Source organism: Larus michahellis, chromosome 1 (assembly GCF_964199755.1).
Source record: "Larus michahellis chromosome 1, bLarMic1.1, whole genome shotgun sequence".
Taxonomy (NCBI): Eukaryota; Metazoa; Chordata; class Aves; order Charadriiformes; family Laridae; genus Larus; species Larus michahellis.
This window is the reverse complement of record NC_133896.1, coordinates 61,668,693-61,807,923: the sequence shown is the minus strand read 5'-3', so window position 1 is coordinate 61,807,923 and position 139,231 is coordinate 61,668,693. Positions and strand designations below refer to the sequence as shown.

Genomic DNA, 139,231 nt, shown 5'->3' with positions numbered 1-139,231 from the left:
GATGCCAGGCATCATGCTGGGCAAGCAAGACGAAGTTGTTCAAGGTTTCTTGGAAAAAAAATATCTCTGTTGTTATAATTTGGCAGTTCCCTAAAAGCACAACACTGAGGAAAAAGCAAATGATGAAACAACTGAGAAAAAGACACTCCTCGTTCTCTCTGTTCATAGAATCACAGAATGTGTTGGGTTAGAAGGGACCTTTAAAGGTCACCTAGTCCAACCCCCCTGCAGTAAGCAGGGACATCTTCAACTAGATCAGGTTGCTCAGAGCCTCATCAAGCCTGGCGTTGAATGTCTCCAGGGATGGGGCCTCCACCACTTCTCTGGGCAACCTGTTCCGGTGTCTCACCACCCTCATTGTAAAGAACTTCTTCCTCACGTCTAATCTAAACCTACCCTGCTCTAGTTTAAAGCCATTGCCCCTTGTCCTATCGCTACATGCCCTTGCAAACAGTCCCTCCCCAGCTTTCCTGTAGGCCCCCTTCAGCTACTGGAAGGCCGCTGTAAGGTCTCCCTGGAGCCTTCTCTTCTCCAGGGTGAACAACCCCAACTCTCTCAGCCTGTCTTCACAGGAGAGGTGCTCCAGCCTTCTCATCATCTTTGTGGCCCTCCTCTGGACCCGCTCCAACAGGTCCCTGCTTCATCCCCCTCCCTACTTCTACTCTACTTTAAAAGTAGGTGAACTGGATCCAGAAGATCACAGGATCATCTCCAAATGGAAAATTATTCCTTTTCAAAGAGCTGTTGGGAAGCAGTATGGAGAAATCAACACTGTAAGATGTTCATTGTGAACAGTTTAGCTCTCACTGGGGAAGGATTCCCCATGTCCCTGAAAAATCATTTGTTTGAAAGCAAAAATTATAGAATTATAGAATCATAGGGTTGGAAGGGACCTCTGGAGATCATCTAGTCCAACCCCCCTGCCAGAGCAGGCTTGTCTTAGAGCAGGTTACACGGGAATGTGTCCAGGCGGGTTTTGAATGTCTCCAGAGACGGAGACTCCACCACCTCTCTGGGCAGCCTGTTCCCGTGCTCTGCCACCCTCAAAGTAAAGAAGTTCCCTCTCATGTTTAGGTGGAACTTCCTATGCTCAAGTTTGTGCCCATTACCTCTTGTCCTGTCCCCGGGAACCACTGAAAAGAGCCTGGCCCCATCCTCCTGACACCCACCCTTTAAGTATTTATAAGTGTTGATAAGGTCCCCCCTCGGCCGTCTTTTTTCCAGACTGAAGAGACCCAAATCCCTCAGCCTTTCCTCATAAGAGAGGTGTTCCAGTCCCCTAATCATCTTGGTAGCTCTCTGCTGCACCCTCTCCAGCAGTTCCCTGTCCCTCTTGAACTGGGGAGCCCAGAACTGGACACAGTACTCCAGGTACGGCCTCACCAAGGCAGAGTAGAGGGGGAAGGATGACCTCCCTCGACCTGCTGGCCACACTCTTTTGATGCAGCCCAGGATGACCATTGGCCTTCTTGGCCACGAGGGCATATTGCTGGCTCATGGTCATCCTGTTGTCCACCAGGACTCCCAGGTCTCTTTCCACCGAGCTGCTCTCCAGCAGGTCAGCCCCCAACCTGTACTGGTGCATGGGGTTATTCCTCTCCAGGTGCAGCACCCTACACTTGCCCTTGTTGAATTTCATAAGGTTCTTCTTTGCCCAACTCTCCAGTCGGGCAAATAATCACAATTCTTAGGAGAGTTACTATTTAAAATGAGCCTTACAAGTATTTTCCACTGTCCAGTTCTTCACAGCAGGGTAATTTAAGCGTACTCAAGTTCTTACCACTACAAATGACATAAAGGGTAAGGTTTATTAAACAGTTGATGGCAATCACCTATAAAAAGAACTGTTCATATAAATGTAAAAAATTACTCTGAGATCCCTTTCTTCTGACCCGTCCTTTTCAGCGCTCAGATGCGTGCTCTTTCCAGGAAAAGACTGGTCCCGCGCCCAGCATCCACTTTCCTACAACTGCTGATTCCACAGACCAGGATAGAAGGTGATAATGAAGCACAAAAAGGGATTTCTAGTGTACAGGGCACAGCATGTCCTCAGAGCAGACAGTAGAGCAGAACATACAAGAGCTTGGTAAGCCAAAAGTGTATTACCTGAATCAGAGAATACTGTCATTTACCATTGCACACCTTCAGGTAGAGGGTACCAGTTATGAAGTCTGATGCAAAGAAAAAAAAAATCAACCGTCTGCAGAGCAAATGTTTGTTCAGAATTTTCCTTTCTACCCATTTACCTGAAAATGGAAAATACACTGAATGAGAAAATAATCCACTTGTATAAGGTCGAGACACTGACTTAAACGTGTTTTTTTTTTTTAAAAATCCAAATAACACTGAGTGTTTCATGCTACATCTGTCCTCACCTAACAACCTGCATTTTAATTTATAGCCATTTTTAACTTGTTTCCTCCAAATAAGTGTGTGGAGACACATCCTACGCTAAGTTTGTTTCTGTCACTCATTTTCTGTATGGCAGGGGGTACACTATTTTAATTTTCTGCTTAGTTTCTCTCATAATGAACTAGCCCACGGAATTCCTTTAAAGCAATATTGTATTAGCAAAGTTAGACAGTCAAAGACAAGGCAGGAATATCCAGAGCTTCCCAAATTAATGCAAACATTTTTGGAAGCACTAACAAATTCATAATTTACCACTGAACATCAGTCTCTGCTCACAGCTGGAGTGAAATCTTGGTGGCAGGAAAAGGGGCTGCCGGAGCACAGGGGTACTCCTCACGCCTTCCTGTTAAAGTAGTGATTTTTACCAGAGACAGAACTGCAAGATGAAGCAAGACACAAGCCTGAGCTAATGCGGCAGCTCCGGTCTTGCCTGTAAAGTGATCTGAATGGAAACACCATCACATGAAGTATTGGGAGAATAACGCGTTGGGTGCTAGAGCAGGAATTTGACCTGCTGTCATGTTGGACAACAGGTCCCCAAACTTCCTGAAGAGTTAGAAAATGCATGTTCCGTTTTGCAGAAAAATCCACTGTAAATCTGTAACCTTGTGTCAGCTTTTCAGAGATGAAACTGGATTCCCAGAAAGCTGAAGACCATGATGAACTTGCTCTGGAACATCATGGAAAGCAAAATCAACCTGATGACACGCAATTCAAAGTGCTGACCTTAGTGATAGTCTCTTTTTCCAAGCACAGGCTATAGCTTTTTATGACTTTTTTTTGCAGAACGTCAAGCTATACACTTACTCAATGGTGCCAATAACACACTGGACACAGAAACAAGAGAAAGGAAGAGACCCAGCTTGGAAAAAGAGTTATCAATTTTCTTTTCAATTGTAGCTGAAGAGGACAGTTTAGAGGGAACAGATTAATGATTGAGTGCTAAACTTCAGTATAAAGTTATTTTCTCGTCCAGATGTTATTTTTGCCTTTGATGGTTGTCCGAGGTTTCATTGACATAAATACAGATAATGCATCTAGTCTTAAGGCACCTACATGCATTTAAAATGCCTGTAATATCTTTAAGAAACTGACCTTTACACATTCTGCGCTCCGGTTCACCAGCAAAATGAGGAAGATGGTGATCGGATTAAAAAAAAAGAAGTCTGTTTAAACACTGAGTATATAATTTATTAATAGTACATAATTAGTACATAGCTATTATTAACGGATGCATTCAACAGTTATTCCAGCAACAAGCTGAAGTAGTTCTTATGCCTAAAAACTGTAATATTGCCCCAGATGATGATTTTAAATCCACGTAAAATTTCAATGTATTAGATGTGTATGACTGACACCTCTTAACGTATACTGCATCTTTTAAAAGTCCGTTGCTGTGGGGAGCTTTTTACAAATAAAAGTCACTTAAAAATGGACTTCTTCCCTTGAAAGTACTATGTCTATCTGATTACTATGCAGCCAAGTTGAAATACTCCCTCCATCTTCTATTCCAAAACAGATGGCAAACAATGAGCAAGTTGGAATATGCTCCGCTTATAGTATTTAGCTTGCGGTTAAGGGCTTTCCAACTTTCTGGGGTAGCACCATCTCACTAGAAAACTGCTGTAGATCAAGGAGGACTAGCACAGCTGACATAATTCAGTCTCAAACCAGCCTTCCCATACTTAGTAGCTTCTTGTGTCAGCGTGTGTCCTAAACTGAAACATCTCAGATTGAACTTGGCTACAACCTAAGAGTACAGTGATGTGTTTAACAGATGAGACTGGCAGGAACAGAGGAGCTAAACGCGGTCAGAGGTTCCGAAGGCAGTGGAAGTGCTATGGCTGCTGAGGCACTGAGGGTACACAGAGGTGGTTTTATCTTTTTCTCCCTGGTTCCTCACAGGTCAGACACTTGGATTTTGACTGTGCACTCTGCCACCACTTCAGGGGGAGAGGAGACAAAGTGGGAAAATTTTTCTTAACGTTTCTACAAGCCTACCAAGATTGCGCTATTCCAAAGTAAACAGCTAGTCTGCAAAAAACACCCAACTCTTAAGCAATTAAATTCAGCAGGCCTACTACTGAAATTGTTGTTCTGTGACATATGTGACACACGTAACTACCAATTAATCATCCCTCATTATAACAAGTGACAGTAGGCTAGAGGTTTTCTTTTTCATTTCACAAAAAAAATACAACTGTAGTGGTGTAAAAAGCAAACAATTTTAGTTTCTTCAGATTAAAATTACTTTACACGAACGGCTTCTTAAAAATGATAAACGATGGAAGTCCTACCTCCTTAAATGTGTTTTAGTAACGTTGTTTATTTCTTTAAAAAAATAATTAACTACTATGCCTCAAGTCAGCTCTTTAAATCACGCTACTTCCTTACATAGGTTAGTATCAGTTCAAGAGTATTGAACGTACCGTTCTTATTAATTTCGGTCTTCCTTACATTTTCTTGTTAGACAAGCAGCTATGGGCTGTTCAGTCCTCTAGTCAGAGCACTAACGCGGCTCAGGTGGAACTCCAATCCCCTCTTTTTAAAACTCTCCCCTTCAGCTAGCAGACTGACGCAACTTCAGCACAACCAGTTTTGGAGAAACATGCATTACAGAGGCTCCAGGGGAATTTTCACCTTGTTTAAAACATACGGGAATAAAACAGAACCACAACTTTGGTTTACAAAACATAGCTTTAATTATATAGATTGCTTCAATGAGTTTTCAAATATAGATTTCAAAAAGTCACCAGTGTTTTACTATATGCTTTCTGAAATAACATTCAAACACTTACTTTTGAAATACTTATTGCTAATATGTTAATATTTGTTGAGTTTTACCAAGTGTTAACTATTGAATATTTTTGTTTAAGTGTTCAATAATAATTAACTCATCATTGAAACGCCATCGCTAGTCATTTGTTAGTGCATATATGCTTTCATAGGGACTCAGTTATTACTCTGATTTACAGGTTATGAAGAGCTTAAATAGGTCAGCTAGACTCAAATGGGAGCCATGATTAAGTTCAGAAAAAAAAGCAGATAACCTACTGAAGTGGCAATAAATAAGAGAGAAGAAAATGACTCGGTCATAAAAAGCTAACAAATTTATATACTTAGACCTTCAGTTTTAGTCTCTTCTCGGTCTCAGGAAGAACGGGAAAACACCAGAGGGTGAATGATTGCCTGGCCCACAGCATTCTGCTATAATCACAATAACCTGGGGAATTCAAACAGATTGAAGAATTTCATGTGGAACAAACTATATTAAAGAAGATTCTTTAATGAAATGTCACTTCTGACTCATGCATTAGATTAAGTACTTTGGACGGAAGTCTTCAGGGCCAGTCAGGCTCCAAGTGGATTCCTTCATATTGTTCCCAATGCACACCTCAAGAGGTAGCAAGGCAGTTTTACCACAATACAAACGGAATTTTGGCTTCTTTGCTGAAATTTCAGCAAGGGCACCAATTTGGAGGCGATTTCTTATCCTATGCAAACTGCTCGGCCACAGCTCCTTTTGAGTAAGCCCAACAGCAGTCAGAAAGTGGCTTCTGCTGACCCATGTGACAGTGTACAAGTCGTGAGAATCTGGTATTCCATTAATTATCTCCCAGTCACTTCTTTCACAGTGTCATTTGCCAACCCACCTTGCAATGTTTGTAGCTTTCTACACCACTGTAACTTGAATTTGATAAATCAACTCTTCTACAGAGCAGGAATTTCATTAACAACTCCGTGCAGACTCTAATGTGAGGCTGAATAGCAGTATATACTTTGAAAACAGATTCACATTGGGTTTTAATATATTTTTCACTTGTATTTTAGTTTCTCTCAAAGCAGAGTATCACTAATTTGCAATCACCATAAGATACCTGACGTCTGTGTAATTCTTGTTACATCACTTTAGAATATAGTATATTAAAAAAAAAAATACAGTTCATCAGATTACAATTAAACAATTTCATTTTGAAAAGTTACTTTACTTGTATGTTATGGTACAAAAAGAAGGCAACTTAGGTTAAAAGTGTTAGATAGAAAATACAATAATGAAGAATACAGTGTTAGAGACCTGAAGGTTTACAGGTGTGCAATTTTTAGAGTTTTACAAACTAATTTCAGAGAATCAGAAAGGCATCTGAACTGATGCAGCATAAAAATTGCAACGATCCCACGATTAATTTTCATGGTGGGAAAAGTTCAGGTTGAAACATGATGCTTGTTCAAACTTTCTGGGAGAGAACACGGAGGATCTTAGTTCTTAAAAATGCTGTCAGCTAATACACATCACCCATGGGACCCACGCAAAACCATTGTCTGCTAAAAGCTCGAAACACATTAGCACTTAAGAGACGTTTCCAAAGGATGAAATCAGTTTCTTTAGTCACTAAATGAAGATTCACTATCAGAACTGTCTTCTGCTTTCCCATCATCTCCCCAGGCAGGCACAGGGGCATCTGGGGTCCTGCAGGCAACAAAAATGTTGTAAATCCTAGAAGGTGGCTGAGAGCACAAGCAACTTAGTATGTAATGCTAACGTCCTTTCACCACAATTGCATGCACTTTATATCCACACCATTTAACACAGTAACTGTTTATGATTCACAAACTCACACCTTGCTGGTATTGCTTCACTTACAACTGAAAGATAAACACTAGAAAATGTTAGTCAATGGACATTAAAACTCTGTAGACATCAGTTTGAATGCACACCTTTGAGGTTATCGGAAATAATGACAGATCACTGAGAAGTGGCAAACACTTGTAGAAAGAGTTGAAATCAGGCAATACTGATTAATTCAACTTTTTTTTTTTTTCAATCTTCAGAGGTACTAGGGCTGAAAGGAACATGCTGTACACCATTAAGCAGTGTAAATAGTACATGAAAAAAATAAGACAGGAAATGAACAATATTGTATCCAACTAAAACTGCAGGGATAATTTAGAGAAGCAAAAAAGAATTACTCAGAGTGGAATTTGGCTAGAACACTGGGTTAAATTTGACATGCAAGAGCAGCCATGGGATTTTTATTGACTACAAATGATCAGATCTCTTGTATTTAGTTTTGAGGAGAGTATTTAAGATGGCTCTTAATATCGTGTCAAAACATTTGCTCAGGGAATCCACTGGGAACAAAGGGGAGAGAAGCAAGCCATGTAAAGACTACCTAACACTACTGACTGAAGATGCTGGCTCTCCCTGGCATCTCCCTCCTAAATATGTAATGAGTTTGATAATGCAAGCAAGACCGAGCCTGGTAAATTCTGAAACCAAGGCAGAAAATATACACGCAGTTACACTTGGGGAAGGGGAAGAACGATCTTCACAGAAACCAACTTCCTGTATGATAGCTAACTGCTCTCTTTGATAAAATACTACATTTTAAACTAAGCCGACAATTGTATTATTCATCCCATTGTTATTTATCTTCGGGCTACTCCTGTGTGCCATGACACAGAATTTCTTTTCCAACTTTAGTTCTGTTTATTATAATTTCTCTGTTGGAAATCCCTAAGGAATGTTTAAAGTGCTTCTAAACATTTTGGGTGCAAAAATGAGAAGTGCATTACAGAAATGTAAGAGAGCCTTCTCCCTCCCTCCTGCACACCTCCAAAATAAATTAAGCAAGCGTTTGCTTTTTCATGCAAATACCACTTCACAATATTATTCCTTGTTGCCGTGGTAATGACAAAACAGAAAAGCCGTGCAAAGACATGTGATCTGGAGAGACCAGTGCAAAAACTCTCCTCTAGTAAGGAGAGGAAGATGGCAATGATTTCCTTTAGTTCGCGAGGGCAGGACAAACTCTTCTGGAATCGCAGACAGGCAAGAGAGGAAGGATAAGAAACAAAAGTTAAAAATAGATAAATTGGGAGCTTGATTGAATTGGCAGTTTTCAAATTCTATAAAAGGTTGAGAAAGGAGTGACAACAGAAGTAAAACAGCTGAAGGAAGAGAGTATAAACAACTCCATATTATTAGAATTAGCATCTCTGCAGCCACAAAAAACCCACACTCAGTCACTGGCAAGAGTGACTTGGGAGAGTCTGCAGTAGGCGATTGAGCATAGAGTGATAAGTACATTTTCCTAATTTTCACTGGGACTGACTGAGTAGGCCTAAGGAACCTGAGGACACAAGAAATTTGATGTGAATAGCAAGATACATACTAAAAAAAAATATCTATGAGATTGAGACAAGAAAGCCAGAAAATTAAAAGAAAGGTCACACCTGACTCCTTAAATATTATGCACTATGCACCTGGCCAAAAAATTAGCTTTCATTAATCAGGTAGATTTGGTATACAGTTTTCAAACCAGTAACATTTTAAAGAAAATGTGCCCAAGCATTACTGTTGCACAGAATCTTTGAAGATGGACTTGGAGACCAAAGCCCAGACATATTCTGCAAGCCCCAATCCACAGTAATAAATGTTTCTGTCTTAACCCAAATCAGACGATCCAAAAGCAAGTGCTTTTTTTAAAAAAGCTTTTGAAATTTTAACCTATTATCTTATTTTTATCTACTATAAAAATCCATCCAAACATGAAGAAACAGCAGCCTTTACAGAAAGGTAGGGACCAGAAATGCAGAGCAAACAGTACAACACATTTAACACACAAATAGTAAAACCATGTTTGATAACCCTGTCTCACACTTGCACAGGTTCTTGTGTTCTTTTTCTTATTTCTCATTCAATCAGCAAAAATACCAAATAACTACTTCAGGCTTATTTAGACACGAGGAAGTAGCTGGGAGCTAAACTGACTCAATATATGATGATACTTCCGTTTTCCTATATTTTTATTTATTATTTTAAACAAATTACTTGCTTCAGAGTAAGCCTTTCCAAAACGTAAAAAGACTTCACTGGAAAGAAGAAAAGGAGAAGCAGACTTTCTAATACACTGACAGCTTCTGAAGAGGATTAGTGGATATAATGAAAGTTAATATTTTCATCAGTTTAACAAATTCTGTGAAATAGTACAGTAAAACTAAATTACAAGTCAAATGTAAAATATGTAAAATGTAAAATGTAAAATTCATGCTTATGGCCAGACAGTAGCTTTGAAAATGAGTATCTATTCTTAGTAGTCTTCACATCAGGTTTGCTCAATCAACAGTCACAATTTCAAACTGCTGACTTCAATTTACACTGTTAATGTTGAAGTCAAGTTGTACACTCCATCTACTGAAGGAATCTGGAAACAGATGTGTTGTCCCTCGTGCGTCCAGCAAAATAAAATAGAGTTTGTTCTTACTACTCTACATTGATGGCATTCTGTTATTGAAGTGCTGAAAGAAAATACGTGGGAAAAACCACATACTCTAAACAGCACAGTGAAAATGGCTACTGATGTATTACTTGATTCCTCATCGCTAAATGCACATTGTCACATGTTCCCTTGTCACTGCTATAGCCTTTTCCTTGAACTGCACCACCTCTGCTTGGCTTGGAAGAAGTCCTTCCATTTCCTCACAAATCTGAATGGTGAAGTCCTGCAACTTTCTGTTTGGGGGGGTGCAGTATCTACCCATTTATATTCCAGTCTCTGTATTACCTGGGCCTTGCCTCGGACTAGCCAATACTGAAAAGACAGCTCATAGCTGAGATTGTATCCTCTCCTCCTTTGGTACTGATGGCCCTCTTCAGACCTATAAAAGGCTAAAAACGCCTTTCACGGAAGACTTCAAAACCTGTTTTAAGGCTGATAGTTTAGATTCACAATGCCGTAAGCAAGCTTTTCTAAGCACACTTTTTTTCCAAGTTTTTTAAACACACGGTTGAATTCCACCCCTACTGGAAGTTACAAATTACTTACTCAAGAAGATCTGGATTTAGCCCTTCAGAAATCATTTTGTTTCGTATTGCCATTACAGGAACACCCTGTGCAGGAGGAGGAAGAATAATATGAAACTATTGGACATAAAGAGGTGAACTAAATCCCACAGGTTCTTTTAGCTACACTTCTATACAAATGTATGCATGTCATTTGTTGAACATGAGAGTGGAATGATAATCTCAGTTGCCATCAGTACGAACCGAGAAATGAGAAATGACTAAGATCAAAGGCCCTTTTAATCTTTCTTATATTTATAACAAAACACCTAGAGAAAGTTGCAGGGAGAGAATCGGGAATGGACAGTTACATTTGCAATTCATGCAGACAAAACCAGAAGGCTGAAGTTATGTGTATGGACTGAGAATGTGAAGAAAGCACAAAGACAGCAGTTAACAATTGTGCTTGAAAGACAAGGAAGACGCAAACATGCTGAAGGTATAGAGAAAGAGGGAGGAAAACCAGGAAAGTGCATCTGCTACAGCTCCGGAAGGATACCTTAAGGCAGTGCTAAAAATTGGAAAAGTCTTTAAAAAGCATGCAAAAAAAGGCAAACAGGACACGAGAACAGAAGCACAATTTAAAAGTGATTCCTCTGAATACAAGTGCTTGTACAGTCAGGCTTGAATCTTCTGTGACTTGTGGACAGACTGTAGCCAACTATGTACGTGTTAAAAAAAATTCCTTCCTTTCACTGCAAGTCCTTCCACAGCTTCTGCACTTTATTTTATTCAGCAACACCTAAACATCCCCCCATCTTGGATCGCACACCCAAGAACACATTGACCCACGTCGTCTTACGAGACACATTCCAACAAGCTGCTCCTATGTTTCCACTAGAGTTGCTCAAGGACAACTTGTTGCTTTGCCATCCCCTGTTGCAAACCATCAGAAACACCACCTGGACCACTGCATGCCAAGAAAGGAGGGAAAAAATAAAAAATAAAAAATAGTGATTTCCAAGGGACAAAGCTACTGGTCGTCTAGGAAAGTCAGAAGAGGCCTCACAATCTAAATGAAAAGTAGCGTAGAATTCTTTTGGCACAGGACAAATATCTGTTGTCCAAAGTAAGTAAAATAGTGATAAAATAACGGGCAGCCATGACTAATGTTCCAGAGCAGCATGTGGTACTACTGACAGTTGCAGTAGCTAACCTGGCAAAATGAGAACTAAGGTAGCTGTCTTACTGGGTTCTCCTTGTGCAGTTTCACAGTAAGAATTACAATCAAGACTTTTGCTTGAAGATTCCAGAATAGCACGCAGGCAGGTACAGTTTTAGCAATCTATTAGGCATACTGCCAAAAACGTGACTCAAATAGTTGTGAGGTATTAGCTTGCAATAAAGAATTTCTCAGTAATTCACAACTAATGTACATTGCAAAGGGGAAAGCATCAGAGTATTTTATGACACTTTAAAATATTCACTTATTCTAGTATAGATTTGGACACCAGGGATTGTGTGTGTATACACTAGCTCACACTATCTAATTCTTTTCCCTCGCTTGACTGCTTTTAGGGTTACTTCCCCCAGCTTAGAAGTCACTGATGAAGCGTTTATGCATCAATTCAAATCATGTGAAAACCAGACTGAGTCAGGTCAGACAAAGCAGAATTTGTATTTGCTCTCAATGAAAGGGAGCTCAGTATATGAACTTTAAGAATGCACTGGAAACTGCTATGCTTTCATGTTCGCTTGGAGAAGCATTTTATTCCAAAATTGTATGCATCAAAAACATACAAAAAAAACCTCTCAGCACCCTCATATATCATAGATTTACAAAACTAATCTTAAGTTTAAACAAAATGCCCTTTAACAGTGCACAAAGATGACTGTACCTATATCTGTTTAGAACACAACTAGGGCATTACAATTACTTTATCTTTCACACTTTCCTAAGTTTTAATCTAGAAAATCAGAGTCTAATACTGCTGTGAACCTAAATCTTACTAAAATGAAGCAGACAACTATTTTAAATCTAAACAGTAAGTACACTGACCAAACAGGTCCACTGAAATGGCACAGGCGCACTTTTCTAACATAGGAGCCAATACTAAATTTCCATGGCATTTGTCTCTGCCCAGTTAAGATTTGAAATCATCCAAATCACTACACATTCAACAGAGTGCTCCCCAGCCCTACTCACAGCCAGGTCCTGCAGCTCGGGAAGTGTGCAGGTACTGGAGAAGCCACAGCTCAAGTATCAATCTTGTTGCAAAATATATTTTGGTTCTCCATAGTCCAGAAAGAGGTCACATACCATCAGTGCTGGCAACTCCTGAAGAGCATTGCACTCTCCATGTTTGGTTTTTATTTCAGTTCTTTCAAGCAAGGATCAATCTGTATCAGGCCAGTCAGTATCCTGGCACCTACGCAGCTATGTTTGGTGTTTAGAATGAAATAAGAGTATTTGTACTTTAAACATGCAGTTTATTTGAAATCACAGACTGCTCCTCTCACCCTGTCAATAGAAGCGTTATGAACATTTATTGTAGCAAATATGATACTGCTTTTGTAAGGCTTGCTTTAATATTATTGTTGTATATTTTAAAAAAATATTCATTTAGTTAGCTGAACTGCACTCCATCGAAATAAGTTTGTTACTATTTCATAGAACAGCTATCTTTAGTGAAAAAAGATGTATCTCTTCACAGTGCAAATTCTTAAATACTACAAACATTGTGAGTAATAAATAAATGATCAATTCAAACAAATCCTCAGCTAGAAACTTAATTTTGGCAAATAAATGACACTAACTGAAATATTTGCCTGGACGAGAAGACAAGTTTGGCAAATACAAAAACACACATTAATTTGTAGTATGTTAGTTTGACTTTCCTACCACACTGTTTACAACTGGCAGAGGAGTCACCAGGAACTGCCAGTACAAAGGATAAATGTGGAAAGTGAGATCTCACTCCTTTAGCAGTCACCAAAAAAAAAAAAAGTCAAAGTAATTAGACCATCCAGGACTTTCACATCCACTTTGAAGTCTGGCATTAAATCAATACACTAACATAGCATTCTACTCTCTGCTACTACCCCACTGCTACATTTTCCAAATGGTTCGTAATAAGCTACCCATGAAGTGCCAATTTGTGATTCAAATGAAAAATAAGGTGTGGAACATTATCCAAAGTACCAAGGACACTAATTGTAATAACTGCTCTGAAAAGGGAGTGAAACCATGAGAGGTTGGTTTTAACACAAGCAACATTTTACTAATACTATGACACAGTCATATCTTCCAGAATTATAACATATATTTCAGAGGAAAATTTCCACTGACAGCTTGAAAATACAGATTTTTTTCTTCGTTTCCAATCTCATTAATTTTGTGGATGTGAAAAAAAGATCTCTTAAAAAACATCACCAAGAGTCTCCCATTCACCTTTTCACCCCTTCATTAGTCTTCACTCATGTAAATATTGAGATTACATTCATTTCTTTCCTGTTTATCTGTAGAACAGCCCACAGACAAAGAGGCAAACAAAACCTGCATTACAAATAACAGGAAACTGAAGTGGAACCAAGCAGTGAAGCAACTCTTGTATCTCTATTTTGTATCCTACAGAACTATCAAATACTCCTGCTCTGAACTATACTAGCAAAGCTGCATTTTGCACCCTGCAGCAAAACCAAACTGCAATCATGAATGACGCCAATTCTGCCAGAATAACTACACTTTCTGTGGCATCTTCTGTAACTCCAGCTAATATCACTCTGCATTTACACATCTTCACACCTTCATTTCACAAGTATATTGGCAGAATTTTGTAGAAAGATCTTGCCTGAAGCTGTCTGAGAGATTATATTACATCAACTCATTTATTAGCGAAGACGTGATAGAAATATTGTGATGTTATCTGAGCTTATAGACTACTGATGCAATATATGTCTTCAGACACTTAATCTTCACTTAAAGCTGTGTGTGATGTTCCACCTAAAAATAACGGAATACCTAAAGAATCATAAGAGAACTGACTTACCACTTGTACCATTTTGAGATATCTGGCATATCTTGGATCCTTGGCCACAGTTCTAACATTTTCTGTTACTACCTCTGTTTTCTGTAACCCTTCTTCATGTATATTGTTCTGCTGTAGACAAAGAAGATAACACATTAATGGTTAGGTATGCAGACCAGGAGCATGGAGAGATTTCAATCCAAAAATCTGTAATTTATGGGTAAAGTGCAACTCTTCTTACATCAAGATTGTTCTGATCTGTGCTTATATTATTAGAGATTTCCAAGATGTATGAATACACAAAACCCAGCTTTTTCATTATTGACTTACAAATGTGACTTTCTACTTGTAGTCACAATTTTAAGCCATTGTATAATACATGGAAAAAAATAATTAGCCTTCAATATCCCTGTTAAGTTTGTTGTATTTAATGAATAAAACAGAACTAAATTTTAATGCTTACTTTATAAAAAATAATTTTTTAAAGGATTATAACTATCTGCCCTAGTGGTCCAATGCCTTTTTTCCTTAAAATATTTGTTTGATTCCCTGACAAATGTTTCATAGAGATCATATAGCTTTTAAACTATACTTTTTAGTATAAACCATTAACCTAAAGGATAACATAAAGAAATCAAAGAATCCTTGAGAGTAATTAATTAAAAAAAAAGAAAAATTACAAAAAGCTATAGTACTACTTAAAGGACAACAGAAAACCATATATTTGTTATTACACTAACCATTTGAAAGTAGCATTGGAAACCTCCTTTCAGAAATATCTGTCCCTACTGTAACATCAGAGAAGAGGAACATTTTAAAGAAAACAAAATAACTGGGAACAATTTTCTAACATGACTGAAACACGCAATGCTAACTGTCCATTCTGTCTCCCATGTTGCTGGCTGCAAATTAGAGTTACAATCTTTAACAGGCAGGGAAAGGCAACAGAGTACTCCAGCTATTGCCGCTCCACAGCAACTTCTACTAAATAAAAGGAAGAACAGAGATTGGAACTGGAGATTCAAAAAAAACAAATTATAACAGGAAACTGGGGAAAGAACACCATCTACAAATGGGCCAGACTGGTGATCACAGGGTTTAAGTCTGGGTTAAAAAACTAACCAAACACATGCATACACAAAAAAAAACCCAACAAAAAATTAACTGCAGGGAAAGGATCTTAATGTTGCTCACTTAAAATCACTCACATTTTCTGTACATAGATGATAATATATAGAAAACATTGACTCTAATAATCTCTTTAAAATAAAGTATGTTAGAAAATCCAATTTGAGCTGAAAGCTCACATTTTAAAGGAAGGAGGAAAGAGTTGGAATTACATGGTTCGAACTGTTATTTTCATTCATGTCCTTCCTAGTCCCCTGATGCAGTTCACATTCATATTTTACTGCAATTGAAGAGGAAGGAGGCATTAACCATTAGATTTGAGTTACTTCTAATTATTTAAGCCACATATTCAAGAAAGGGTATACCCTCTTTTGTTTTAAGTCACTGGTTAAAACAGTTTCATTAGTAAAAATCATAGTTTTAGATCTTTATAGTTGATTGCTCTCTTCCAATAGACTTGCTTCTTCCATCTATTTCAAATGAGACTAGAAACTTGACACGGAGAGGTATACTCCTTCAATGTATTAGTTATGCTTCATTACTTACTCCAGATTGAGGCGATACATCTGTCTGTTGATCCGTAGTAGCTTGTGCCACAGGACCATTTGTAACACTATTCATATTTGCACTGGACACTTGAAATTTGACATCTTCTAGGCCAGGAATAGAGGATAACTGAGTGTACAAAACATCATCAAATAAACAACGAGCATATCGTAAGTCTATCTATACAATAAAACCTGCAGTATGCTGCTTAACACATATTCCCCAGGTAGGTTTCACGTTAGTAAAATAGTAACTTTTTACCACTAGTTTTGCTATTTTGAGTGGCAGAAAAACAAAAAAAAAAAAAAAAATTTTTCTATTCAGGTGGCCTCTACAACAAAACCCCCAAAACACTCCATTAGAGCTTTCACTCTTAACATGAGGCTGCAGTGCAGAAAAGACTTCAACACCTTCCCAGCATTTTGCTACTGTACTTACCAGCTACACAAGAGCCGTGCCATCTTCTCTACTACTTCCTCTACAGTGAAAGAAATCATGACAAGAACAGCTCTATTACCTAACAGATGGGCGACTGGTTACAGATTTTGCAATTTTCCACATCTTTCACTCTTTTTTAAGGAAATGCTGAGAGTGGATATTAAATATGCTGCATATTTATTTGAAGGAAATTCTATTTAACGTGATTATCAAGAATTTTGGAAAAATTATCAATATTGATCATTCCTAAATATTTTGAAATAAATAAGAGTTAGTAAGCACTGTTTGTACTACTACAGTATTTTTCTCACAAAGATCTTAATGAATGGTTTCAAAACGTCTTACCCCTGCTCCCAGAAAAGCCAACTGAAATTGCTTCCATCATCATTGAAAGAAGGATTTGTTAAAACTGTACAGTGAATGTCTTTTTAGTTTGGGGCTTTGGTTTTTTTCACTTTTAGCGAATTAAATGATAATACATGACTACAAATTATATCCTTTTGTCATTTTAGCTGAAGAAGATACACCAAACACATTGGTGTTAGCTTAGATCCAATTCAGGTCACATTTCACTATCAAAAGGTTTAGATGGCATCTATCTAGTTACTTACACCAATTGAAATCCTTACAGTTTGGTAACACTTAGAAAGATAATTTTGCTTTTTAAAGGGGGCAAAAACGTCTTATTAGAGTTTCCATGGCAAATGCAATTTTTTACTGCAACCCTGCAAGACAAGTCACATATTTTAATATCTGAAAACTTCCCTCCGTTTTCTTAAAACCAAAGATGCAATAAAAGCAACACAAGTAAGCTGCCACGTAGTTCAGTTGCACTTTCATGATCCAAGTGCTCCCTTCCTGTTCAATATGCTTAAGAGACAAAATCAACATTTCCACTATGTGCTGTTGGTTCCTTCCTTACATATCAACTACATCTTCAAATGTTACAAAATAGAAGTGGCAAGGCATGCAAAGAGAGAATTCCCCATGTGAGCATTTTGTATTAGCTCCTTCAAATCATTATGAAAACTTATTTGCTCAATTCAGACTATGAAAAGGAAGCTAGTTCATGCAGTCTAGGACGCTGCCACTGTTAGAAGATAAAGATTGTACATATACATACCTTTGCATCCAAAATATTGAGTGTTGTTTCAATTTGTTGGATACGGAGAGAAAGTGCTGACAATTTCTAGAATAGAAAACAATTAGGACATGAAAACACTCCCATAGGCCACTTGTACATATAAAACAGTTCATATCTAGCTAAACAAAATCATTTTTGTGTTCTACCTGCTGAAGGCAAAGTAGAGCGTAAATTATATGATAACATTATGAAAAAAATGAAGTAATGACGTCCCTTTTTAGTACAGTAGTTACAGTGGTACAAATTTTAAATAATTTTAGTAGGCAGTTAGTTTTCCCAAATAATGACTGACAGAAATGAAGACAGACTATGTACAAAAGAAAGCCAAAGTAAATACGGTATTACTTTGGGCAACTGGAGAATAATGGCAGACATACCGTACTCTCACAGTTACCAAAACATCTTTCTTCAAAGCTTTTTCCAAATGCGGAAGATGAAAAGATGCAATATGTGTGTATGTAACAGAGCAAATACAAAGTAGAAAAATCTGATAAAGACTACAGCAGGTAATTGAAAGTCCTATATAGTCAAAATGCACAGTGAATCAGAACTAACCAGAAGCTTTATATGCTCCAGGTGCACCTCAATCAAATTTTGACACTTTTTTTTTTTTTTTAAAAATACCACTTAAGTTTTTTCTAAATTATAAGAACTGTCACTCTTTTAACTAATCACTACCATACTCCACCAGACCTGTCCAAGTGAAGTTGGCTAGCACGCTGGCTGGCAGGTACGTACCACTCTGACAGCTTTCTGGCACGTTGGCAAGATTCTGCCTGGCTCTGAAGCAGTACTTTAACACCCTAAGAAAATGGCAGTTCTGCCAATATGCTAGAAAAAGTAAAAAGAGACTGACAGGAGTTAGTCTTTTTGGATAGTGCACTGACTTGTTTACAGATGGTTCTTTGTTCATGAAGAGGAGTTAGTTCCTACTGAAACTATGTGCCCTGCATGTAAGTTGGGGAAAGGGGAGGAAAGATGTACAAAAGACAGTTATATAACTTTACGGGTCAGTTTGACTAGACAAGAGCCAAGAAATTTAGAGTTAAGGATGGTGTCAGTCCTAATTTCGAATTTCTTGGCTTCCATTGATTTACACTGGGACCTTTCACTCTAAAAAACTTCTGTACTTCACAAATAGAAAAAACTTTTCAAGAAGTTTATAAAGCAACTATTTAGTCTCTTGGGTAACAACACATTTAGGTTAACTAGTAACTATTATTAAGTAGACTTCACAGCATTGCTGCGTGCTCAAGATGGCTTTAAATATGCAAGTTCTGATTTCCATAATGCCTATGTAAGAGGTAATATTGAGATCATGTGACAATTGAGTTTTGGACAACTGACAACAGCATCACCAGGCAGTTACACTGTCCCATGTATCAAGTTACAATACGTTTAAAAATCTAGAAAAAAAATACTTTTTTTCCCTCTGAAGCTCCATATGTTGATGTGGTAGCCAAATTTTATACTTGCCACGGGTCTGGCTCTAAACTTTACCAACAAAAAACAATTTCTCAGATTACATGGCTTAGTCTAATTGGATTGACTGCTGCCCTAGCTCTGCTGGCTAGGGCTGTATAGTAGTTTTTGTTCAATACCAGCGAACAGTTACAAAAAAACCCACTAATGACAAAAAGGTTAAGCTGAAAGCCACATTATAAAAACCCCTTTCTACAAAAGAGGAAGCGCTCTTGTCCTGTTCAGTGGACAATTCTAGTCCTGTCAGTCTGGCGTATTTCCATTGACACTAAAGTCACCACAAAAACTTATCAACATTAAATATTTTTATTTTTCTCTTTTTAACAACACACTACAATGAAATGCTTCACGTTCCATACCAATCACCTGCCACTGTATCACCCTTTTAAATTAAAGGTGGTAAAATCTGAAAGCAAGTTTTGATGCAATAGCCTAGGACACAGATGAGAGGGATACTGACTGTCAAAATGGATTCAGCACCACAGGAATATGACATCCTTCTTCCAAAATAAGATGATATCCACAGATGGAGCTGCTCAGAAGAAATTCCAAGTACCAAAAAGTTCAAAGACTGTGCCAAACGTAAAAGTTTAAGGAAACACGATTAAGTGTGCTATAATCAGCAGTTCATGTGGATATCTTGGGGAAAAATCTGTCTTAAGCACTTACTCAAGAGAAACCTTGAACAGAAAGCAGACTAAATTTTTTTGGTTTAAGCTACCAGTACTATTGCATCAAAAATATTTAAGTGAATGGTTCTTGTTTCTAGGATTTTTTTCATTGTATAAATTGACAGCTGGGAAAATAAAAAACATACCTCTTCACAAACAGTAGAAAAGCGGTTGAGAAACTGTACTGTGTGAACCACAAATTGGTTTAGAAATGCTACAGTTCTTTTCTGCTGAATAGCAGGAACCTGCATTAAATAATATAGGAAAATTAGATTATTTTATATATACTCTCTCTATATATATACACTCTAAATAGATGTCAATTCTCACATTTGGATTCAAAGACCTGTTAAAACACGGAAATGTTTTAGAAAAAAATATTTTTGAAATCTACCTTAAGTGTGCTCACTTTGAATGAATATGTGTACATATGTATGTGTACATTCAATGTGTACATTGTAAACAATTTATAATATATATTATGTATAAAAATCCTTTTTCTCTAAAAACCTAGTAACATGACAGTTGAACAGTTGCAGGATACGCAGAAAAGGCAACAAGATCCACATACATGAAGGACTGTTATCTTATTTAAGAAAACACTTTAAGATAACTTTGTGAACTTTCCTGAAAATCAGTGTTAAAATATTTTTAAAAAAAGAGAGGAAATCAGAATCTTTCCTTCTGAAGCTTAGGAAGCAAAACCAAACTTTTGTCATCCATACAAATACTCAGTTACAACCAACACAATAATCAAAAATAAGGAGTAGTGAAATTGGTGTCTCAGTCTTTAGTGGCTACCTATACTTCTTATTTCCAAGCCCAGACTATCCTAAAATTACACTTTAGTGTCACTCCTCCTAGTCAGATCCAACGCATGCATACTTTTCAGACTAAAAGGTAGAATGTTATGTTTGTCAAAAAAAAGTCTAGTGCTTATAATGTAATAGACAGTTGGCATTTTTATTTAAAGCGTTCTAGAAGACTGGAATCAGGAGCATTCACACTAACGTTTACGTATAAAATTATAGTGCCTCAGGGTTAATTACCTTGGATAATTGTTTAACTCTTAAACTTCACACAGGAAATTACTCTATGGAATCATAATTGGTGAAAGTGAAGGATTTACAAGGAAAAATATTTGCAGCCAAGCTCCAGCTACAATGAACAACAGTTTGTGAATACAGTGAGTCTCTGGTCTTCACCTCTTTTTTGGTCTTCCATTTGTCAGTGTGGCCATTCACTACACTTTGCCAATCTTAAGACGTCCTGATTTTCTGTGAGACTTCTGTTGCTACTAACTCAAGCTTTGAGTCTGTGCACCTGCACAGCAGGGTTTGCTAAAGTTCAATTCTGCAGCTCCAAAACCGTCAAACAGTGCTTATGGTCTTATCAGAAATGTATGGGGTAGCACAGAGGATGGAGGGGTCGCTGAGGCAATCGGAACTGCCCTATCTTTGTGCTCTGTAGTTGAGAAAGAAAGCTAAAAGGATGTTTTGCGTCATTAAAAGGCACGAATAAGCAGCTTTGCACGTGATTTGCCTCACAGTTCTAAGACTCAAGTGGCTGAGCTCTTCAATATAACGCTATCACAGAACTTGGCGGAAAACGCCGTTGAAAAACGTTAATATCACGCTCCTGGGGACAAGAGAAGCCGCCTCGGCCGCCCGCGACCCTGCCGCGGGCACTCGGCCGCCGCTACAAAAGCAGCCCCCTGCACGCCGCCCCGCAAGCCGCTCTCCGGGCCCCGGGGGGTCCGGCGAGGCCGCGGCCGGGGCGGGCAGCGGAGGGGGGGGGAGTGGGGGGGGATGGTGACAGGCCTCGCCCAGCACCAGGGCAAGCGCAGCCGCCACCGGGGGAGGAAGCGGGACAGCCCCGGCCCCCCGGGCGACCGCAGCCCGTACCTTGGTGAGGTCGATGCCGGAGCCCACGATGGGCAGCCCGTCCTCGTCCATCCCCACCGGGCCGCGGCGGCGGGACGGAGGGGCAACCCCGCACCCCGGATGCGCTCCGCGCGCGACCGCTTGACCACGGCCCGGAAACAAAACTTACGCTGCGAGGAGCGCTGTGCCCTGTCCTTGGGGCCTGCGCAGTCCCCCTCTCCCAGCGCAATGCACCATGGGAGTTGTAGTTCGAGGGGAGAGGGCGAGGCGGGAGGGCTGGGAGCCCTCGCTCTGCGGAGGCCTTCCCTCCCCTATCCGCCTCCCGCTTTTTTGTGACCCGCCCCATGGTGGCCAGGTGCTCCTGAAGTATCAACGCCCTGCTTTTCCCAAATCTTGGGTGGTTTGTTGGTCCCCGCCGCAGAGGGGCCCCGGACAGGCTGGGGCAGGGCAGCGGCGAGGCGAGGCGGGCTGCGACCGTGGCCCTTCGAATCACAGAATCACAGAATGGTTTGGGTTGGAAGGGACCTTAAAGATCATCTAGTTTCAACCCCCTGCCATGGGCAGGGGCACCTCCCACTTGACCAGGCTGCTCAAAGCCCCATCCAGCCTGGCCTTGAACACCTCCAGGGATGGGGCATCCACAGCTTCTCTGGGCAACCTGTTCCAGTGCCTCACCACCCTCACAGTAAAGAATTTCTTCCTAATATCTAATCTAAATTTCCTCTCTTTTAGTTTAAAACCGTTAACCCACGTCCTATCACTCCACTCCCTGATAAAGAGTCCCTCACCATCTTTTATGTAGGCCCCCTTTAGGTACTGAAGGGCTGCTATAGGGTCTTCCTGGAGCCTTCTCCAGGCTGAACAACCCCAACTCTCTCAGCCTGTCCTCACAGGAGAGATCCTCCAGCCCTCTGATCATCTTTGTGGCCCTCCTCTGGACTCATTCCAACAGGTCCATGTCCTTCTTGTGTTGGGGACTCCAAACCCGGACATAAGTACTCCCATGGATTCACACTGGTGCGAACATCACTCCACAGCTGGAGGGCAAGGCCCTGTGTAATGCAGGTTGTGAAGATAAAGCGTCTTCCCCAGCAGTCAGACATCAAAAGAATAACGAGAGAAGCCAGTGATGAAACTGTTTCTGTGCTCTTATGCATTGTTTGGGTGGTGAAGGGCCACACTTTGAATATGAAGAATAAAAACAACAAGCACTGAATGACCATGGGATCTTCTGAAAAAGACAGAAGCACAGCTCTAATCACATTAGGAAAGATTCCTGTACTGTAATGCTTATGCAAAAGGAAACAAGGGGATATGGTAAACCTAGCTATGGCCTGTGTAACGTTTTTGTTCTGTTCAGCAATACCTATCACAGCTTTCACTCGATCCTCAAGCTTAGGGTATAAGTAGGTCTGTTCTTCTTCAGCCGTGAAACCCAGAGGTACCAGGCTCCAAGAAAAGGGGGAATAATCTGTAGGTTTGCAAATGTTCCTCTGGAAGAATTCCCTAAACTGGAAAATAACCAACCTGTTCTTTCTCTCTCTATGGAGAGTCAGGAATGGCAATTGCATACAGATCATGCATCTAACCCCCAGGCAGATTAGCTATGAATGAAATACGAGAAATGACCTTTAAATCCCCAAAGACATGGCTCCAGACAGAGCATTACGCACACTTGAATTTGTTAGTAAATCCCAACTTGAACAGTATATGGAAGCGGCATCTGTTGGGTTATTCCACCATGAAAACTATTGTTGACTCTCAGAATTTATTCTCACGTTAGCCAGGAATATTCAATTCAGAAAAGAATCCATCCTTTGGAAAAGAGATGCAATGTCACTGTGATCACTGATGTCTGGGCTAAGTTTTGGAGAATCTAGGCAAAACAACGAAAAATCCTAGAATTATGATGTGTGCTATGTTCATTGTAACATTGGAAAAAAGATTACCAACAGCTCAACCTGTTAAGTAAAACTTTACTTCATTTAAATTCTGAGGTTGTGTACTACTGGAAGGCAAGACAAATCAGGGTGATTTGGGGTCCTTGTTGACAGTAGTGAATCCAAACAGAGTATAGTAGAGGAAATAGTTGGTGAAAATTCTTCATGGCTACATCTAAATACTACTACATTTAATAATAATAAAAAAAAAACCTATCAAAATTTACAACAGTTAAGAATCTATCATAGTCAGTAGGAAGCTTCTCATGTGATGAGATCAATAAAAACACACTAATTACTTTAATACCTTGAAGATTAGAACCTGAATGTGCTATGCTAATTTTGGTTTAAAATTTAACAAAATTCTCAGTTTACTTCCAAATTATTTCAGTTTGCTAAGCATTTTACAAACCCATATACAGAATCCCGGTAGCTGTACACAGAGCACTTAGATCTGTTACTCAAGTTTACATAAAATGCTCACTTATGTACTGAAGCTGCTTTTCTCTGATTTTATATTTATTACTTCCATAATATATTTATTACTAACCTGCTGTCATATGCACATCCTTATTGCTCTCACTGAAATCCTATAGCAAAGTCTTTTCGCCCACACTGTTTGGATTATTGAACAACCTGTCTTTCATACTATGTTTTGGAGCACTGACATGCAGTTGGAAATTTCTCACATTTCCCAAAGGAAGGACAGGGGATTAGCCTACAAAATTCAGTAGGTTTAATCTAGTTTATAGGAATTGTGCAAATTTTTGTTGGGCAAAGGAGCCGTTTGTTTAAATTATCTAAGTGAATTATCTTACCACCTTAATTATCTCAAAAAACTCCCTGAATTATATTCAAGAATTAATCTCATTTACCATAAAATGTCCATAATACAAGTTTTGCAGGCAATGCCACAGAAATTTAATAATGTAAATGATTAGTCAAATCTTATCTGAATCTCTTAGTCTGTAAAACTGGACAAGAAATCTCACAAGAATATGCTCTTCTGTGAACTTTCTGGTACTTCCTGCTTTTAATTTGGCCAAAAATACTGCATAAAAAAGTGCAACACAGCACTTTTTCTCCCAGCTGGAATTAGGAAATGCAGGGTATGAAAAGTGAAAAACAGAGAGTAGAGGAAAATGATCCAAATGTTTCCAAAACCTCTTAAAAATGTTTTAATTGAACTGGTTAGTTAAACTGGAACTATTAATGACTGAACCCCCAATGGGAGGATTTATAAAAAATAATAGAGTGATAATATCTAGATTTACAGTGTGTGTGATTTGAGAATGTATTTTGTACCAGCACCCATACTGGATGATAAATGTCAAATTAAGGAATAAATACTGTATGGTACATAACTGCTGGCAGTTTATACCCTGTGTACGTGTCTACATATATATATATTTATCTATCTGCAGGCATTTAAAGACACAGTCATGTAGCTCCACCTTTCAGTGAAGGAAAGATCAAAGACTGTTTAACAGTTACTGAAATGCAGTTCAGCTGAACATTAGTATTTTGAAGATGTTAACCTTAGAGATGCTGAGGCTAACTTGGAGGGCAAAAGCTTTGTGTACAGGAAACTGATCAAAGCTTTGTCTTCATCATCAGTAGAAAGTATTTTGTCTTGTGATTAGTGTACACTAAAAAGTAAAGGCAAGAGCATGGGTTTCAAAGCACTGAAACCAATCTGCTACATGTATTTTTATATTGCACAAAATCGGAGCTTCTTGTCAATTGCAAAACAAAACTGCACAAGCTGAAAAAACTGGCAAGTGCTACTGTAACATACAATGTTCCTATGCATTTTGTATGCTTATATACTGTTACAGGTCCTGAGAGACGATATTCTGTTAGACTCAGCAAATAGAACTCAAATAGCTATACAATTGAGAGGCAAGTTAAACAGAAACAAAAAGCTGATCCAAAAAAATTTCCAGACATGCTGTCACCTGATCCTCCATAGGGGCAATAGCTGTTTTTACTAAGGTGGTCCAATGAACAGCTGAAAAGGTCAGAGTGTGGATTAACATTTTTTTGATTTCCCATGGGGTCTTCTAAATCCATGCTTGCAAAGGGTATTCTGGCAAAGTTTTCTATATGAAACTGATATTGCCTCAATGATTTTTCCCTCAACTGAATTAAAAAAAAAAAAAGGTCTATCTTAATAACTTAGGTATGTCAGAATACGTACAAACGTAACAAACAGAAGGTTCACAGAATTATCAACCCTTGACAGATAAATAGACTGAGAAATACAAATGTCAGGTGTTATGTAGGTTCATTTAAAAAAAAAAAGAAGGAAATTAAATGATAAATGGTTTGCAGTTCTCTGAAAATGGCTTGTCGAGTTTCAATTTTCCAAATACTGCACTAAGGCAACATCAGAGGATTAACTAATTATTTTGTTGTGCATGGAAGAACATGGGGAACATGCTAAAAACATTATCTGCTCATTTTATATTTTTTTCTAAATACCCATTTTATTCTGGAAAGAAGTAACACGAAGAGCCTTGAACTTGGCAAGATCATTCCAATCCTTGGTAAATAGTTTTAAGTAGTCCTTAAAAGCAGAGTATTAAAAACAAGCATCCTGGCTTCTGAATTAACTACAGAACAAAAGAATTTCTGCCGCTTTCTCCCTTGGGTTCTGAGCAATTCTAAATAAACAAAGTCTTAAGTCAAAACGCACCTGCACATACCTAATGCAAATTGCCTTTGCCAATATGGGTACTGAGTATAGTGTGTGATAGACACTAAGACAGGGAACTACTGGAGAGAGTCCAGTGGAGGGCTACGAAGATGATCAGGGGACTGGAGCATCTCTCTGACGGGGAAAGGCTGAGAGACCTGGGTCTGTTCAGCCTGGAGAAAAGAAGACTGAGAGGGGATCTCGCCAATGCTTATAAATATCTCAAGGGCGGGTGTCAATAGGACGGGGCCGGACTCTTTTCAGTGGTGCCTGGCAACAGGACAACGGGCAACGGGCACAAACTGGAACGCAGGAAATTCTACCTCAACACGAGGAAAAACTTCTGTACTTTGAGGGTGACAGAGCACTGGAACAGGCTTCCCAGAATGGTTTTGGAGTCTCCTTCTCTGGAGATATTCAAAACCCACCTGGACGCATTCCTGTCCAGCCTGCTCTAGGGGAATGTGTTTGGGCAGGGGGTTGGACTAGATGATCTCCAAAGGTCCCTTCCAACCTCTGCCATTCTGTGGGATTCTGTGATGTCCTGCATAGCTAGGTGCTATGTAAAGCTTTGCTCTGAGAGTGGACAGAGAAAAAATAATCTGTTTCAGTTTCATGACACATCCCAAAGGACAGCAGTGCCCCAGTCCAGTCCTTCCTCTCACACCCACAAAGACTTTTAGTTGAGTCTACAAGCCACTTAAACCTCCCATTAAACCTGTACTCCTTGATCAAACTGTGGATACAAGATGAAGAAAGTGCTGTATCTTGAAACATCCTCCAGTCTGCTTATTTTGCAGTTTAAGCACACACCCGTCAAGACTGGAGCATCTTCCAAACTCATCTTAAAGTTAACAAGTTGTATAAGTTCTAGTTTCTAGTTTCCTACATACTGGGATTTCCTTTTGGTTGCATACATTCAGCCAGTTGCTTTTAACTCTCTACTGGTCAAGCCAAAAAAGGGGAAAACATTTTATGTCTCTTAGTCAGCCAAATCCACGTTGCAAACACTTCCTGTGTATCTGGCAGAGAGAACATGTGAGAGTTCTATATTATATGGACTCCAAGGACCTGAGTCTTATAGTAACACCAGTTATTTGCACCTCCCTGGAAAAGGTCTCCTGGGTGGTGCCAGAGAGGGCACAAGTGGGACTGCTGCTCAGCGCAGGAGGCAGGTCCATGTGCTGCATTACGAGGGAGGAGTGATGAAGGTGCCTACACCATGGCTGCTTATCCGCACTGTGAAAGCTTCACCTGTGCGACAGTGCATAATTTGTGTTCTGCATCAAATAGCCTTCTGGAGGGAAATAATAATTTAAAGCACAAATAATACATTTCGTCTAGAAATAATCTGTCACCCATAATGAATATGGATATTTCCAGAGAACGCAGGGCAAGTTCAAACAGCAATGAGAAGCTGGAGGCCTCCCATGAAAGGAACCTTCTGTCGTACAAGCTACTGCACAGCAGCTAGAGGGAGGTGGGGCCTGGATGTTCGTATTTGTTAAAAACCGAATATAGTGGAAATTCCATCAATATAGGAAGAAGCAGTCTGAAATTTTCAACAGATATCAGATCAAGGCATCCTGTCTTCAGTTAAAAATATTGAAATAAGAGTTTTACTAGGATTACCATCACTTCCACTTTACAATGTAGCATTTTGTGATGGTTTTAGGATGCAATCTTTGCATCAGTTTTGGCTAAGAAAATGATCAGAAACTTCTGACCTATAAAGATTTAATTAAAACATTTTTAAAGTATTCACATACAGCTCTGTCATGAAAATCAAAGGAGGCCTATTTTTATCTCTCATTCCATGATCAAAAAAATAACACTTTATTTCTTTTTACTTCAGAATTCCTTCCAGTTCTGAGGGAGGAAGACATCTCCCCAGGAGTCTCAGGGAAAAGACATACACAGGTAAAGGAAAAGCTCAGATGAACTGCAGTGTGGTATTTTGGCTCAAAACTAATGACTAACTGGACACAGATAGAAGGGTATTATTAGAACACGATCAAAGGTGAATCAAGAAGATGACACTAAAGGCACAATGATGCTATTTGGGAAGATGCAGCTCCTAGCTCTTGCTCCAGGACCATTGCTTCTAAGTACTGTCCCCCACAAACTATTACAGGATAAATCCAAGAGGCACTGGACAACTCCAATGTTAAGACAAGCAGTGAGATGCTCAATGAAGTGGCACAGTCAAATGCCTGTATGACCAAAGACTGTTCACAGACAACACCACAGCAAAGATATCGAGAAGACTGCTACACGATTCTTGGTTGCATGCTAAATAGTTACTAACTTTTGAGACCCATTTGCACTTTTATCAACTTTTCTGTGCTACTTTGCTTGTTCTGCACTTTTGGTGTTTTCTTATAGCCCGCAGGGATACCCAGAAAGGTTTTATACGTTTTTTTTATTATTAATTCTGTTTTGCTTGCACTGTATGTGGGTGGGTAAATGATTTGGAAAAAAAGAAGGGGGTGAAAAGGTTGCATGCAATAGATTCCGACTGGACACTACTGTAATACCAAAATACTTATCCTCATTTAAGTCTGTTGGATACCCTTACACCAACATTACTTACCCTGTCTTTGTGGCACCCAGCTATTGGATTTAATAATTTCCTTGCTTTCTGTACAAGGATCTCAAATATCGCTTTAATAATTACCTCTTTCACTGAAAGTCTAGAAAAGTGAGCGGTCTTTCTGATTTCAGTATTTTGGACTCCTCCAATTTCTAACTATATCAATTGTCCTAATTTGGGATTAAATTAGCACAAATAAATTCTGTGATAATTTCAGGGTTTGTTTCCTTAGTAAGGATAACTGGGGATCAAGTTGGAGCAGATGGTAACCCCACTGGAGAAAGTAAGAAAGGTCTTCCAAATAGTTTGCAATTGTTCAATTATATCACAGTTTATGGAGACAGGGATATTATCAGCTACAAAAATGAAAACTCATGATCTATGCTAATATTGTTTTGTTGGTTGGTTGGTTGGTTGGTTGGTGGCAATATTAAAGAATAGTGAGAATGTTAACACAGAAGAAAATGATGATAACACAAAAAAAGTCTTTCTTGTTTAGAAGAGGGCAGACAAATTCAATTTAAAGTACACATGACAATCCTAAGAGTTTTAAAAGACCTTCCAGGGTTATAACAGTATCAATTTAGTTACTATAGAATTTTTCTAAAAGTATTTCACTTTGATAAATACAATTTAAGGATTACAGCATCTTGGAACAGGTGGTAAGCAGTTTGTTGACTACATGTAAATCTAGATGGGATGACTCATGTAAATCTACAAATGCAGACAGTAAAAGTTCATCTTCGTTTGCTTGCCTGCAGGTATTAAATTTTTTTTTGCATTAGAATGACTTTTTTTTTTTTTAAATTAGTCCATAAGCCAGAGTTACTTAAACCCTTAACAGATGTCAGTTAGAGGAACATGCTTTAAAAGTAGAATAGTACTTAACAGAAAAAAGGAATGTAACTTTTCCAGAAAAAGAAGCCTTAGAGGACTGCTTTACACATTTAGCTTTTTAAAGGGGACAGTCAGTAGAACACCTTTCTGAGTAAAATAAACAGAACTTTAAAACCTTTAGGAAATTAAGTCCTTTCCCCTACAAAGGAAGAGATTCAACAGACAATACTGAAAACAGTTTAATCTACAAGGAACTTTATATTCATCTTTTAAGTAAATTTTGGTGGCAGATGGAAAGCAAAATTTCTCAAGAATAAGAAATGACGTGAAATAAAATATGGTCTTACTTTTAAAAAGTTGACTGTAATCTTACTTTTTGCTGTACTAATTCTGAATTGGTTATATGTGTCCATCATAAATAGGGACAAACAACGGAATATTTTAAAATCTAACTACTGCTAGTAAGGATGGCTATGATGCTCTAAGGAGCTGTTACACTAGCTGAACATCTTGATATCACTTTACTTGCAAAAGCATGCAAGCAGGATACTGAAGACAGGAACTGTCTCCATCTTTTTCCTCTTTTACTTCATTTCTAGGTCTTGTATGGGAGAGGCAAGAAAACTATGTTTCTAGAAAGCAGAATGTCTTTGATTTTCCTGTAAAAGGCTGGAAGTAAAAGGCTGTAAACAGAAAAAAAACCGCACTCTATTTGGCATACTTGAAGTAAATCCCTCTGTCATCTTAAGAGAAATAATACTTAAAATTATCATCTGATTATACCATTAGCTTCTTCACTGTTAGTGGTAACTAGTTTATTCAGCAAATATATTCGCAGACAACATTTTATGACAGTACATTATTGCGTTTCTTTCAAATAAGATAGTGATGGTCAGGAAAGTTTATACAGAGACAGGTGTTCTATCTGTAGGTACTCTGAACAATTTCAAAGTATTTGCGCTGTGTTAACTGAGCGAGATTGCCAGACGGAGATTGCTGGATACAAAATCTCTTTAAAAAAACCCAAACACTTTCAAAAATTAATTTCACACCAAACGCCACATTAGAAAAGTGTACATTTTATTTTAAGGGAAGTAACCAAGTATCAGATGTATGATAACCGATTTTACAAAAGCTCTTGTATTTGCAAGCTAAAAATCAAACAAAAATGTTTCATATTTTACTTGTTCCTTTCTTATGTTCTTCAAGTGAATAAATACCAGTAGGAAGAGAAAATTCCTTCGCTTTACTAGAAAAGAGACATTATGCTGTAAAGTTTCATATTGAAGGCAAAGGCTTATTTTACATTTCAGTTACCCAGAAGAAAATTTTATGATCTCCTCCAACTGCACATAATGGAAGAGTTCTATGCCATGTCAAACCAGATCCTACAGCGGCAGTGCCAGTAAGAATGGGCTTTAAAAAAAAAAAAAAAAAAAAAAAAAGAGAGAGAGAGAAATATCAATACAGCTTACCACATAAATGATTTCTATACCACACATACCAATTGCACAGATAAAAAAACCACAACAGATTTAGTACTCCTTAACAATTACAGTTAAAATACAACAGAAATCCAACTGAAAAATCTGATTACTTGCGGCTTAGTTCCAGTAGCTACTTCGTACAGTCAAGTAAGATACAGCAAAATATTCCATGATAACAAATTGTTTCAACTATTTTCATCATTATTATTATTTTAAAGGCATACTTTCACACTTAAAAATATTTTAAAATGAAATTACTTCCTGTTATTTAAGCGTACTCAAAACTAGTATGTTTGAGGTAGTATTTTTACTGTAAGCATTACAAATGTACACTAACTCCAGCAAAACCAAAATATTTCCTCTGCTTTGCATTCACTGCATCTGAATATAGTTTCGTTAATGATTTCAAATATAATTAGTTCAAACCTGTAATACACAACCAGCTGTTTTTAGCCTCTTTAGAATTAGAAATACTGACAAACGTATTAAATACCAGGTTAAATGTGTTTTTCTCCCCCTTAACACCAATAAGGAAAGCAAAATAAAACATAGATCAAGCAGCTTTTAAAATAGCAGCTTAAGTGTGGTGTGATTTTTTTTTTCGCCTTAGCATGGCTGACACAAACCAAAATAAAATAGGCAGACCAAGCAGATGGTTTGAGCTAGTTTTTAATTGTAGCTTTGAACTAATTATGAGCCTGATTTGAAAAGAAGAGATGCAATTCCAGTCAAAAGCTGAACTCAAAAATTTACCTGTGGATGTCCTAAATGATGAACAAGCAGTTGAGTAGTTGTCTTTCCTGGATATCCAGTGGTTGCAAACAGATTTTCGTTCACTCGGGACCACCTACGAATAAAATGGAAGTCTGATAGGGATATTTGAAAAGTACAATCAGAAGTGCACACAAAGTGGAGTTCTCTCTTGTGGTTAACTGTGTTAAGCTGTCAGATCCACCAGAGAAATAAGTTCAGAGAAATAGCTTGTAAGTGATTCACCACTCACAGCTCTGTATACATGTCATTGTAAAACAGAAAAAAATTATGGGAATGTTACACATATATTCTAAATGTAGGTCATTCACGAATTTCACAAAGTTTATAGACCAAGTTCCCCTAAAAAGGTATGTAAGTGAGACACAACCAGGTCCCTAAACTCACAGCTGCTTGCATATACATGGATTTATATAGACCAAAACCACAGAATAGAGACAACACTTATACCTGAATAATCTGGCTCGATCAACATGGACGGGCCTCTTATCCTGTGGATAACTAAAACAGACATTCAAGGTAAATAACTGTTCTGCAAACAACCACAGCTCATACAGTAAGTACCAAAAGCATGTATCGTTTAAAGAGTGAAGGGGACACATTGTTTACTCTCTGTGAAGAAACTGAGGGAAAGCCAGAGCTTTCCTGCAGCTTCCATCTCAGTTTGGAGCAAGAAAACTGAGTAGTTATCCAGTTTATTATGATTCAATAATTATGTATTTATGACTTAGAATGGAATTAACAAACACCTAGAACTTACAGTGAGAGGTAAACAGCAGTGAGGTACTGTCTCGGACAAAAAGACAGACAGATATATATATAAATATATATTAAAACATAACACGTATATATAAAAGATATATATATATAAAAGACAGATAGATAAGGATGAAACAAAGAATGCCAGGGAATGATCTGTATTGATTCCATAATTCCTGATGAATGTTCATTTATTTACTGAATAGGTGATATAATACATAGTGCATCTAAGTGCTGTATTAGCAAAGTAGCCACATCTCTTCATGTACTGCTTAAGAAGAGAATAAAGAAAGCCATCTTGCATATAAAAATACCTGGAGCGAGTGATATCCCAGATTAGCCAATCACTTCCAGCAACTGCTCCAATTTTAAGAGTATTTTTTAAACACCAGTCTGCTGACATCAGTGGCGTTTGTTCACACTCTAGGGAGAGAATGGCCTGCTGTGTAATTAGATCATAGAATCGTATTGTTCCATTTTTCTCTGCCACCATCAGCTGTTAAGAGAAATTAATAGAACATTGTAAACTTAGCATGTAATAAATCTTCATATTTTTATCACTACTGTTTTCTATCTTCATCAATGACACAGACAGTGGGATTGAATGCACCCTCAGCAAGTTTGTAGATGACACCAAGCTGAATGGTGCGGTTGACATGCCTGAGGGATGGGATGCCATCCAGAGGGACCCAGACAAGCTCGAGAAGGGAGCCCATGTGAACCTCATGAGGTTTAACAAGGCCAAATGCAAGGCCCTGCACCAGGGTCATGACAGCCCTGGTATCAATACAGGCTGGGGGATAACGGGATTGAGAGCAGCCCTGAAGGGAAGGACTTGGGGGTACTGGTGGATGAAAAGCTGGACATGAGCTAGCACTGTGCGCTTGCAGCCCAGAAAACCAACCGCATCTGGGCTGCATTGAAAGAAGCATGGCCAGCAAGCTGAGGGAGGGGATTTTGACCCTCTACTCCACTCTGGTGAGACCCCACTTGTGAGTTACTGCATCCAGCTCTGGAGTCCTCAGTACAGGAAAGACATGGATCTGTTGGAGTGAGTCCAATGGAGGGCCACAAAAATGATCAGAGGGCTGGAGCACCTCTCCTTATAAGGACAGGCTGAGAGAGTTGGGATTGTTCAGCCTGGAGAAGAGAAGGCTCCAGGGAGACCTTGCAGCAGCCTTTCTGTACTTAAGGAGGGCTTTTAAGAAAGACGGGGACAAACTTTTTAGCAGGGCCTGCTGCAATAAGACAAGGTTTTAAACTAAAAAAGAGTAGATTTAGACTAGATAAAAGGACAAAATTTTTTACAATGAGGGTGGTGAAACACTGCAACGGGTTGTCCAGAGAGGTGGTAGATGCCCCATCAAGGTCAGGGGAGAAACATTCAAAGTGGGCTTATTGCAGGGAGGTTGGAACTAGATGACCTTTAAGGTCCCTTCCAACCCAAACCATTCTATGATTCTACTGTATAGCAAACATAGCATACTTTCAAGCAAATAATATTAAAATAGGTACAATTTTTCACTTTGCATCAGAAAACATTCTCCTAAACACTCTTCCACCAACAAATAAAAAACACTTTAATCCATATTACTGTCACATTGTTATACATAGTGATTACGTGATTTTGGCTATATATATCTTTGGATATCTATGTGTATAATTTTGGCTCTTAGAAGCCCCAGTTCTTAACCACAGATGCACTGCAATTTTAGAATTGTAAAGCAAAAAGTTATTATTTTAAAATTAAAAAGTTCCTGTTCTGACTACAAAGAACTGACTGACAGACATAGTGCTGTACAGGGAAACAACAGTATTGATCACTGTAACTGTAGAATCTGGATTCACACTTACTGAATTTATATACCAACTCTTGCTTCATTCTGTAAGTTTGCAATAGATTTTATCTAAACATTTTCCATTAAAGAAATACATGCAAGTAGTTGTTTATTAAGTATTATAGAAAGAGCTTTCTGATTAAATGATGAAAGAGCTTTTCTCCATGAGGAGACGATGGCTCTCAGATAGTCGTGACCAATAATTAAAGCAGGCAAAGAAACATTAAAAACAATACTCCAATAACATCCAAGTTTGTTTGGAAAAAGAGCTGTTACCAAAACATGCTGTTCTGCAAACTAAAGGACATGGTGCAGTAAGCATTTTGAGCCAAAATAAGCTTTTCAGCAACCATCAGTCTGTCAAGTTTTACTAGCTTTTTGAAGGGGTTCTTAAAAAAAAAAAAAAAAAATCCTGTGCCTACTTGTTGATAAGGGTCAAATAAAAGACAAGCTAATATGCAAGATCAGTGTAATCTGCAATATTCTTGGGCTAATCTAGTAATTTTGTTGTGCTAGCAAAGTTGCCCAGTAGCGAAAGTAGCAAACACATTCAATTGTGATACCACCTGAATCAACAGTTTTCCTAGTAAGGACTGGATATTGATATTGGTGGAAAGTGTGGTGCAAATAGAGATCCTTCTTCCCTATTGCTATGTAAATATTTTGATATCTTATTTGACTGCTTTTCTCTGTTTTAGTGCGTGTTTTTGTAGCAATCTGAACAACTACTTGTAGCTGCTTAAGGCAGTTACTGATTGGCCCAACAGGAATAATAAATCCAAGACTGCAAGGACTAGACCATTAATGAAGCTGAATGTGGTATATATCAGCTGATTAATCCTCCCCAGTACAATAAACAGATAAGTATAAAATCACAGTTTATTGATTTGTTTTGATTTTTCAGCACATTATTTCATATATTCCCAGCAAGAACAACAACACAAAAAAATCCCTTGCTAACTTCAAAAAGATTCTTTTCAAAACTTGGCATGCTTTATAAGAGTCTATGTTATTCGTGGACTGTGTTACCACAACTGAGAAAAACTTGAATTTTTCTCTGGTAACTGTAAGTTAATATGCAATCAGCAGAACAGTTATTAACAACTGATGTATGTAATCAGGAAGGAATATTTCTGATGGGAGGAGTGAGGGACTGAGTGTAAAATGACAAGAATGAGAATTAATTTACAGTGACTTCCCATTAGCAGATCCAACCGATATCCAGTTACAATGTACACTATCTCCCCAAACCTTAATCTTCCTACAGCATCAAAGATTCACAGTTTAGATAAGTCTACCCTCTTGTTATTTTAAAGGTGGTGAGGGTGAAGAGCTGGAAAACACAACCTTAAAAGCCTCCTCAGGATGCCAGCAAACACTCATTCCAGGAGAACGTAAAACGAAATGGGCCTTCTCATTTCCTTCCAAATCCCAGACCCTGAAGCAAAAAAAAAAAAAAAAAAAAAAAAAATTAGTATTAAACTATGTATTGCCATTTGACTGCAAATACATTAACTTTCAGTGCCTCAATACATTCACAAAGGAAGTGACCAAATGAAGCAGTGTTCGTGCTTTATCGCTTCAAGAAGTCAGTAAAAGCAGTCAGTGCTGAAGACAACGTATTTTAACACTGACGAACTAGGCAGAGCCTCTGTTTGAAAGGGCAATATCCAAATAATTTTACGAGTTTAGTTGTCTAGACATGAAATCTAGATGATACTTTCCCATTTTATTCATAAGTCAACACTACAGCCTTTGTACTATACCATAAATAACAGTGAAACAACACAAAGCAGGAAGGTCGGTGTTGGTCTAGCTGATACAAGCAACCTAGAGGGAAGTACCAAGCAATTTAAATCATCCACATTACCTTGTAATGGGTAAGACCATGCATTAAAGTATTTTGCTTGACTAATATGTGAATTTCCATTTCTTCCTGGTAAGACAAGATTGAGTAATGGAAATAAAAGAACTAAAAATGAAGCTAAGGCAAACGAGGACCTACGGCAGAAGTAACACTAGCCCACAAAGGGTCTTGGCAAGCTTTCAACAAATAAATCACGTATGCCAGTTTAACCTTCTTCTGGAGAAGCACTTTTTTAAACAATCATGTAAAAAAATTATTTAAAAAATCAACAATATTTGGTCAATATGGACTGACAGGGAAGCATATGCTAAACCACTGAAACTAGGTTAGGTGATGAGTGAGTTTTCTTTGGATGCGTTCGATATGAGTGTTAATGAGCCATGAAGCTATCTCATTTATAAAATGCAACAAAACCAAAACTGAGACTATTTTATCCCACAGCCACTGGTCAACTGCCTCTTTTCCTACAAAATCAGTAGCTCAGTTGTAGGACAAAGACATCACAGGTGTGAATATAAGTCTGGACAACAAGGCTGGATACTATTTATATGCATTTTCACACCGAGACATACACATATATCTTTCCCCCCTGACACGCAAAACCTTAGAAACAGCCAATTTTTTAAGTAGTGTTCTGCCCAGTCTTTTGAGTTAGATGAGTGGCTATGTACTATTATTGTTCATTCTAGCGGATTTTTGCTGACTTCCTTCAGACTTTTTCAGTTTATATCTCACCAGGGTGCTTAGAGCCTTATATTTAAGAGATTTCAAAAAACTCTTAAATAATACATCATAAGTCTAGACAAAATATATGGGAATAAAGTAAATATATTTAATGAACAACATTGTTTTCTTATGCCAAACCACAACAGATCAAATATTTGTTTTCCCTGTAGAAAACACAGGGTCTCTAATCTTGAAGGATCAGTGTCCTTATTAAAAAAGTCAAAACAAAAACCTGACAACCATTTAAAAAATGAAATATCTACTTGATTAGGTAATTTAGCAACATACAATACTTTCTTCTACTGCCAAAAATTTTGCCTTGTAGATTTGTCCAAGTCAAATCAACACTCTCCATGTGTATTTACTGTGCAGGAAGAAAATTATGATATAACAGAAGACAGTGAATCATTTTGGCCAAAGGAACATGCCATCGTGTTTCCTTCCCTGAAGTGAGTGAGGTTATTAGGTGTTGAGACAGAAATTTATGCTTTCTACCTCCCTAACTTTTTTATTTATAAAATGCCAAACTTATGTCTCTTGCTTTATAAGAATGGTAAGATTGTTAGTAACAAACAGTGGTGGGGGGGGGGAAGGATAAACGCCCCCCTTATATTTTCTTCTTTCTTTATTGATAACAAAGATGGTATCATTTAGTTTTGGGGAAAAAAAGGGTAAAAAAAAAACCAACAACAACACAAAAAAAACCAACAAAAAACAAACCAGACAATGTCTGAATGCATCATGTCCATGCCGGTATGGAAGTTTACAATTACATATGTGTTCAATTAACTCTTTTCAATATTTCTTTGTGACTAACCCAAGTAAAAAATGTGCAAAGACCAAAAATTTAGGCAAACTGAATTTCAGTTACTCAATTACTCAGTAATCATAACGAAATCAGCTACAGATGCTAAAAAAAAACCCTCAAGTTTTGTCCACATTCCTATCATGTAAATCAATCCAAAAAGACCGAGCATTTTGTCTCCCACTCAAAGCCCTTCAAACTTTACTAATATTACCATGATTTTATACCAAAGCAAACTAGTATCTGCTTTTGCCCAAACATCCTTATTTTTTGTAACCATGCAACGTGATACCCCTCTTACTGCTCCTCCTACCCCCATCAGCTATTGTTGTATAGACTTGTTATTGGGCTTGGGGTATTTTTTTTTGATATTTAAAAAGGCTTCCATAATAAATTTAAAGGCAAAAAGTTTGAATAACCACAGTTGAAATAGGGGCCAAAGTCTGAATGGAAAGCCTCAAAACCATATGTAATCTGCTTAGTAAAGGCTTTGTTTTTTAAGTAACTAAGGACTAAGAAATTATATGCTGCAGTCTCACAACATTTAAACTAACACAAAATACAGAGTTGCAGATACTGTTTAAGAAAATTCTTGAGATATTAATACATTTCTTTTGTCACACACATCCTATGACTAAACAAACAAATGACAATTGCTGTTATCTCAAAGCACAAAGATATTCAAGCTATGTTGGAACAACTCTATTGTATGGCGTATGCATAATATGGGTAATGACATGCTGCATATGAGCGGTGATTTTATCACACAATGGACTTTTATTAAGGTTAGCAAAGTATTCATTAGAGCATCTGAAAACCTGTCTTGTGGCAATTGAAATGATCCTTATTTTATATTCTAACTTTCTGAATTTTGAATAATTCTAACTAGAGAGCAAAACCAAATCCTAACTGAATAAAACCCATCATTTGCAATAGTAAAAGAACAAAACCATATTGCAACCTTCAGGCATTTCTCAAATACCCAGAAGACGGACATAAAAAAGGGAATTCTTTCAACATAAGATTTCCAACAATTCAGTGGGTGGGGTGGGGGCTAGAACAAACCTGGACATCTGATACCATTCCCAACCACAAAGCATGATCAGCTACGCTTGAACCATTACTCATAGATTACTGACTTACTCTTAAAAATGGCCAACATGTTTTGTTGTTTTTTTTTTAAATAATATCTAACTTAAATACCCCTTGCTGATGTTTCTTTGTATCTCCATCAGACATATTCCACGTGTGAGGAAAATCCTACCACCCCTGAAAAGTCTGGAGGACTATGCAGAAGGGAGAGATTCCTGTTACAGAGATCACACAACAGAGGTAAAGAGTGAAGTTGTTCCTCACTGAGCACAAGGAGTGGGGAGAGGAAGATCTCAGAAAAGGAAAATGGAAATACAGAGGTTAGTTAACACTCTGGAGAATACAACCAACCCTGGCCTTGTCACAGGTCTTCTGCCAACTCCATATGGAGGTGGTCATCAAAGATCCGAAGAGGATACTAGGTAGGACATGAAAGAACAGAAGGCTGAAGTGGAACTGTAGAAATCCCCGCCAGCTGTTCATAAGAGAAAGGTGTAATATTAAAGATAATTTCTAGTAATTTATTTTATTTTACTGACAAAATGAAGAATTTAAGTTTTTATAAATCAGGTAACGCACTGCCCAACTAACAGTTCACTGCTGCACAATCTGTAGCAGAATTAGACAGCAGAACTCCCTATTCAGCACACCATGCAAAACAAGCCACAAAAAGGGTTGCATGAGGAGAAAGGGTAAATTCACCTGTGCTGCCTAGCACTGGTCCACTTAAACTATCTCCTGACTAAGCATACAGGTTTCTGAATTTGTGACTGGAGAGCATTTTGTTCACTTATTTTTTGATCTATGAAATAATAGCTTTTTCATAGAGTAAATGCATAAATACTCTTTCAGAAAGTTGACACATGTTCCCATTTTGTTTTGGTGGTCAATGTCAATGTCATTAAAGAATCAGCAATTGGAATCTTTTGGATTTTGGCATTAAAATCCATGTTACCTCTAGCTTCTGGTAATATCTACTTGGATATGCCAAGCGTTCATCTATTTTTCACTGGTAACTGTGGAATGTAATTCCGATTATCCTCTTCAATGTTGGTAGAAGTAGAAGAGGCAGGGGAGCTGCACATGTACTATCTCAAGCATCTCAAGCGACTGTTCTTTGCTAACATGCATTTCAGAACACACACACTCAGAAATAAGTCCAAGAAATACAGACTACTACTACTGAAATAGCCTTAAAGTTATCTAAAGCAAAGCCAGAGACTAAGTAGTAGTTTTGCACAAATGTGAAGCTTCAATTTTATCCTTTAAATCAAAGAAAAATTAGCTGGCTGTCAGAGTTATCAGCTTATTGTTTCCAATGCAGACATAAAACTAAATGCTTCTGTGGGATGACTGTTACTGAGAAACTCTATTACAATTCTGCCAACCAGTTTCTAAAATACAAGGTAACTGCTAAATAAGTCTAATGCAATGATTTCTATTTAGAACAATTTATAGGCTAGACTACATTTTAGGACTGTGTGACCCTTAACATAAATCATAATGCGTCACACAGGAAATAGCTACCATTTCATCTGCGTATTTTGAAGACTTCCTAACTAAAGGCTTATTTATCCACACTGAAGACCAAACTGAAATAACTCTCCAAACATTTGATTCGGAAAGTGATTTATTTATTTATTTATTTTAAGCTAAATGGACACCGTAACAGGAGACTGGTTAATACTCGCATAGTGATTGTGAAGTACAACGAAGTTGTGGTTAATACTTGCATCGTGGCTGTAATGTGTAACAGAAACTGTGTAAGACTACATTTGGTGAGCACATAGGGATGCATACAAAAAGCATGCGAAGTCAAAGACTAGACTCCTAAAAATAATCCCAGACTCTCCTTTATTTTAATCAATTATAACACATAACTACCTTGATAATTGTAATCAGCATACCTCAGAAAGGATAAATATTTTGGTATGGCACTTCTTATATGAAGAGACACATAGGGGAATTCTATCACAACAAACAGATGAAGATAGAAGAGCATGAAATAAGATACCTTTTTTAAAAATTCTGGCAAAACCCTGCAAATGAGTGCACTAGGAATGGGAAGATACAAATAAAATATAATTTTGGAGGCAGGAATAAGTGAGAATGGCAACTTTTCAATATAGCCAAAGACTGAAATATTTATTGAATTAACAAGGTAAGAATCAAGTGCAACAAGTGCTGGCAATGCATTAAAGAAGACAAGACAGAAAAAACCAAGCAAACAGGAGTTACCACTGGCTTTCCTTCATATTGCCTAGAGAAAGACCTATACAAAATAACTAAGACATAAGAGCACCATGTAAACAAACACACTAAAGATTAAAAAACCCTAAAACCAGAAAAAACACTACCATAAGTTTTGAGACTCTAGTTAATTTAGTTTCCAGTTATATCAAACCTTTCCCTCGAATCTCTGTCCAGGGAGCAAAACTAACCTTCTGATGGACGGGCATTTGTTGTATGTACAACAGAGAAGGCTGAACTTGACCATGACTGATAAATAAATTCACAAAGTCCTTCTCTATGAAGGAACGCAAGCCATGGCACAAGTAACTGAACAGAACTCAGAAAGGAATCAAAGGGCAAATACATTCAGAGATAGAGTGGAAGATGACTCAACTGTACATTCTTTTCTATTACACACACAGAAAGAGAGGAAGATGATGTAGTTTAAGGAATCATAAAAAAAAAGAAAAAGAGAGAGGGAGGGAGAGAGGGGAATGGATGACTCCTTTTCAGGTTTTTAAAATAACAAGCCAATCCATCACTTGATGACCATAAGAAATTGCCACACTGGCATTATAAAGGGCCTGACACTGTCAGTAATCTTTCAGTTCAATATGAGGATGAAGCATGAGGTGTTTATCAATCAGAAGAATTAACCTTTTAGCAGTCAGAGGTTAATTTTTAGCATGCATATAAGACTAGTGGCTTTTACCAGGATGGTATTTTGCATGAAATACTTCAAGAAACATGAGATAGTGCCAAAAACTACCAACAGCGGAGGGGTGTCAGTTAAGCTCTTGTTGTTTTCCAAACGTTTCCTGTGTTCTTTTTGTGGGGGCTTCATTAAGTATCAGAACAATATGATTTGTACATCTGAACCCCTGCAGCCTCCTATGTGTTTCCAAATCGTAACGAAAAAGCCAGCAATATATATTTTTTTTCCTTAATAGTGGTGCTCAGGGAGTTGCACACACAGTTCTCATTAGCTAAGTGGGATGCATGTATTCCTACATGGAATGCAAATGTTCAAAGAAGTGTATAATGCTTTATCATTTTAAGGAATTAAATGAAATATTCCTTAAAGCTACCATAAAAGATTTTGTCTTATTCATTAAACATGCTCCTATGATACCAAGAATGGATGAGCAAATTACTTTAATTACACATAAATATTAGATAGAATATTGAAACTGACATAGGAAAGAGAGATCATGAAGAAAAACCAACTAGATTTGAAGGAAAACAGGTAGATTAAATCAAAGAGGTGATTTTCTTCTCTGTCATGCACAAGTTTGCCTTTCAGCAGAAATGTATAAACACCCTAAATTTGGAGGTTTTATGTATACACAAGATATTTACTTTTATTTATTTTTACTTCAATTGTAGACAATATGACTTATAAATAAAACTGATTCAAATTTTTGTTTAATATAACAGTCGTTATTTTAGCTATTTCCTCTGCCAGTCTTTTACCATTTCCTTTGAATTTTGCAATCAAATTAAAAAAATAATCTTATTTCTGTTTTTTAAGAGAGTAAAGCAATTACAAAATGGATAAAAAAGTGAAATACAGGAAACTATACTGCAAGTTCCTCAATATTAGTTTACTATGAATTGCAGTATAAAATAAAAAAAACTGAAAATTACAATATCCTGCCAAAGATATAAATTAACTATATGCTTGTGAACAGCTTCACCCATCTTGTAACATAGCGATTCTTGGGATGAAATGAAGGAATAATATAGGATATTGGATTTGAATTTTTCAGTCAACTTTTCAGATGTAATTTTAGCTACAGGAATTTTGATCTTTACTATAAATAGTTTTGAGTAACTGCAACATAGTGGGTTTTAAGAGTCTTCCAAAAGTGTCTTCTTCAGAAAAGTAATTCTTTTTAAGGTTATATTAGTTTTGAGATTCTCAGTGCAGAGAACGCAAGATTAGTAAAGCGTACAGCATAATTACATACCAACCCCTCTTCACTTGTCTATGAATGCACACACTACTTTTATTTACAACTACATAACGTAGATGGCTACTGCAATTATTGTTATTCAAGAGTATTTTTAAATCAGTTCTACTTCACAGCTGGGAAAAAGTCTTGTGTTTTGAGACCAACAAGGCAACAAAGACTACATGCAAGAAACGATAAGAATTCCTCAATGACATAACAGCAATTTAAAGGTAAGAACACTGAATATATCACCACAGGCTCTTCAGCCAGTGAATTACACTGTCTTCCAACCAAAATAACTGAACCCAGCTTTGAGATATCACTGTTGCAGCAGCTTGTGTCAAGATTGTTTAGTTCATGAAAACTGAAAATTTGGGTTCCTTAGAGATCTCGGCTAAACTTACTACTGAGTGAAAACCAGGGAAGATCTAAACATGTCCGTATATATTCTGTACGTACTGAGACACTGTATTAAGACATTATTAAGATTTAAAAGTTCTTAACAGAACAATACCCAAATACTCAAAACTTTATGTTGTACTAATTGTTCTAGAACTTTATTCCAAAGGTATTAACAGATGATGTATCCCAAGAACAATTTCAGGATAGAAACTCAGTACAGACAGAAGAAATATTCCTATTCTTACATTACTGCTGAAGCGAATTACACAGTAAGTAAGGAATGATTTTGGTAAGTCCCAGGGAATGTATTTTCCATTAGTTTTGAAAGTGTAACCTTTAAATTCAATAAAAAAAGTCTTCATGCTCCACATGCATGAATGGAAAAAATAAGAACTCAAGTAGCCAAAAAAAATCCGACTTATTTCCCATGGCTTTTAACCAAAGACTTTATGGTTTACTGCATAAAATGTCTTTCAGAGTTACTAAGTTGAAATCTTGATAGCATACATTAATTACATCATTTTTATTTCCTTTTAATTTAGTATCAATTAGACTACTGTTTTTAAAATAGTTCTCTTTCATCCCAGGAACACTGAGCATTTCATAAAATAAACAAAAAAAGGCCACATATTCAAACAGCTCTTTGCTGAATAAGCCCAATATTAGTTTAGATTTAATGAAGAAATCAAGGATAGGAAATAAATCAGAACAAGCTACGAATAAGTCATACATTTCTACTATTCATTCCTAATGATTTTGTTGGGAATATGGACAGGGTGTCTATGGAAAAACTGCCTACTGGTCAAAGTAGTATTTCTGAGTTCCCTAGGGGTGTTAAAATCACAGGCCTTTTAGATTTTCTATTTATGTAGGACAGAGTAGCTCAACTAAAGCTAATAAACTGTGATTTATACCAGTTGATGATCTACCCTTTACAAAATCTCATACACAGAGTAATCATTCTAAGATCTAGTACCTTCTCTCTTAGCAGGCAGAAGATGGCTTAAGTGAAAAAAATGACAAAATGACTTTTTTTCCCCTTAAGTACTAGCTGGTTATTTATGTAGGAATTGGTATGGTTTTTTGATATGGAATTGATTTGGTCAGAGACCAAATATATAATTCCTAGTCAGAGCAAAAACTAAACCAGCTCCTTAACTGAGACAAGTTTTGAATTATCACAACTATTACAAAGTCAAAGATGATGGTTTCTCAAGTCTCTTGCTGCTACTCCAATAACTTGCAAAGCCTGCATAACTGCCCTCCTGATCTCTCCAACTGTGACATGCATTGGAGAATAGAATAGAATAGCAGCTTTATAGATTCATGTGCACTACTAGAAGATGGGGATAGGGCACCTTTTGACAAGGAAAAATTCCTGTACTACAAAACCTTAACCAGCGTTTTTCAAAGTATTTAACCATGTTTCCCTTTTACTTCTGGTTACAAATAACTAAATACATGGGTTTGAAGCAGCTATAATCATGGTATTATGAGCTGCCAGTACCACTGTATTAGTACGGTACTGCCTTTAGGCTATGTAATCCCACCTCCTAGTAAGGCTAACAAATTCGAGTAAGCGGACAAGTTCACATACATATACTGGTTTTAAACTTGACTCATCTGATGACAGAATGGAAAGAGAGGGTCTGTACAGTTCAGCGCTGGGCTATGCACGTCTTCTCTCTCCTTTTCTCATGCCTTTTTTTCCTGTCTCAGCAGGGGAAATTCTAGCGTGTGTAATCCCAAAACAGAACCGTTTTCTTCCCGTTGTATCTAGTTAGTTCAAAATGTTGCTTTGGAAAAAAAACCAAACAAAACAACCCACAAGTCACGACAAAAAGCCAGTACCCAACATAATTAACAAGACCAGTCCACTTGTGTTGTTAGTGGGCTATGAAGGTCCACTAAAAATAAATGCTTATTTATTTAAGCAAGCATAGAAAGCATACACACACAGAAAAAGCCAAACACTACTTAATTTCAATAATGTTTTGAACAAAATGCATACCTGCAGGTGTGATCATCACTTACACTTGCAACTTCTTGACCTTCATTGGGAGCAAACACCAGATCATTAATGTAATCTGAGTGGCCATCAAATGTCTGTCAACCAGAAAAAAAGAAATACTTTTACCTTTGAGCTGACTGTTCCATCAGTCCACAATGTATTTAATAGACCCACTAAAGAAAAAAACCTGTTAAAATAAAGCTATCATGGAAGGTAAAAAATGTATTTATCAGTAAATGGAGATCTTTAAAATATTGAGTTCATGTGTAGATTCATATTGTAGGTGAAAAGACCCCCTGCTATTCCTTCTAGTTACCACAGAGGTCAGCTTGATGCTCCTGCTTGACAGACATTAGTGAATCGCACCAGAAATTTTTATCCTCCTTTCAACCACTGAATTTTGAAGGTAGAAGATAATAAATCTCAGAAAGAACGAGGAGAATGATCAGGAAGTGAATGTATGCATGATCTACATATCTTAAAAAACTCTGATTACTAGTAAGTAACTCTTATCTCTGCATAGTAGTTTTTACTAGGGGCTCCTGCAAGCAGCAAGAGAGTTTTTTGCTGAAGGAGCAATAAACCAGTCACTTGTCCAGTAAATGCCCTTTTGCAAGCAGTCAGGACACAAATTGCTTAAGAGGATATGTCCACTAAAGATGGCAGACCAAAAGTCTACCTTTAGAAAAAAGAGTGAAAAAACTCTCTGTGAAAGAAGACGAAACAGAAGACAATGCACACTTAAGACTTAAGAAAACCAAAAATGAGCAACAACAGCGTAAGCAAAACCAAGTAAGCCATATGACACCATAGGAATTCAGCACAATTTGTATTAAGCATTTGAGAAGAACAGACACAGTGCTTTGTGCTCTCTACTTTATATACTGCTGTGCTGAAGAGGAAAGAAAATGGGGTAGAGTGCACACTCTTCTTTTACTGTGCTATAATATATTATCCATTCTCAAATAATAGGATATGAACACTCGTGGTGTGAATGTACATGTGAACTGTCACTCAAAAGCAAACATTTATAGTTGTATCAGAAAGCATGAAGTCATTTCAAAGGGAACCTTGTTACTGTGTAATTGTTCTTGTCTGAAGCTTCTTAATCATGACATTTTTATTTCAAAGTACTGAGAGTAATTTGTATATAACAAAATCCAACTTAGCAGCATAGCTTTTCTGAATAAGAGCAAAATCCCAGTTTTAGTAAAAATTAAAAGTTATATAATTCATATATTTCAAAGGTTTTTCAGCTATCTTGGCCAGAATATCAAGACCCCTTTTTTTTTTTCTCAATTCTATTAAGTGTTTTGTACTTATCTGCAAACATCAGTCATCTTTTAAGGTTTACAGTATCCTCAAAAACCTAAGTGAAAGAACTTACACACACTCAGCATTAAGCAAGCAAAACTCATCTCATTTAGGGTCCAGTCGAAGTTTAAAGTACATTCAAATACATTTACATGGGGGCTTCATATGGATAAATCATCTCTGATCTCATTAGAAAATCAGTAGCTAGTTAAGATATCAATTTGCTCCCTCTGAGGATTTACCCATATTTTCTCTCATTAATTATATCTATGGTCCTTTTGACAGAAATCTCACATAAAATTTTAAGTCAGGCAAATGTCCATGTGTAGACGTTGTATCTGTTACTGTTCTATCCCCTTCGGTCCCACTGCTTATGTCTCAAGGCGTAACTGCTCTTGTTTTGCCACCAAGGTATCATAAAAGGAGATAAAAATATCCTCTGTATAATAACATGACATGGAGCGATTGCAGAGAAAACCAAAGTCAAATGAAAACAACCAGTTCCATGGTTTTCTGAAAGGAAAACACACTATCTGTTCCCTAAGTGCAGCTATTCTGAGGAACAAACGCAGAACTGATAAAAATAATAAATCTCTCAAGCATGCACAATAACTAAATCCCCCTCTAAAAATTTTATGAATGCCTTCAATACAGAAACGTTTTCAGCAGCCAACTTAATTTTTTCCAATAGCTCATAATTTTATTAAAACCTTGTGGATTATACTAGAACTAATACATCCTAAGATGATGCTAAACTATTTAGACAGAAATGCCAAGTCTTTTGAAAATTTTCAGCATCCTGAATTCAAATATCCTGTCTTATTTTACTTTCACAGTTCTGATGAAATATGCTTTTTATTAAACAAAATTTGAAGCAGGAGAAGGAAGCCACAATTCATTTCCAAATGAAAACCTCAAAAGAAGAAAAAGATTTCACGACAATCCATCAGTCATATTTTACCTTTTGTTTGTTGTTCTGGGCTTGATCCAACCCATAAATTTTGGATTACTTGTGTTGACAAAGTAATGGAAAACTCACTATGCTTCAAGTTCCTTGTTGATAATTACATCAAGACAGTTTTTCCACTGGGAAAACAGAGTGAGATTTCTCTGTGTATCCCTCCAGAAGCAACACATACTAATTGTTTACTATAAAAGACAAAATGTTCAGAGATTACATTTTGACTGTAATCACATAATTCCTTCAGCTTTGTTTGCACATTTTGTACCTCTTCTGAAAATTCCACGTGTCTTTACACATGTGCACCGTACAAGGGATCAGAGTCTTCCATGTGTTCTTCATGAGTTCAACCTCAGGTTTATGAAATAGCTTTTCTGAGGTATCAATTGACTGTTACTAAAAAACCACTGTATCAAACTTTATTGCAAGCCAGCTCAGCATAGGTCATTGAGTATTTGTGAACATCTGAGATTTTGCAAATACTTTAAATCAGAGTTAGGTGTTACTTTTTTCGTGACAAGAAGTATATAGTACAATGATCATCCAGGTATTTTTCACGCTTCTTGTCAAAAAAACCCAGAAGACAGTCTAAGACAACTTTTTTACCAATATAAACACACTAGTCCACCTACTTCCTTTTCACTAATGACTTCCTCAGTATTAGGTAAAAATATGTATTTTTAGCTGTTTTCCAATTATTTTTAACATTAGACCAAGCCTGACTCAGTAACAATATGGATTTTTACTTTTTTCTCAGTACATCCTTAATGAAGTTCTTAGACTGTTGATTCCAGTGATGGAGCTGGCAAAATCAAAGCTAACAGTTTTCTGTTAAATTCAAGCCAACACTTCTCATTTGTATTGCGTAAGCACCAAACGATCTTTAGTCTTCTGTAGCGTCAAAAGTGAAGCAGCATCCATGACATCTTCATCTGACAAAAATAAAATTCTGTGATCCTTCTGTCTACATTAGACACTGGAGGAGCTTATTCGTATCAACTGGAGTTGAATAATTAAGATATTGTAATTGCTTGTTTCCTTATGGGGCAAAATAACATCTGTACCTCTAGTACTTACAGCTGTGGCTGTTCAGCCTAAATACCACATTCTAATGTCCAGCACCTGTTGTTTTAATGCTCTGTGGTCTCCAGACTCCCTACCTATCCTAAAAAATTATTTTGATGTGTTATGCAATGAACATACTTTTGCAGTAAAGTTTATAACTGCAACTCAGAGCATTTTGTGTAGAAAGAAGTCCTAAGGGTAGATGAATCAGTTCTCCAACGAACCTTTTTCTATGAAAAATAATTGCTATCTTAATGGAAATGTAAATGTGGCATTTCAGATTTATTTCTAGGCATCCAGTCAAAGCTACTGTGTAATAAATTCCCCTAAATTAGAAGTGCATGTTTTAAAGTGTCATTTGTGTTGGTCAAATACCGGAAAAAAATCTTGTCAGAACTCGGAAAACAATAACCCATCACAGAAATTCTATTCTGAAAAAACAGCACTCAGCAGACTGTGCTACTGAGTTGCCCCCTTTCCTTCTCTGGTTTTATTACAGATCACGTGTTGAGCTAAAAAATAATTACCTCATTGGTATATTCAAAATTATTGCTATTTTGAAAATGCGTTGTTTGTAATCTCATTCTAATTCAGTAATGAACAGCTTACTAGAATTCTTCATTAGAATAAAATTGCTTATTTGAACTTGTATGTTAAAAGTTTAAGCTCATAAATTATCAAAGGTGTGTTTGTGTGAAGTTATAATACTGATTATTTCTCTGAAAGCAATTAGTTCCTAATGAGCAAAATGGCAGATCCCATTGAGAATTCCTAGCGTTAAGTCTGGGCTGTATCCCACATCAATGTGGAGAGTCTGAAAGCTGGCATAGACATGAAGTCTACTCTGTAAGGTATAGAAGAGGACCTTTTGCTATGGACCAGATGATGCAGGGACAGGAAGAGGTATGAAAATTATGAATTAACACAGCTGTCACGTTCAGTTTTTTACAAAATCCCATAAAATTCTTGATCATTAATTAAACCCCAATAAAAATAAGTAACAGCTTTAATATTTCTTAAACACGTAGAAAAAACCCACTCATCCATGCCTTGAACTAGTGTCCACTGACTGAAATCAAAATATATTAAAAAATTTAGAATTTAGATGCTGAATTTAGCTGAATAGAGCCTCTAGTGCTAGGTTCATCCATAACCATCCATCATTTACACTGTTATTAATGATTTCATCCATTCTCTTTCTTCTGCATGCTGACAAACAGTTCTATAAATTTCCTAAATTGCAACAGACATACATAATTAATAAGTAACTTTACATTCTACTAAAATGTTAAAAGATTTAATTCACAACATTAAAGCCTGTTGTCTGAAGTATCATAAAACTGGCACATATTATACAAATTGGTAACTTTAATAAGGAATGGCAGATATCAACTCACAAGCAAACAGATATAAGAACTTTTTCTAAAATACTTCTGACAAAGTATCTTTCTAAGTCAGAAGTGTCACTCAAGTTGATTGTAATTATGTCAGTTATCTCACTGCCTGGGTGACAAAGCCATATAATATGATCAAACATGAAAAAAGGAAATTAAGGGTGTGTGCATATATGAAGTAAAATAAAATGCATTTTACGTAAAGAAAAGACATTCTGTCTTTTAGTAACATCAATCTTTATTTCTTATGCCATGCTTTTATTCATTGCATTATCAGTATGGCCACATAAGTGACATCCGCAATTCACTTAGTTTCTGTATGACAAATATCATTGTTTTACTAATACAAATTACCAAACCACAAATGAAAGTCTATTTTCTCCTTTATGCTCAATACAGCACTGTCACCAAAAGAGGCATTATCATATTCCAAAGCACTAAAAAAAGAAGGAACGGTCTCCCCCTGATTTTTTAGCACTAATTAGCCTTGTTCATTCATTGGCTGAGACTTCAACAAACAAATTCAAACTGGTTAGCACAAACACCTAATTAATATTAGTACTTGGCCTGGGACATTGTTTCAAAGGCAGAATTTTGAAGAATATGTACACATCCAAGTGACATAGCAGTTGACATGTCTTGCAAACAAATCTCCAGAAAACTAATCTTTGCTATAAAGTGAAGACAGTATTTTAGACCTGGCTTCTTTTATATCACTGGTTTAAGAACACTACCATCTACGCTGAGAAGGAGAAGTGACATTGTACTTGAAGACGACATTCCCTTTGTTTCTATCTTAGAAATAAACAAGTGACAGCCTATGGACATGTTTAGTGCACCTCTCTGCAGCTATGTACTAAATTCAGTATTCTTCCTTTAAATTTTCGACTGTTTGAAATAGTTGAATTACAACTTCCAGGTCCCCATGGAAGAGAAATTACTAAATCTGCTTGTCTTAGAGAGGAGTACAATAACCAATACCACATAAAATTTTACAGGTCTTCATATAAAGGAACCTTATCCAACTTGGTACTTGAAATTCACCCATAGAACATTCTGTTTCTGAGTGTATTTTAAATAATCCATAAACCTCTACCTGTTTTTCTTCAATTTGATTAAACTGTTTCATAAATACTTTAAAATCAAAAGATGATGTAGTTGATAATTACAGTTATTCCCACTTGAAAGACAGAAAGGTATATACAATGCAATGATTTTCCCTAGAGATGATTGATATAGGATCTGTCACCGTCCAGTGAATTCTATCTCATACAGTACATTAAGCAAAATGGGGCAGAACGGCAGTTAAAGATTAGACTTCACTAAAGACTAAATATATTTTTAAAAAATCAGTTTATCTGCCCTTACCTTATACTCATTCTTGTCCTGCAGGTCTGAAGTAAATAGCCTTAACTTCCTATCAGAAGCCGCAGTACAAAACCTACACTCAACAGACAAAGAAAAGCCCTTCAGTCAATTAACACTGCAGTAGTTGACTTTTTATCAGTTTCCCTTCAGCTTAAACCTGCAAAGTGACATGCAAAGCAAAATTCAAATTCTGAAAAAACCAAAAGCTTCTATCTTAACTTTTCTGCTTTGGCAACAAGCAGTTATAATCGGAACTTATCTATAAAATAGCGTGTACCAAGTGCCAAGAATGGCATGGTTTCTTTCATGGAAAGAAATGGAAAACATTTTACAAAGATAAATCTGAATCGACTATCAATTACCTAAAATATCTCTCATAACTGCCATTGAAACTTCCCTTGGAAGAAGTTAAGCAGCAGAGCACAAAAAAGAGCCCTCATTATCAGCATTTTAAAATACCAAAACATAAATTCATAAACCAATTTCTAATGTATTTTAAACAGAAGACTGTACAAAAATGCAGCAGTAAGCAAGCATCATAATTTTGAACAGGCTTACAAGCTATTGAGAACATTTTAAGTGCATATTTAATAGTTAACTATCTTTTTAGATTTACACCTCATTGGGTCTCACAAATAGCATCTGCGAGATGCTCCTAAACACAGCCCATATTATGTAGACCATTACAAATAGCTTTATAAAGCAGGCCATTACAATAGTCTCATCCTTAGTAAAGTTCTTAAAAGAATTCCTTCTTCACAGATGTACAAAGAAAGAACTGACTACATTTTACGTCCACTAAAATAATGAATAAGAAAAAAAAAATTATTTACTGCTAGTTCACTGGGGGTAGGGGCAAGGGGAACAAGAAGTAGAACCAAAAAAAACCCCAAAAAGCCCCAAACCAAAAAAAGAATGACTCTAAGAACAAAAATGTAGTTCTACTGAAGTGTTCAGAGACTTCACCAGTGATTCTAAAGAGTTAGATTTCACCCATAAGCTTTAAACTTAGTCCAATATTAAGGAATTAGGGAAAACAGGTAAGAGATGAGGATTCATTGTACTCATTTGTTATAAATACCTTATCTGGGGAGGTAAAGCATCAAGTCTAGTTTCTGGACTCCATGCTATGGCATCAACTCGGATTCCATGATGAAATGTTTTTAGTGTCTTATATTGCATGCCTTCCACTTCCGCATCCTCCTCCTATAGAAATATTGTAGTTAGCTAACCCAGAACATCATGTTGATGACTTCTAACAATTCAAATTGATACGAAATTGAAAGGCTTTCAAAATTACATGTATCTGGGATCTTTTTGGATTGTAACACCCTCAAAGTGAAAACCTGGAACATACAGAAAGTATTAACTTGAAATATGGAAGTACTTAAAAATACATGAAATGATTGCAGTCTCAAGCCAGAGGCCAATGCAGAGCACAAAAGTCAGAACTGAGCTACAAGATGCTGAGCCCATTCTTTGTACAAGTAGTATCTTCACAGATACAACGAAAGCCACTTATAACAGTAAGCAAGCACAGACTGCAATGAGAAGAAACACTGGAAACAAAGGCAAGCATGTCATTTAAGCTATCTTCTCTCCAAGTTGTTTCTACAGTGTAGAAAAATGCTAGCGCTTTTTGAATGAACAACATTCTTCAAACAGCAGGAGTTAGAAAGGTACCCTCTGTCATCTAACATGACCAAAGTTACTAACTTGTCTATTCTTCCCGCTGCTGAGCACACTAGATGGTGGGAAAGGTGAAACAAGAGGTGGGGTTGTGGACTCAGTCAGTTGACCTCTAAAAAATTTTAAAAGTTTTCAAAACATCTAATCTAGCACCTCAAAGGATATTTCTACAAAATTTTCTCTGTATCATAATTCTGCTTTAAGGCAAAGAGCCCCCCTTATCCCCTCTGTCTAACGTAGAGGCTAGGAAGAACCTAGCTGAGGAAGCGTGAAATTATCCAGAGTTTTTCAATGCTTCTTGAAGCAAGGAACAAGAATAGCATTTTCTTCCCCTACTTTGAAATACTCAATGACTCCACATGTGGAAAGGAAGGAAGGGTGCAAAAGTTACAGAAAAACTTCCTTGTATCAGTTGTCAAAATTTTAGTTAGTTTCTTTTCAAGGCCTACACCAGAAAAAAGATAGAGGGCAATGCAGATGACAGTAGGTTTTTGTGGTTAGCATTAGGTGCTTTTCAGAAAACTTCCAGCAATAAGACTTTGGGGAGTAATAATAATAATAATAACAACAACAGTTATGCTGTTATTCATATTAGATTAAGTACAAGAATAATACTGTTTAATAGAGAAGTGAGTTGAACAAAAAAGCTTAAAAATAGATTCCAAACATAACAGTTGTCTCCTATTGATTTTCTAGCATCTGGGGGAAAAAAACCCAACAAACTAATTAAAAAAATAATCTTATACAGCATAAAAATATACAGTACAAAGTATTTTACATTTTTAAAACTTTCCTAATATGATGACTCTAAATAATTTCAAGTTAAGAAAACATATTTTACTGTTTCTAACAGCCTGTGAGAAAGATCCAATAAAAACAATTGGGAAAGCAAAAAAAAATAAATTAGGTAATTATTTCTACAGTCACTTTAGTTGTAAAATTGAAAGCAGTTTAATCTTTGCTGTTTCACAGGTTAGCTGAAAGCTTTAGAAGATAATTTAATCTAAATGGCAAATGTACATAGAACAAAATATAGCTGTGCAAAAAAGGAGCCAATTACCCTGTGATGATAAAGAATGTGCAGCCAATATGAAGTCACATATTTCCAAAGTTGCATGCTTAAGTTCTCAAATAGCAGTCATCAACATTAGCAAGAGATACTAAAATGGGATTACTCTCCCAGTAGAGCACTCCCGTTTTCTTTGCAGTCTGTTTGGGGAGTGCAGTGATGCCACAAGGGGTAACGGTTTTAAACTGAAAGAGGGTAGGTTTAGATTAGATATTAGGAAGAAAATCTTTACTCTGAGGGTGGTGAGGCACTGGAACAGGTTTCCCAGAGAAGTTGTGGATTCCCTGCCCCTGGAAGTGTTCAAGACCAGGCTGGATGGGGCTTTCAGCAGCCCGGTCCAATCAAAGGTGTCCCTGCCCATAGCAAGGGGGTTGGAACTAGATGATCTTTAAGATCCCTTCCAACCCAAACTATTCTATGATTCCATTCAAAAGAAACATGACACCAGCTGGATGGTAATTTACACCAAAGTGTATTTTATATATATACTTATATTTTATATATTTATGTATTTTCTTGAAGAACAAATATCCCAAACTTGTTAATGTAATGAACAAGTAAAACCTTCCCCTGATTACATGGGGAGGGGAGGAAACAGGACCATGGTCTTTGTGCAGTAGAGGCACTGGCAAAGTAAGTTTCAGGAAGTAACTAATAAAATCAACAATAACACAAACTAACCTGAAATCTGCACGACCCAACAACTACGTAATTATTGCCGCCATATGCAATGAGGGAACATGCATCTCCACTCTCAAACGGATTGAATTTTACCACATGCACATAATCTTCACAATCCACAGTGTAAGCAATGTTTCTAGTAGAATCTTGCTTCATTTTCAGTGGACTAAGTCAAGTTATCATGGAAGTGATGTCTTCTCTGGGATGAAAATCTGCATTCCTACATAGAAAGTTTTAAAAAGCACACATTACTCATTTGCATGAAGAAAAAATGTAAAAGGCATTTGGCACAACAAATCAAGATTTCCTGTAACATCATATTTAAGAACACAAAAGCTGCACTTAATCTCATTATTTTTAGATGTAGCATGTAGTTTCAGCAATCAAAAGATCAACTAACCTAACTAAAGTACATTCAAAACTGTCTCTACAGACTTCAGCAATAACTGCAGATTTTGTGCTACTGTTAACAACCCAATGCCAAGACAAGAAATTAGGTAACTGTATGCACCAGAAAAGTCACATACAGAATTTTTAAATTTTCATCCAAATCACACGAAATGATACATTTCTACCTTCAAATTCTCTTTACTTGTGTACCTCTTTAAAGACTATACTAACTAAAAGCAGAGTTAATCAAGGCTACAAAACTGTAAAGAATACTATCACGCATAATATTTAAACATGGTTTCATGACTTAAGCCACCCCAACTGCAGACACAGCACCTATACCTCTGTGTACCAAAGAACCTGTACTTTACTGTATTCAACCAATTTTCAAGCAAATCAGGTCCCTCTGCTAGAACGCAAAAGGCTGAGATACACAACTGATTTCAGAATCACTCCTTTTAGTCCCAGTACAGACTTGACACTAGTTTAAGCCTTTTTGGGAAATCAGGCCTTTAATTACACACCACGTGGAAAAACAGCTTCGAATCTCAGACCTTTGACAGATTTTGCTGCGTTAATGATCTGAAGGTCTTAGCATCTAAGCCTGAATTTTGCTTGGGAGCCACCCAGGTTTGACATGGGCACCACTGAGATGCAAAGATGCTCTCCATAGTTGCAATGTTTATTTATTAATTAACAGGATGAACCACCACATTAACATAAATACCGTAGCCATATAACTTGTATGGCTACACTCCTAAGGCCAAATACAAATTTTAACCCCATCCGTAGTTTTCTTCCTATCAGACTTCCCACAAACACAGGCCCCCGACCAGCTTTAGGTGAAAATACCAAGAATTCCATTAGCTTAATTTATTTAGGAGACACAATTCGGGCAAGTCAGCCGTGTGGGTACCCATTACCTTCCCCCCCACCTCCTCCTTCACCCTCCTGCTCCCTCCTTCTCCCTTCAGGGCCCAGCTGCCCGGGACTGGGCCACCCCCACAGCACCGGTCCTCAGGCAAAGGCGGGGGCCCGGCTAGGCGAGGCCGGCTCGTGGGTCTGACCGGGCGAAGCTCTAAGTTCGCCCTCACGACCCCGGAAGGGGACAACCCCCCACACCCGCCTCACACCCACCTCCGCGACCCCGAGTCACCCACCGGCACCGCCACAGCCACCGCCTCTCCCGCCAACGGCGCTTCCCACCCCGGGAGCGGCACCCCATGTGCTTCCGGGTCAGCGGCTCCCGCTCTCTAATTGGGCAGCTGCGGAGGATTTAAATTTAAACCGCCGGTAAGGGTAGTTAGGAGCGCTAACTGTTTCTGTGCGCGAGCGGCTCTAGTCTCCCTGTCAAGCAGGTAGCACCCCTTGGAGAAGCGGGAGCTCTTCAGTCGGCTGGGGGGGGGGGGGCTGGCTGGCTGGCTGTGGTTCTCCTCTCCCCTTCATCCTCCTCCGGGAGAGGAGGGGGCTGCGGCGGCTTCGCGTGGTACCTGAGGCTGGGGGAGCTGCATAAGGCTGAGGCGGCCACAGCCGGGGGCGGCGGGGGGGGGGGGCTTCAGCTGGGGGAGCGGGACGGGGACGGTGGTGGCGGTAATGGCTCTCAGATTTGGGGGTCTGTTTGGCCGCTCTGAGCGGCAGGTCTTGTCCCTTGGAAACCTCTCAGGGTGGGGGGGAGAGGCAGAAGCTTCTCTCGAGAGAATTTTGTCTGTCCCATACGGACTTGCACCTCCTACCTGTTTCATTCTCTGTGGCCTGTATGTTTTACTCATGTCATAGAATCACAGAATGTGTTGGGTTGGAAGGGACCTTTAAAGGTCACCTAGTCCAACCCCCCTGCAGTAAGCAGGGACATCTTTAACTAGATCAGGTTGCTCAAAGCCTCATCCAGCCTGGCCTTGAATGTCTCCAGGGATGGGGCCTCCACCACCTCTCTGGGCAACCTGTTCCGGTGTCTCACCACCCTCATTGTAAAGAACTTCTTCCTAATGTCTAAGGTCCTAGCGTCAAGGTAAAATAAAGTAGGTTGTACTGTGCAAACGTCTTGGAGAGTAAGTAATTGTTTGAACTAAGGGGAAAGGTTGTTTTTATGTTCTGAAAGTAAATGGTATGAGTGTTACTCCTGTACTGATGCAGTGTTTGGGAACTGCGTTTCAGGAAAGAGCAGGCTTAAAGAATGCAATTTTTCTTAGAGAGTCTTGGGTACCTGTGTCTTGACAAACGCAAGAAAGTGAAAAGAACAAAGTCAAATTAAAAACTGATACTGAAACTCATTGTCAAAGGAAATGGGGGAGATAATGACTTATGGAATGAAAATAAAGAAAAAAGGCAACAACAGAGAAATAGGCATTTAAAGATGTCTTTGTTAGTAAGTCTTAGAAATATTAAAACTCTTGTTTCCAGGTTTAAAACATTCTGATAGACGCTGCTCCGCATGTGTAGTGAATGTGGATAGCGTAGAAGACACTCTCTGGGCCATTTAGACTGTCTGCTTTCAGAGACAAAAGACTCATATTTGTGACAGCGTGAAGACATGTCATACATAAGCACTACTAACCCCTCTGCGTTGTTGCTCTGTCATAGTGAGGCAAGTTGCACTAGACTATTGATTTAGGGGGAAGAGTTTAGTCTAGGAACTTGATCTGCAAGAAGACAGAACGGGATTTGCACGGGATTTGGAAGGTGAAGATACACATAGGTCTCTTGCATAGCTACATTCATTTTTATTTCTCTTAATTATTTCTATCTTCTACTCTAGACAATGATTGCTTTCCAGCAACAAATTTTAAACTTGATCAAGTGTTTCAGAAGACAATGGCCTTTATTTTCAAACTCTGAAAGAACTACTGTCTGTGGAGCAGACTGCATGCTGATGGCGTTACAACTGTCAATGGCAGAAGTCAATAAACAGGTTAGCATTCTTTCAGTTTGTTCTTGGTACTTAGTGGTACTAACCAAGGGTCAGATGCAACAAGACACTAAAATTAATATGATTAAGCACACTGTTGAATCAGGGCTTGGAAATAAAACCACAAGACAGATGGGAGGATGGAAGTGTTTGAAGTGTATATCTGAGTTCTGAACTTCAATATTAAATACTAATGTATTTTTCCTGATCATGTAACTTCTGTTTATTTCCATTAAATGTTTCTTCTGTGCTGTAGATCAGGGTGTGAGAACAATCACATTTGGGATGCATCTTTGTGAGTGTTCTGAGCATGCTTGGGGATGACACGAGAAGAATATGAGTATAAAACTGATTTGATATAGGCTGCATGAGTTGTGCTTGCAGCAGTCTGTTCTTGGGTGCTGTTTTTCCTGAGGTTCCTTACACGAAGACCTATACATACAAGTTGTGAGTGTGCACCCAGTACCAGTAGGAAATATATGACCTTCTTTGCACGTGTACCAGATGTCAAATGATGAACAGGAAATGTAAGTCTTGAATGCCTCCGTGAGAAGCACTGGGGCTTGTCACAGCTGTAAGATTGGGCATTATCAATCATCTGAAACATACCTAAAACTGTTGCAACATACAGTCAGGCCTTTGTATGCATCTCATCAAATGAGAACGATAATCACTTTGATAGTCTAAAGATACCTTTTTAGGTCAATAAGCTCAATTACTGATGAAAACAAATTACCGTTGTTGGAAGACTTACCCAGATGTTGCATAGTAAATTGAACATGTAGTATAAATCTTAGTTTGAGGAAAAAAAAAAAACAAAACAAACACACCACAAACAACAAAACCACACCAAAACCAAATCCCCAAACCAACAAAAAAAACTCCAAACAGGAAACCTGCTTCAGTTTGTGCACTCCTAGTTGCAACATATTATTTAAAAAATTATCAGTTGTACTAGAGGAAGCTTGTATTTTGGAAGAAATATTTCCAGAACCACTCTTTAACCTAACTGAATTCATCGCCAGAAAAAGCTTTGTAGTCTAAAGTGTCCGGAATGGGAGTATCTTTTGTCTAAATATGAAATATAGAACTGGTGAATTCATCCCTTCTGTAATAAACATTACAGCAGAAGTATCAGAATCCCGAGAGTCTACATTTGTACTTCATAGAATGTAATATATTCTAGCCAAGATCCCAATGTCCTCAACAATACCCATGGAGGTAAAACTAGAAAATGCTTGTGCATCAAAATGAACTCTCAGAGAACCAATTAAGGACAATAATGCAAAACTACCTGCAGAGGCAATCACTGTTTGTCATGTTTGTAGTGATTCTCAAGGGAGAACTGCAAACATTTTTCCAAATTCAACTCTGGGAACTCAAATGTATTATTCTGTTGGATGACAAAATTTACAGACATGATAAAGATGATATTTTTATGCTTCATTACTTCTGCTTTCCTAACAGCTTACAATAAGCTCTTTCCTTTCTCTAGAGGTAACTAGTTTATTCCACTTTCTCCTTTTTTTTTTTTTTCTCCTCCAGGAAAAATTCTTCCCCTCTACAAATATCTTCTCTTTCAGAGATGATCTAACAAAAATTAAAGCAGTTATTTTCAACTAATTTTATCTTGAAATATACTGCTTTTACTTCAAATCTGAAGAAAGTCCAAGGGCTCAAAACTTAATTATTTTTTTTTCCGATTATACTAGTTGGTCTAATAAGACAATTTACCAGTATATATAAAACTTGTCTTGCATATGTGGATTAAAACTGTTCTAGCATTTGCACGTGCTGCCTCTGAATTTCAGTTTCTTCAGTTGGATGTCCATTTTGATGTTTATTGTGTTAGAGTAAAATATCACTGTTTTGTTTTGTTCTGCACCGAAACTTCAAATTAAGATGCGGACTATTACAGTTTTAGGCAAGTCCCTTGTTAAATCTCTGATTTAAGTACAATAATCTTGCATTGTTAAGGCGACACCAGTAGAACAGACGTCTACGGCGGTAAAGTCAATTACTACAAGAAATATAACTGTATTAAAAGTCTATTTACTGTCTAGATTGAAAAAAAGCAAACCACCAAAAAACAACAAACCACCTACCACAAACAACAAAACCTTATTCTCTTTCTTTAGGAGGCTGGACAATTTTAATGGATTAGGTGTTTTAACTGTTATCTATATCTGTGGTAGAAATGAAAAATAACAAGGCTTTTCAGAGGACTCCAGGAAAGTTTAAAAGTCTTGTAACTTATTAGTCTTAAATTTCACCAAGAATTAGGGTAGCAAACAGTGTGGTAATCATTGATCAAATAGCAGGGGTGAAAGGGGGGGAAAAAATCTATGCTTTGAATTCCTCTGAAAATACTTTGTGTTGTAGCACACTTGTAGCCATATGGTATAAAGACAAGTGGCATGTGGTCTGTTGTGAAAGTTAATACCTTTTACCTAGACTGATTAGTATAGATCTAAAATCTAGGAAAACTTTCAAGAAGAACCTTTCTTAAGGTTTGAAATGGAAATAACAATTTTCAAGCTGAAGTTCAGTTGAAAGTAATTGCTTTAAATTGACTATGTCTGCACCTGTGGATAAGGAGGGGTAGGAGATAGTTATTAGGGCAAATACTCACTTGTCATTTTCAGATCATGACTGTTTTAGCTCATAGTGGGTGAAACTGAGATGTCATATAAAACAATTGTTTTTCCTGAGACTGTGAATTTAAATTCACAGACTTGCCTTAAATGTTTTGTAAATCTCTCTTCTAGCACTATGGCTTTAAGACTGGAGGAAAATGTGCTTCATTGTTAATTTTGTGTTTGTCTCTGATTCTGGATGAAATCACTTTTGGTGTGTGGTTTAGTTCTACCCTGTGCTTCCATGGGTTTTGTACACTGTCTGAAGAATGTTATGTTCTGTTCAGTGTCCTGTAATTCTTGAAATGTTTTCCCAAATCATCTTGTTTCCATGTTGCCAAATAAAGAAAAATGCAAAGTGGTTTTACAGTGTTACTTCCTTAAACTCTTGTATCTGTTTCCCTTTTGGTAATCCTACCAACTTTGCAGCAATTTTATATGATATCTGGCATGTAACGTATTGTAATGATGCTACCAGGAGACTTTGTCTGGGCTGTTCTTCAGTATGATTAATTTATCACAGAATTGCAGATCGGTTCAGGTTGTGAGGGACCTCTGGAGGTCATCTTGCCCAACCCTCCTCCTCAAGCAAGGCCACCTAGTGACAGTTGCCCAGGACCATGTCCAGATGACTTTCAGATGTCTCCAAGGATGAAGGCTTCATAACATCCCTGAGCAATCTGTGCTGGTGCTTAGTCACCTGCACAGTAAGAAAGTGTTTCCTGATACTCAGAGGGAACCTTGTGTGTTTCTTTCAGTTTGTCCCCATTGCCTCTGGTCCTGCCAATGAGCACCTTAAAAAAACCACCCGGCTCCATCCTCTTTGCACCCTGCCTTCAGATATTTGCTTTACACTTTGATGTAAATCCTTTGAAAAAAATTATGATAAACTAGTATGTAAATTAAACAGGATTTTAGTCATTGCTGTTGATACATTTTCTGCTTGTGTCCACCAAAGGTCAACAGAGCACTCCCCTCAAGAGCTGGAAAGAAGTAAGGGACTGATAACTGTGATACAAGTCTCTCAAGTTACTTCGTGATAAATTTGAAGGGTTTTTTTTTTTTGCCTAGAATAGGAAAAGGTTCTTCAATTGCTAATAAAGTGCTGTTGGTTATTTTGCTACCCATGTATTTGTTGTCGTTTACCCACTTTATCTGCTCTTTTAAATTAACTCTCCGTTAATCCTAATTCTGCTAATTTCCTGATAAACTGTAATTCTTTTTTTCCCTTTTTGGAGGGTGGGGAGAAGGCAGAGGGGCACACGGAATGTAATCTAATAGTTTTGACAGGGAGAGTGGGCCAGAAGCTGGGTATAAGATTGTAGCCTGTACTATATAGTTCATGTTAGTTATGGTACTAGTAAGAGACAAGGGCATTGCTTTAATGTATTTGTTAGATCCATGTAGCAGCACTGTCAACGTTGTGCTAAAGTATAATTGTACTGACAAAGGAAAAAAGGCTCATATTTTTTTGGACGTGGCATATGTTTTCTCAGATTGCTGCTTGAAGCAAGGTAATGGAGCTATATTTACTGCATTTGGGATGTAAATGCCTGGCATGCTGAAAACTATTTCTGCAAATAAAAAACTTTATGTAAGCAGTAGTCCTGTGCAAGTCAATATGTCTTTTCTTAAGAGTAAAGTTCGATATACATACCTGGAATTTTAAAGATCAGGAATAACTAGTGCATATAACAAAGCTCACCTGTAAAGGCAAAGCACTGGAAGAAATTCAACTATATGTAAAACTTTTTTTATTATAAACTTAACTATTTAGACTATAATAGTTTTATATATATACGTAGCTTGTTTCAAAGTTACTTTTAAAGTTACACTTAATACAAAACATAATATTTTTGCTTTTTTCTGTTCTCTTAGCAACATGGAGATTTCACAGTATCACTTAGTGATGTGTTGGAAACTTGGAAATATTTGTTACATGACAAACTGGGATTATCATATGAAAACATGAAAGAACCTGAAAATTATGCTGACCTAAAAAAAGCCTATCATGCCTTCTTATCAAGAAGCAATATGTTAGATCTAATAGACATATGTCAGAAGTGCTATGGTCTTGGACTTGTATCTGAAGATGAGAGCATAACCCCTGTAAGTATTTTGTTTGTTTGTTCTCTGATATTGTTTTGACATATTTTTGATTCCAGTTATAGATTTACGACACTTCTAAATATACACAGGAGCTCTGAATTATTCACTAATTACTTTGCTTTTCTATTGGGGAAGCAGATGAGTTTAAATTACTAAATCTTTTAAAGATGTTTTAAATTCACTCAAATTATTTCTTTTTGTTGTCCTGCTGGATCCCACAGCTCTTCTATGAGTATATCATTCTTTGCTAGAAATGGAACTGAAAAATGCACTGTTGAGATTTGATAAGACTGAAACAAAGCTTAGTGATTAACTGTGCCATGCAGTTTTGGTTTTATTTTTATATACGGTCAAAATATTTTTAATGGTTATCATTTTAAAAATACGACACTTAAGAGCAAAAACTTTCCTATACTACATGTAGTTCCTTGTTAGATTTTTCCAGAAACCATAAAAGGTTCCACTTCAGCCACTCAGTCAGCAGCTCTGTTGCAGTTTATTGCAGCTTAGATGTTCTTATGACACTGCATGTGGGGCATGCTCGAGGCTAGAGAATTTCCAGTGTGTATTCCACTCTTAGACTATAAAAGTCTATGAAAAATGAATTTTATTAATGTTACTGGATAAAAATGTATGTAAGCTGCAATTAAGATAGGTGTGAAACACAAGCATTCCACATGATTTTATTTGATTCTGTGCTCTCTAGACCATGGAAAGGTCAAAAGACAAAGGGTACGGATACTGAAAAAATTAAAGAATGTTGAAATTAGATGCACATACTTCTAGCTTGTAACAAGAACTAGAGAGGAGTTAATTGTCTGCTTTTACTGCCTGTTCTCAGCATTGCAGACTTAAACAAATTACTGTTTATTTCATCTTTTGTGTTTGATCTATAATTAATTAGATGGTCATTTTAATATGAGAGAAGCTATATCAGTAACAGAACGTTAACTGAACTGAGGTATGTTATGAACATACCATTAATAACTAGTTACAGCATGATTAAAACTGTTTACCTCCCAGCCCTTGTAAGAATGAAAAGCTGCTTCTCCATTAAAAAGTGCTCAAATATTGGAACAGGTTGCCCAGAGACGGTGTGGAATCTCATCTTTGGAGATATTAAAAATGTGGCTCAGCATGTCACTGAGCAATCTGGTCAGACTGGTCCTGCTTCAAGCATGAGTTTGTACTAGATGATCTCTGTAGGTCCTTTTAACCTAAATTAGTGTATGATTCTATCACAAGTATGCTGGTAGCCAGCTTGCCTACTTCCTTAAAGGTTCAGAGAACCTACACTGAAATGCTCATGTGATTATCAGTCACAAAAGAGATTAGAAGGAGAAACGAAGTTCAGGATGGGCATGGAAACTACGATTTTTTTAATTATTTATTTTTTAATTAATTTTTTTTTCCTTCCTGTTTTCATGGGGAAGATAGAGAACTTGGGTGGGTTAATGAGCTCTTCCTAAACAAGGTGTAACGTATTAAATATTCTCTAAAAGATAAGCAGCTGCTTTTAGTGCAAGTGTATTACATAACTGTTTGAGATATCTTTTCTAAGTTAATTTGAATGTTATACCTCATTTCTCTACTAAAACAGTTGTACTTTTAAAAACTATACCCAAAAGTACATTGTAAGGGCTGCATTAACCTCAAAACACTAGCAAACTGGTGGAGACGTAGTTTCACCAGGTTTTAATACTTCTTTTGCTTTCTAGTCAACTTCATATTTAAGTTTATTCTATTTTTCTTTTTTAAAGGTCCGACTGTTGGAATTTATTTCTGGCATAATGAATGTACAAGAAAATAATGGTTCTGTTCTTTCTACTCCATCTACACCAGTCAACAGACTGGGCCAGGAGAATGTGAAGGTAAAAATTCTTTCTGTCTCTTTTGTAATGTTCCGTATATTTTGAAAAGATGAAATATGACAGTTTCTTTTTCCAATTATTGGTATTAATGTGTTGCTGGTTTAAAAAACTAGAACATGTGTATTCAAACTCTGTATCACTTGAGTATATTGTAGGTGTGTTTATGGGGCTAACTGCAGAGATTTGTATTCTGGAAGACAGTCCTTTTATGGCAGGCACTTGATGTAAATTTAATCTGCCTTGAATTGACAGGGAATAAATTTTTCTACAAGTATACCATCACTCAAACATTGATTAAGAGTTAAATGATTTTCACAATGCTGCAAAATGAAGTGATAGGTGAAGTAAACGTCTTTGATTTCATTTTATTAGCTCATACTCCCTTATATACGGAGGAAATCTGAATAGCCGCAGTAGCTGTAGCAAAGCAAACAAAGTTTGTCTGTCCCAGTGGAGGACTCGAGGACTTTCTGGGAATACTGGATTCTTTCCTTGTAGCCTTTCAACCCCCAAAACAAGAATCTCAGAATACTGTATAACAATGCTTGAAATGCTGGAGCTTTAGTAATTTTCAAACTTGGTTTTCTCATGATAATTGGCAATTTCAATTCAGTATTTGGGTACAACTCAAAATATTTCTGAACAAGAAAATATTTTCTGAACTAAAGTTCTCCCCTAGATAGCACTTCTATCACTAACATAATAGCTTTCTTGCTGCTCTGACTTGTGTAGTAAAAATATTACTTGCGCTTTTTTCCTTCTCTTAAATCTGTCTTTTCAGACTGTCACACGTACATGCTTCGTTTTTTTAATGCCTATAATTTTGTTGTATACATCCCATTGAGGAAGAAGAAATTCCATAGCAAATATAGGTTTTCTCGTTATCTTTCCTCTTGTTAATGGCCTTTTTTTGGTCTTTGTTTTCTTTGCTTGTGACAAAACTGTAAATTCTTCAGTTCTGGGACCGTTGTTCTTACAGGGTCCAGAACAGTGCTGCAATATTAGCAATTACAATGTTAGGCTTTGGTTATGTGGGTGGAGCTGTGTCACAATTTGTGTTCAAGCTTACTCAGTGGAGTATCTGTGATTGAAATTCCTTGGGACCCAAGGGAAAAATTACTAAATCTGGTGCAGAGCTGGCGAGTTGTTTAAAATCAGCCTATTTGAAGTAAATGACAAATCCTTAGGTGGTTTAATAGTGCTAGTATATTTACTTGGGATAGAAAAAGAAGTATCTGTGAAGAGGTTTCTAAGTAGAAATTGATAGCCAATTTTAATAACTAGAAATCCGACCCTCAAATATTTTGTGAATATTCAAGTACAGTATACATAATTTTAACATATGAATCATGCTTGTTTTTGTCAATACTTCCAGAATCCCTGTACCTAAAGTAGCATTTTGAAATTATGCAAGGTGAAATTCTTACTCTTCCAAAAATCATATCAGTACATATCTAATTAGCTTTAAAAAAAGTGGAACATAATTTAGCAGCAGGATGACCAATATGTGTGGTGGATTCTTATACAGGTGACAATCCTGGCAAAGAAGTGTGTTTGTTCGTATTTAAGCCTGTTGGTGAATTCTAAGGATGATCTAGCATTGGCTCACATTCTAAACGTTCCTGACAGAGGACTTGGTAGAGAAGCCTTCACTAATCTAAAACATGCCTCACAGGAGAGAAAAATGTCCATTTTCCTGGTATGTATGTCAAATGAAACTTGCCATAGATCTAAGGCAATGAAATAGATCTGTAAACATAAAATGTTACTTTAATCTCATGTGCAAGACTGACATTTGCAAGCCAAGTCAAATACCACCATAAACATGGTTTCTAGGTGAAAAAGACACAATAGAGATTCTGTGTGAAGAAATAGATGCTTGCTTGGTCATGAGATCTAAAGTTGCACAGAAAAATAATTGTGTGTGTGTTTACCTCTAGAGCTCTAAAATATGATATCATAAAAACAGGCATCGAGACTGTTCATCCCAAACAGTGACTAAAATCCTGAAAAAGTTTACGATCTTAAACATGAATATAAGTTATGCTTTTTATTATTGCTTTTAAAATTTTGAAATCTTGGTAAATAGTGTGAAGTGAGGTTATGAGTATGCATATCAAAGAAAAAAGACAAAGGAAGAAAATATGGCACTAGACTAGATGTTGCTGCTTACCAAATACCTCTAAAAGCAATGAGGTTGGGTTAAATGAACATCGCAAAGCAGTATTAACAAAACCAAGACAGTAACAGTGCATTACAGTTTTAAAGTGCTGTAAGTATGTATTTTGGTTAAATAGTAAAACAGCATTTTTCTGTGCATTTGTTAAACTTGAAACATCTGGAGCCTGAAGTATTCCTGTGTAGAAATTGTTTTTCTTAGAACAACCTGGTGACAATCCCCTGCCTTTCACATGTACACTGAAACAGAGCCCAAAGTTTGAAAGGGCAGTATTACAGTTTTTTCAGTTTTGACTCAGAATTTGGGGGAGAGTAATGCTTTCCAGTCATTTGCAGCTTGATCAGTCTTGAAATACTTTTCAAGATGTGACTGATATGGGACATTCCTGCTCATTTTATTCTCAAAGGCACAGATCTGGAGAAAAAAAACCTCATGGCAGTGGTATACTCTTCCCTCAGTGCCCTTGTATGGGAATATAAAAAGCTACAGCATCAACCTGTAGTGCTCACAGAGGCTTGTTGTTAAAGAATCTAGTTCGGTATATGAGGTGCATTTATACTTACAGTATAAATAGTCAGCACAGAGGAATCTCAAAAATATTTGGAATAAGATGAGTAAGAATTCTTTCTCCAAAGAACCACTGTAGTCCCTCATATTCAAAATAATCAAATTTTGCATGCATAGTGGCCTCAGTGCAGACAACAGCAGACCAAGGAAAAACAGTATGGGTATGTAACAGTCACTGAAGCAGCTGCATTCTCAGATTTTTATGGTTGAATAAATATGGAAAATTTGTGAAATCTCAGTTCCAGGATTAATTATTTTAGCTCCTAATGCTCTGTTAACGTTGTTTAAAAAAAAGTATGTGTTTGGACTGGATTTATTACCTCTTCCTCACAGTTGCCAGAAGGGAAACTTCTCTACCGTGTAAAGAAGTCGTCTATTCTGGCATCTGTGTCTTGTAGAAATCTTGCAAAGCCAGAATATTTTCCATTGGGAAGGCAAGGTCCTATGAACTGTACTTGATCCACAGGAAATCTTTAGCCCAAAGGCAGGAATACTGGCAGGTTTACTTTCTTTGCTAGAGTAATTCCAGTTGTAACCTTTCCACTCCTAAGAGCTTTATGATTTAGCTGTATAGTCTGAAATTAAAATGTATATGTAGAATTAATATTACTGCATCTGTGTCAAGCGTATTGGATTATTGTCTTTACGTTCACCTTTCTGGAGAACTACTAAGCTTTTTATTCTGACTGTTGCCTTAAAATTTGAGGGGTTGTCCTCTAAGGCACACTGCTTTTGGGATATCTCTTATTTTCAGTGTCTTTGTAGCATATAAAAATATATGGAAACTTTCAGAACTGAGTACTTATGATGATAGAAGCCTTAGCTGTGATAATTTTTCAGAAGCTTTGAGTATACGGTTGTTTGGGGTTTTTTTCACCTCTGAAAATAAATACACTACTGAAGTCAACTTTTACATGCTTATGTTAAAGTTGTTCTTATTTCACAGACAGCCCTCTGAATATGAGTAGTTTTTGTGAGTTCAGTATAAACATTTAAACAGCAGCAACAACAAAAAACATCTATACCCTGCGTTAATAAAGTTTTTTCTAAGCTATCAGAAGGCCAAGGTAAATATCAAATTAGCTGGATCATTTTTGCTTTGACTTATGGTTTTTTTCGTTTAATTCTGCTGCAATATTTAAGTATTGATCTTGCACATATTTCTGGTGAGATGTACAAAGCTTGCTGTTAAAGAAGTATTCTATTGACTTCAGTTAAATTATTTCTGCTATCAACCAGCTGTTACTATCAACCAGCTGTTATACACTATTTGCAAATCTGTAGGAGAGGCTCACTTCCACATGTGTACATCTTACGTATGTCTACAGTTTCACATTTCTGAATATTTCTCCTAATAGATGGCAACATCTTTTATCCGAACCGTAGAACTTGGAGGAAGAGGCTGTGCATCTTCATTGTTTGATCCTTTAAAAGCCCACGTAAAGGGTCTTTCAAACTTTGTTAATTTTATTGACAAGCTGCAAGAAATTGTTGGTGAAATCTTAGATCCAAGGTAATAGAACTTCTGTTATATTTTTGCCTTGTGGAGCACTGTTGTGGTTTTTTCTTGTTCATGTGTCTTGGAGGGGGTATGAAAGAAAATCTAATCATTTACTTATTTAATAATTCAGGAGTAAATGTTTACAACTTAAACCTTATTGGAAAATATAAATATTTGAAAAACAATTGGAGTAAGCTTATAGATTTTTGAGGTTATTTTTTGTATTAAATGTTTATCACATCAGTGTATGGATGGCTATTTGATTAGTTCCCTAGTTGTAAATGAACTTCCAAAGATTTCAAACTTGTGGGTCTGGTAAGTACATAAACTGATATGTTCTTTACTACTTCTTCAATTACTTCCTTTTTGTCATTTCATTGTATATATCCTTATATAAAGGAGTCTTTATTGCTGCTGACAAATAATGGCATTGGTTATTTAGCCTTTGAATTCTTTTACTTTTAGCTACATAAGCAAAGCATAAGAATTATTTCTTAGGAAGGCTCTGGTGAAGTCACTGATTTTGAGTGGTTTTGAAGACCTAAGTTAGTGTTTTGGCAGGCTTACAAATGTGAGATTAGTTAGAGATATATTTAAGTGTAACACAGGAATTTGAATTGGTAAGTACTGTATTAGCAACAGAGAGAAGAGTGATTTTCCTAAGCAGTATATAAGTTGGTAACTTTTTTCATATATAATCAGAAAGTTTTCTATACAAAACTTCAACAAATCAGCTGTGATAGTTCTGTCCTTGATACTAAACAATCTTTTTTTAGTTCTAATTGAGTCTAATCCACACACTTGAAAACAAAATGTTTTAAGCAAATCATAAGCATTATTTAAATTACTGTTCAGATTGCATTGAAGCTGGAAGTGGGAAGTATTTCTGAAGTTGTTTTGCAGTTTTGGTTTTACTTTTCAATTCTGCTTCTTTGTTTTTTCATTTAAATATCGTGGATGCCAGAGGCATGCTGTCTGTGCTGTGATTACAGAAAACTTTTGACTCAACATCTAATGTATGCTTTTTCTTTATTTAAATCATATCTGTCTCTCTACATTGATAAAAATGAGAAATGGAAAAACATTTATGTGCATGAACTTTTTTAGGGAGGAAAGACCACTTTTTCAGATATATACAGTTCAGCAAAAGGTACATAAAATGCTATATCTTGTTAATTACCCTTCTGTTTAAGGCATGTTTAAGAGAAGAATCAGAGTGGGGATAGTTGCTGGGAATTATCAGTTTCTAATTGGGAGAATTCTCTAGAGCTTGGAAATTCTTTTTAGCATTCAGCTATTTATTCTGTTTCTTTCTCTGCTGTACCTGCTGTCACATTTATTCTGGGATATAAATCTTGTTATTGTCAGATTCTGGCATGTTCATTATTTCGCATGTATGCATGTAAGTGTTGCTGGTTGTATCAATGACCAAGAATGGAAGCTAGCTGTACCGTGGTGTTTCTGGTATCTATTGTACTTTATATGGGCTTTATAACCTTCATGATGTAAAATACAATTATTGTTTTCATATATGTATCTATATAGTAGCTCAGTTTATAGAAATATACCAATTAGTTGGCTGCCTTTGAAAGAATCTTCATTAGTATGCTGAAGTTATCAAATATTATATGATTAGTATACAGTTTAGAAACTGTAAGTGTCACAACATTGGTGAACAAAAAGATATTTTTCGTAAGTGTTTGGCAGCCATGTGAGTGAGGACTGTCTGTATGCCCTGCCCGTGATGTGACAGTTCTGAATTCCAGAAGATGTAGTTTTACACAAGAAACTTCTAAAGAGCGGGGCCGGGGGGGAGTGGGGTGAGCAACAATGCAGCAGGAGTTTGAGTTGCTTATTCTTTAGAAGCCTGCTGAGAAATCTAAGACAAAACTGGACAACCTATCTGTGGTGTTAATGATTAGAAGTCTGTTATTTCGCTCTTCATCTTGTTACAGTGGAGATCTTATGAAACTTGAACTTGCATAAAATACAAAGTAGCCAAATAAATGCCAGGTCATTGTGGAACATATATTGAAAAGAGGCTTTATTCAACCCCCTGAGTCAAGTTCCTTTGCTCTGGAAACCTAGAAACCAAATTGAAGGTGTTGGACAGTGGTGGGATATGCTTAAGAATATTTTGAATATAGTAGGAGATATGGTGCAACCAAGTATATGCTAACATATGGAGAATAACAAAAATGCATTTCTCATTCCCAAATAATTCAGCTAAGAAAGTGAATAGTCGATGAGGTGAGGGAAGGGAAAGCTGTTGAACAGAGTAGAAATTTAAGGAAACTATGATGATTTGATTCAAACACGGCACAAAGAGTACGCAGACCTGATAGCGGGAGAAATGGAAAGATATAATGACCTTTGGTAGTTTCAAGGTGTATTCGCTGAGCAGAATGAACATTTTCACAAATCTCTGGAATTTTGAAATAGTTCCAGTTTGCCTTTCCTCATTTTCCAAATGTCTAAGATTAGAAGTCCCTAATCTTTCAAGAATCAGTAGCATGAACGTTCCTTAAAGTTTGGGGTTGCTGTAAAACTTGTAACCCTAAAATTATTTACAGATTCTCTACATATAAGACTTAGATAATGTTTATGCAGTAAATGAGAGCTTGGATGTTGTACTTTTTGTGCCCGTTTCTTGACAAGAAACACATCAATGTTGTATTTGTTAGTGAAGTGGATGATTATTATACACCTGAGGATCTGGAATCTCTTTTCTGTTGGTATAAATGAAAAAGTGTGGTACTAATCCATCATTCTGGAAGTCCTTCTCTTTTAGGCCAGACAATAATGCTGCTTGCATCTGGAAAGGACTTATTCTGTTTCGGGAAGGACTTTTTCTCAAGTTTGTAAAAGATGTGCGTGACTTAAAACTGAATGATGGAAAGGCATTCGTCGTATTGGTTACTGTACTTGTTGGTTACTATAGATATGTGTGTGTATATATACACACATATATACTTTAAAACTCCCCACTGATTTTGTAGAGTAGCAAAGTTGGTAGATGGGCAGTAAATTTTCTTCTTGAATTGGGCCCTGACTTCGCTGTAAGCACTGACCACTAGGTGACACTCTTGCACAGCTCACATTAGTAGTTGTTTAAATGTAAATTTAGCTGTATTGTTTCATTCAACACACTTCTGTAAATGTAATGTTTTGGGTTGGGTCTTCATTTCAGGTCCGTGAGCAGTCTTCCACAGTCAGTTGTGGAAGTTAAACAGCTTGAATTGATCATGCACGTGGATTAGTGCATTGAGTTTTCCCTTGACAGGGAAAATGCTATTTCTTATGTGTTGCCTTTGTGAAGCTGTGATTGCATCTGGAGATGCAGTAGTATTTTGTGAGAGAAAGCATATGAGACTTTATCTGGTCTTGTGCTGAATGTTTGAGTTAATTTGATAGCGTTCACACAGCCCTAGAGTTTTGTGTTATGAAGTTGCTTGGAAAGTTGTGCAAGTTGTGCAAAACATTGTAGGACTCCTTAAACATATGATAGTAGAATAATTCAGGTTGGAATGATCACCAGGAAGTTTCTGATCCAACATCCTGCCCAAAGCAGGGTCAATTATGGGGTCAGCCTAGAGGTTAATCAGGGCTTTATCCAGTGAAGATTTGTGCAGTCTTCATCCTTGGAGGTTTTCAATCTCCCTCTTGGCAACTTGTTCCACTGCTTGAGTGTCCTCATGGAGAATTTTTTTTTTTTTCCTTGTATCAAGTTGGGACCTCTCTTGTTTCCATTTATGCTTGTTGTCTCTTTTCCTTGCACTAACTGCCAGCATGAGGACCTGGCTCCATCTTCTTGGTTGCCTTCTTGAAGGTACTAGAAAGCTGTTAGTAGATCCCCCTGAAACCTTCTCTTCTCCAGACTGAACTAGTTGTTCCTTTAGCTGCTTCTCACAGAGCATGTCTCCCTGACCATCTTGGCAGCCTTCTGCTGAACTTGCTCCAGTTTATCAGTGTCTATCCTGGACTGGGGGGCCCCAAACTGAACACAGTATTCTAAATTTCGTCCAACGAGCGCTGATTAGAAAGGGATAATCTCATTCCTCAGACTGCTGGCTATGCTACTGTTGATGCAGCCAAGGATACTGTTGGCCTTTGCTGCCAAGGCACACTCCTGGCTCACAGTTAGCTTGCCGAACGTACACTAAGACTCCCAGGTTCTTTTACATAGAGCTACTCCCGAGGCTGTATCATTGCGAGGTGTTACCCCTTTCCAAAACTTTGCATGTCCTGTTGAATTTCATATGGTTCCTGTCAGCCTGTTTCTCCTGTCTGTTTAGGTATCTCTGCATGGCAGCTCTGCCCTCAAGCACAATGACTGTTCCATCCAATTTGGTGTCACCTGCAAACTTGATGAGCATGTATTTTTATCGCCAAGTCTCTGCCAAAGATATTTAAAGGAAAAGTAGGTTACAGGATAGGCCCTTATGGTATCTTATTTGTTACTGGCCTCCAGATAAAGTACAACATGTTTACTACCTTCTGAGGTGGATCATCCAACCAGTTTTTAACTCATCTGGTTGTCGTCCATCCAGACTGTAACATCCAAACTTGTATGTTGAGAGTATTTTCTGACAGTGTTGAAACCCTGGCTACAATCAAGGTAAATGACGTCCACCATTCTCCACAGTCTGCAAAGCCACTCATTTTATTATAGGAGGCAAACAGATTGGTCAGGCATAATTTGCACTTGATAAATCCATGCTTGCTGTTGCCAGCCACCACCTAAGCCTTCACATGCCTATAAATGTTTTCTCAGAGGGCTTTTTACACTATTTTCCCAGGGAACAAAGTGAGACTGATGCACCTTTGATGATGACTAGTTGAAGAAGTCCCTGCTTACTGCAGGGGCGTTGGACTAGATGACCTTTAAAGGTCCCTTCCAACCCAACACATTCTGTGACCTGTGGTTCCCCAAACTGTCCCTTTGGTCTTTTTTGCAAAAAAACCATTTGCTTTACTGCTTTACATGCTTTACCATTTCTCAGGGACCTCCCCTGATCAGCATGACTTGTCAAAGATGGTATAGAGTGGCCTTACAAGGACATCAGCGGGTTCTGTTAGTGGTCTTGGATGCAGCCCATTTGGTTCTATGGACTTATATGGCCTCAGTTCTGTCAAGTAAACCTTGACTTGATCCTTACCGATTGCTTGCAGTTCCCCTCTAAAAACTTTCTCTAATCAGAGGCCTGGGAGACCATGTTGGTGAAGGCTGAGGAAAAGGTGGCATTGAGTACCTCAGTTTTACCTGTGTCCACTGTTGCAAAATCTCCTGCCTTTCAGCAAAGGTTCATTTTCGTTTGTTCAGCCTTTTAATACAAAAGCACGTGAAGCTGAGCTTTGGCTTTCCTGACAACATCCCTAGATGTCAGGCAATGTTTCTAGATTAGTTCTTTGTAACCTGTCCCTTCTTCACCATCCTGTGTAAAGCCTTTTTGCGTTGAAGCTCTGTCATCAGTTCACTGTTTAGCCAAGCTGGTCTACTGATATTTCTACACATTTTCCTGAGTATTGTGATGGACTGTTCTTGTGCTTGTAATATGCTGTCACTAATAACATGTCAGCTTTCCTGAGCTCTTTTGCCTTTTAGAACTTTGTCACATGGAGTTCCATGTACCAGTTCACTGAATAAGGTGAAATCTGCTCTCCTAAATTCAGTCTGTACTCTGCTACTTGCTTTCTTTTCTCCCCTAGGATCTTGAACTCCACTATTTCATGATTGCTACAGCCAAGGCTGCCATTGATTTTAATTTTTATTTTTTTTCCCCTCCACATCCCTGACCAATTCTTCCTTGTTAGTGAATAGCAGACCCAGCCATGTGTAACCCTGTGTGTTGCCCATCCAGTATCCATGACACTCTTTAGAAATCTTGACTACTTCCATCCCATTGTGATGCTCTTCCAGCAGATTTTGAGGTGGTGATTGTAAAGTGCCCTGTAGGAACCAAGGTCTGTGATACAAAGCATGCTGAGAGTTGCTTTAAGAATACCTGTTTGCCTGTTTCCTCACATGTTGGATTCTCTATTGCAAGTGGATTCACAAGCTCTCAACGAGCCTCTTGTCTGGCCAATAGAAGAGCTCCTCCAGACCTCTGAGTGGCTCCTGCATATTGAGGGCATTCCCCCACCTTGTCTTTCCTGAAGAGGTTGTTGTATTCATCCTTTGCAGCACTCCAGCTGTCAGGCTGTCCTGCTGTGTCTTGGTTATTCCAATGAAGTTGTATTTTTGTAACCACGAGGGGCTTAAAAAATTTTCACTGAAAAGGCTTGCCATTTCTGAAAATGTGTTGCACTTCAAATACTAAAGCGCTATAATATAATTTTGAAGTGAATTACCTGCTTTACCCACACTTTTAACTTTCTAATGGAAATACTGATATACTTTAATCTGATTGTCTTAATTTAAACCTAATGATGAGAATGTTGTAAAACATATTTAGGAGTAAATAATTTTTAAAATAAAGTTAATTGCGGTTTAAATTGGATTTACAAGAAAATAGAAAACTTTGCTTGAAAAAGCTGCTCTTTTGAGGGTAATTCTGACTTAAGATACCACACTTCAACTGTGATGTCTTAAGTGCTCCAATTGTGCAATACTGCATTTAATTAAATTGTGATTTTATTTTTTTTTTGTAACTTGTTGTCCCTTTCCTTAACTTCTTAATTTAGGCTGGTGCTGGGGAATACACTGACTGTTATGTCCTAGATATTGAAATTCAAGTATAGTTCCACAATTAAAAAAAAGGCATGGAGGCTGTGGTTCTATAGGACTTTTATATCGGTGCAGGACTGAAAAAAATCTTACCCTTATGCCATCATTCTGATATCAAACTACTAGTTCATCTATTTCCATGGCCTCCCTTTAATCCAGATTTGAGAAGCAGCCTGGCAGCTCCCTGCCCATAATTCCAATCCTGATAACTTTCTGTAAATTGCAGGAAAGTGATTATGTCTGGAGGGAACTATTAGGTTGGATATGTTATGGTGGAACAGTGGAATTGTATCATGGAGTCCTTCTGGTTTCTTCCACCAAGCTAAAAGATAGAAATTTTTGGCAATACAGCAAAAGCGGCAGCAGCCACATGGAAAAATACTTAGCAACAAGATTCTTTTTTTGCTGTACTTTTATTGTGGATCTAATAAACTGCAAAACTCTGAAGAGCCTAAGATTGGGTCTTCACCTGATATTTAGCTCTGTATGGTTTAAAAAATTAGAATAATAATGCATGTGCTCATTGTTCGAGGTTGAATTATGGAGTACTATGAGTGTTTTGATATAGTTACTTTTTTTCTTTTACAGATATATTTAAAATCTATATAAGCTCACTAATACAATTTGATTGTTGAAATTTTGAAATCTGAGTTAACATGAACTACTAATTTTTTTTAAATTTATGCATGTAACGTAATTAGAAAAAACATTGGGTTTGCTTTAAAGGCACAGTTAATGCTCTGTTAAGAGCATTTGTATTTTGTATTGTTTTGTGAATTTTGTCCTGTTCTTCTACCGAGGTAGATGAAGCTCTAGTTGACATCCTACTTCTTTGCATTAGAGAATAGAATTAGATTGCTACTCTCTTCATATAGTTCTAAATTCAAAAATTGGATAACTGCTCGGTTCTTGTCAAGTTTTAAAACAGCTTCCTAAATCCATAATAAAGTAAAAGGCTGCGATCCCCTCCCGCCCCATGATCACTAGGTGTTTGTAATCTGTTTTAAGACATTTGTTCCCACTATGTAAGTTAGCTACATATTTGTCATCTGTTTTTTACCTCTGTTGGAGAAGTTGAAATGAATGAATGAAAATGTTGACCTTAGTATAATAGAATTTTGATATATTCCTTTCTGTTCTTGGAATAGGCTTCAGGAGTCTGTTCTGGTTTTTATCAGGTTTTGAACGTCGTCCATATCCTCAACCCTTCCCCCCCCCCCTTTTGGATGCTACTTAAGTCTTTTCCACAAAAGATATGTATCCAGAAAATAAATAAAAGTGCTTCTGCATCATATTAACTTTGCACACTAAGGCCCCAGTTCTATAAGAAGAGCTCTTGCCAGTGTCATTTAGATTTTAGGTAATCAGAGGACTTGTTTATGTGATACTCTCAGTAAGAACAAAATAGATAAGGCATGCAGTTAGTTTCTTGTAAATTAGTTACCTCAACATAAGAAAAGACAGTTTGATAAGGAAAATGAGATGGAAATAGATAGGACAGGGACACAGATGATGTAAGGCAAACGGGTTCAAGCTGGCAGAAGATCTGAAAATATTTTTAGTAGAAGCAACCAGTGACAGAAGATGTGATTTATACAGTGCCAAGTAAACAGGTAGTTTTACATTGTACTTTTTTTTTTCAACTCCCTTCAGAATCACTGATGCAAATAAGGCATTTTTAGCATGTGATTCGTTTTATCTTCATGTAGACATCTGTTTTTCTCTAGGTGCAAGACAGGTGAGATGAATGCCACCTGAACTGTCATCTACTCTTTTAGTGCTGGTTCATGCTAAAGATGATAAGCCATTCCTTCCATCAGTTGATCTAAAATGTTTGAGAATTTGTTAATGAAGAAAAAAAAGTTAGCTGAACATTGTCTGTAAAACTGAACACTTAGAGGCTGGTAGCGGAGCCTCAGTTTAGTTGCCTGAGATGCATGCATTAATGTAGTCTTTGTTTGTATGATAACATGCTTTCCCCTCACTCACCCACCCCACAGTCCTGGGGTTTGTGGATAGGAAATAAGAGTGTAAATTAAGACTGCGTAATGGAAAATAGTAATGTTTGGACCCTTTCCGTCTGCTGAAGCAAATGAAGAATAGTGCAGGCCATCAAAGAAGGGAAAGTGTGCTTGGTTCGAGGTCTTTTCTGCTATGGACTTACTGTGGAATACTGGTCAGACATGCTGATGGTCACATTTGGACTTTGCTGAGTCCACTCAGTGGAAGATCACCACTGTACTGTTGGATCCAGGCTTTTGTGTCTGAACGTTTCCTGAACAACCACAGTGGAAAGTGGTTCTTTCTAAAGGGCTGGGTTTTTTAGCATTTATAATTACTCTGGTGGATTTTCTTTAGGTATTTCCATCATAGATAAAGATAGCAGTGGGTTTTCTAGTTGAGGTTTCTCTCAGTTCATAACTTTTGAACAAAGAAATATTGTTGCCTGTGACTCTGAACAGAAGATCATGTTATTAGTGTTTTTAAAAAAATTGCTATTTTACAACATCTGTCATAGTGGTAACTAAGAAATGTTTACTGCTTAACTGGATTTGATAAGAGTCTTCCTTCAATATGATTTAAGACCATGGATGTGAGACTGAAGCACTTTATCCTAGAATATTTCATGTCAGCAGCCTATGATCTGAATGAAACATCAGAGAAAACTTGTTAGCAGGCACCCTGACTGGAAAGGGACAAGGTCTCTCCAATTCTCTGTTGCCTCAGACAAATGGCATTGCTTTGTTTAATGTATCAAAGTTCATTCTTGAATTCAGTTAGAATTCTTTCTCCTCTTTCAGAATTTAGAAGAACTAAAATTCTTAATTCTTGCTCCTATAAAAATTATCTGAAGACAGATAAAAAGTTATCTGTCCATGTAATTCCATATTCAAAGCAGACCTTTGCTGCCCTTCTAGGTGTTAGGAACTGCAAAGTCGATAACAGTTTTCAACCTTATTCTGTTCGTGTAAACATGTTTGTTTTTTTTTTCCTAGTACAATGCCAGATATTTTAAAGTTCATTTAAGTTCTACTGATTTTCTATATAATATAATCCTATAAAAGAGTAATTAATATCAGAGCAATCTGGCATAGGGTCTCCTATCAGTTAGGGCTTTCTGTAGTAAGCTTTGAAATGTTCATGAAATAGCACAAATGAGGTGGATTGAACCTTTTATAAATCTATTCAAGGCTAATAAAACAAACCTTACAACATAACTTATTGTTATATCATATCCTGGTGTAAAATGACATAAGCTATGCCACAGTCTTTCAGTGCTAATCCACGCACATTAGATCAGCATATTGTCTTGGCCTGTTTATACAAATTCTAGTTGAAGTATGAATAAACTTTTCCTTTTCGTTGCTCCAGTTAGTACTGTGTATATCTGATGGGGAACTGGAACTCTTTCCTGGAAAAGAAGGAATACGGGGAGAAAAAGAGATTAAATGAACTTTACTTCTAATAGCAAATATCCTTAGTTGACATTGGGTAGTAGAGGCAAAAAAATAAACACAGAAAATGTCTTTATCGCAGTTTTTTTTTTTTTTTTTCCTCAGTGAAAAGCTACAAGATAATCAAGTCACATACAGACTGTAGCATTTAAATTAAGGGCATGGTTATCTTAATTGACTCATGCCCAGTGCTATATGTATAATAATACTTTTTGCTCCAGCATACTTGCATGTATGTGTATGTAAAATATGTGGAACTTATAACGATGTAGGTAAGCTCAAGATACCTGTAGACAAAAAAGACTGAACCTGGCTTTCAAAGATGACTTCAGTCAATCCCTTCACCTGCTTGCTTGTTTTGGAGTTCAGTGCAGTATTTATGGAACAGATACTACTCATATAGTACAATGCTTTTCTCATTTGAGGGTATTACTTTGGAAAGTGTCAGTTTAGGGCTGAGGGAAATAAAGCAAGTCGTCAAGAAGCATCAGGAGACTTGACAACAGTTCCTATATGCATCTCCGAGACCGAACTTTTCTGTGGCAATGATCTCTGCTTACCTCTTGACAGCTTGCACTGGACAATTTTTATTTTTTTTCTCCTTGAAATTTTCATCCTCTTGTGGCTAGACTGAATTGTGGGGTTTGGAGCAGAGGTAAAAGGGTTTTTTTCCCCCCTTTTTTTAAAAAAAAAACAAAAACTACTATCCTTTCTAAGATCTGAATGGTTCTTTACCTGTGTGCAGAGAGACTTCACATGGTGACTGTTCTTTCAGCTAGGTGCATACATTGTGCTTAAATTTCTGCTAAGCACAAGTTTTTCCTCTTTAACCAAGTCTGCAAATTTAATGTGAACTGAATAATCTTTAATCTGTAAAAGTTAAAGATGAGAATTGTGTGGAAATGTTTGTGTTTGACCTGGAAAAAAGCCCTCCTCTCCCCAAAAAGTTTCAAGTTAACTTCAGATTTTCTAAGTTATTTATGGGAGTCTTGTTCAGCCAGAATAAGCCGAAACAGCAAGGTCTCTGGCCCAGTTCCCTCCATGTATTTTGACAGGAAACAATATAAACAAACTAGTTTTGCTCTGACTCAATTCCTATTCTTACCTAGCTCTGCCCACTTACTTTGTATTTTATATTAATGTAGACATGCAGAGTTTCATTTGCTGGAGGCTCTCCGAACTAGAATTCTAAAATTCATCTTCAGAATTTAATGTGTACAAAATATACCTTTCTTTCATTTTGCAAATTATCATTTTAGGGTAAGTAGGCAGGAACATGGGAGAAGCAGTAAGCACGGAGGAAGTTGAAAAATTAGTCATCATCTCATTCTTGGCTATGTCACCTGGAGTAATAAAGCCATTGCCATTGCTTTGGGGTATGGTTTTGTGGTGTTTTGTGGTTTTTTTTTTTTTCTTTTTTTTTTTTTTTTTTCAGACCTGTGATTTAGAATCATAGAATCATTTAGGTTGGAAAATGTTGGAGGATTTTTAGTACAAAGGGGTCATCCTGTGAACACTCCAAGCACCGAAGAATTGCTAACAACTATGTAGGCTTTGTTAGTTTGAAGGTTATGTGAAAACATTGTAGCGATGTTAGAAATGCTGAGACAAATAAGATATGAGAAAGCGTGCTGAACTCAGCGTGCGAAATGCAGAACTTCACCCAGGATATAGGAGGGGTGATTGTCCGCGTGAACAGATGCTTTAAGCCAATTATAATATGTTGCTTACCGCATGCACAGCTCATGCAACCAATCAGCAAATTGTCGGTGCGTGATGCGGAATCAGAACGTCTATAATAACTGAGCTATCTGTGCAATAAACTGGCATTAACCTGATCATATTGGTCGTTGTGTTATTGTCCGAGCCTTCCGCGTTGACAGGAAAAGACCCGTGGGATCATCGAGCCCAACCATCATCTCCACTCTACAAAGTTCTCCCTTACACCATATCCCTTAACACCACATCTAAACGAGCCTTAAACACATTCAGGGATGGTGACTCCACCACCTCCCTGGGCAGCCTATTCCAGTGTCTAACCACTCTTTCCGTGAAGAATTTTTTCCCAATGTCCAGCATAAACCTACCCTGCTGCAGCTTGAACCCATTCCCTCTTGTTCTATCACTAAGTACCTGTGAGAAGAGACCAGCACCAGCCTCTCTACAATGTCCTTTGAAGTAGTCGTAGAGAGTGATGAGGTCTCCCCTCAGCCTCCTCTTCCTCAAACTAAACAGTCCCAGCTCCTTCAATCGCTCCTCATAAGATTTATTCTCCAGGCCCTTCACCAGCTTCACAACATCATAGGTGTATCTGAAAATTCTACCGTAGGTGTCAATAGCAGCTCAAGAGTTCAGGGTGTGTGAATAAAAAGGGAGTCATTTTATACAGTCCATGGTATAGTTAAATCAAAACTATTGGTGTTTCAGCTAGATGACTGGTAGTAGGTTACACTCAACATGCTGCATTTCTGCTTTGATTTGAACTCTAAAACTAACACTTAAAAAAAAAAAAAGAAAAAACAAAAACAGAAATTCTGCTGTTAAAGGCAAGATTTAACAGGCTACCCTTTTTTAGGGTTGGCCATCCTACCCAGTTATTAGATGTTGCAGGAAAGTGGCTAGTGTTTCTTAAAGTCTGGAAAAGGAAACTGTCGGTTAGTTGGAAAGAGAAGATGGATTATTGTAATAGAACATGAAACATATTGACTGAAAAAGAAAAATTCTTAGAGTGAGAGTTCAGAATGAACAGAATTGCTTTTGTTGCTTTTACTGCTTTTGCCTGCCACTATACTTAGGCTTTATAAGACTTTAAAAAAAAACCCAAAACAAACAGCAAACCTGACAGGAAATCAATATCATATCTGAGCTTAGTGTTATAAGCATAACTAGCTTCATTGGAAATTTTTCATCAAAAACATGGTGACTGGAAGGCTGGGGTGTTTTTTGCTTGTTTTCCTTTATTTTTTTGAGTCACTACTGTCACTGCAGAGAATCTGTGCTACTTTAAAGATCCGAAATGTGGTTGTACAACTTCAAAAGAAGGGTCCACAGGCACAGGATCTTGTCTTCAACGCTGGCAATAATTATGTGCCTTGTAAGAACAGAGGAAATGTTTATGATGCTTGTCCTGAGTGCTGTCTCAATCTCTAATTTCAGTTCAGGGTATTTTCTGAACGCAGAGGTGTACCTATTTTTCCTGGGAATTAGTTTTGGGATTTTTAAGGAATGGGTTCTTTATGCCTCTTGTTAAGATCCTGTTTCTTCCTTTATTCTTATATGTGTTATCAGCTGGTATTCAAAGGAAAAAGTAACCCTGTACATGAAAAAGTAAAAGGAGAGGGGATCAATTAAAAAAAACCCTACAAATTAGAGCTAAAACTAAAATATAGACTACCACATTCTGAACAGTTTGAGGAAAATAAGCAGAAAGAGAATGAAATTGAGGACCAAATGTCACAGGGAAATAATGAAGTCCTTATATATGCGCAATGTTAAATACAAGATAAAAGATTGCTTGGTGAGGTGAGGGGAATCTTGCTTATAATCGACTTTGTTGGTCTGGATGATGGGTTCATGTTCTGAGAAGAGCGGAGAATTGATGATAAAATTTCCAAACAGCATGCAACTTCAAAAAGCTTTTGTGAAGAGATGCATTATATGTAGGAGAGCTGGGTTGTTCTTGTAATACTCTTTTTTTTATTTGCCCAAACTCTGGCAATGTTAAAACATACAGTATTTCACTTAATGTTTTATGTGGGTACTAGACAAAATTATTGAGCTTTTAACTCAAGGGATTTATTCTGTCTTTTACTAAATCTTTACTAAAGTAGTCAAGACAGTTGCTGTCTCTGTATAGTTTTTGATGATCTGTGAGATAAGATATGTGATCCCCTAGCTAATTTACTTAACGTGGTTCGTAGTCATAGTTCATAGTAGTGCCTCACGACAAGCGATTCCTACCTTTGTACCTCCATATGGCTTTTGCACCTATTCACTACACATTACACTTGTGAAATGAGCAATTCACTCCTAACGCTTGGATTTTCCATTCTTGTGATGAGACTATGCTCACTCTCATTATAAGCTTTAAGTTATTTTATTTTATTTTATTTCATTAATTTTGAACAGCTTTGTTCAGGTAAGCACTTTTGACCTTTGAGTGGAAAGATGCACTTGTAAATGGCCAGTGGAATACTTGAAACTCTAACTGCTTCTTCTCATTCATCAGGTCTGGGTAAATCAAGGTGCACTGTCACAGGAGCCTCAGTCCCCATAGCCAGTTTTTTGGACATAAGATCTTTGGGTTTTCTTGTCATTTAACAAGAATTTAATTTTTAATTTTTATTTTTTTTTACATACTCAGGATAATGCACTCTACCTGGCAGCCTGTCGTATGTCCATTTTTATTGAATATGTGGATCTTGCAAGTCTGAGGGAGCAAGACATGGTGTAACTTTCTCAATACTGCCTATTGGAGCATTGTATATACAACTGTAACAGCTGATCCACTCAAGTTTCACTGGGGAGAGACTTGGTAGTTCTAATCCAAAGGTGATCCCAAAAGTAGTCTTATCATACATGCAATGTGGATGGCTCAAGGCAGAGGATGACAAAATGGAATTGAAGTCTAAACATAGTTTAGGTGCACTCACAAATGCCTTCTCATCCTTCGATAAGAAGGGTTGAAATAAAGCCCCTATATCAATGAGATTCAATTATTTATATTTTTGATGTTGAATGGCATGGACATTTCATAATTAAACTACTAAGTTCTTTTCTGTAGGTATTTTTTCTCATTAATGCAAAAGAGATTAATAGTGTGTGCCTGTATGCCAAACGGTGATGTTCATTTGGTCTAATTACTATCTATTTCAATAAAATTGAAAGCAAATTGCTATTTTGAATCACTTTCATGAAGCACAAAAGACTCAAAAATCTAATGGTCTGTTAAATTGGAAAGCGTGTTCCAATGAAGTGTTTTGTTTACACTTAACAGCTTATGAGCAAAAACGTAACTGCAGGTTTAAAGAAAGTACTTTTCTTTGGGCTTTTATGGAGAAGTTAGTTTTGTGTTGCAGCTCAGAGTATTACTAAATGCTGAATTCATTACCTTTCCTTATAATTTTTTTCTTTTTCAGCACACTATTAAGTTGGACAATACTTCTACACCGCTGTTTGATTTAAAAGATCAAAGCTGTTCTCTGAAGAGTTTTGATTAACTGTGAGGACTGGCTATGTTCAACACTAATAGGTATACTAAAGTGCTGCCAAGATTAATGTGGAGATGACCCTGTGCCTATTTTCAGAGTCGCAGGGGGGCGAATTCTGTCAACAATGAAGATGCATTTGATAAAAGGCCGAAGCAATGGGGATCCTTTCTGTCAGGCAGTAGAGGAAGTTGTACAAGATTTGGATTTGAAGATTAAAAATATTATCGATTCACAACGTGAAGTCTCGACTGCCAGCACTACTGGAGTCAGTCCAGCACGGGTAATGGGACTTCTTTTGTTCTTTTTACTATTTAGCTTTGCAAGAAAGCAAATGTCTTTCACCTGTTCTGTTTCTTTTTTTATTTTTTAAGAGTCTTTATGCAGAGTATTATCTTTTCCTAACAGTACAGAGAGCAGCGTCATTTCCTCTACACTGTGGTTTTAACCTTATTGAAAGACTTATACTTGAGCATTACAGTGTAGATTTCAAAAAGCGGATTTACTTAAACTAAACTTCTTACCTCAAAATTGTAAATAAAGTACTCTTTAAAACTTAATTTGTTTGTACAGTTAAAGATGTAGATACTCACAACTATCAGGTTTACCACTGATTTCAAGTCAGTAGAGCTATAACAAATTTCCAAACAAAAAAGCCTCATGAAAGTGGAATTAAGATTTAAGATCATGTATCAGTAATTTTGATTAAAATACACAGGTTTTAATTATCTCAGCATCAAGTATTTCTAAGGGTAAGGCATTCAAAATAAGGTTATATATGAAAGAAATCCAAAATAAGGTGAAATTTGGAGTGGGAAGGGAATAAAAATAACACCCCAAACAATCAACGTGTAAGTTTTTCTTTCAGTGTTTCAAGATGCAAATGCAACTATTACTGATTTCAGTTTAGTGGAAGAAATCAGGATGCTTAAAGTTCTTAAGTCAGGTGTGGAGAGCAGAATATAGGCTTCCTATTTGTGGTTTTTGTACTTTGAATCTACTCAGGTTTATATTATGATCTTTTTTGTGATAAAAACATCAACCAGCTTTAATTATTTTATTTTACGTTATTGATATATAAAATGTGTAATGTCATGTATTTTTGTCTGATAAATTTTTGAAAACTTATAGATACCTTGTATGTATGTACATTGTTAGAATGCTGTGTTTTGTGAAATCACTGGAGTTACTCCATGGTAACAAGATTTTAAACAACTTTTAATCAGATTTCCAATATGCTTTTTTCTTTAAAACCAGACAGACTCTAGTGGCTAGTTAAACTGGTTTAAATGTGTGTTTCCACTGAGCAGTTGGAGTATGTATTTTATCCTAATTTTCCTATTTCCCGTGAATCTTTCATCACTATATTTCTCTGTTTGCCTTTCATATCCTATTTCTCTTTCTTTCCCATCTGATTGATCACTGTTATCAGTTCTGTCTTTATTTAGCTACTTGTATTATTGATAAAATTCTAAAAAGTTATTTAAATCATTATAAGCCAGGTAAAACTATTTTAATAAAACTTAATTCTGCAGAGAAATTCACAAAAATTTGCTTTTCCAAAATGGTTTGTGCTGCTTATTGTTCTCCATAGGTCAAGTTCATAGTCTAATGACCTGGAGAAATGTTTACCAGTATCCTTACTGAGGTGTAAGATAGCAAAGATGATTGTATCCTGATGTTGTTAGGAAATGTGCTTTTAACAGGATTAAGTATTTAACCAGTATGAAGTTAACGTTTTTTTCTCAAAATGGGCACTTTAGGGCAGCTTATGAAATTAATTATATTATATTTGAGTCTGTGGTTCTGTGTTTAAGTTTTTGCCAGTTTTTGAGTTTAAGTTAATCGATTGCTGGAACATCCCACCTACTCGTGGATGGGCAGATTCTACTATAGTTCTTCTCAGTAAGGAAACTTGAGTACATAGCAGAGGATGATGGGCTTTAAACTAATCCTTTTCATCATACTCACTACAGTACATCCACGCTCACCACAGTATGGATGTAACTGAGAGCCATCAGAGATGACTGTGGTCTGGATGTGACTGATGTGCTGCTTGGCTTGACAAATCTAGTGCTGTTATTGGGTTTATGTGGCGAGGTTTTGGTAGCGGGGAGGGTTGCAAGCGTGGCTTCTGTGAAAAGGCACCAGAAGCTGCCCCCATGTTGGACAGAGCTGGTTCCAGCTGGCTGCAAGACGGACCTGCTGCTGGCCAAAAGCTGAGCCAATCAGTGACAATGATAGCACCTCTGTGATAACATTTAAGAAAGGGTAAAAAATGCCGTGCAACAGCAGTTGGGAGGGAGAAGTGAGAATACATGAGAGAAACAACTATGCAGACACCAAGCACAGTGAAGAAGGAAGGGGAGGAGATGCTCCAGGCACTGGCACAGAGATTCCCATGAAGACCATGATGATGCAGGTTGTCCCTCTGCAGCCCATGGAGATCCGCAGTGGACCAGATATCTGCCCTGCAGCCTGTGGAGAACCCCATGCTGGAGAAGATGGACGTGCCCTTAAGGAGGCTATGACCCTGTGGAGATTCCACACTTGAACAGGTTCCTGGCAGGACCTGTGGAGGGAGGAGCCCACGCTGGAGCAGGTTTGCTGGCAGGACTTTGGACCTCATGGGGGAGCATGCTGGAGCAGTCTGTTCCTGAATGACTGTACCCTGTGGAAAGGACCTATGCTGGAAAAATTCCTGAAGAACTACAGTGTATGGGAAGGACCCACACTGGAGAAGTTCATGAAGGACTGTATCCCATGGGAGGCACCCCACACAGGAGCAGACAAAGAGCATAAGGAAGAAGGAGCAGCAGAGATGAACCATTAGGAACTGACCGCAACCCTCATTCCCCATCCTCCTGTGCCACCTGGGTGAAGGAAGTAGAAGAGTTGGGAGTGAAGTTGAGTCTGGGAAGAAGGGAGGGGCCCTATTCTGATTGATGATGAATTCTGATGAATTACATTAATTTCCCAAAGTCAAGTTGGTTTTGCCCATGATGGTAATTGGTAAGTGAACTCCCGGTCCTCATCTTGACCCCATGAGCTTTTTATCATATTTCCTTTCCCTGTCCTGTTGAGGAGGCGGAGTGATAGGGGAGCTTTAGTGGGCACCTGATGGCTAGCCAAGGTCAACCCACCACAGTTCTTTGTGGTGCCCAATCTGGGGCATGAGGAATTAGAGATATGGACAGTAATTGGAAGACGTAATGGGCAAAATGTGGTCTGAACGTTGCAAAAGAGTGGAATAAGTATAGCGAATTTTTATTTTAGTAATTGTGGTGAAGAGATGAGGGGTAGAGTTTGTGTAAATTGTCTGCCTTTGTTGGTGTTGTGATGATACTATTTTGATTTTGGTGTGAGGAATTCTTTTTGTTGATGTAAATGAAGTTTGTAAACATTGTATGATGAATGTATATGTTAAATGATAATTCTTAAATATTTGATTCACAGAGTCGAGGGGTGGAAAAGGGAGCTTAGACAAATATTAAGAGATGGATATTTTAGTGGAGCTTGGTGTGGTAGAACATTTTACTAAGCATAGAGAGGGGTAGGTCACCATTGCTAATTGAAAAACAAAACAAAAAAAACCTCATAAGTTTTCCAAATGAATTTGAGCTGTATAAAAAATATTAAAATATTGGAGCATCTCTATTGTTCCATTAAGATCTCAGGACCGCAAAGATTAGTGCTCTGTGCTGAGTTTCACATATAGCTTGGGTTTTTTTATTGTGTGTTGTTTTTTAGTTTTTAAAGAAACCCCCAAATCCTGATGCTATACTTTTTCATTTAAAATGTTCTCTATCCGGAATAAGTTCTGGCTTTGATAAGATGTTACATTTTTTCATGCATAAGAGATTGAATAATTTATTTGAGTGCAAATTTAAAATACGTTCTTAAATACAGAGCTGAAAATGATGCCTCCACTAGTTCCTGGGAAGGCTGCTTCCTCGTAAAGTGTACCTGAAAAGAGTTTATTAGAAAAATATTTGCTTTTCTCCTTGCAGTGACGGTTTTCTTCCATCATTACTTGGTTTTCCTGCAAATACCTGTTCTATAAGAATCTAGAGCTCCAGGAAGATTTATTAATTTATGCATCAGGAAGCACTACTTTGTGTTGAAACCTGCACGGGTGACTAATAGGAATTATGATTAATTTCTTCCTGAGAAAATTACTACTGTAAATGGAATCTGGCTTCTGTTTCTGGAACTAACCAGAATAGTCTGGAGTAGCTAACGGTCACTACCCTTGAAAGACCTGTCAACTATTTTCTTGAAAAAATAATTTGAATAATGATTTCCAGCTTACTAATAAACAAGATATTTTGTGGCAGGGATTGCTGTTTTGCCTAAAGTTCTTATTGTGCCTTGGACAATAGGATTTTAGTTCATGTTTAGTGCATCAAGTCACTGTTGTTGTAGTACATGAGATTTCTGAAGGTCATCTTTTGGCAGTTAGAAGGTTATGTTATAGTGTAAAGATTATTATTTTTTCCTTTGTGTATAATCAGTCAAGATGATGCCAAATTTGTACATTTCTCATTTAGACAAATTTACCATGACACACATGACATTTTATAAAAATCTATGATGTGGTGATGTAATGACGGAAGAGGTTCAGAATAAATTTTGAGGAAATTAAATGGTACTGAAATAGGCCAATTTTGTAAAGCCAAGTAACAACCATTTCTGTAATTGCTATTTCTAGCTATTGATTATAACTTATAGTAACTGACTGACATGTGTTGCTATGGTTTCTTGAAAGCTACATACACTAATTGATATAATCAAATAGAGAGAGAAAGAGAATTTGATCTTTTCAAGACTGTGTTTAAAAGCAGTTAACTGATTAGATAAATGCCGTTCATTGCTTGCCCTGTCCTTCTGAACAAAGTTAGGCTATTCAGTGTTTCTGTGTATTGGCCTATAGTTTTAAAAATCTACTACTGTGTATTATGCACTAAATTTCTCTGTGGAACTCCTAGTACTTTTAAAGAAAACTGTAGCACACTTGTAATTCTTGCAGTCCTGTAGTTGCTATGGAGTTCCACATCTGTACTGCTGACTGTGGCATTGAGCACTTCCAGATGTGGATTATTATTTTCTTTAAGGAACTCTTCATTCTTGTGGAAAATTGTAAGGAATTCATCCTGTTCCAAACCACAGGAGATGGTGCCAAGTACCCCTCTTGTCAAATCTTGATGGAAATCTCACTTTTAACCGACTGCTTTAGCAGATTCAGTTAGTCAGAGGAGTTGACTTCTCCAGAATGCATTTGTATACCCCATAGCACTAAAATTGGTTGTGAGAAAATAATACGTTAATTTCTGCTGCATGGTTTCGTCAGATTTGTATATTTATCTGCAACTTGCTCATCGGTGTAAACCTCCAGCTGGCAGTGATCTAAACTACTAATTGCTTGGGATGAGGAAGAAACTTTCCCATGGGCAAGTTCCCCATAAATGCTTTCTGGGAAAATGAAGGAGGGGATTCTCACAAGGTGTGAGAATCACCTTGTGCTGATAGGGGTTGCTTTTGGAGGTGAGCTAGTGGTCTGGCTTGCTGACCTTTCCTGTTGTATGTTCCTTTTACTTTTATTTACTTTCAGCCAAAATTACATTCCATAAATCATGGCACTGTCTATTGTGGCAGAGATACTGTAAAGGTCTTACTAGCTCTTCTGGATGAAGATGCTGTCAGTCCTCCTACCCAGAACAAAGCAGAACTATTATACGATGATGAAAGCTTAAATCTGTTTGGAATCACCTCTGTTTTGACGCTCTTCAGGTGAGTACTAGAAGGTTTTTCGTGTTTGTTTTGGATTTGATTGTTGGTGTGTTTGTTGTTTGTTTGTTTTGGTTTATTTTTAATAAAGATCTTATGCTGAGTGGCTAACAAAGCATTGATATTACTTACACAAAGCAAATGACAAAAATGTGGTCTGTTGCAAGATTAGGTGTAAAGGGAAAGCAATCTTAGAACAGTCTCAAGTTCTCAAGAGTATTATACCTCCTCATTCATATTTTATGTATCTTCAAGATACTTCAGTAATATGGGCTTTTTGAGCTAGTACATTTCTGGGCTGCACGAAACCCATGAAGGAATATCCTTTGCAACAAACCTTCCAAATACCTTTTAAGTTGAGTTCGAACTCCTAACTTCAAATACTGTCTGTTCAGTAGCTAATTAGATTACTGTTCAATTTGAGGATGCCTCCTTTGTCTAGCTATGACACAAGAGATTTTTGGATTATATCCTGTTTTCTTCCTACATAGTAATTATTTTGTGGAGACAGTTTTAAATAGTTAAACAGTTTTTCCGATCATGATCCACCAATCAGAATAGTATTGCACAAAGGATGTTGAAACAAATTCACATGCATGATGACTTATTAGTGGTGTCTGTAGTTGATGGCATACGTTGACTCTAATGGTGAAAGCTGCTTTTTGGGAGGAATAAAATCAAAATAGGAGAGGGAGAGGAGAGAAGAGGAAAGATAAAACTCTTTAGTGGCCAGCTAGGATGTAAAGCAGCCAGGGTTCCCAGACAAACATCCTGTGTAGTACAGTCGTTGGTTCCCCAATAGTGCTTTTCCCAGAGTAACTATATTGTCTTTGTAAGGACCTGCTCGCTCCCCTTATTGGTTGTTCCCGCTTTTGATGCCTTCAGTGGTGATTGGAGCATCTGTTCATCAGGGCAGGGGCTGCATGGCCATTTGCTTATTATTGCTCTGGGCATGCACTTTTTTGGGTTCCCTAACATAAAATAAGAGCTACAATGAAAAGGGTAGGAAAAGTGGGGAAGAAAGGGGTGTTTCTTATGCTGGTGGCAGTCGTTTCCCATGAGAGCCCACCGTAACAACACTATCAGAGTGTGCAGGAGCAAGGCTGTGAGGACAACAGCAAGGAAAGAGGGAAGAAAGAAAAGGGAATGATAGGCCCTACGTTGGAAGATGGAGGATCCTAAAAGTCAAAGAATTTAAGGGTTCCATTAGATCTATCATTTGATCTCTTTTATGAAACCAAAGGAATAAACACATTCTAATTAAACTTTAAAAAAAATAATTGGTTTCACTAATAAGAATTCTTAATAAACCTGTAATAATTTTTAATATAAAAGGCAGCTTGTAACAACATATTGTGGAATATTCTTTCACATCTCAAATATCTGTGGATAGCAGTAGCTATACATTTCTATTTCATTATGTAACAAGCTTAAAATAACCCTGATTTCAGTCGCTTGTTTTTCCATTACTTCAGATTAAGGAAAATTGATCCATATTATTTTTTAAACTGTTTCATTAATTTAATAAACCTCACTGTGGTTGTATTTTTATCAGAATGAAAAGGAGCTTAATCAGGTTCAGGTTAATGCTCTATGTGAATGGAATCAAGGCCCACCTGAATTTCTTCACTGAAAAGGTTGTCAGGCATTGTAACAGGCTGTCCAGGGAAGTGGTTGAGTCACCGTCTCTGGAGGCGTTTAAAAGATATATAGATGTAATGCTGAGGGACATGGTTTAGTGGTAACTTGTCAGTGCTAGGTTAATGGTTGGACTTGATGATATTAAAGGTCTCTTCCAACCAAAACAATTCTGTGATTCTATGGGTTCTCTTTCTGAATTAAACATTGCTATTATTCAGAACTAGAGATCTAGATTGGTTTTTGTTTGTTTTTTATTTGTTTTGTTTATTTTTTTGTTTTTTAAAGTAACTCTTCATTTTAAAATCGGTTTTAAGCCACTTATTTCTGAATAAGAGTAGTGTTTGTTTTACTTAAAATCATCTTGGTGTAGGTGTAAGCAGGTACTGCTATCTGGGAATTTATATTGTAATCTAGGTAATTCTTGTGTTTACCTTAGTAGTCAATTTGTTTTATTTTCCAGTATATAATTTTTTTAATATTATCTGTATGTTTTCATTTAAAAAATTGATTTAGAAGTAATTTATTCAAAGTATTGAATTTATGACCCTAAATTATTGTTTTAGGGAATACTTTGTAAAAACGGAAATGAAACTTGCAAACAATACCTGTTCTCCTCAAGTTTTATCAAATATTTGTGTCCTGCATTTCTCTAGCAGCTTTCCTGTAAGGCTCCAGTTGCTTTATGAATGCTGAACACCTTAATACTACACAGGATGGTAGCTAAGGTGTCACTCTGATTTGCATCAATGTACAGGCATCTCTACAATACAGCACTTTTTTGTTAATGCTTGTGTCTCAAATTTTTGATCTAGAGTGCTTGCAGTCTTTTTGCCAATTGATTGTTAATAGTATATCTGGAACAGTTTACAGCATAAATGAAAGTACCTCTGGCAATAAATGTCACTGCGATTTTCAGATTCTTTTTGCTAATCTGATTCTGTGTATCAGATTGGTTACCTCATATGGTAGTTATTGTTCTATGGCTTTTGATCACATGGTAGTTATTGTTTTGAGGTTTTTCACAATGCTTTTGTTATTTCTAAAGATTTCTTTATCCCAAAATATGTTTAAAGTTTGTGAATAGTTTTGTCTGGATTCTGGTCAGTTAGAGAGCACGCTGTTAGTTTTCAGGTGAAGACTGAGGTTAAATGAGAACACCTCTTTTTCAAAACTTCAGCATTTCAGGAATTTTTCTTGCTTTGTTTTACTCTTCTTTTAATAAACTTCTAGATCAGTTGGGTAGATTTATCTCTCTGCACTGAAATCCTGCAAAAAGCTACTGCTGAGAAGCAGCTATTGTGTTGTTTAACTTTTTTGTTGGCTTTCTTTAATTAAAACTATTTTCATTGTAATTTTTGAAATGCATGCATATTTGGGAACTGAAGATGTAAGCACTGACAATACATCCTCAGTGTTTTAGAACCTCCTAACCAAGCTGAAGTTTTTCTTACCTAATCTGTTTTTAGTATATCATTCAAATGTTTTCCTTCTCTAAGCACCTTATTTCAATCTTCTAGAAAATATTCTTTTTAGATTTGCATTATAGAAGTTCAAATAAAGTACTCTTGCTATTTTTGTTTTGTATCTTGAAGCTGCATGCAAGGCAGAAGTGCTGTTTTCCCACAGTATTTTTAAATTTTTTAAGCAAACATAAAAATATAGTGATGATGTTAAAATCAAAGAAAGGTGATTTTGATAAAATTAATGCTATTATTATGTTTTAGAATTAGATTTTGCCTGACCATGGATTAAGTATTTTCATAACTTTTTGCAGTCAGGGTTCTCTTTTTCTGGTTTTGCAGGTTCAACAGATATTCCGGGCTTGGGGCAACTTTTTGTTTGCTGCTGTTTTTTGTATTGTTCCCATCATCTTTCCATCCTATTAATGTTAAAGTCAGTCATATCTTCTTGCTCAGTTCTTTTCTTACCTTTTAAAAAGGTAAGATCTGGTGTGTAAAACAAAGACTCTCTTGAAAAGCCGTTTCTGTGGGCACTGAAAAGGAAACTAATCTATCCATGCACTGGAGAAGCAGTGATGATTTAGTCAGTTGCTTATACTGAGGAATCATCACCTGTTGGAAAGTGAGATGCTGAGAATTTTGTCATTCATTTTAAGTTATAAAGAGGACTCAAGAACCGGAACAACAGTGTAGATGGGAGCATGCAGAAGCTCCATATTTTGGCAAATTAAAACAGGAAAAACTTCACAAGGTCCTGCAGATATTTTTCACCACAGTCAAGTAGAAATAAATAAAGTAAAGAATGAGCTAAATAAATTTTATTTATGGAATAACTGAATAGAATGAGCTAAATAAATAAAATAAATAATGAGTTATTTTTGAAACAACTGTCCTCATATGCACATTGGCCTGCCATGAGCATAAACAGAGAAGTAATTATTGACAGATGCACAGATTAGTTCTTTCTATTTCAAGACCAAAACATCCCCTCTTATATGCATCAATAATTTTTTGCAGTATATGGATCCAAATTTTTCATTAATGTATGTAACTATTCACATACTGAAATATAGGATGGTGGAAGCATTTTGTTTGTGTTAGTACTTATATTAAAACGTCGGTAAATACAAGGAAAATTATTCTGGATGTCAACCAGATGCTATTCAAGGCAGTGTGAGTAGAATGGTGACTTGGTAACTCCTGAGCAGCATTACAAATAATAATACTGTGGCTGCAGAACTACGATATTGTAAACATACTGCAAAATGATACCAGAAATTGGAACTGTAGGATTGGTTTCATTGTGCTGTCTTCAGTTGTCACAGTACATGTGGTTACTTAGGGAGAAAATAAAGTAAGGCTCAGATAGTGAAGATACTTGCCTTCCTATTTCTGAGGAACTTGGTATGGTAACTGTTTTTCTTAACTAATTGCTTTTACATGTTCTAAGTACTTGTCTCTTTTTAATATAGATCTCCAGCACAATCCAATGGATCTTCTCCAAAACCTCTTAGACAACGTATTCAGAAATCCATGGATGAAAAAAAAATGAAGGTACTATGAATGAATTGCTATGCGATTATAGATGCACTGAAATAATAATGCTAAAATGAAAAATAACAGTTAAAATTCTCAAATACTTGGTTGAAATGTATCCCTAGTCATGTATGATAGCTAAAGAAATGTAATTGTGATTAACTTGTGGTAATCGTTTCAACTCAAATAGTGTTGTAATATTGGAAATGAAAACATCTAAAACTCCAGAACAGAAAGGCTTTAAACTTAAAAGTATTTCCTAATGAAGATCTCTTTATGGAAATATAGTGAGCTAATCTATATCTCTTCATTTAACCATGTGTGTATTTCAGGACTTTCAGGAAGGCAAAAGCCCAGCTGGAACTCAACCTGGCAATTAATATAAGGGACAACAAAAAAAGTTTCTATAAATACATCAACAGAGTGACAGAGAATATCCATCGCTTACTGGATGCGGGGGGAAACCTTGCAACCAAGGACGAGGAGAAGGCTGAGATACTTAATGCCTTCTTTGCCTCTGTCTTTAATAGTCAGACCAGCCACCCCCAGGGTGTTCAGCTTCTTGGGCTGGAAGATAAGAATGGAGAACAGAACAACTCCCCTGTAATCCAGGAGGAAATAGTTAATGATTTACTTATGCACCTGGATACGCATAAGTCTATGGGGCCAGATGGGATTCACCCAAAGGTTCTCAGGGAGCTGGTGGGAGAGCTCACCAAGCCTCTCTCCATTATCTATCAACAATCCTGGTCAACAGGAGAGGTGCCGGATGACTGGAGGGTGGCCAATGTGACGCCCATCTACAAGAAGGGCCGGAAGGAGGATCCCGGAAACTACAGGCCTGTCAGCCTGACCTCGGTACCGGGAAAGATCATGGAGAGGATCATCCTGAGTGAGCTCTCAAGGCAAGGGAAGGGCAGCCAAGGGATCAGGGCCAGCCAGCATGGGTTTATGAAAGGGAGGTCCTGCCTGACCAACTTGATCTCTTTCTATGACCGTGTGACCCGCTTTCTTGATGAGGGGAAGGCTGTGGATATTGTCTACCTGGACTTTGGTAAGGCCTTCGACACCGTCCCCCACGGCATTCTCCTGGAGAAACTGGAGAATCATGGCATAGACAAGTGTACCCTCCGCTGGATAAAAAACTGGCTGGATGGCCGTGCCCAGCGAGTTGTGATTAATGGAGCAAAAATCTGGTTGGTGGCCGGTCATCAGTGGTGTCCCTCAGGGCTCAGTTTTGGGGCCAGTCTTGTTCAATATCTTTATTGATGATCTAGACAAGCGGATTGAGTGCACCCTCAGTAAGTTTGCGGATGACACCAAACTAGGTGGGAGTGTTGATCTGCTTGAGGGTCGGAAGGCTTTACAGAGGGATCTAGACAGGTTGGATCAATGGGCCAAGGCCAATGGGATGAGGTTTAATAAGGCCAAGTGCCGGGACCTGCATTTTGGTCACAACAACCCCGGGCAACGCTACAGGCTTGGGGCTGAGTGGCTGGAAAGCTGCCCGGCAGAAAAGGACCTGGGAGTGTTAGTAGACAGCCGGCTTAACATGAGCCAGCAGTGTGCCCAGGTGGCCAAGAAGGCCAATAGCATCCTGGCTTGTATCAGGAACAGCGTGGCCAGCAGGAGTAGGGAAGTCATCGTGCCTCTGTACTCGGCACTGGTGAGGCCTCACCTTGAGTACTGTGTTCAGTTTTGGGCCCCTCACTACAGGAAAGACATTGAAGTGCTGGAGCACGTCCAGAGGAGAGCCACCAAGCTGGTGAGGGGTCTGGAGAACAAGTCCTATGAGGAGAGGCTGAGGGAACTGGGCATGTTTAGTTTGGAGAAGAGGAGGCTGAGGGGAGACCTCATTGCCCTCTACAACGACCTGAAAGGAAACTGTAGAGAGGCAGGGGTTGGCCTCTTCTCCCAAGGGAATAACGACAGGACCAGAGGAAATGGTATGAAGCTGCGGCAGGGGAGATTTAGATTAGATATTAGGAAGAATTACTTTACTGAAAGAGTGGTCAGGCACTGGAACAACCTGCCCAGGGAGGTGGTGGAGTCACCATCCCTGGAGGTATTTAAGAAACGTGTAGACATGGCTCTTCAGGGCATGCTCTAGTGCCCAAGATTATTGGTTTGTGGTGGGGTGTTGTGTGTGGGGTTGTGGGTGTGGAGTTTAGTTGGTGGGTGCTTTTTTTTTGTGTGTGTTGTTTTTTTTTTTTTTTTATGTGGTTGGACTCGATGATCTCAAAGGTCCCTTCCAACCACTAAGATTCTGTGATTCTGTGAAATAAAAGTGAAGCTATGTGAAAACAGAGATAAAACTGAACACAGACACCTGATTTCAGTTCTGATAATACAGGCATTCCAAAAGTGTAATAATGACTTTTTCGTTGCATTTTTGGGGGATGCTTTTTATTTGTAATATTCTGAGGATATTTCCATAACATTGCTTTGTAAACAATAAAATAAAAATGCTGATGTTTCCTATTTTGTAGATGAAATGGAACATGACAAGGGTATGTTGGTATTGGGACTAGCACTATTCAAAAGAACAACTTCAATGTTTCTGAAAATTACAGTCTTTCAGTGTACTGCATTTTATATAGTCTTTTTTTCCTCAAAATTGTCAAACTTGAATGTTGGTACTATGGAATGAGGCAGAGCTTGTATCTTCCACAGCATTTCAGCAAAGAGCTAAATTTTGACTTAATTTTTTTTTTTTACTTAATATTGTTCTATAAATTTAGTCCTGACACCAGGTAAAAACACAAATGTAATTAGTATATAGGGAAGATAACAGGTATTTTACGCCATCAGAATTAGTTCTGGAATAGCACAATGGAAAATATCTTTCTGCCATTGGACATGAGGGGAATTTTAACATATTACATGTTTGAGAAGTAGAAAGTCATTAAAAGGAAGTAAAATTAAAAGCACCGTCAGTATTTCTAGCATGTGTATGAAATATACTTGAGCTTCATTCTGAGTGCTTTTTTGGAACGGGGGTTGGGTGGATGATGGGTGTTTTGGATACACTCACTAATTATGGTGAAATTTAGCTTAAAACTCATAGGCAAATTATGAAGTCTTAAAGCTGATAAAGGAACTTCACTACATTAATTTTACAATTAACAGCATATTTAAATTGCAGCTTTACTCATCAGATAGTAAAAACGCGATATACTGTTTGCATAATACATTGAATTAGTTTTCTTGTCTAAATGAAGATTTTATAATTGGATTCATGAACAGACGTTTTCAGTATCGAAGTACAAAAATTAGTATCTAAAAGTAACTACCTGTTATGTTTGAGAGCTTTACTGGAAACTTACAAGGTTTTTGACAGAAACTATAAATAATGAGTGTTGAGACTGATTCATATTTTGAAACTATTGGAGCTGGTTTTGGAAATACTTTTTTGCTAATCAAAAATACCAGATTAGCTACCATAATTTCTGTGCAAATAGTAGTTCTATCAGAGGTCTTTGGATAATTGAATGAGTTCTACTTCAGGAGCGAGCACTGCGTGCAAAGGTTCATCATGACACTCTCCTGTGCTGCTTTTGTAATGCCTGACTCTAATAAGGGCTCTGTGACTCCTATGATCCTTGTTAATACAGTACAAGAATCTGACATTTTCTGTAGGACTCCTGTCCTAGTCTTGCTTCACCATGATTGACAAAATAGAATGTACCTGTAGCAAAATAGAATGAAAAAAATAGAATGTTTTTAGCCAATAATTTTTGAGATCTTTCAGTCAACTTCTAGAACTGATTTTTATGCTCACCAGGTGCCTAATATAATTTAGGATGACTATATTGAAACATAGATAACCTTTTGTCTTATGAAAGCCAATATTCAAAGAGAACAAGCAATAGGTCTAAAGACTGTGGTTAACACTTCCAAACTTTCTTTGGCATCTTAGAAGACTGTAAGACTTAGTGTTATCTTTTGTAGATTACATCTGTGATGGTGGACTCTCTTCCCCTACTTTAGCGTTGTGAATGGTAACGTGATTAAGATGGTAAACTGAATGGCTGTTTGGGGCTATACAACTCATATCTTAGAGCAACTTTGAGGTTGCTGAACTGCTTCTAATAATCACAATCAGTCTTCTTTATGGCTTTCTTCTAGTGTATCCTGTTGTACCAGAGAGACAAAGTACAGCATGGAACTGAGGCCAAATACCTCAAGATGTTTTTCCATTTAAAAAAGGGAAAATAAAAATCATGCAGTTCAGAGTATAAATGTTCCTCGATTGTGTATCAGCACAGAGTCTTCTTACTCAAGATGGGACATCTGAGTGTTTCATGTTATGTTTGCAATTCTCTTTTCTGTGTATCAACCAAACATTGCCATCTAAACTACACTATGTTTCTGTGAAGTCTGGAATTATTCTTCTGATATTGCTATGTTCGCTTTAGTCTTGCTTGTCCTTCTAGTCAACTAAAATTGCTGTTGCCAAACAACTAATGACTTTTCTAACTACAATTCATATAGTTGCCTGCCATTCATCTTTGATCTCTGTCCTCTCACGTAAAATCCTGCTGTCTTTCTTGAAACATTCATCTTTCATTTTGTCTTCTTCTGGTTTTCTTTCTACCTTTCTAACAATTTCTACAGCATTTCTTTTCCGTGTTTTTACTCCTTCCTTTTCTTACTTTTTCTATGAAGACTTTATAGGGCTCTGTCTTTCTTTTCTCTTTCTGTGCCTTCTTTGTGGATGAAGACATCTACAAACAGAAGTTCAGCTATCATCTTTATACAAAGAGTTCACAGATCTAGATCTGACCTAAGTGTCCCTTCTGTCAAAACTGACATCTTTTGTTACTTCTATACCATCCTGTGAATACCTAGCTGTTGATCTTGAGGTGGTATCTTTCCTGGTATATTTAACACTGAGGATGGTATCCTACCTGTTACTTTTTTCACTCCATGACACTTCTGGAACATATTCTTCTCTATCCATATCTACACTCAACTATAACTTATTAAATTATCATTTTGCTTTTTGATGTGCTGATGTGTATTTTTTTTTGGACTTGGTAGTTGCAGCTTTGACCTGTCTTTCTTCACTGAGATTGCTGTACAAAAAGTTGTTATCAAAGTGATTAGATGCTAGATGCCATTCTTCTTTTTGCATCTCAATCTATTCCTTTAAGTTGTAGTACATATAAGCTACTTGTTTTAACATATCCCAACCCATTTAATATTTTTGATTTGCTACTTTGTGATATCTGTCGTTGCTTACATTCAGCCTGCAGTACCAGTCTTCATTGTTTGTTTGTTAATTTTCAGACTAGCTCTTTCAGCTGTCTGTTTTATACTGTTTCTTATGGCTGAAGAGATTTCCTATATTATCCTCCTTTAAAACCTTTTTCAATACCTTTAAATCAACCTCTCCCCAAAACTTAGTAGTGCTTTTTGTTGAGATGGATGCCCATTACAATGACTAATTTCAGTTCCTTTCTCTGTGAATCCATATGTTTCTTGGATTGTAATGTCTCTTTGTAGAAATAAATTTTGTTCTGTCTTTACTGTGCAGCACATAGCACAATGAATTCCTTGTCCATGACCATAGATCTCAAGTGCTGCCGTAGTACTTATCACATTCTTACACTGAATATCAGTCTTCGTTATTATTTCATACAGCCATCTTGAATTGTGTACAGGTTGCTTGTAAAATTAACAGTTGTAAATTTTGTTATGCCCAATGCACTCATTTTAACAATTGACTCAGAACATTTTTTTTTTTGAATCAGACAATAGCATCATGATGCTTCTTCTCAATGTCAGTGATTCATCTGAGAAGTTCCTTATGCAGTATGTAAGATGCTAGCAATAGTTCCATAAAATCGTCCTAAAGACCTTTTTACCATGCTGCCTCTGATATGTGCTGAGATAGTTAGTCTATAGTTCAAATTCATGATCTCTCATTAGAACTTGTCCCATGAAATCTCCTTTTCCATGATGTTTCAGTAGTCATGATTAGTTTGGTTGTATGCTGGGTCCTCTCAAGATGTATGTGTTGAATAAAGAAATGTAGTAAAATCTAGAAAGTGAAAGGAGAAGGAGTTATCTAAATTAAAAAAAAAAAAAAAAAGAGGAAAAAAACCCCCATTATGCCCTCTCCTTCCTTGAGAGGAGGTGATCTCTCAACTTCTGCAGAGTTATGTGGATGAGTGCAGATTGATAATATTTAGACGTAGGGCACAACATCATGGATATGTGTTTAGTATCTAAAAATATGGGGAGTGGATAAAGTAAGTGGGTAGCTATGAACTGGAATTGGTGTTTAAAAATAAAATAAACCTGTGGGCACTTCCATTGTGCCAAAACAAATTCCTGGCAACAGTGAAACCCAAAGAAATATTTTTGTCTTTCAATCCTCATTGAATACTGGAAGAGATGCAGAAAGATCACCTAACTAGCAGCATTTGTTAGGAGGCAAAGCTGTCGCTCTTATCCCTTGGGGAGAAAGAAGTCTGGGGAAGTGTGTTTTTTTCATTCCCTCCAGCAGAAGCAGGTAAGAGTAATAAGAAGAAACTCAATCTTCCTTTGAGAGACAATTTAGAGTTTCAAGTTTGCTATCTATTGTTTAAGTGAAGTGTCTTTTGGTGAATCGTGTTTTCTGGCAGGAGTTTTTAATTCATAAAGATCTATAGAACATCTGTTGAGTTATGTGTCTTGTTGTCAGTTGTCCTTACCACTCCTTTCTGTGTTACAAAAATATATAGAAAGTTTAATGGGACAGGAGAGAGGTATTTTTATGTAAAAATGGTTCATCCAGCCTTATGTCTCCTTCTTTGAATCATACTTCCATTTTTCTGAAATGGGTAGATAGCCTATTGTTTGACTGCTTTTTTTACTGATTTCAGTGGGGTCAAGCAAGCCCCGCTTATTGGTGAGAGAGAAGAATGGAAGTACTGTTACTATTACCTGCTTGTTTAGGTTAACGAGCAACTTAAGACAACAAAAATGTTGCACAATAAGATTTTAATTTTTCTTGTGCACCGGTAAAGATTAATTAGACTTTCAAGTTGTAGGTAAAATACTGTTCCTGAACTAACGGGATTGGGTGAAACTGCGAACTTTAGGCATTAAGAAGGAAGGAATAAAAGCTTTTAGGCTGTGAGCATGCAACATATGAGAGGGCAACATATCTTTTTTTTGTAAACTTAGGATTGTTTTGGCCTTTTGATACATTGTTTTAGAAATCCTGCTGCATTGTTAACACATTTACCCCAAAACAGCTGCAAGGACTTTCAGTAGTTTGGCATGTTTTTCTTCTTAATGTAACTGGAGACAGCCTTTCCTATATGAGGCACTATTTCCCTCCAATTGGGAACATAACTGTAGTTTTAGTTTTAAGAAGAATTTGTGGCTTAACAGCTCTAACAAATCTTGGCATGCTTTAAGTTCATTGTAATTTTACTGTGTATAGAAAACGTTCCAAGGAAAAAGCTCCACAAAGCAAAAAATCCCAGTCTGCCTTTCGCATGTGACTTGTTCATGCCTGTACAAAATGACTTAATATCTAGCTTCACGCACTGCTGTTATTTTTCATTGCTTAGTTCCCTAAATGCTGTTATTTGAGAGAATTGTTTTGCCTATTTGTGATTCCAGTACAAATAAACTGTGACTTGGAAAACTATCAACAGGAAGGTATCAAGTGTTTTCTGTATGCCCACTATAATTGTGAGCAGAAAAGTCGTAGTAATAGAGAAAAAAATCTTCCTCAGGTAGTAGTCTTTTGTACTGTAGCAAGAAATATTTGTTTCAAAGTGGAATATAATTATGGAGGATGCTAAGCTGACTAGTGGTTTCAATGTATATGGAGTATGCTAAAAATTAGTATTGGGAGGAGAGGGAGAGGAAAAAAAGGTTACGTTCAGCACAAAATCTGAAGAAAGACTTTATTATTAGTGTCAGTCGATAAATCACACCTGTGTAGAAAATACCATTTTTCTACAAGACCCCTAAACTTCTTTCCTAGGATCCATAGCTGTGAGTTTTGAGTACTTTCAAAACTTAGTAATGAGGTGATTTGAGGCTAAATAGTCTCAAAACAGTAGTAGGTTAATTTCGCATAGCAAGAGACTGGTACAATGTCATGCTAAAAAAATTTTATAGTTTCAGTACAGTAAAAGCTTGGTATTACCTGAGCTATTCAGGATATTTTTCATGTTCGAATAACATGATGCCTTGGTTTGGCAACGATACTTACCATTTATTGTTTGTTACTCTTCGCTTTGCACTCCCTTCCATTTTTCAACTTTCTCTTTCAACTTACCTTTAATATTTTTTTTTTCTAAAAGGAGAAGGGTAAGGGTGGAGAAAAGACATTTTCTCTTTTTCTCTCTTTTCGTCTTCCAAACAGTACTCTAATCGTTTGGCTAGAAAATAAAAACATGTGTTTGTTGTTACTGATGTAGGTTTTCAAATTCTATCATTTCATTCCAGTGTATAAAAACCAAATCTCAGCATTCTTAGTGACTAAATATTGGCAGTACTGTCTGCATGCAGATGCTGGAAGGAGATCTGGAATAGATTATCAACTAACTTTTAGAAATAAATAGAGCATGCACCATTAATATTTCATATAAAAGTGAATGTTTTATATTGGCATCTTGAACAACTGAAAATCTTCTCTAAATAGAGAAGTCAAGGTGGGAAAATGTCCAGCTTTATCTACTCGTTAGGACTACTAATTAACCTACATGTGCTGAAACACTGTCTTAAATTCTATCATACTTCCTTCCAGCTGAACAGCAATAACAGCAAACCCCTTCTCCTGAAATGCAGCAGAATTTCTTTGTTGAGGGATACAGCAATATTCCACTTGCTTGTGAAGAGGAGAGTGGATAGTAAGTCTGAGTAATTGCATGGCCATTTGAGTTCCACTACTAGATCAGCAAATTGAGCTCCCAACATTTTTGCTCTTCCAGAGCTGTGGGTCATTGGGATGGTGCCCTCAAAGCAGTGGATTTCAGGCAATTTAATGTAAAAGAACTCTAACTTAGAGCTATTTCAAGCTGTTGACAGGCTTCATTATGTGTGCTTCAATCAAGTTAAGTTGCTCTTTTTTCTTTAAAAACATTCCAGTGAAGCTCTACTTTTTAATTCAGCACTAGACTTGTGCTCTTTTGTTCTGCCTTCAGGCTACTAAAATTTACTTATTGCTACCTCACTCTGTGTAATACAGTTGTTTTTTAGTGAATATACATTCCTAGAGTAATTGGGAATTTTGACTGTTTCAACAAATTCAGTCTTGCACTCTTAATTTGTATATACCCTCTAGATTAGTACTAGCATCAGCTGAAACAGTTGTATTTAGTAGAGCTTTGTATGCTCTTTGCAAATGACTAAATGGCATGTGATGCAATACACTGTGAAGTTTTGAGGCATATTTCAAGCTTCAGTGAAGCTGAAACAGACAGATGGGTTTGTGCTGCAAGTTTTTTTCGGTATTAGAGCTTGACTCCTGTCCTTTGACTTCACGTATTTTAATACCTGCAAACTGAATTAGTGAAGTGTCAGATGGAGGTGGTAAAAAGAAACCCCAATGTCCCAAAAAATGACTGGATTTATTGTTGGTTATAGAATGGTAACTGTCAGGCTTTCTTGCTCAAGTTTGATGTTCTTTGTGCTGTACTTATGATAGCTTCATCAACTCTGCGCAAATTGTAGCTTATTTGCCTCTTGCAATATGAATATATGATAGAACTCTGTGCAAGTTATTGTTGTGTAATTTTTGATGTGTGTCACTTGCTGAAAAAGAATTAAGAATTGAGGGGATTTTAAAGGATTAAGCTGTAGTGTTTAAGAAACATAGCAAATACAGGAAAATATTTTTCATTAATATTACAGTGACCTTAAGCTTAAAGAAAATGTAAGCCCCTTATATTCTGAATATTGTAATTGTACAATAGGATGTTGATTAAGTTTAAACTAAATTAGAGCTGCATTTTTATTTTTTTCAAATCCTTAAGCTTATTCTGGGTGTAGGTTCTCTTATCCTTCAAAACGCTTTCTGGAAAGAGTATGGGTAATAACACATACTTAATGACTCAGTGACATAAGACATAAACTTAAGCACACAAAGCCTTGTAAATGTCTATGTATATGGTTTTACCTTATGGTAAAAAATGTTTTAAGTACAGACTAGGTTAATACTTAAAAAAGATTAGAACTGTTGAGAGTCAGGCTGGCTAGTTCTTCGTGGTAAATCTGCCTTTCTTTTTCAGGCTGTTGATGGACAACTGGGAATATTGGGCCTTTTTAACTCTTGAAGGGAATATTAAGTTTAAAATAAAACTGTATATATGTACAGACATATTAAGTAAGAAAGAACTAAGTTTCTGTAAATAAATGGGATATTTTTTTCCAAAAAGACTGGTTGTGTTCACTTGGCCAACTGCAGTATCATGAAGAGATACTGTTGAGGGATATTAGTTGTTGCATCTCAGTGATAAAAAGCTAGAATCTGTTAGCTTATATGCATGAAAACAGTATCTGATGTAAGTGGCATAAATTGTGACTAAATTTCTTAGATAAAGGCCCCTGTGAAAGGAGGGTTTGGGGAACGCATTCTTTTCTTTCTTTCTGTATAAGTCTGAGATTTTTGATTTGGAAGAAGAATGTATCTGTAAGGGTCAAACCTAAACATGCTTGGATTAAGAAGAAAAGTAGACTTGCATAATGCAAACTTAGTCAGAAAAGTGGCTGTAAACCTCTTATTTGACAAATCATTCCTGTTATATATCTATATCTCTCTCTGTATATATATCTATCTCAACATTTCTTTTGTGACAGTGTTTCTTGATTTTTTTCTTTTTCCTGATATTTGTACTGTAGCACCTGTTCAGCTCAAACTTATTTGAACTCACCTGTGCTGTTGTAATAGTAGTATTAGCTAAAAATCCTAATATATATTGCAATTATCTGCTCTGTGCTATACCTTTCAACATATTTTCTATAATCCAATAGACTTTCAAATGGAAGCAAGGGCAGAATTTGTCTTGCAGAGTCTATAGCATTTGTGATAAATTGTTCAGAAAGTACAAAGCTTGACCCTGAAAATCCTAATCTGATGTGAAGCTGTAAATTAGAGTGTAAACTGAAGAAGTTTGACCTGTAACCATTGATTCCATTAAATATGGATATATTGAATAGATTGAAAAACTGTATTTAATTTTTTGTAGTTGAGCCAAATATTTTTATTTACCTGTGCTATGACACTAGGTTCCGTCTTCCAAGATTAGGAGGTGGAGATGGGCATGTAGAACCAGATACAATAGTGCTCTTCAGTACTGTAGATTTCTGGCAACTTACGCCATATGGGTATGCTTTCACAAATGTGGAGTAGGACATTGGCATTCAAGAAGAAAATGGCTTTATTTTGTGACTAAATGGGAAATCTGACATTTGCCAAAGAAAAATCTGAAATAATACTTTATATTTCATTTTTAGGTATAAGTATATCAAAGCTTAATTTATTTATCATTCCTTTTCAGTGTTGCTATTATGCTTTGCTCTGTATATAAATTGGTTAAGTGGTGAGACTCATCCTGTACTTGGCACTTATGAACTGACATATCAAAGATTACCTGTATAGTATAGAGGTATAGAAGAAGTATAATAATTGACTGAAGCAGCTATGACAAATTTTGTAGAGTCTGCAGTCTATCAAAAGAGGGGAATAACTTTAACAGAAAATCTTTGGTTGAAGCTTTAAAAGTTGATGTGTTACTTTCTGAAAGAGATGAAAAAGTACTTTAAAATTACTGTATGAGAATAATTTGTTAGTATTCTTGAAAGCCTTTACACTTTATAAAGGAATACTTAATTAATATCTTTTACGTGAGCATACTCATTTTTCTGGTGTTTTATGTGATCTAAAAGCTTTCAAGACAGAAGAATGGGGGAAACATTATCTTACTATCTTGCAGGAGTCGTCTTTTACTTTTGTAAATAATTTGAGCTAATACCAGATTGTCACTTACAGATGAGGCAATCTTCAATCAAATCTCAGTTTGCATGTACATATAAAAATGAGCTGAGTGAAATTAAGGGTCAGCATTTCCTCAGCAGTAACCAAATTACAACCTGCATACATCCTGCACCAAAGCAACATTTAAAAGCTGGATATCTCACAGGTAAGCTGTAATAGGATTGAATAAGTAAATATGTCTAATATTTCAAATGTTATAAAACAATGCCTTACTAAAACTCAAGTATAAATATGTTTTCAAGGAAAAAATAGACACGTCTCATTTTTTTGTGTATGCTATGATCAGTTAAATGTCTTTGCGTTAAAAGTGTAATGCTAATACTTTGAAAATATAAATCTGTTTGAAAAATATGTATTGATGCTATCTTGAGGTAAAAAAAAGATACATTTTACATACATTACATAATGTTTTTTCTTATTTTACAAAAGTAAGCTAAGTGAAATTTGCATTTTTGCCATTAAAAAAGGGAAAAATTGGTTTTACTCCACTATAAACTGTATCATATATATAATTTCTAGGCCCGTTAAGCATCTTTTCCAATATCTTAAAGTTATAAATCCACTTCCTGAAGTTAGTTGCTACTAAATGTTTTCGAGCAATGTAATTTTAAATTGCCAGCACACTTATGAACACATCGCAAAAGTTACTGCAATGACCAGCATAGTTGTTTGGGGGTTTTTTTTACTGGTAAAGCATTAGTTTTGATTAAAAAAAAAATCACGTGACAGTCTTCTGGTAGGGAAAGGATGAATAATCCCAGGTAACTTTTTATTTCTTCACATATGTTTTTGATATTCTTACATGACAGAAGGTATGAATTCATGTCTTGATGTACCAGTGCTTGGAACTATTTCTGAAAATGTTCACCAGACTAGAAGTTATACAGAAATGGGAAAGCTGAGTTGTCAGCCAAGAAACAAGGACTCCAAGAATGAACAGATGGATTTGAATAATGACAAAGTAATCTGTGATAAGGAAAGTGAACCATCTTTGCAAAAAATCGCTAAAAGACCTAAGACTTCAAACAACCCTCAGGAGGAACTGGACAGCAAAATCAGTGGAAAAAGACAACACAGCAAAACTGCAAGCAAGAATAAGTTGATTGCTGGTCAGGCAAAATTAACTGACTTTTTTCGACTATAAGTTTTTGTTTTGACATACATGGTATATTGACTGGTTCAGAAGCTGTAAAATTCTGTGAGAAAAGGGTGAAATTCGTTAATTTCTTCCTTTCATGCTCAAATAAGTGGAAGTAGCTTGTGTGTAATACTAGACAAATACAAGTCTGGATTATGCAGCAGTCTTTTATTTTTTAATAACAATACATTGTTAGTAATTACAGCTATGTCCTTTATTGATAGTGAATTATGTTTTCCTCTACAATGCGGTATGAAAGTATTTTTGGATGTATATGTACAGCTACACTAAAACACAATAACTTCAGATTACATTAAATTCATAACAAAATGTTTAATGTTCAAAGAAGGTGGTGTAGATCAGTAGTTTTCAGACTTGCCAACAAGGTCGATAGACTCTTCCCAGCATACATCTGAGCACTACAGGAAAAAAAAATCTGAAAGTTTAAATCATCAAAGAACTAGAATTCTTTATAGCCTCTGGAAATATTAATTTTAAAAATGCTTCCTCCCCTGTGCACCAAATCACAGTAGACATGGAGTTTCTAAATGAACCTTCATCAAATTGCAATATAGACATTGCATTATACTTTACTAGAATGAAATAATTTTTGTGTAAAAATGAAAATATACTTACTGTCAAAATCTCTTCTTCCTATAGGGAATTTAGCTGAATTTTCTTCATCTGCAGTCTCTCTTTCCTGTATTGATTCAATATTTTGAATTTCAGTGTCAGCTGGAAAAGCCATGGGTCCCTTCAGTGCAAGATAAGGTAGTTGCTTTCTACCTAAGTTGATTGGCATAACACGATTTAAGAAATCCTGTCTGGAGCCTGTGCCCTGTTTTAAGGGAAAACAAGACTAGCAGTTTATCTTTATTTAAAGTCAATGAAGTTCACTTTTTATACTTCATATGTAGCAGTGCGAGTATTTTATCTTTCAAGATGGTATTTTGAAAGTAATGACCTGCATTCCGTCTTTGGCTGAAATGGTTTTATGGTAAAGAACATGGTAAAATAACGTGTCTTATATTTGGTGAAGGTAAAAACGTGTGGCTGCACATAAGGACATGCTGAATCAAACATAAATATAGGTGCTTTTCCCTACAAGTTTTGGCTACATATAGTTCTCTAAAAATCAGATTTCTTTTATTCAACTCTCCAAGTTACAAATTTAAAATCTTGGATAGATATTTACAGTTGAAAATTTATTCTTGACTATAGTATGCTAAACTGATATTTTTGTATATTCACCAGGTTATTGCTTTAAATTATTGTACTTGTTTTCTAAAGGGCTATGAAGAGGATTTCCATTTTACAATTAAGCCAAAACATAAAACTGAAAACTCACCAAAAACATCCTGTTTCTGTCATCATCTTCATCCAAAACACTGCTGTCTTCAGTCTTATAACGCTTCAGGAAAGGTATAGCTCCTCTGTTCAAAGTTCTGTCTCCATTTCGAGGAGTTTTTCCTAGATTTAGTGTGGTTAGCAACATATCTTTATCTTCTACCTTTTGCAGAGATTTTGAAACTGAGAGTAGAAAACCTTGAGAAAAAAGAGAGAGAGAGAGTATTAACATGTATGATGAGATACACATTCTTAGTTACTTAATGCTTGCATAGAAGTTAAGCAGTTTTCAAATTTTAAGAAAGCTTTTCCGGTTGTAAATTAATATGTTCTCCATCTGTGCCTACTTTATATATTTCACAGATTGAATGGAAGCTACTTCAATGGCTGATGAGTTCACTCTTTTATAATGACTCATACTAAGGAGTAACCTTTTCTATAATCCTTCTAATCCCATCTGTTGTTTAGAACTACTTAAACATTTCTTTAGCATGGATAATTTGTTCTTTGTATGTTTTTAGAAAGGCACAGATTAGTTCCTTCTGATGGATCAGTGTAACAAAGACCACAGAAAAAGTGATGTCCATTTGTGTTGTTTATAAAGCTTTACTTCCAGTTTAGGCAATTTAAGAAAAGGAACTAATCTACGTGAGTAAGCAGGACTCTTGTAAAGGTGTGATCTATCACAGTTCTTCATCAAAACTGATTCACTAAAGAGTTGAAAAGCTTGAAATTTAACAATATCTTAGACTGCTAAGGTGTTAGAGCTGAAATTTTTAATTTGTATTTTGATATCCATTAAGTCAGGTTATATTATTTAGCATTTATGTCTAGAAATCTTTATTAGTACCTAAGTAATTAATATTTGTCTGCATTTTTTTTTCTGAAAGTGGACCTTTCCCAGCTACAAATATAAATCAGATATGCTTGCTATGTAGAAATAAGTAAACTTCAGTTTTTCATTTAAAAGGTCTTTGAAGTCTACCTGTTACCCTGTGGAAGGAAATGTAGGAGTTTCTGCATAACATATTTTCTTTTTACCTTATCAGGAAAGCAAATGAGGCCAGTTCAAATTTAGCTAATCTCTTTAATGTTGGCGATACAAACCATGTATTCAGTGGCTATGTGCCTTTCAGCCGGTACCCATCTCTTAAATTCATGTATGTTTTAACCTTTAGGTTAGTTCAGGGAACCAAACATTCCGCTAGTGGAAGCAACCCACTAGGAAATTGATCAAGAAACTGACTAAGCAGAAAGAATACCGACTCCCCCTTGTTTTCCTTTGTCACTCTTCATTTTGCTTTTCCTACTCTTTCTCTGTACTGTCATACACTAGGAACAAAATGTAAATTTTTATTTACCAAAGTGATTTCTTTCAGTGGTTCTCTTTTTTTTTTTTTTTGTACTGATTTTCTGATGATCTTCACTAGTACCCACCACTGATGTGGTGTGAAAGAGAAAGTAACATTGATATTTAATAGTCTAGACACAACACATCAATGGTAGTCACAGATAGCAAGTATAAATTTTGTCTTTATAGCTGAAGAATAGAAGAATAGAAGAATTCCAAGGAGGAAATACGAATGTTGCTGAGAGGTGTTGCATAGTCTTAGGGAAGTACAGAAAGAGTAATAGCGATTCCTGCTAAAAACAGGCAATGATGCAACACTAATCAACAGACTGAGGAAGTTATGTAGAAGAACGGACCAGCGTTGTTGGAACTGAGGTATTTTTAATCACTATTCACTGCTAAACTTCCTGGAAAAGCAGACTGCCTTGCCAAAGTAACTTCTTGGTAACAAGTTTCATGGGAAAATATGTCCTGCTGGGCTAAGCAGATTTTGACCAAGAGACATTTTGGGTATACCCAGTTCTTCCCAAATGAGAAAAGTGCATTTAATCCTTTCTGGGCAGAGCATTTCTGACAAATAGAATCATTTCTTCTCATTCTTTTAATTTCCTTGATGTAGAGCCTGTACTTGCCTCTGGGCGATTGAAGTGCTTTCTTTCCTTTGACTTTAATTGCCTGGCTATAGAGGAGACAAATTTGAAAGTCAATTGTATATGGCTTTATACTTCCATCCAACCTCCCTTTGCTAATTTGTATTCTTCCCTCACATTCAGTATTTGTACAGTTTTGTTCAATTAATAAAGCAAAAGCCATGTATGCTCTGTAATGGTACTTTTCTTTTAGCTCAGCCTAGGCGGAACAAGAGGAGTGCTTTGGAGCTGCCATTGGCAGCAAACCTTTCTCTTTGTATGTTGGTGTATGAATTAAGAGTTGGGGAACAAGATATCCACCCAGTAATTGAGCACGTGGCAAGATCTTCTGGTTATCTGAAGCTATAGTACCAACAGGTATGCAGCATATACCACACATGGCTTGCTTTCAAATATTCCTCTTTCATTTAATACAAAGCAGTTATAAAAAGAACTGACCTGGATCAATTGGAAAGTCCATCTACAGTGTCTATAAGCTGATGTCTGTGGAAGAATATAAGATAAGGGGAAACTTATGGTACTCCCCCCAGTATCCTCTAGTGCTTCTTGAACTGGCTGTTCATTTTTAAGATTGTTCAACATCTGTGGTGATTCTTGTGATAATTAGTAGAACCTCATAATTAGCCTAAGAAATCAATAGCATTTATCTATAAATTCAGTGACTTTTCTGCCTGTTCAGAGCAGTAGATAACATTTGTACACCTGCAGATTTGCAGTGCACTGTGTGCATCTCTTCATAATGCTTTTGTGAATCCTAACACTCTGATGTCTGCATTTTTTCCTTTTCATCTTGAAACTTTCAATTTTAGTAAAAATGTAAAATTTTTAATATACCAGCTTCTGTGTTTTATCATTGTTTATCAATTTAGCTTTTTATTTTTATAGTAAATAATAGACTGGTGCTGCTTACAGAGCAATAACAATTATTTTGAGGAACTCTTCTTGCTTCTACATTGCGTCTTGTTACAATGCAATAAGAACTCTTAACAACTGAAATCTGATGTGCTATATGTGAGTAAATAAAATCTAGGTAATAATGTGCCTGGAATTTGTCTCATACTTATTTTAAATTCTTCTAGGAATGGGTTATGAAACAATTGTAATGGCTTTATTTGGTCTTGTAACAACTGTAATTGCCATGTACAAGTGTTTGAGCCTAATGCTTAGTATTGACTGAACAATAAATCAGGCAGGTGTATCTTATATAAAGCCAAATATATATATATATATATATATTTATTTTTTTTTTACTATTCTCAGAATTGAAAAACTTTGCAATGCAAGAGAGGGTATTCAAACAACCTTAACCAAATCAGTTTACTGACTCTTAAAATAGCAGAAAAATACCTGGTCAATGTTAATTTCTCCAATAGCATACTACTTCTGATTTTAAAAAGGTAGTGGAGTTAGTCATGGTTTCTTGGTTGTTTTGTTTTGTTTTGTTTTTTAGTTTGGCTCTTGTAAATTTTCTACAAAAAACTGTATTTCGGTCTTATTTGAGTGCAGTTAGAAGATACTTGTCATTTGAACCAAGAGCCACACGTACTGAGACCAAACTCAAACTCTTCATAATGTGCTTGTTCATTTGTGTGATCCTCTAGTAGCACAGGAGGAAATGCAGACTGTCTTTCTTATCCCTACAGAATGTAAGAGCATGGAGTTATAGAATTATAGAATGTGTTGGGTTGGAAGGGACCTTTAAAGGCCACCTAGTCCAACCCCCCTGCAGTAAGCAGGGACATCTTTAACTAGATCAGGTTGCTCAGAGCCTCATCAAGCCTGGCCTTGAATGTCTCCAGGGATGGGGCCTCCACCACTTCTCTTGGCAACCTGTTCCAGTGTCTCACCACCCTCACAGTAAAGAATTTCTTCCTAATATCTAATTTAAATCTACCCTCTTTCAGTTTAAAATGATTACTTATCCTGTGTCCTATCATTACACTCCCTGATAAAGAGTCCCTCCCCATCTTTCCTGTAGACCCCCTTCAGGTACCGGAAGGCCACTATAAGGCCTCCCTGGAGCCTTCTCTTCTCTAGGCTGAACAACCCCAGCTATCTCAACCTGTCTTCATAGGAGAGGTGCTCCAGCCCTTTGATCATCTTTGTGGCCCTTGGATGCGCTCCAACAGGTCCATGTCTTTCCTGTGCTGAGGGCTCCAGAGCTGGACACAGTACTCCAGGTGGGATCTCATGAGAGCAGAGTAGAGGGGGAGAATCACCTCTCTCGATCTGCTGGCCACAGTTCTTTTGATGCAGCCCAGGATGCAATTAGCCTTCCGGGCTGCAAGCACACATTGTTGGCTTATGTGCCTGAGACATGTATTTCTAGGGCACTTAAAATATTTGGGTAGTTTTGAGTAACGACATAACATTATCTTACCTTGATAAATAACTGAATATATTAGAATCTACTATACTATAGATAGTATTAGAAAATAGAAAATTGTGGCATTTATTTTATTAAGAGATCCATTGTGTCAGTAGAGTTAAGAGTATACATTGTGCATTGCATCAGAGATTTAGGTGAATCTGTTTTAATTTCTCAGGCATAGGTATTTTTTTTTCTGATTCTTTTTCTTGTGATCTTGGACAGAGTAAAAAGAATAGACTCTGGTAGTGTTAATTGGCTTGTGCATTTTTTTTAGCACTGATATAAATGGAGGTCAATAAAGTCCAGAAACGATTTATTTACTTAAGATCTGCAGTTCCTTGTTAAATCTTGAAGAGGAATTTTAGGTTTTCTATACTGGTTTTGGGCTAGCCAGTTGTTTTTCTTCAAACTAGACCATAAATGGAATCTAGCAAGTACCTTTCACAAGAAGCTGGCTACAGCTAGTCAATAGGAAATAATGAAGTAATGAGGTTGTATCTGAAATCCCAACCTCTTCTTGGGTTTTAGCTGTATCACTTATGTTTACCCATACATTTGGTCATTTTGGACCCAGAGCCTTGAACTTTCTCTTGAAGGTGGACATTCTTTCTTTCAGTGACCTTAACACCTCATTATATAGACCGTCTACCTTAAATACCTAACATAAGTGTTTTAGTTCCAAACCTCTCCCACTCCTAATCCAACAAGCAGGTGTTAAAGTGGAGATTCCCTGTGCTGTTAATTAATCAGTAAAGTGGAAAGAGGAAGGAAGGAAGATTCCTCAAGCAATATTAGATTCTTAATGAAGAAAAAAGCAGTGGAGATGGTGAATGTGCTGTTTAAAAGTTAGACTACTAGGCAAAAATTGAATAGCAGAATTATAAATATTGACCTATTGATTACAGCAGATTAAAATAATTTTTTATATGCTGTTAGATTTGAGATAAATCTGTAAGCAGAGGAGCTTATTAGTCTCATAACCCAAGGAATAACTTGGGACTTCAGAGTATAGATTGAATACTTATGTCATTTTTTAAGCTTTATTAACCTCAGTCTGCCTTCAGAAGGCCTTGCTACGTCTGCCAGAATGCCCAGACTTTGTCTTTTTAGACTATTTGGTTTCTCTTCAGTCAACTGTACCTCATCAAACAACCCAGGTGCCCACCAAAGCCACTCTATCACTCCCCTCCTCAGCTGGACAGGGGAGAGAAAATATAACAAAAGGCTGGTGGGTCAAGATAAGGACAGGGAGCTATCATTCACCAATTACTGTCACAGGCAAAACAGACTCTACTTGGGGAAAATTAATTTAATTTATTGACAATAAAATCAGAGTAGGGTAATGAGAAAACAAAAAACAATCTCAAAACACCTTCACCCCGACCTCTTCCTTCTTCCTGGGCTTAACTTTACTCCCTCTACATCTCTACCCCCATCCAGGATGGGGAATGGGGGTCGTGGTCAGTTCATCACACATTATTTCTGCTGCTTCTTCCTCCTCAGGGGGAGGACTCCTCACACTCTTCCCTTTCTCCAGCATGGGGTTCCTCCCATAGGAGACAGTCCTCCATGAACTTCTTCAAAGTGAGTCATTCCCAAGCGCTGCAGTTCTTTACGAACTGCTCTAGCATGGGTCCCTTCCACAGGGTGCAGTCCTTCAGGAACAGACTGCTCCAGCATGAGGTTAAAAGTCCTGCCAGCAAAGCTGCCTCCTGCATGGGCTTCTCTTCACAGCTTCTGCCAGGAGCCTGCACCAGTGTGGGCTTCCCACAGGGTCACAGCCTCCTATGGGCACATCCACCTGCTCTGGCCTGGGGTCCTCCAGGCTGCAGGAGGATATCTGCTCCACCATGGACCTCCATGGGCTGCAGGGGGGACAGCCTGCCTCACCATGCCCTTCACCGTGGGCTGCAGGGGAATCTGTGCTCCTGTGCCTAGAGCAACTCCTCCCCCTCCTCTTCACTATGCTTGGTGCCTGCAGAGTTGTTCCTCACATATTCTCACTCTTCTGGTAGCAGTTCCTGTTGTGCAGGTTTTTTTCCGCTTCTTAAATATGTTATCACAGAGGCGCTACCACCATCACTGATTGTCTCAGCTTTGGCCAGTGGCGGGTCCAACTTGGAGCCGGTTGGCATTGACTCTATTGGACATGGGGGAAGCTTCAAGCAGCTTCTCACAGAAGCCACCCCTGTAAGCCCTCCATGCTACCAAAACCTTGCCACGCAAACGCAATACAATTTTACATGTCTATCCTCGCAATGATATTTGTATTCTGTAAAAAGATTTTGCATTAGTCTGTTTTGACGTAAGAAGATGTGTTTCTGAGAGAAGGCCCTAAGCGCACAAAATTATTGTGGATAAGCCACAGTGAATTATTCTGAAATGAACCAACTGCAGGAACTTCTTTATAAGAATAATAAAGAGTCTAAGAAAGAGCAGGCCCCTTTTCTTTGCAGGCAGATGAGAGGATTTTAGCCAGGAAAAAAACCTTGAAAAAGCAGGAGGTCTAACTGCAATTTTGAACTTCATTTGAGTACATGATATTTGGGAGAGGCCATGAACCTGGCTATCCCCTGCAAGTCTGCTGTAATTCCTGTGATTTCTACTCTTCACCATTGCTGCTCATATAGTTTTGATAGTGCTGAGGTGAGACATTTGTTTTGCATAACTAACACTGATGCAGGAGAATTTCTTTAAAAGAATTGCCTCTTGAAAGTGCTGGGCCAATGCTACTGGAACCATTAATGAATCAAGTCCTCTGAAGGGCAGTGAATACTGCTGATACACAATGATTGTAAGACTGACTATGGTTTGCATTTGAGAGTTTTGCATTCTTGTATTTGCAACTATATGAAAGAAGTCTGGGTAAGGTAAAGGAATGTTATTACCAATACTGTCACAGGCCTTATCCATCAATTCTACTGAAGGTGTATTTGTATTCCACGCATGTCAGTAGAGGTTCTTTTAGTGAGTTGAATCCTCAGAGTCTGTCTGTATAATGAGAGTTGACATACTGCTCACATGGGGATATAAGATGAATGAATCTAACTCTACCATGATTTCTTTTCGTAGACATACAGTAAATCAACACTTCGTAAAAATCCAGGCAGTTGGTTGTTACCTGATTTTTTTCATCAATAATGTTAATTTTTATTTAGTTCTTTTGTACATTTCATTCCCTTTTTAAAAATTTGCGTTTTCATCTGAGTTGTTTCTACTAATGTTTTGTTCTTATGACAGAGTATAAGCCTCAGGCTTTAAGAATCTTGTTTCTTGTGAAGCAATAACATTGCATTATGAGTCCACAAAGTATTTTTATACTGCTTTGGATGTGAGGTACATTCTTAAGAGATGCTATTTTGCAAGTAATTCTTGAAATGAAAGGCCAGAGGTGTTTACAAGAAGCTGTGATGCCTAAAGAGAAGAGAGAAATGCTCTAGTATACTGTTAATGTCGTAAGTTAAGTCACATACCTAAGACGTGGGTCTGGGTTTCTCCTCCTGGGTCCTACCATGAGGAATTGGATATATTTTTATTCTGTTATTGTGAAGTGAAATTCAAAATCTACAAAGAACTCACCTGGTATTCATTCTTTTATTTGTCATACCAGCTGTTGATACTGACTATTCTACTGTTTACTCCTACCATTCATATGGTATTAGCACTGTGTTGTACAGAACCTTAGAATATTTGTGATCTCTTAGTTACAGCAGTAGGTCATTAGTGCAATGCTCGTGATTGTTATCCAAGGTCTACGAGTGACATCATGATTTAGTGACTATTGTACCCTTGCAACACTTTTTCTTGACTATTATATATGCCAGCAATCTAGCCAAATTGTATCTGCTTCTGTTACAACAATTACAGTCAGGTTTTCTTCATCCAAAGCATGTGAACTTTGGATATGATTGAAACATCTGTCTCTCAGACTCTGTGGAAGAGGAGTTGCAGGCTGATAATCATACCGTTTCTACACTGTATTACCTTTGTCTGCAGATGAGACTGTGCTACCATTGATACTCAAAAGTACAGCCAGTTACTTAAAAGAGTTTTCAAGAGTTACCGCACAGAATGGCAGTCACACTGGAGATTCCAATGGAAGATGTCCAGGAGAAATCACATAAATTTCTGGACATACTATGTACCTCTATGCCAGCATGCCTTGTACTTCCCATAAATGAGGGCCTGTTGGAGTCAGCCAAATTGCTCTGGCAGATGTCTGCTTTTTTAGTCTTGTCTCTCCAGATGAGTGGATTGTTGTTATCCAGTGCTTTCAGCAAGCTTTGAGAAAGTCTATAAACACTGGCGCCGGGGTTGTTAACTGTGGCAGCAGTCCACTGGACAGATGAGCATCAAGGTCTACAAAAATCAATGCCACAAGGTAACGAATTAAACAAAACTTTAGTTAATTAGAAGCAAAATCAACCTGTTTTTAAATTATCTCATTCTAATTATGAACAAATGCTGTTCTAATCAGGGATGTCTTTCATAGAAGATTGCGTTGTTGTCAGTGAAATATCAATAATTATTTGCATTGATATAGAATTGTGAAAGGTTTGCCTTAGCCATAATTACATTTTGTAAGACTCAGTTAATTTCCTAGCAAAAAACTAAAATGGTTAGTCTAGTATATCCCTGTGCTTATCACTTGTTTGGCATACCTTATGTTTTGAATATTAAGGGTCATTTTTCCTAAAGGCAAGCAACATCAACTATCTTCTTTGGGAAATGTACTGCTGCAATGACTTTTGCCAAACATTATGACTTCAACTTGGTCATTCATTTAGATGCCAAGTTTTAGATAAAAGTACTGTTTGCAGCTGATATTATTCTGTCTCACCATTTTGGGGGATGCTGTCTGCCATTCACAGTTGTATCCACATTGATTCACATTCAAAGAATAATCACTTGCTGACAATATGTCTGATTCTCTGAGATGTTATCAGCATGCATCCCATAACATACTCTGTTTTTGGTTTTGCTGGCCCTGCCTGCTATGGGCATTGAGCCATAAGTGATTTTTAAGGAACCAAAGATTCCCTGGCCTTTATGCTATTCATGGGGGTATGAGGCAGCTGAGTATACATGATATTTATGTACAAGATTCTTAATTTTTTTAAATGAAAAGTGGTACACATACACAAAGAGTAAAACCAGTATAAATTACAGCTTCAGCTGGATGACTTACTGCTTCTCTGCATGGATAGTGATTCTTTTTGGATATATAGTGATTTGCCAGTGTTGTTTGACTTAGGATCTGAACCCAGCGATAGGTTTTGTTCCTCAACATCTACGGAACCCTTATTTACTGGATCACATTTCAGACCAGCTTGCCCTTCAAAATAACGGGCCTATTGGAAAAAAAATAATCCCTAGCACTGTTTAAATTAGTATTATGTAGAGATAGTACAATCTTGAAATCTCTAGTTTTTGCAAATGTTTTTCTGGACCAAAATGGAAGACAGAGATTGCATTTACCCATGCTTACCCAAGCCTAATTCAGAATTTTTGGAAGCTTGAGCTACTAATCATTTCACAGATTTCATGCTTAAGAATTGCTTTTTAATGAAATTTTAGCCATTACCTATTTTTCTGAACTGCTAAGACTGGATTCAGTTGAACTAACTTACAGCTTCTAAGATATTACTAATATGCAGTTATGATCAAGAATTGGCTGCCACTACCTGTTGATTCAGAGATGTCATCTATAATTACTATCATTAATTTTATATAAATGTACTAAGCAATTCCCGGCAAGGAACAATCAGGTTTTAAGATTGGATTTTATTGTAAAATCTATAAATCCCTGCCTGCTGGAAGGGCAACACAACAGGTCACAAGCAGTCCAGGAGACATCTGGAGCGTACTGATGATGACTTCTTGACATAGGTTGACTGAAGAGCTGATGAGGAGAAGCACTCTGATGGATCCAGCAACAACAATTAGGAACTGGATGTGAAGATTGGTGTGGACTTGGCTGCAGTGACCATGAAATGGTGGAGTTCAGGAACCTGAGAGAACAGAACAGGGCAAAGATCACAACTTTGAATTTCAGAAGAACAAACTTTGCTCTGCTCAAGGTTCTGCTTGGGAAAAACCCATGGGATGAAGTCCTGGAGAAAAGAGGGAACCAGGATTGCTGAGACACCTCCTCTAAACTCAAGATTTGTTCATCTGAAAGTCAAGGGAAGGTGGCAAGAGGCCTGCGTTGATCAACAAGAAGTTTCTGACAAAACTCAAATGTAATCATAAAGGATGTGGGAGTAGGGACCTAGGAAACTAGAGAGAGAAACTGTCTGAGTGTGTGGGGACAGGCTTAGAAAAACCAAAGACCGGATGGAGTTGAATGTGGTAAGGGATGCAAAGTGCAAAAATGAGTTCTACAGCTTTATCAGCAGAAAAAAGAAGAATTTGGAAAATGTGAGTCTGCTGCTGAATGGGGCAGGGGACTGGGCACCAAAGGATATAAAAAGACTAGGGTACTCAATGCTAGTTTTGCCTTGGTCTTTACTGATAGGATTTGCCTTCAGGAATCCCACACCCTTGAGTCCAGAGAGAGCATCTCCAGAGAGACTTTCCTTCGGTGGAGGAGGATCAGGTTAGGGGACATTAAAACAAACTGGACGTAGGTAAGGGAGGTGTCCCTGCTTTGAGCAGTGGGTTGGACTGGAAAAATCACGAGGTCCAATCCAACCTCAACTATTCTGCGATTTATAATTCTGAATTCACTTTCACATCTCAGTGGAATCTCATGTTTGCTAAACATAAATTTTCCTAAACATTAGTGTACCATTAGCTTAATTTTTTAAAAAAATGTATATCTCCTGCTTCAGCAGATGAATATTTAACCTACATTGTCTACCTAATTTATTAGTTCATCTACCAAAGAATCTGGAATATTCAACAAAAATTATTCCTTCAGGATGCAAAAGTGAAGGCAAACAAGTTTAATAACAACACCATCCATAAGTGATCAGAGTGAACTGGTTTTCTTTCTGATCTTTTGTAATGAAAGTTATTCTTGTTCATTTACTTCATGAATAAGTGTCTGAGTTTAACATTTAGCATAAGTATTTTTAACCTGAAGTGATGATCTTGTTCTTTCTGTCTTGCAAGTCAAAAATATCTGTCTTGCAATATCACTGCTTTTTTCAAGAACTGTTTTAATCATTAACAGCTTTTCTCAGCATTTGTATTTGTGACTTCTACTTCATACACATTTATCGTGACTTTCAATTTTAAGATGTGATTGCATTAGCGTAGTTTATGTTATTATGGTTAATAAATTAATAGAACATTCCAGAAAATGTAATAAAAGACTTTTGAATATGGAAGTGTTATGTTTATTGGTGGCAAATGATGGAAGCTATACAGCTATTTATTAACTGGTGGAAAGTGGTGGAGAGCCATTTTTTCCTTCACATGTAATGAATGGGCAACAAGTGCATATTTATTACATTCCATAGGGCTGTTGAGCATGAATAGAAACTGAAGTCAGAGAAAATACAGAGAAGTCAACTCATGTGGTATATTTCCACCCTTCTTGACAGTTTTGTACAAAGATTATGACCTACTTGACTTCTGAATCTGACTTAATTTCTGATTTATCCATAATATGAAATGTTTGCTGTAAACTGAATATATATGTTATCAAAATCATGGAGTAATATGTGAAGAACTGTGTGGTAAGATATGAAGATGTAGGGTAGATGCCAAGCTGGTTCATTTGCCTGCTCCTGACGTATGTAAGTTGAAAGAGAAAAAAAATAATATGTTTTGTACTGTTATTATTATGTTTTTATAGTAAACTGGTGCTTAAGGGTGCTTACATATTTTTCCTTATTTGGCACTCTCCTTGCACCATCATTTCTGATTACATAATCTCTTGAATATTTTTGTAGATGAAATCATAGATAATCTTAAAAACCAACAGTGTTTGATGTTAGAAAAATGTATCATTTGCAATCATCTGGATTTTTTCCTGTTGAATTTTCTTTCATAAACAGGCAAACATTTCTAGAATGGTAAGGAAATTGTTTATCATCAGCGTACTAAAATGGGTGCAAAAGCTAAACAGTTACATGTAACATTGATTATATTGAATAAGATCTTCCCTGCAGTATTTGCCACGTGATGATTGTGCAAAATCATGCTTCCGATGACGTACTTAATTGCAGTCCTTTAAATATTTTTTCATTAGAAACAGGCAAGCTCTACATTTTGCTAGGTATTGTCATTAACTTTACAGATTTTTGAGAGCTGTAGTGCTTAATGAAAAATTGGTTTTAATTATCAAGAGAAGCTTGTATAACACTTCTTTCCCATTTTAAACACTAACTCGTTGCTGCTTGTAATCATCTAGAGATGAAGCTTGTCAAACGAGTAATCATTTTATCAACAAAGAGATCACTGAAATTAAACTTATAATTATACTTTGACATATACCTGTTTTAGGAAACAGCAGAATTTGGCCATCAGATAATGACTTAGAATAGTGAAAATGTGGTGAAATAGAAGGCGGGTTGTTTTTGTATCAAAAGTAATTGTTAATTATAGTTTTAAATATAAAGATAAGAAATTTGTGTTGATGATGTATTCCATTGTTTATTTTGAAAAGTATGATAAATGTTGAACTAAGCCTGCAAATGAAAATGCAGTGTTTTGTTATCTGTGTGTATGTGCCTAGATTTACAATAGTTTGAAAACAGTGTGTCTCTGTCACACAGAGATTTCCTGTGTGCGAGGTTGAGGTCTTATGCTTTTACAAATGTCAAATGCATGAGATATATAAGTAGTGTCATTGAATACATTCTGTATATACCATCTGTATATACCATCCCTGCATTCCTTGGTCAAAACCAATGAGAATATTTAGTTACTATTAGTCCAAAAGAGCTCATAGGTAGATCAGAATGAATATAAATGTAAAATACTTTTGATATTTACCAGCAATAGCTTTTCATTACAGTGAAACTATCCGTGTAAATGTATACATAGACAAAAACATAGCCACGTTAGTTACATTTGAGCGTTCTGGGACTGGCAAATGGGTCTCATTGAGATCTTTGCATTGACTCAACATTGCTAGCTTAGTCAGACAATTAAATATCTGATCTTACATGTGAAAATGTCACAAGCTTAAAAAAAAAATTGGCATATGACTGAATAGAACTCAGCCTAGGGTTGGGGTATTTGGGTGGAAAATTGACATGGAGAAGTGTAAATGTTTCTCTGTGAAGTTATTTATAATACCAATAACAGCAGTTACTAGCATTAGTTATTAGCTTATTGGAATCCCCAAATGCTAATCATGTTAGTCTTGGTAAAGTGTGACAAAAGGCAGGTAATGCAGTCAAAGTTCAGTAATAAATTTTGTAATATTACATCACCTTTAAGTGTCTAGCAATAATGGATCTTGGAGACAGCTGGCTACTTCATAGTAGAAGACTAAGAGATTAGATTGTGTTCTAACTGTGAGCACTCTAGTTTGCAGGAGAGAAAAGGGATATGTTCATTACTCTGGTCAGAAGAACATATGTCCTTGGAAGCTTCCAAAGAGAAAGCCTAGAAAATTACTACTGCCAGCTGGTGAAGATGGAAAGCATCAAGTCAGTACACTGTAAGACTAGTTTGTGATTTAGAGATGTTTGTAGGTCTTGCTGATGATGAGGAAGGGTTATGCTGTGAACTAAATGTAGCTTTTTACCTTTCCAGCTGATCGTGTACTATGTCCTAAAATTTGTGGAAAAGTGCTTATATGTTTTGCTTGTGTAAGAGTGGTTCCTCTCATTACAGCAAAATTTTAATGTTCATTTGTGGCTAAAAGTCCTTTCTTGAAGTGACCCTTGCAGGCTGAACAAACAGAAGCTCTCTCTACTTACTGATAATACCTTTTACCTGCATCTAACATAATTTTTGCAGCTGAAAAGAGGACCATTTTTCCACTTTTCTTCACCTTCAGAAAAATTATCATCCTCCTTCATTTTCCTGTAATCTTTTCTTATAAACATAGCTTGTTTTTAAATTGTGTGTTCTTCTTTCCAAAGATGCATGGTTAGTCTGTAAACTAAAATCAAGCTTATTTATTAGCTCCAGTATCGATGGAACTGTATATTGTTTAATGATATTCTGTTTGCAGAACCTATGAAAGGAATACACTTTTTCAATTGACATTGAGTTGAAAATGCAGGATAACTCTGGAAGTTCATGGAAGATGGCTCTGTGCTTTTTTGGGAATAGGTGAGGTATCAGTTCTCTCTTTGATAGATAAGTCTCAGTTTAATCAGAGGTTCATCTAAACACCTATGATAAATTATGAAATTTCCATTCCTTTAAGTTTTCAAATTAGGACAAAATTTAATTGGTAAAAAATGAAGCAACTGTAATGGCTAAAAGAAAAAAACAATACATGCAGAAATATTTTTTTTCTCTGTTTTGCTATATAAAACTTAGGTCAGCATGAAATATGCTATGTACAGTTTTTGTATATGGTGTTTGATAGTCACAAATCTAATGAGAGATCATCCCTCTTCAGTCTTTGCAGTCCCATGTGAACTATCAAAAGGCATACTAAGAGCGAGAAACTGCAACTGCAACTGCACAGCAGTTGCCTAACAATCATGTTTAAGCATGACTGACTATATATTCAGCCATTGAAAAATGTATCCTGTTAACAAGATATAAAAAGAAATACCTGCATAGGTGATTAGGTTCGCACGTATCCAAGTGCGTGACTGGACCCCAATATTTCTTCTTTTATATAAGCAAAAATCTTTGGAATGAAGAGAATAGAAGCTATGTTTTTAAATTGTAACAGTAACAACCAGAACTCTACTTTTAATGTTGTCCCTCTGCCATAGGTAGGTATGCAAGAGGTATTATATTTGATATTGCATATATTTTTTCTGGCATGCAACATGCAAAAGTATGCTTTCAAATATTATGAACCATTCATTATCTTCTACAGCTTAATTTTTCTTTATATGTATTATCATTCCTCTGTTAGTGTAACATTCTCCGCTGTTTCTGTATAATTTCTACTAAGAACTGGAGTGCTCTCTCCAATACAACATCCTTGCATTTTTCACATGAAGCACTGATTGTAGTTTTAAGGTTTCCTGATCATTTCTGGTGGGGTTTTTGTGTGTAATAAAGCTTATAGAATTCTCTAAATGATTTCTGTATCTGCTCTAGTAAGTTGCCACTTAGCTGGCGTATTTCAAATTAACTTTCAAAAATCTCAAAATATGGGTTAGAGTGTTTTAGCTATAGGCTAGTGAAGAAACACTTTTTTTTTTTTTTATAGTTGCCTGTGTACACTGTATCTAAACTATAAGGAACAGAGGTTACAACCTTTAAGATAATTTTAAAGGGATAAATTAAAAGAAGATAAAAAGGGATTTGGAAGGATAATGTTGACAAAAAATGTTAGGAAATTATAGAACACCTGTTACTCTTTGTTAATTCATTTGCTTACCACATAATGTATTTGCAGTCCTTGAAAATATTCTGAGTTTGCAACACTGGAGAATTTGGCCATGTAATATAATAGGTAGTAATCAAGCTGTAGGAGTTTAACCTATAAACGGAGATGTTTAAAAGAGGAGCTGGAGCTGTAGTTAGCTAATAAGAGGTAAATAACAACTAGATTTTGCGTAATTTATTCATGAGGTACATTTGTCACTTCTAGAAGTGAAATGTGTTAGTTAAGCACTTAATAAGAGAGTCAAAATAAGGCCTGTCTGAAGAATTCATAGATATACAATTATCACATTTTAACTAGAACACTTGTTATAGTGTGACCTTTCATGTAAAATACATAAATATACAGCCATAAAATACTTTTCATTAAGAATTTATTCTGTGGAAGTACATTTGTGCTAAGTGCTTCTGAAAGTGAGAGACTATTGGTAGCAGGAATACTATTCATGGAAGGGGTGACAAAAAAGAACTGCAAATAAGACGGTAAATAATCACATTTGCTTTATCCTGTTTAGTGAATAAAAAAAAGTGGATTAATGTCAACAAAAGATGTAACCCCATTTCTAACTTATGCATCTCAACAGTATAGCCAGTGATTAACTCGGGCAACTCTTGCATTTTGCAGCACTGGTCCTGTCTTACAATGATTATACTGTTCTATTGCCATCAAAGTTTCTGAAATGGTTTTTAATGTTGTTATATAGCTGTTCATCAATTGCCGTTGCATAACTGGGGCCGGTGGCATGCTACAATAGGATTGCCAGTAACATTATAACTGCTCTTTCCCAGTTCCAGATTGGTGATTTCATGTGTAATCAGGGAAATTTAGTACAATGATGGTGAATATTAGTTCTTGTCACTGGCATTTAATTTTACCCTCAAATGAAAAAACTACATTAGTGTAATTCAACTGTAATACAACCCTACACTGATTTGGAAAAAACCCTATTCTTTAGCAGAATGCTGGGGGACAAGTACTTCTCTCTGACATACACCATCTCATTCAGTTCTTAGTTTTATATCTGGCTGGCTCCAGAAATTAAAGGGAAGTAAGAACACTTGCACTGCATATTTTACATGTGCCTTGCTAGACCTAGGTATTTATTCACGTGTAGATTATTCACTGAGAAATGTACTTGTGGATTAAAATTGTACCTGAATAGAAGCTGAATTTATTACCTAATCTTGTCTGATCTGCAAATAGGGGACAAAATTCACAAAATTATCATGATGCTATTATCCTTCTACCTGTGGCCCGATGGTCAGGCAATTTGTATACTATTTGTTTTTGATGGAATATCTTTTCACCAAGTGAAAATAGTACAGCTGATCATGGCTCCTGTGAATATCCTTTCCTATTGCCCTCTTAAGATCATTGTATATAATAGTGAAGTGAAGTGAAGTGAACAAAGAAACACCAACAAACTTGGCATTGATTAAGCACAAGAAGGATGTTCCACAAGAAATTTAATATTCTCTAACCCAAAAAGGAATTTTAAAATTTCTGGCATATACCTGATCATTTTTAGCCTGACTCCATAAGGAAATGAGACTTAGGCAGTTATACTGAATGTGTTGTTAGCTTCCACCTCTCTGCCAATTTCAACCAAATTTGTTTCGAGGGTGTAGGAGAAGTTATGAACTTGCAGATAAAAAGCTTCCTACCAGTTTCATTAAAGTAGGTGGCTAGAAGAAGAGAGACCCCATTAAGTTTTCCAACTGAAAGACAAGCTTCTGTCTGAGTTCATGCTTTCTTATGCTCCAGGGAATGGCTATGGTTGAGAGTTCCAACTACGGGAAAAGCTTCAACTGGAACTCATAATAATGACATAAGTTTGAAGCAAACTAAGTTTTATTAGTTCCAATGCTCACGGAAGTGTTTGTTTAGATTGAAACTGAGTACTTGTTGATGCAGCACCATTTACAGAAATGATCATGAGGTGGAAATTTAATCCCAGCTGTCCCAGTGATTTATTCTATGACACTGGACAGTTACTTTTCCTGACTTTCCTCACCCCCCATTTTATTAAAGTGTCTTGCAGCCCATGAGACTGTTAGCCTTCTTTTGCAGCAAGGGCACACTGCTGGCTCATGTTCAACTTGGTGTCCACCAGGACCCCTAGGTGTTTTGCTGCCAAGCTGCTTTCCAGACGGTTGACCCCCAGCGTGGGATGTATTCCTCCCGAGGTGCAGGACTTTGCACTTTACTTGTTGAACTCCATTATGTTCTGGTCAGCCCATCTCTCCAGCCTATCAAGGTCCCTTTGAATGGCAGCCCAACCCTCTGGTATATCAGTCACCCTCCCAGTTTTATATCATGAGCAAACTTCTGAGGATATACTCTGCCTCATGATCTAGATTATTAATGAAGACGAACAGGATTTCACCTAGTACTGAACCTGGCTTACACCCTGGGGTGCATAGCTAGTTACTAGCCTTTAACTGGACTTTGTACCACTGATCATTACACTCTGGGCCCAGCCATTCATCCAGTTTTCAATCCACCTTACTGTCTGCTCATCCAACCCATATTTCCTGAGCTTCTCTATGAGGATCTTACGGGAGACAGTGATGAAAGCCTTACTGAAGTCTAGGTAGACAACATCCACTGCTTTCCTCTCATCTACCAAGCTAATCGTTTCATCATAGAATGCTATCAGGTTATTCCTGATGACTTATTCATGTGCCTGCAAATAGTTTCCAGGATTAGTTGTTCCATCACCTTCCCAGGGACAGAGGTAAGGTTGACCAGCCCGTAGCTCCCTGAGTCCTACTTTCTGCCCTTTTTGAAGACAAGAATGACATTTGATTTCCTACAGTCCTCAGCCACTTCTCCCAATTGCCATCATAATTCAAAAATTACTGAGTGTCGTCAGCCAGCTCCCTCAACACTAGGGTACATTCCATGAGGGCCCTTGGACTTATATATGTGCTGCTTGCATATGTGTTTCCTAACCTGATCCTCTTCCACTGAGGATAAATTTTCCTTGCTTCGGGCTTTGTCCCTGGTCTCCAGGGCCTGGGATTCTGGAAGGCTAATATTACTAGTAAAGACTTTGGGGAAAGAAGGCATTCAGTATATCTGCCTTTTCCATGTCCTGGGGCACCAGGGTCCCTGCCCCATTCAGCAGCAGGCCCATGTTTTCCCAAGTCTTTCTTTTAACACTTCTGTACTTACAGAAGCCCTTCTTGTTGTCTTTGGCAACCCTTGCCAAATTCAGTTCCAAGTGGGCTTTGGCTTTCTTAAATTCATCTCTGAATGCTCAGATGGTATCTCTATTCCTTCCAGATTTCCTGTCCCTGCCTCTACTTTCTGTATTATTTCCTTTTTATGTTTGAGTTTTGCCAGGAGCTCCTTGTTCATCCATTCAAGCATGCTGGTATTTTTGCCTGACTTCCTGCTCATTGGGATGGACTGCTCCTGAGCTTGGAGAAGGTGATGCTTGAAAATTAACCAGCTTTCTTGGGACCCCTCTTCTCTCAATGGCCTTATCCCATGGAACTCTTCCAAACAAATCCCTGAAGAGGACAAAGTCTGCTTTCCTGAAGTCTAGGGTTGTGATCTTTTTTGCCTCATCACAGGATCCTGAACACCACCATCCCCCAGTCACTGAAGCCAAGGTCGCTTTTGACCTTCACATCCCCAACAAGCCTTTCCATGTTTGTGAGTATGAGGTCTAGCAGAGCACCTCTTCTCTTTGGCTTCTCTGTCACTTGGGTCAGGAGGTTATCATCTGTGCTCTTCAGGAAACACCTGGATTACATATGTCCTGTGGTGTTGTTTTTCCAGCAGATATTGGGGTGATTCAAGTTCCCCATAAGAACCAGGGCCTGTGAGCATGAGGTTACATATACCTGTCTGCAGAAGGCCTCATCCACTTGTTCTTCCTCATCAGGTAGCTTGTTGCTACACCCAATATCATGTACTCGTACTAGTCTGCTCTTTAATGCTTATTCATAAACTCTCAGTTGGCTCCATGCATTCCAGCTGTTCTGTCACATAAAGGGCAACTCCAGTGCCCATCTTCCTGGCTAGTCTTTCCTAAAGAGCCTGTTTCCCTCCATTGCAGCACTCCAGATGTATGATCCATTGTACCATGTCTCCATGATCATGACAATATCACAGCCTTGCAATTCCTCTGCTCTGCCCTAGTGAGACCCCACCTGGAATACTGTGTCCAGCTTTGGGGCCCCAACATAAGAAGGACATGGATCTGTTGGAGTGAGTCCAGAGGAGGGCCACAAGACGATCAAAGGGCTGGAGCACCTATGCTATGAGGACAGGCTGAGAGAGTTGGGGTGGTTCAGCCTGGAGAAGGGAAGGCTCCAGGGAGACCTTATAGTAGCCTTCCAGTCCTTAAAGGGGGCCTACAGGAAAGATGGGGAGGGACTTTTTATCAGGGAGTGTGGTGAGGGTAATGTGTGTAGATGAGGGGTAACGGTTTTAAACTGAAAGGGGGGAGATTTAGATTGGGTATTAGGAAGAAATTCTTTTACTGTGAGGGTGGTGAGGCACTGGAACAGGTTGCCCAGGGAAGTTGTGGATGCCCCATCCCTGGAAGTGTTCAAAGCCAGGCTGGATGGGGCTTTGAGCAACCTGGTCTAGTGGGAGGTGTCCCTGCCCATGGCAGGGGGGTTGGAATTAGATGATCTTTAAGGTCCCTTCCAATGCGAACCATTCTATGTTATGATATGATATGATATGATATGATATGATATAACAGCATCCAGATCTCTTAATTCCTCATGTTTATTCCCCTTTCAGCGGGCATTAGCATACAGGCTGATTTCCCAGAAAGGGTTTGAAGGTTTTTTCCATAGTGTTGCCTTGTAGGCACTTCCATGCTTCCATACAAATACTCAAGGTGATACTGCTTAAGGTATTTTGTGTTCACTTTCATTCGTACCACTCCAGGCCCTTTGTTTGTCAGCTGGGTCCATCAGTCCCTCACATGGCCGGTGGTTACTCTCTTTCTCCCCTGTGAAGATCTAAGAGCCTGAATCTCTTCTGAAAATGGGTCTTAATTTTCTGTATTGCTGAGGCGCTTTTGAAAGTTTTACTGAAGGAAAGTTATAAGCTCACTTTAAGCTCACTTATTTAAAAGAAAAATCTTAATTTCACTTTGTCATTTAATGATATAAACTGACAGATAGCTAGTCATTGATTGATTGGCATTCAGGAATCATTAGTGTCATATGTATTGAATTCATATGTCTGTATCTGGAAGACAGGAGAGAGCAAAGTTTAGCAGATAAAATGATTACGCTTTCAGTTACAATTTCTAAATTGTTTGTAAACATTTAAAGCCACAGTAGTTAATACATATCCTAGGTGATAGAACTTCACTTACTGATTTATATGCCGGACACATCTTTAAATACCTTTGAGTAAGGATCTTAAGTATCACGTGTGTTTTTGTTTGCAGATTTAAAGGAGAAGCCCCACTCTGACATTGTGCTCCTTACTTCTCATAAGAATTTATTAAGTTTCTGATCGTTAATTTCAATCTCTTTGTTGGCTAGCTAGTCAGGAAAAAAACCCTACTTTATCTTTAAAATCTTTATCTAATCTTTATCTTTGTCTTTATCTAAAGGTTTAAAAAACCTTTATCTTCCTACTGGAAAAAATTAAGTCCCTATTAACCCTATTAACTATGGAAAAGATTTCCATAGTTCAGTGTCTAATGTAAAATCTTGATTTAACTGCATAAATTACATAGTTTATTGTCATAATATAGCCTGAAAAAGAGCAATTGAACTTCCTTTGCTCTAAGCAGAGAAGTTTAAACTTCAAAATCTTGCACTGAAATATACAATGAGATTATGAATTCCAAGAATTCTTACACATTGTATAATTCATTGTTATCCTCTTATTTTGATTTAATAGCATATGTAGGCTTAATATACCTGAAAGTTTGAACTTTAAAGTTAAAATGTTGGTTTGCTGTTGCTTACAATAAGGCAAATATTATAAAACAGTAGAGTCATAAAAATAATAGAAAATGTATTAAAAAAGGGGAAAGCATTTTTTGTGTGTTCTGTTGATACCCATTCAAATACGTAAAAGGTATGTTAAGTCTGTGAAATCGTGTACCATATGCAAGAATGACACTGTTTTCCAAATATTACATCATATCTATTCAGTATGACAATAGCTTTAGGCATGAAATAAAACTTTGATTGCTATTATTTTAAACTTGTATAGAAAGATGTTTATGGTACTCCTGGAAATACTGCATCAAATTGCACTTATTTCTTAGATTTGTATTGGGCTAAAAGGAGTCATTAACAATTTGCATTTTGAGAGCATCGTTGGTACAATATGGTGGTGTGAGTCACCAAAAGCTTAGTGACATAAAGAATTACAGCCTGAAGGAAAAAAAATATAGTTTGCCCAGAGTACTGCATGTGATTTAGTATTTTATGATCAGAGATTTGAATTGCCTTTTTATATCTTGTTTTTCAAAATATGAATTTAGTGCTGGTAAAAGGCACTGACTCAGAGTTTTGAAACAATTCCTCTGGGTCCTTGAACAGACACAGCACAGGCAGCAGCAATTTCTGTCTGTGAACATACGTAGCACAGGCAGCAGAATTGTGATCTTCCCCACACAATTCAACTATATGCCTTGAATATGACTTTAGAGCAGTGATGGCAAGCTTCTGGGTTGCATGTCAAAGTTGTCATGTGTTCCCATTGTCAGTAGAACACAGAAAATCAGTGTTTGGTGCCTTCACAGCTGTTGTGCCAGAGTTCACTTTTCCCTTGTCTATTGGTCTAATGGGCTACTAACTATGGGAAATGGACTGGTACCATGATGCTGGCAATATTAGCAGATGATCAAATTAACCCTTAGTTCCTTTAAGAGACAAGATAACACTTTAAGGACACCGGGCATATCTGCATTTCTGATTTACTCTTTGTTTCTTCGGCAGCCTTAACTGGGAATGCAAGAAATGTAACCTCCAGTGCTTTCTGATATGCACAGGTCTTTCTTCAGAATTCACTATGTATTGAAGTGTATATAAATATTCTTTTCCATGGAAGAATATTTGAAAGGAAGAAAGTAAGCACTAATTTGAAACTGAAGAAGTGACTGTGATTTCATTTATGGGGAGCAAATCATTAATTTAGGGTCTATCCCATGGAAATACAGTTTCTGTTAACTGACTACATTACATTTTGGCCAAATATGGATAAAACAAATTCTCTTGGCAGAGTAATAGGCTTTGATTATCCTACACTAGAACTGGCACAACAGTTCCAAGCAGTAGAAGTTTTTAGATGGGGAATTTTCAGTATAAATAGGTGTGAACCTGTTTTAGCAGCAGATAGTTTGGGATCTTTAATCTAGATAAAATTATATCTAGAGTTTTGTTTACTGATAGCTATTATATACAAATATATTTCGTATTCATTTCTTGTGGAAGACTGAGATTTTAACCTTTCAGTTGTTTCTGCTCCAGACTTCATGAACTCTTATTCTAGCCAGTGTTCACAACACCATCCTGGTTAGTTCTTTTTTCCTGTAGACTTCTTGTGTTTGCAGCTGTAAACCGCTGCTGCTGGGAAGCCTCAACTACTAAAACTAGCACTATTAAAATCCAACATTGACTTTGTAGATTCAGTGGTGGTAGATTCATTGAATCTACATATTTTTTGATGCTTTTGTATTCTATAATTATGATATACAGTGATACTGCTTATAATGATGTTACTTCATATTTTACAACAATTCTTGACTAACGTTTCATGGCTAATTTTTCATAAGCATAGCCACTTTCATAAGCATTTAATGGAAGGACAATGCTCATTGGATAGCTTTATTTCTTTATTTTTTTTCCATAAAATGCACATGGCTGGGGGACACATAGAAACTCCTAACATTCAGATACAGCATAGTAGCAGTACCTCTAGTATAAAACCTGATCTTAAATTCTTTTGAAGAAAAATGCTGCAATGCTGGGAAAGCATGTAAACTTGAAAAGATAAAACCTGTAAAATTTAAACTGAACAGTTTGAAACAGAATAAAATACTGGTTACTACTTTGTATTTTAACAATAGTATCATGATGACTCATCAATACTGTGGACTGCACAGGAGAAAAAGAAAACTAAATTGCTCTATGAAGACTTTCACATTTATGTTTATAGTTCAGACTGTAACCCTTCTTTCTGTGGGAACATTAAAAGGATCTTATTTTTCTACTCATTATTATTATATAAAACTTGTAGAAACTTATTGTCTATGACATCTCTACACCTTACCAAATTTCTTGAAACATGCAGACGGTTCAAAGTTGTTAGAAAAAGATAGAGGCACTGCTACAAGTATCATGATCTCACAAGATTTATTTCTCTATGAAACCAGTATAAAAATATTTTAATGAGGAAAACTTAGTCTTTTATAGGCTTTGTTTCATTGTGTTTTATAAAATTTATCACAAACTAAATTTCATGCTTATTATGTTATTGATTCTTTTGTGTATTTTTCTACCAAACAATGTTAGAAGGGTTCTTAATTAGATTCTATTAAAGATTTTTTTTAATGCAATTCAAGATGTTAAGATGCTTTTTGCAAAGTGGGCTTTTTCTTATCTGTAAGTAACACACCAGAGAGCAACTTCTTTTTCTGTCAAAGCAAATTGTAGTAGAGCATAAAGCCTGTCACAAGCTTGTTCCTCACCATAGGTATTTCCACAGTTTTTCTTGCAGGATTCTTCAGTCAGAGAGAGTACTCATAGGACTAGCTTGATCTAGCTGCCTAAAGGAGAAAGGAGATAGCTTTGTATACTTGTGCAAGGTCCTAACACCTGGCAAAACTATTATTAGCATAACCACTTAAAACATGTAAAAGAATTTATACTGTCCTAACATCTCTTACAACATGTTCATGTGCTGGTTTATGTTCACATTCAAGAATTTATACTATTCTAACATCTCTTACAACATACTTGCTCCTTCTGAAGTTACTGTGATTTTTAAATATATTGCTTTTATAGGAAAGGATATTAACCTCTCTGTAGCTGCTTGCTCCTATTTACTGATGAATCTGGATGACTGTCAGAAATGTAGAAAGCTATGAGAAGTCTAAGCAGGAAAAAAAGAGTGCTTACACTACAGCTGAGTTTTTCTGAGTAATATCAGCTGCTTAAACAGAAAATCCCCACCAGCTCTTTTTTGGAAGTTCTGTGTCAGACTTATGACTGAGAGTCTACTTGATCTAGGTGATGAAACTCTCTGTCTTCATGGAATGTTGGGGTTGTTTTGCTTCTTATCATTTAAATTTCCTTTTTATGATGGTAGCATTTTGATAGCAACAAAAGTGAGCATTTTATTTTTTTATTTGGTAATTAAGAGAGCTTTCTTCCCACCCCCCAGCCCTCCCCCCCACGCCATGCCCCAAGTTTTTTGTGAAATCTGAATTTGTTTCCATTTAACACCAAAGAGCTAGTCAGAGGAGCATTTGCAATGTATCTGGCTATTTTGTAATTAGTAGAATAGCCTATTTGTTTTCTTGGAATATTGTAGATTACAGTGTAATGCAAAAACACTGAAAAAGATTGTAGGGGAAGGTCACAGAATCACCATCACTACCAATCTCTAAGTCAGTCATGGCTATACCCATCAGTGCCTTTTATTTTTGCTTGTCTTTTCGTTAATGAAATCAATGTCTCATACCAGGATTGTCTTAGACTTTGAATTGTTTCATGCCAAAGACATTGCTGTCTCTTGTCTGGATGAATGCATAGTTATGACAATTCATTAATAAATAATATATGTAGTCATATTTTGTGCCAAAAATAATTAAAATAACCCTTGTTAGAATGTGGATCCAACTACTAGATTTAGTTTCTTGCATTATTTCATCCTTATGACTCATTATGTCCTTCTTTCTTTAATCTTAGAATACAAATTAGGGATCTGTCTCTCTTGTCTGCCCATAATAACCTTTACTAAGCAACTTTCCTAATAGCTAAAAGTGAAAGAATCAACTAAAGCTGTAAACAACTCCAGATACGGTAAGAATGAGTTATATGTATATATAAAAAGAGGAAACATTATTTGATCGAAATCTTGACTTTTATGAAAATGTAGTAAGAAACTTGTGATTGGAGGAAATATTTTAAAGCATTTTAAAATTGACCATCATAAGGGAAAAGCTGTGTTTGTCAGTTTTTATTCTAGAGTTCCTGTGTAGATCTTTGTCAGGATCCTAGGTGATTCTTTTCTTTATTGCTGCTGAGAGTCACCTAGCTTCTGCTGCATGACCTGGTTTTGGCTGGCAGCATGGGGACTTGGGTCCCCAGGCAGAGGGCAGGCTCTGCGCTTATACTATATTTGAGAAAGAATCACATGGAAAAGCTAATTATATAACAGAGAGCAGGTAAAGAGTTTAAAAATCAGGATTCATTTTTTAATCAGCTATTTTACTTTTAGAATTTAGGAAGTAGCCCACCTATGAAGAGGGAAGTCAGCAATCATATTCCATGATTCTATTCTACGATTCTGTGATTCTAAGGTGGAGCCTGTGCTTTGAAAACTTTCAGCTGGTGGAGATACCAAGATGGAATTTTCCTGAGTAAAGCAAAATTACTTAAGGTCACTGAAGTTTTATTGCACCTCTTATACCATCAGCAGATGGAAAAAAGATTGTCAGGAAAAGAGGAACATAAGGTCGAGTGAGGCCTATCAAAGAATATCTAGTGCAATATGGTGGCCAAGTACAGTCCTTACAACTAAGAGGTGGAAAGAAGTTGCAAGACATTAAATCAAAGTTCAGCTTCTGCTTGCATCTGTTAAGATTAGTATAAAGTCTGGCAAAAGTCAGCCCAAAGGATCTCTGACATCTTTACCTGTTGTCAGAGTCAGTGAATTGAGTGTTAAGTGATTTAAACTGTGCTAACAGTGAGATAGTTCAGTGAGAACAAAGTTGAATGCTTCTTTTCTTGATTTAGTACTCAACTGCTAACAAGAATTGCATCTTGGACTTTAATAAGCTTTAAAGACTATCTGTTTTCAGATTTGTCAGTAATCTCAAAACTGCTTTTGTTGACAGAAATTGTTGCTTTTCCCTTTTTATCTGCTTGATTCTCCTTAAAAAGGCTAGACTCAGTGGTGATAGTGCTCAGTCACGCAGCTCATCCCATCAATTTTGAGTAATATCAACTGGGTTAAACATATGATCAGAAATGAAGTATTCTAATTGTAGTTTATATCAGATTTCTAAGAGCCTGGGTGATAGGCAGATAAATTCTTTACATGCCTTTTGGTGACATGATTTTGGTGATTCGAGTTTGTCTTAAATAAGTGTTCATTTATTTCCACTTTTTACCCTGCCTTTTTGTTATTAAATGTGTTCCTGTCTACTTTAGCCAATAGTCCTTGACTATTCAGAGGTGATCCAAACTATGTAATGCTCTCTTACCAAGGAATGTGAACTAATTTTCTATAAAACTATTTACCTAACCAGTGATTCACTTCTGAAACTTTGTTTTTCTTTGTAGAGAATATAAGATCTATGTTTGAGAACACTTCATCATTCGCAGTTAAGTTAAAGATTTCTTCAGAGAACTGTGACGTAAAGCAGCAGGAGTAACAACTGTCTGCACTTCATTGTACGAATATCACTGTATGAATATGATAAATTTTGAGAGACTCCACAAAGGAGTTTAGTTCAGTATAACTAATTTTTTTTCTAAAAAAAATTTAAAGTGTTACTATCAATGTCAGCATTTCCATATGCATAAAATTTGGCAATAAGATTCAATTACTTAATTTTCCTAGGATGGCTCAACATCCTATATTTCCTCCAAGATTAGTATGAGTTCATTTTGCAACATGTCAAATTAGGTTTCTAATCTAGGCCAACAAACACTGTGTAAAAATACTTTTTTCTCCAGTGGAAAAATAAAACCTTGACTAATTCTTAACTGGTATTTATTTTGCTTTTACCTGGATTTTTTTTTGGTTTGTTGTTGTGGTTTTTTGTTTTGTTTGGTTTTTTGTTTGTTTTTGGTTTTGGTGTTGACATTTTCTGTGCAGCTGGAAATCTCCAGTTTTCAATCAAATATACTTGCATATTTAAAAAAAAAAAGATAGCTCTTTTAGAACAGAGGAAGTTAGCTTTATTTAAAAGTAAGATTTGTAGCTGTCAGTGGAAGTTAGTCTCAAGCAGCAGAAGTTAAGGAAAATAAAATAACTTTAATAAATTAACTTAAATTTAAGAAATCTGTACTTGGATGTTATCTGATTGCAATTCCTATTTCCTACTAGCTAACTGAAAGCTTTATATAATTTCCACTAACACAGGAGTCTCAGCTTATATTGTTTGGCCCTTAGCTGGATTTCTTCTCATTTCTTTTCAATTTTAGTCAGAAACCCTGTTGGCATTTTAAGAGATTTGCAATCTGTAGCAGTCATATTATACAGAACAAGAGGAAGAGTCTGTGCTTGGTCTTCTGTTTAACAGGAAGGCTGTCTTCAACAGAAGTGCTCCACTCCTATTGCTTTTGCAACATATCATTACAATCAGTATCATTTGTTCCATGCTTTTTCAGCATCTGTGAAGCAGCAGCTGGTTACTGCTTTCTTCATCATCAAAGTGCTTTCAAGGACATTGGACTAGAAACTTCTAGGAGAATTTTATTAATTTGCAAACACAGGAATATGAGTATTTCAATGTTGGTTTCAAATGTAGGTCAAGTAAGATGTTAAATATTATTGGGGAAATCTCCTCCACTGTGGGAATGTGTGTGTTGATCAAATATGAAAAATCTTCTTGGAAGCAATGGAATTTTCTTATAATTTTAATGATTCTCCATTATTTTGATAATTCTAATTTTCTTCTTTATAATTTCTTTTTATTTTGCTAGGGATACTAGAAATAAAATTGGTCTCTTTAAATCTTTGTGTCGACATAAAATATCTGCATGTAATACACTTTACTCCTGGGATTTCAACAGCTCTAACACAATCAAATCTTCTTCAACAGAAATCTGGGCACATTTGAACCTCCTCTAATCCTTCTGCAACAATTAAACATCTACAAATTGCACTTAATTGATAGCCACTAGCCTGCATTTTACTTATATGAAGATTAGCAATAAACCAAAAAGATTTGGACATTTCAATTTAGAAGGCATCATGCTATTGCCATGTCCTTTGCTTATTTGTTCTTACGTGTGAGTGGGATTCTTTTTTTATGGTAAATCTATCAAGAAATGTATCATGAAGGGCAGTTGCTTAGTTAATCAGCAACTTCTTTTCAATAATAATTCAACACAAACTTGGGGAAGAGAAGATCCAAAATGATCAACAGTTAAATGTTTTAAATAGGTAAGAAATGGTGGTAGAGGCAGTATGGAACACAAGAATATTAGATCATCTCAGTGCTCTGTCATATTATTCTTCATTTACTTACGGCCAAGTCATTGCAGATGTTGTTAGCAATAGCTAAAGTCTGATGCAATCAAATATACAGCTAAATTGCTTTGATGATACTTTAGGATGACATCTGTATGCTATTTGTTACACCTAGAAATGCAAATTAATTCTTCCTTTCAAACTTCTTTTAGAATGGGTGAGACTGGTGATTTTTGAAAGAGACATAGCAAAATTTGCTGTTCAGATATCTCCACCTGTCAACATACTGTTAAAGTATTTGTAATTCCATTGTGCTTCCTTTGGTAAGTATAAATTCAAGGAAGTACTTCAATTAGTTACTCTAATTTTCTCCAGAGAACCTAATTTATTTTATTCTGTTATTGTGAAATCATAGAATCATTTAGGTGGGAAGGGACCAACCTCCCTGCTCGAAGCAGGGTCAACTACAGCACGTTGTTC

The 139,231-nt window shown here is 37.0% G+C and overlaps 4 protein-coding genes across 11 annotated transcripts; 1 reads left to right on the top strand and 3 right to left on the bottom strand.

The window, feature by feature from the left end:
• Positions 1-5,090: 5,090 nt before the first annotated feature.
• On the bottom strand, positions 5,091-21,669 carry WASHC3 (WASH complex subunit 3). 7 transcript variants are annotated; one of them, XR_012586339.1, is made up of 8 exons: positions 21,537-21,669; positions 19,779-19,877; positions 17,459-17,524; positions 15,898-16,026; positions 14,245-14,355; positions 10,239-10,303; positions 8,148-8,226; positions 5,091-6,880 (listed from the first exon to the last, which is right to left on the bottom strand). XR_012586339.1 is itself a non-coding variant. In XM_074581744.1 (8 exons), the coding sequence occupies exons 1-7, from the start codon at positions 21,585-21,587 to the stop codon at positions 8,199-8,201; spliced, it is 549 nt and encodes a 182-aa protein (XP_074437845.1). In that variant the 5' UTR covers positions 21,588-21,669; the 3' UTR covers positions 5,091-6,880; positions 8,160-8,198. The 7 variants fall into 7 exon arrangements, 5 of the variants coding, with proteins under 5 accessions (XP_074437845.1, XP_074437821.1, XP_074437829.1 ...); XR_012586340.1 differs by having other exon boundaries at positions 14,245-14,352; XM_074581744.1 differs by having other exon boundaries at positions 8,160-8,226.
• An 8,977-nt stretch (positions 21,670-30,646) lies between these two features.
• NUP37 (nucleoporin 37) lies at positions 30,647-56,702 on the bottom strand. 2 transcript variants are annotated; one of them, XM_074581697.1, is made up of 10 exons: positions 56,620-56,702; positions 55,070-55,289; positions 52,712-52,836; positions 51,631-51,703; positions 45,529-45,623; positions 35,786-35,876; positions 32,915-33,096; positions 32,292-32,342; positions 31,824-31,917; positions 30,647-30,999 (listed from the first exon to the last, which is right to left on the bottom strand). In XM_074581697.1, the coding sequence occupies exons 2-10, from the start codon at positions 55,223-55,225 to the stop codon at positions 30,886-30,888; spliced, it is 981 nt and encodes a 326-aa protein (XP_074437798.1). In that variant the 5' UTR covers positions 55,226-55,289; positions 56,620-56,702; the 3' UTR covers positions 30,647-30,885. The 2 variants fall into 2 exon arrangements, with proteins under 2 accessions (XP_074437798.1, XP_074437807.1); XM_074581706.1 differs by having other exon boundaries at positions 56,597-56,688.
• A 56-nt stretch (positions 56,703-56,758) lies between these two features.
• On the top strand, positions 56,759-108,225 carry PARPBP (PARP1 binding protein). Its single transcript, XM_074581664.1, has 11 exons — positions 56,759-56,817; positions 58,215-58,367; positions 62,879-63,109; positions 64,870-64,980; positions 66,509-66,679; positions 69,085-69,239; positions 84,716-84,899; positions 90,228-90,406; positions 94,977-95,058; positions 107,042-107,192; positions 107,857-108,225. The coding sequence occupies exons 2-11, from the start codon at positions 58,218-58,220 to the stop codon at positions 108,189-108,191; spliced, it is 1,749 nt and encodes a 582-aa protein (XP_074437765.1). The 5' UTR covers positions 56,759-56,817; positions 58,215-58,217; the 3' UTR covers positions 108,192-108,225.
• Positions 108,226-108,342: 117 nt separating this feature from the next.
• PMCH (pro-melanin concentrating hormone) lies at positions 108,343-109,832 on the bottom strand. The gene is made up of 3 exons (XM_074581680.1): positions 109,534-109,832; positions 108,822-109,023; positions 108,343-108,604 (listed from the first exon to the last, which is right to left on the bottom strand). The coding sequence occupies exons 1-3, from the start codon at positions 109,780-109,782 to the stop codon at positions 108,555-108,557; spliced, it is 501 nt and encodes a 166-aa protein (XP_074437781.1). The 5' UTR covers positions 109,783-109,832; the 3' UTR covers positions 108,343-108,554.
• Between the last annotated feature and the right edge of the window lie 29,399 nt (positions 109,833-139,231).

Bases quoted from the DNA above. Each gene is read 5' to 3' on its own strand.
- NUP37 (XM_074581697.1), bottom strand. From the start codon at position 55,225: ATGAAGCAAGATTCTACTAGAAACATTGCTTACACTGTGGATTGTGAA. The intron at 45,624-51,630 runs GTAAGGGCAGAT...TCTGGTTGACAG, and splicing joins AGGACAAGAATGAGTATAAG to ACATTTGATGGCCACTCAGA. The intron at 32,343-32,914 runs GTATTTTTATAT...TGTCTGTTTTAG, and splicing joins TGGGATATCACTCGCTCCAG to TTATCCACAGGATAAGAGGC.
- PMCH (XM_074581680.1), bottom strand. From the start codon at position 109,782: ATGTGTATCTCATCATACATGTTAATACTCTCTCTCTCTCTTTTTTCT. The intron at 109,024-109,533 runs GTGAGTTTTCAG...CCCTTAAAACAG, and splicing joins ACAGAAACAGGATGTTTTTG to GGCACAGGCTCCAGACAGGA. The intron at 108,605-108,821 runs GTAAGTATATTT...TTTTTCCTGTAG, and splicing joins AGGAAGAAGAGATTTTGACA to TGCTCAGATGTATGCTGGGA.
- WASHC3 (XM_074581720.1), bottom strand. From the start codon at position 21,587: ATGGACGAGGACGGGCTGCCCATCGTGGGCTCCGGCATCGACCTCACC. The intron at 16,027-17,458 runs GTATGTATATGT...TTGTACACTCAG, and splicing joins TCAATATTTTGGATGCAAAG to TTATCCTCTATTCCTGGCCT. The intron at 6,881-10,238 runs GTAAGTAATTTG...TGTTGCCTGCAG, and splicing joins CTAAATCCAGATCTTCTTGA to GACCCCAGATGCCCCTGTGC.
- PARPBP (XM_074581664.1), top strand. From the start codon at position 58,218: ATGATTGCTTTCCAGCAACAAATTTTAAACTTGATCAAGTGTTTCAGA. The intron at 90,407-94,976 runs GTGAGTACTAGA...TTTTTAATATAG, and splicing joins TCTGTTTTGACGCTCTTCAG to ATCTCCAGCACAATCCAATG. The intron at 95,059-107,041 runs GTACTATGAATG...TGTCACTTACAG, and splicing joins TGGATGAAAAAAAAATGAAG to ATGAGGCAATCTTCAATCAA.